Source organism: Alnus glutinosa, chromosome 1, assembly GCF_958979055.1.
Source record: "Alnus glutinosa chromosome 1, dhAlnGlut1.1, whole genome shotgun sequence".
Classification (NCBI taxonomy): domain Eukaryota; kingdom Viridiplantae; phylum Streptophyta; class Magnoliopsida; order Fagales; family Betulaceae; genus Alnus; species Alnus glutinosa.
In genome coordinates this window covers 49,054,272-49,182,653 of record NC_084886.1, presented here as the reverse complement: position 1 = coordinate 49,182,653, position 128,382 = coordinate 49,054,272, and the positions used below count along the sequence as shown (strand labels likewise).

Below are 128,382 nucleotides of genomic sequence, written 5' to 3'. Positions count from 1 at the left end.
TTGATCTTGTTTACACTGATGTGTGGGCCCATCTCCAGTTTGTTCTGCATCTGGTTTCAAATACTACGTGGCTTTTTCCGATTGCTTGTAAAAGTGATGTAGCTACTATTTTCAATCAATTCAAGCGTTATGTTGAACGTTACTTTTCTCGTCCAATTAAATCTGTGCAATCTAATTGAAGCGGCGAATTTCGCTCACTTTTCAAAGTTCTCCAACAACATGGCATCACTCATCGTCTCTCGTGTCACCAATAAAATGGTGCTATTGAGAGTAAACACTGTCACATTGTGGGAATCAGTCTTGCCTTATTATCGTTTGCTAGTGTTCCTCGTCAATGTTGGGATGATGCATTTGTCACTGCATGTTACTTGATAAATCACATGCCCACTCCTTTATTAAAAAATTAATCTCCTTTTGAACTTCTTCTTAAAACCATTCTAGATTATAAATTTCTCCGCATTTTTTGGTTGAGCTTGTTGGCCTCATCTCAGACCTTGCAATTCTAACAAACTGCAACCTCGCTCTCTTCAGTGTGTTATAGCCTACTTCACAAGGGTTATAAATGTCTCCATCTCCTCACCGGACATGTCTACCACTCCCGTGATGTGGGCTTGTTTGATAAGTGATTGGGTTGTGGAATATTTGTGTATTGTGTAATAAAAAATGATTGATATGATATAAAATTTGAAAATGTTTTATAAAAAAGTAAAAAAATTTTGTTTTATAATAAATTTTTTTATTTGAATAATAATAAAAAATGATTGATGTGATATAAAAAATATAAAAAAATTAAAATGTTTTTTATTTTATATTTTTGAAAGGAATAAAAAGAAAAATAAAGGGAGAGATGACAATGAATTGTCAAACTAGTCCGTTCTCTTTCAAGAAAATGTTTTTTCTTTTGCCAGTACTCCCTCGTCCCCACCTCCACGTGAAGAGGTTCCTTTTGTCAGTTCACATCATCCCACTTCCTGTGAAGTCGTTCCTTTCCCACGTGATGTCAGTACTTCCTCCCATGCACCTCTCCCTTTCTCTCACTCCCTCATCCCAACCTTCACGTGACCATGTTCCCTTGGTCAACTCACATCATACCATTTCAAGTGACACTGCACCTACTCCATCTCTCTCAAATGCACTTCCTTTTACTCCACGCGTCCTCCAACCCCCCTCTCCATCTCCTGCCACTCAAACCCCACCAAATCCTGTATCATCCCTTCCATCTCCGTACCTTCCCCTCACTCTCTTCTAGCTTTTACTTCACGGAAATGCTAAACATCCTCCACTCATTCTCTCTTTATCACCCTCTTTTTCTTAAAATTAATTTTTATTAAAAAGTTGTCTCTGATGTCACCACCCTCTTTTTCTTAAAAAATTAATTTTTATTAAAAAGTTGTCTCTGATGTCACATTAGAGACAACTTTTTAATAAAAATCAAATTTTTTATTATAAAAAGATGATGAAGGGAGGATGAGTGGAGGATGTGTAGAAGGGCTCTTCTTTCACGTTATAAATCTTATAATACACTTGATGTCCATCTCGGACCAGCCGTGGAGGATGGTGAGACTTACAGTCCCATAATTAAACCCACAACGGTACACACTGTTTTATCCCTTACCATTTCTGCTGGATGGGCTATCCGCCAAATTGACATCAACAATGCCTTCTTACATGGCAATTTATCATAAGAAGTTTTCATGTCTCAGTCTCCGTAATTTTCTCATCCCCAATTTTCCCACCACATTTGCAAGTTACAAAAAGCTCTCTATGGGCTCAAACAAGCCCTCAGGGCCTGGTTCTCCCGCTTGACCACCAAACTTATTGCTCTTGGCTTTCATGGTGCCAAATCAGATTCCTCATTGTTTATCTTCAAATCTGTTGAGTTCACCATGTTTATCTTAATATATGTAGATGACATTATCATCACCTGCTCAAAGGCTACTGCTATTGATGACTTGTTGTCTCTTCTTCAATCTGATTTCTCCATCAAAGATCTTGGTCGGCTGAATTTTTTTTCTGGGCATTGAAGTTGTCGACACACCCACAGGTTCTCTATTATCCCAAAAATGCTACATTCTAGACATTCTTTGCCGCACTAACATGGTGGCTGCTATGTAAGAATTCAATGTTCCACATGACCTAACACATAAGACAACTTATTAGACTCGATCTTAATGTGGTTAATTAATCCTCTTTTATTAATTGTTGGTTAATGGTTAATTAATACACCTTAATATAGTGTTGGTTAATTAACTACGAGAAGTTAATGTTTCTTATTAATTAATTCTAACTTTGATGGAAAGTAGAATTAATGGTAATAAAAGAACAAAGGAAACCGGTCCTCTCTCTACCCTATAAATATGTACAATATCCATCAGCATTGTATATCTTAAGAGGGTCAAGTGAGAGAAACTATTTCCTAGTGTTTGAGCCTTTAAGAAGATTTTATTGCTATGGATTCTAGTATGTTTCTTTTATTCTATTTATTGTGAAAATCATGATAGTTAAGATCTTGGAAGTTATAAATATTGTGTACATAATATTTATCATGTGGTATCAGAGCATGAGTTGTAACTTTCATGATTTTCCATACAATATTATGTGTATTTAATTTATAACATGATTTTGTCTTTTAATGACAATTCTTATGTACATTTAAGTTTTGCATATGACAAATTCTTATGTATTAATATGCACAGTTTATATAAACATACTTGTTATTTGCAAAAATTTAATGCTACTTTAAATGATCGAGATAATGTTTTGACAATAACTATTTTGTCTTTAAAACATTAATTATTTCATTTTATTTTATATGTTATTTTCTTATTGATTAGATACATTAATATTCTATAATCAATGTTAAAGGCATATAATGACCATTTGCTTTGCGGTGTCATTATTTCGAATTGAGATCTATATTATGAAATAGTTTGGTAATCACCAAAGTGACACAACTAGAAGGATTCATAGATTTCAAGTCGTATGTATGAAACTTAATACTCAAATCCCAAGTATTAAGATAATGACATTGTAAAATTTTTACAGTTTTTTCAAATCACAAGAATATTTTGGATTGGCCCAAAGGTGCACCACCTTTCAAGTGATTGATAAACTGAAATAGGATAATTAATTTATATCCTTAATTGAGAGTTGGAACCGGATACCCAAAGGTAACGGACCTATCGAATTACGAATGTATTATTAATTATTCCTAATAGGTGAATGGGAATCACCATAATGATTGTATTTTTAGTATATTGTAATTTCCACCCAAAGGTGAATTGCAATAGTACTACTTACTATTTATTAAATATTTTATATTTGATAACTCAAAGCATTAATATAATAAGCATTAATTTGATTGCAGTGTCAGTTCCTATTTCGCTACACTCACATGCTTCATCTATTCCAATTCTTAATGGAACAAATTTCTCAGACTGGGCTGAACAAGTACAGTTTCACCTTGGTGTTCTGGATCTTGATTTGGCACTCAGAACTGAGAAACCGCCTGCTATTACTGATTCAAGTAGTGCGGAAGAAGAGGCTTTATACATGTCTTGGGAAAGATCAAATAGACTGAGCATTATGTTTATGCGAATGAGCATAGCGAGTAATATTAAGTCAACGCTTCCTAAAAGTGATAGTACTAAAGAATTCCTAACAACTGTGGAAGAACGTTTTCGTTCAGCTGATAAGTCTCTTGCTGGGACTTTGATGGCTGAACTTACCACCATGAAATTTGATGGCACACGTGGAATGCATGAGCATATCCTTGAAATGACAAATCTAGCTAGTAAGTTAAAGGCTCTTGGGATGAATGTGGATGAGTTCTTTCTCGTGCAATTTATCTTGAATTCCTTGCCTCCTCAGTATGGGCCATTTCAAATTCATTACAACACTATTAAGGATAAGTGGAATGTAAATGAATTGGCCAGCATGCTTGTTCAAGAAGAGGCAAGGCTTAAGCAACAAGGACATCATTCGGTTCATCTTGTAAGTCATGGAGCTAAAAAGAAGTGGAAGAAGCCTAAAAAAGGCAAAATGATAGAGCCATCTAAAGTTAATGGACCTCCTCAAGCAATTGAGGTTCATGAGAAAGGATTAAACAATATCAAGTGTCATTTCTGCAGAAAGTTTGGGCATGTTCAGAAAGATTGTCACAAACGTAAGGCATGGTTCGAAAAGAAAGGTAAGCATTTAGCTTGCGTATGTTTTGAATCAAATCTTACTGTAGTTCCTTCCAATACTTGGTGGATTGACTCAGGTTCTACTGTTCATGTTTCTAATTCAATGCAGGGCTTTCTTACAATCCAGACTTTAAACCCAAATGAAAATTTCATAGTCATGGGGAATGGAGTTAAAGTTCAAGTTGTTGCCATCGGAACCTTTCGTTTGTTTCTAGAAACTAGTTGTTACTTAGATTTGTTTCAAACACTTTATGTTCCTTCAATTTCTCGTAATTTGGTTTCTTTATCTAAACTTGATCTTGATGGCTATTACTTTACATTCCGCAATAAAAAATTCAATTTGTTTAAAAATACCCTTTTTATTGGTTCTGGGAATCTATGTGATGGTTTGTATAAATTGAATCTTAATAGTCATTTTGCTGAAAGCGTCCTAACCCTGCATCATAATGTTGGAACTAAGCGCAGCCTGATTAATAAAAATCCATCCATCTTGTGGCACAGACGATTGGGTCATATATCCAAAGAAAGATTAGAGAGATTAGTAAAAGATGAGATTCTTCCGAATCTAGATTTTACTGATTTTGATGTGTGTGTGGATTGTATTAAGGGAAAACAAACCAAGCACACAAAAAAATGTGCTACAAGAAGTGGTAGACTTCTAGAAATTGTCCATACAGACATTTGTGGACCTTTTGACTCACCGTCTTTTGGTAGAGAAAAATACTTTATCACTTTTATTGATGACTTCTCACGTTATTGTTATATCTATTTGTTGCATGAAAAATCTCAAGCAGTGGATGCCTTAGAGGTATACATTACTGAGGTTGAAAGACAACTAGATAGAAAAGTAAAAGTTGTCAGATCAGATAGAGGTGGTGAGTATTATGGAAGGTATGATGGATTGGGTCAATGCCCTGGCCCATTTGCTAAACTCCTTGAAAAACATGGCATATGTGCACAATACACTATGCCAGGTACGCCTCAGCAAAATGGTGTAGCTGAAAGGCGTAATCGTACTTTAATGGATATGGTTAGAAGTATGTTAAGTAATTCCTCTCTACCCATTTCATTATGGATGAAAGCTCTTAAGACCGCTGTATATTTACTGAATAGAGTTCCTTCTAAAGCAGTTCCAAAGACTCCTTTTGAATTGTGGACTGGAAGGAAACCAAGTTTGAGACACCTACATGTTTGGGGTTGTCCAGCGGAAGCTAGAATCTATAATCCACATGAAAATAAATTGGATTTTAAAACCATTAGTGGTTATTTTATTGGTTATCCAGCAAAATCCAAAGGGTATAGGTTTTACTGTCCTACACATAGTACGAAAATTGTTGAAACTGGTAATGCTAGATTCCTTGAAAATGGCGAAATCAGTGGGAGTGATAAACCACAAAATGTGGTTATTCAAGAAGTTAGGGTACAAGTCCCACTACCCATAACTTCCAAAGAAAATGTTGTTCCTACAGTTGTACAATCATTTGACAACGTTGAACAAGTTATTGATCAATCACTCCATGATGAGATTATCACCAATGAACCAATTATAGAAGAATCACAAGGAATAGCATTAAGGAGGTCTCAAAGAGAACGTAGGTCTGCTATTTCAGATGATTATGTGGTTTATTTACAAGAATCTGATTTTGATATAGGGACAAGTAAGGACCCGGTTTCGTTTTCACAAGCCATTGAAGGTAATAATTCTGTTAAATGGATTGATGCCATGAATGATGAGTTGAAATCAATGGACCAAAATAAAGTCTGGGATATCGTTGAATTGCCTAAAGGATATAAGACAGTCGGGTGTAAATGGGTCTTCAAGACCAAGCGCGACTCAAAAGGCAATATCGAACGATATAAAGCTAGACTTGTGGCCAAAGGATTTACTCAGAAAGGAGGCATTGATTATAAGGAAACATTCTCTCCTGTATCCAAGAAGGACTCACTTAGAATTATTATGGCTTTAGTTGCTCATTATGATTTAGAGCTGCACCAAATGGATGTGAAAACTGCTTTTCTAAATGGGAGTTTAGAAGAGGAAGTATATATGGACCAGCCTGAAGGCTTCTCATTAAAGGGAAAAGAACACATGGTTTGCAAATTAAATAAATCAATATATGGACTTAAGCAAGCTTCCAGACAATGGTATCTTAAGTTCAATGATACTATTACTTCCTTCGGTTTTAAGGAAAACACTGTTGATCGGTGTATATACTTGAAGGTTAGTGGGAGCAAATTTCTATTTTTGATTCTATATGTCGACGACATATTGCTTGCCAGTAGTGATCTTGGTTTGTTGCACGAAACTAAGGAATTTCTCTCTAAAAACTTTGAAATGAAAGATATGGGTGAGGCAACTTATGTGATAGGAATAGAAATATTCCGAGATCGATCACATGGGCTGTTAGGATTGTCTCAAAAACAATATATTGAAAGAATTTTAGAGAGATTTGGCATGGAGAACTGTTCAGCTAGTGTTGCTCCACTTCAAAAAGGGGATAAGTTTAGTCTCATGCAATGCCCTCAAAATGAATGGGAACGTAAACAGATGGAAAGAATTCCTTATGCTTCTGCTGTAGGAAGCTTGATGTATGCACAGACATGCACTAGGCCAGATATTAGTTTTGCAGTTGGTATGCTGGGCAGATATCAAAGCAATCCTGGAATGGATCATTGGAAAGCTGCGAAGAAAGTGATGAGGTATTTGCAAGGAACAAAAGATTATATGCTTACTTTTAAAAGGTCTGATCATTTAGAAGTGATTGGCTACTCCGATTCAGACTTTGCCGGATGTGTTGATAGTAGAAAATCAACTTTTGGTTATCTATTTTTATTAGCTGGATGAGCAATTTCATGGAAAAGTGCAAAGCAGACCATCATTGCTTCATCCACAATGGAAGCTGAATTTGTGGCATGCTTTGAGGCCACAATTCATGGTTTATGGTTGCGAAACTTTATTTCAGGACTTGGAATTGTCGACTCTATAGCCAAGCCGCTGAAAATTTATTGTGATATTCTGCAGCTGTGTTTTTCTCCAAGAACGACAGATATTCTAATGGTGCTAAGCATATGGAGCTTAAATATTTTGCCGTTAAGGAAGAAGTTCAGAAACAACGAGTGTCTATAGAACATATTACTACAACGCTTATGATTGCAGATCCATTAACAAAAGGGTTACCACCAAAGACCTTTAAGGAACATGTTAACAAAATGAGTCTTTCTTGTAACCCATTGTGCCCATAATGTTTATGGATTGCCTAGTGTTTGTTTATGTTATTAGACACTTTTGAGATCTCATTAAATATGTTTCTGATTTTTCCTGTTTATCCATTTTGTATGTACATATAAGATTGGATGAATGACAACAGGAATAGTCTTTGACAAAAGTCATTTTCGTTGGACCATTTTGGACACTTTTCATTTATGAACCTTGATTGAACAAGTTGCTAGTGTTGTGGTACATGGAAGGGACTATGTCGCCTTTTGATATACAACCGCCATGACTCATACTAGTAGGTTGTTTGATTAAGGTATTTATGCTTACCAAATTGAAGGATGGATTAAATTTTTGCGCGCCTAATGTTAACCTTATTGAGTCTAAAATAGTATTAGTCATATGGGCCAAGTGGGAGAATGTAAGAATTCAATGCCCCACATGACCTGACACATAAGACAACTTATTAGACTCGATCTTAATGTGGTTAATTAATCCTCTTTTATTAATTGTTGGTTAATGGTTAATTAATACACCTTAATATAGTGTTGGTTAATTAACTACGAGAAGTTAATGTTTCTTATTAATTAATTCTAACTTTGATGGAAAGTAGAATTAATGGTAATAAAAGAACAAAGGAAACCGGTCCTCTCTCTACCCTATAAATATGTACAATATCCATCAGCATTGTATATCTTAAGAGGGTCAAGTGAGAGAAACTATTTCCTAGTGTTTGAGCCTTTAAGAAGATTTTATTGCTATGGATTCTGGTATGTTTCTTTTATTCTATTTATTGTGAAAATCATGATAGTTAAGATCTTGGAAGTTATAAATATTGTGTACATAATATTTATCATGCTAAACCCGTCTCGTCCCTAATGTCCACTGCTACCAATCTCTCTGCTTTTGAGGGAGCCTCCTTTGATGATCCTACCTTGTACAGGAGCATTGTTGGTGCCTTACAATACCTATGCATCACCCGCCCAGATATCTCCTTCATAGTGAACAAGGTCTCTCAGTTTCTACAAAAACCAATTGTCCTCCATTGGCAATCCGTCAAGCGCCTTCTTCGATATCTCAAACACACCATCCACTTTGGTCTTCAAATTCACCGGTCTTCGTCTACCACTCTTCAGGCTTTCACTGACGCGGACTGGGCAGGCAACCGCGATGACTGCCGTTCCACCAGTGGATATTGCATTTTTCTTGGCAAAAATCTGATTTCTTGGAGCTGTCGCAAACAAGCTATGATTGCTCGTTCAAGCACAAAGGCTGAATACAAAGCCCTAGCCAATGTTGTTGCCGAAATCACCTGGCTTCGGTGTCTTCTCCATGAGCTTGGTATCTCTGCTCCCAAATCGCCAGTCCTTTGGTGTGACAATATCGGAGGTACATATTTATCTTCCAATCCTGTTTTCCACGCTCGTACGAAGCACGTAGAAATCGATTTTCACTTTGTTCGGGATATGGTTGCCTCCAACACTCTTGGCATTCGTTTCCTGTCCAGCCATGATCAAATTGCGGACATCTTCACCAAACCTCTTTCCACCGCTCGTTTTGCATCTCTTCATAGCAAGCTCAACGTCTTGCCTTTACCGTTGACCTTGAGGGGGCGTGTCAACAATCTTCTCTCTCACCACAATCACGTGACTGAATCTCCTGGAAAATCACCTCCTGAAAAGCCTCCAAAAGACCAGCTAATTTCAAGGACAATCACAGCTCCTATCCACAGCAAACATGGCGCCTGACCTCTTCCCAGATTTTCTGAACAATCAACAGAAAACATTGGGCTTGCTCTACCTCCAGATTTTTTGCATTTCCCTTCTTGTTATTAACGTGTATTGCATTGTAACTACGTTAAGCTTTAGTCTCCTTATTTAGCTTTCCTTCCTATACAAACCTTATTATAAATAGTGTACTGAATGAAATGCTAAGCAAAACAATTTGCAATCCTATTACAGAGTGTCTTAGCTTCTTTCTCTTATAAGTAGAAATGCAAGTCAGCGACAGGCCAAAAATGCATGCACTCGTAGACATGCACACAAACACCAAAACTGTACATGTGGGGTTAGCAAGACCATCAATGAAGCTGGGTATACGCCGGAAATAAAAATTGACCATGCAATTGCCACGTGTACTTGATAAGGTTGAATTGCAGCTGAGGAGAAGTTTGACTGTCTCTAATGTTTACACCTCTCAATAAACTCCAAAAATTCAGCTATATGCTCGTGAGAGATTTGTATATAGGGAGTTTTACCGATTTGTCCATATTCAATTGCATTAGCATCGTCAATATTTTGTTCATCTTCAATAATCATGTTATGCATTATTATGCACACTTTTATAATGGAAAATGGGTGGGAGAGAGAGTGGGATATATGAATATCATATTGTTTTAGTTTTAATTTTTTTCAATATTTTATTAGTTATAAAATGAATAGTGAATAGGCTATAGAGCCTATTCATTATTCATTCTATAAGGAAAATAGCCACTTTGCCTTATTTATTGGATTGGAAAAAAAAAATTGATAATTGTCAAATTTAACAATTTTTAAGCATTTGACTAATTTGTTGGAGATGCAATAAAGTGTCTTATCCTTTTAAAGAGTTATGGAGGCAAAAATGATAATTAAGTCTACAGAATATCATTATGTATTATATATATATATATATATATATATATATATATATATAAAAGAAAAAAAAAAGAGAATCTTTGGAGTTTTCACTGAGACAAATATATATATATATTATACCATCTATAGTCAGACATAGAAGGGCATCTAAGATTATTCAAATAATCAGAAATACGAGCAGTAATATTGGACGGAGTCCCAACAAAATGTTTGATGATGGTGTATATCAAAGTATTGACACCATCAGGCAATTGCTTGCCATCATTAAGGACGGGAGTCCCGTCATCATCAATTTTAACAGTAGTTTTTATCTGGGTCTTAGATTCTTGAGTGAGATGCTTGTCATCCCACCAATTGCTAAGAGTACCAGAAAAACCAGTGGTTAACAGATCAACAATATCAAGATCAGTAAGACTATGGCTAGTCATATAAGCATTGACAACCATAGACATATGATTCATCTTATTAAAGATTTCATGTTCAGACAAACCATCAATATTCCACTAATACAATTTATCAGTAGTTGCAGAAAACTGGTTTTGAAAAACCCTTTCTTCAAACTGTAAATCAGGAGGAGTGGGCTTATTATACCAATTCTTGATAAGATTAACAGGTTTGGTTTTAAAAATCCTTTGGAGTTTTGGAGAAACATTGGTTTGTCCAAAATTTTCTTCAAGAATTTTAACATCAATATCAATAGATGAGTTAGATCCATCATAATCATTAGACTCATAAACAAAAACATTTTTGCCTTTGTCACTATTTATGACGCAAGCATTGTTAATAGTGGAAGAACTAGCTTCAAGGATAAAGGAAACCTTTCAAAGATTAGTCTTTAGAAGCATTTCTTCACTTTTTTCCAAATTCTTTTGGCTATTAGTTTTTAAATTAGTTCATTTTCTTTCTTCGGGCAAAGAAATTGAAGGCTTTTCAATATCTTTCTTAATAGCAAGAGGAATAGTTTTTTCAACAATTTTAATATAATCAACCTTTTCTTCTATCCGATGAAGTTGTTGACCAATGATGTGAAGAGATTGATTATCAAAATTGTTTTGTTCAATAATTTTTCGAGTCTCAGAATGAGTAGTGTCATTCTTAGTAGTCTTAAAAGGAGAAGCAGTAACAACAGTGTTATTTTTTCCTTTTGCTCGAAGAGTTTCAAGAGGAGGATGAGAAGGTTTGACACTTGTGTTGTCTTCGGCTAAAACAAAAGGTTTTTTAACAACATTTAAAATACCATGTTTAATGTTTTGGAGACAATATTTTGAGCAATATATATATTAGATGGTATAGGTGTAGGGGCCACGTGATTGAAAGCAAATAAGAGCAGTCGTAGGGAACTCGTCAAAGCCACGAAACCACCAAAATTAGCAGAGTTTGCTCAAAATATTGTCTCCATCAAGCTCACTACTGCTACTGTATTTTTGACAATTGTTAGAAACCCTCGTCTGTTCAGTTGAGTGAAAATCGTTCGTCTCTTCTTATTTTTCATTTTCGCGAGTTGGCGAAGGTCGAGGAGGTCCATAGTCAGCCAGTCGTCGATCTTTCATTTTCGCGGGTCGGCGAAGGTTGAGAAGAAGTCGGTTCCGGTGGATTTAGAAGCAGAGGAGGTCCATAGTTAGCCGATCTTTCATTTTCGCAGGTTAGCGAAGGTCGAGAAGAAGCTGGTCGTCGAAGAAGCCGGTTGTCGAGGGTTGGGTCTGGAGAACAAGTTAGGTCCGGCGAATCTGGACTTGGGTCTGAAAAGTGGTTATTTTAAAACTAATAAAAAATAGTATTTATTTAAAATAAAGAATATTTAGAGTTTGATATTTAGAGTTTTTGAAAAGTAGGTAGCTAAAATAACAAAAGTGAATTTTTTAACTAAACTTTGCTTAAACTTTGACTAGTTTACTATGAATGCTCTAAGGTTAGAAAAAGCGATAATTTTGGAATGAAGTTTTTAAAAGTTGATAATGGCTTAGTTATAAAAATGATAATAAAGTCTGCAAAATGTCATTATGCATTAAAAAAAAAAAAAAATCTTTGGAGTTTTCACTGAGACAATATATATATATATATATATATATATATATATATGATAGAATTACTCACAGTGCACAACAAATGCACTACACCAAGACACAATTGAGTGGGGTTTACAATTACTCCCCTATATATATTTATGGCATAGGTCAATAGGTGTAGGGGCCACGTGATTGAAAGCAAATAAGGTTGGAAAAAGTGTTAATTTTGGAATGAAGTGTTTAAAGGTTGATAATGGCTGAGTTTGCATAGAAATTAGCTGATGAAATCGTCTCAAGTTATTTGTTCGAATTTTTATAATTGTGAAAAATTATTTATGTGATTTATCTGATTGAAAAAATGGTTGGACAACTCAAATTTTATTTGATCACGTGAATTTTATAAATGGTCTCTGACAATCACTTACCCAAATTCTCTCAAATTCAAAAAATAAATAATTTTAAAAAAATTATAATCCATAATAGCCAGGAGAGGACGTGATCGTTCGAATCAAGATTTTTGAATCGAATATAATACCTCTATTAGAGGTCTTAGAATTAAAATCCTCTTAAATTATTTATCTGAATTTAAAAGAATTCAAGCATATAATTGTGAAAGATTACTTATAAAACCCATACGCCTAAACCATAAATAATTTATCAGATATACCCATAATAACAACTTTTACATTTAATAACCAGATATTTTACGGATGAGAAATGATTATTCTTCGCACTTTTTTCATCTTTCGTACCTTTCTACGTTATCCAATCAATTCAATAGTAATTTTGAGAAATATCTATAAAAAAAAAAAAAAATTAAAAAAAAAATAGTAATTTTGAGAAATAAAAAGACGGAGAAGGACCAAGTTTTGTTTATATTTTTGTTTAGGGATAATAGGGTAGACAGTTTTAGTATAAAGTCACAAGTAAACCAATCTGTTTAGGGAATCCTCTTGTTCAAACAGTCGGTCGACATGGAGACCTGGTTCATCATGCTATTGCTAATCACCGTCTGCATCACAGCCCTCCTCAACCTTCTGATCATTCCCAAGAAAACCTCCAAAACCCAGCAGCTCCCTCCGGGACCCTTCACCGTCCCCATCCTCGGCAGCTTCCTATGGCTCCTCAAATCCTCCTCCGAGCGTGAGGTCATGATCCGCAACCTCCACGCCACGTACGGGCCCATATTCACCCTCCGCGTCGGCTCGCGCCCGGTCATAATCGTGGCCAACCGAGGCCTAGCCCACAAAGCCCTCGTCCAGAACGGCGCCGTATTCGCCGACCGCCCCCCCCCCCCCTCCTCACCTCCAAGATCTTTAACAGCAACCAGCACAACATCACCTCCGCTTTCTACGGCCCCACGTGGCGCATCTTCCGCCGCAACCTCACCTCCGAGATCCTCCACCCTTCGCGACTCAAGTCCTACACTCGAGCGCGCAAGTGGGTCTTGGACATCCTTATGAACCGCCTTATATCTCACTCCACGACGGAGTCCGGCAACGTTAACCCTGTCATCGTGATTGACCATTTCCAATACGCTATGTTCTGCTTGCTGGTCCTCATGTGCTTCGGGGACAAGCTTCGCGAGACCCAGATAAAAGAAATTGAAGACGTCCAGCGTCGCATGCTTTTGAGCACTGAACGTTTTAACATACTTAACTTTTGGCCTATGCTTGGAAAGATAATATTCCGTAAGCGTTGGGAGGAGTTCTACAATATTATCGAACACCGGATGGCAGTATTAATGCCTTTGATAGAAGCGAGGAAGAAAGTGAAGCAAGAAAGATTAAGCAAGGCAAGAGAGGACGCCCAGCTGCAACAAGACAAAGATGACGAAGACTTTGTGGTGTCGTACGTGGACACGTTGTTGGATTTGGAGTTGCCGGAGGAGAAGAGGAGGCTTGACGACGGGGAAATGATTAGCTTGTGCTCGGAGTTTCTTAACGCCGGCACGGACACTACGTCCACGGCGTTGCAGTGGATCATGGCGAATTTGGTGAAATACCCACACGTCCAAGAGAGGGTTTTGGCAGAGATCGAAGGGGTTGTTGTGGGGGACGGAGAGAGGAAGGTGAAGGAGGAGGATTTGCATAAGTTACCGTATTTGAAGGCAGTGGTTTTGGAGGGTTTAAGGCGGCACCCACCTGGGCATTTTGTGTTGCCACATGCCGTGACAGAGGATGTGGTTTTGGACGGCTACTTGGTGCCTAAGAATGCCAGTTTGAATTTCATGGTGGCGGATATGGGTTGGGACCCCAAGGTGTGGGAGGATCCGATGGCGTTCAAGCCTGAGAGATTCTTGAGTGGTGGTGATGGTGGAGGGGAAGTGTTTGATATAACGGGAAACAGGGAAATCAAGATGATGCCTTTTGGGGCAGGGAGGAGGATTTGTCCTGCGTCTGGTTTGGCGATGCTTCATTTGGAGTATTTTGTGGCCAATTTGGTATGGAATTTTAATTGGAAAGCTGTGGATGGAGATGAGATTGATTTGTCAGAGAAGCAGGAGTTCACCATGGTGATGAAGTATCCATTGAAGGCCCATCTATCTCCCAGGTTTTAAATCGGATGATCTTCAATTGTTATTGTTATTGTTACGATCGGCTGCGTAAATCTATAGGTAAGATGTCAATGTTAACTGCGAACCAAACTCCACAGCTATATCCATTAATCATTCGATACCTCTGTTTATGTGTTTTTCTGTATATATATATATATATGCCAAGTCGCCTTCTTATGATCTTATCAACCTTGGTGTGATGAACTCTTTCAATTGACACTTTAGCGATCGCCGTTTGTACAGTGTGGCAACGAAGACTTCTTGTTACCCTGTTGTAACCTCCTATCCCTCATGATTTGCAATCCTTTATATTGCAATCCCCAACAATCATTACTTGTTGGGGGAGTTTTTTTTTTTTTTTTTTTTTGAATTGTTGTTGGCAATATTTGATAATGTTCAATAATTTTGAGGTGATTTCTGTTAATTTTCAGTTACAGCGGAAAAATACCCTCCGACCTCTCCTGTGTTTTTATTTTTTCTTACCATCCAAACAATGAATATTTTGAAAACTATTTTCAAAGTCTTAACCAAAACCATAAAACATCAAATTATTTTTTAAAAAAATATTTTGAGCTGAAAACATTTCCCTTCAAAAAATGGACTGTACTAGAGTTCTTTGTCGGTGTGCTTTTGTCGTTATACTGGATATTTGTTAAAAAATTTATTTTTTAATCTTTTGCTTTATGTTTTTATTTTAAAAAAAAATATTAATAAACAACATAATTATAAAACACAAAATTATTTTTCAACTCTACGTCATATCGTAATCCCCATCCCCATCCCCAACCCCGAAGATATTGGAAACTAAAACAATTCCAAAAAATCACCAGAGCCTTTCCTATGCCGTCACCGATGACGGCATGTAGAATAGTGGAAGTAAGACCAGGTAAAAATGTAATTATATTTTTCATGCTAGGATGACCTTTCTTTACTAGGGTATTGAAGTCCTTTTTTAATAATAATAATAATAAATGATTAATTTGATATAAATAGAAAAATTTGTAAGGAGAAGTGAAAAAAATTTGTTTTATAATAGTTTTTTTTATTTGAATAATAATAATAAAATTATTAATGTAGTATAAAAAGTGAAAAAAAATTTGAATGTTTTGAAGTTTATTATTATTATTTTTTTTAAAAGTGAAAATTAGAGGAGAGAATGGTTACTAAACGGAGCCCCTTTTTGAGATTTAGACTTATTTTTGCACACGAATCTAGTGCCACAGCGAGTATATTGGCCTGAGCGGCATTCTTTATAAATTTTCTTTCCAAAATCTATAACTTTGGCGACATTAACAACTTCTGACGATTGAAGACGATGGCTGTGCGAGGCACTAAATATCAAGATGTATGGTATGAGAAAGGAAAGCCCTAAGCTAGTACAATTATGAGTTGTGGACATTAGCTACTATGACCGGAACTTGAACGTCAACAACTCTAGCTGGCATCGATTACTTTGACCAAAATTTTGACATCGGCTATTTTGGCCAGAATTTGAACATCGTCTTCTTTTGGCCAAAACGGGGCAATTATGGGCTTGAAATTGGCTACATAGGCCACACATACCACTTGAGCTTTTTTTGTTTTTTTTAACCTTTTTTTTTTTTTCTTCTCAGGTTATTCTTCTTCTTCTTTTCACTCTCTTGCAAGTTGCGACACGAACCTCTTTTTTCTCTCTTTCTTCTAACGCCTTACATCACCCAACAAAAAACTAACTTCTTTTATCTTTTTTCTTTTTTCATTCATCATCATATACAAGTATGCAAGGTCTATGGTGAGGAGATTTGCAAAAAGTATTGACTACAAAAAATAAGATAATAAAATAGAAGAAAAGAAAAATTCACAGAACCATTGAAATCGAACACTGGCGTTAATATATAGCTCTGGTACCATATTAAAACCTAATAATAGTTTAAAGAGAGAAAGACACATATTAAAGTGGTTTGCCCTTTGGCTTTCATCCACATATTAAAGCCTTATAAGCTACATCTTCCCTTTATATTTGTGGCTCGATTTATAGAGTTTTACATGTGATTGAATAATTTGAAGGTTTAAACACCTTATTGGTACATGTGGTTTGAAAACTTTATTTTTTGCCCCATTTGCTTTCATTCGTATCACAGATGGTACCTGTGGTTTTGAAAAAGACGGAATTGGTATCTCTGTTAATTTTTCCATCAAAAAACTAATGGTTGGACATATATCAATTCCTGAGAGTAGACGTGTGTCATAATGTAAAAAAATTAAAAAAAAGTAAAAAACTTTAAAATTAATAAAATTTGAAAATAATAAAACTTAAAAAAAAAAAAAAAAAATGTACAAAAACTTTTTTTTAAAAATCAAATCAAATCAAATACGGGTATAACTGGCCGATTTGGGGGTGGCCGAACCACACCTATGGCCCTTGGAGGTGGTTCGGCCGTCTCGAAGGGCCTTAGAGAATAAAAGAAAAAAGAAATAAAAAATTGAGGTTTTTGAACCTTAAGGGTGGCAGAACTAGGACAAACCACATTTATTTTATTTTATTTTTTTCTTTGGCCCCATTGGGGTGGTTCGGCTACCACCAAAGTGGTCATGAGGGTGGCTGAGCCACCTCTCTTCTTCTTTTTTTTCATCTTTTTAAAAAAGTTTTTAATACTTTATTTCTTTTTTAAGTTTTATTATTTTCAATTTTTAAATTTTTTTTCTTAATTTGAAAAGTCTTCTATTTTCTGTCTTTTAATTTTTTTTTTTTTTTTTTATATATGACACGAGAGTTGACACGTGTTCAACCGTTAGTTTTTGGACGAAAAAACTAACAGAGGTATCAATTCCGTCTTTTTCCAAACCACAGGTACCATCTGTGATACAAATGAAAGCACAGGGAGCAACAAATAAAATTTCCAAACCACAGGTACCAATAAGGTATTTAACTCTAATTTCAAATCTGCATAAAAAAATAAAAAAATAAATAAAAAAATAAAAACCCTAATTTCGAATACAAACATATCCCTTAAATTAGGGTTAACAAAAACATTAATCTACGGTAATCAAATATGCCTTGATTTAGGGAATTCAAATAAACATCTATTACAATGGATTTCTATTCTTAACATGCATCAGTCGTTGATGCCAAATGAAAATAATCTTTCTCCTAATGCTAATGTGGATCATCTGATTTTTCTTTCTTCTTAAATCTTGAGCAATTGCTTTAGAAATGAGGAATCATCTCATGGATCTGTGGCTAGCACAAAATAATTGGCTAATCCAGAAGTTGTATTTTATTTTCTCTTATATATATAGGGGGGCAAACAATGATACTATCACAACAATGCATGACATTGGACATGTCAGGTGCAAACTATCTTAACAAACAAATAAAGAAAAATGATGAATATAATACCAGAGGCATAAACAAACCTCCCAAGCATCTTTTTTGATAAGTACAAACCTCCCAAGCATCTTCAAGTAAATTTTAGCAATCTTCCATTTCTCTGAGTCTGGTAGAAGTCATCCTCCAGTGCTGTATTAGCTGTCCTGGAAACTGAAAATTAAGAAGACTTTCAAGCTCATGAAATTTCGAGTACCCAATAGGAAGACGATATTTTTGTATGCAAATAAAATCTCAACTAATGACCAATGTTAGCAACAATGGAAGACTCGAGTCAGTTAACCAAAATAGAAGAGAACTCATTCTCATGATTCAACAGTAGTGTAAATGAAGAAGAATATCTTTATAATTACACATACATATACATTGACAACTTAACACATTGAAGGTACTATCTCATATGAAACTTGAAGTTTGCCAACTGCATCAAGGCATATGCAAAATTGAAACTGACTGGTTTTACCTATGCTCTCCACAGTCACTCACAAGCACAAAGAACAAATGTATATATTTTGTTCTCATAGGTAAATATAACTCTCACAATCATATAGGATAACCATTCCTCCATCCACCCTAGTTTATGAGGGAGGAGATTTCATTTGGTTTAAAGACCACAGGCAAAACACACACACCAATGTAAACTTTCCCAAGTACTCAATGCAGGGAACATCCCTAAGACAAATCTATAGAAAACTATTTGCACGGATAATAACACAACAACACTGTAGGCACAGCCCCAGGAAGCAAAGACAAGATGAAGCCACATAATCCTATGGTTTAAGCACATAATCCTATGAAACAACTCTCTTTCCATCTATCTACCGGTAAGTAAATACCTTCTAAGGTATGGAGTATCAACAAGAATCAACAATTCTTGTGACAGAGAAATTGACATTAGTATGTGGAACATATACAGTAAAGTGGACAGGCATCCCACTCTGACTTGAAAGATCCCATAAAACTGACCCAACCCAAGCTTGCTTTCAGACCTCAAATCCCAGTTCAAGACTAAGTTCAGCTGCTGGCAGCCCTTAGGATTGGGGTTGGGTCAATCTTCAACCTTACACAAAACACCCAGGTGGAAGCCCCACTTTGTTTGACACCAAACCTCTTAAGTTGGTTAGTCCTAGCCATAATACCTACTATATTCTTCTTCCTTAGTTTTGGATGTAGTTTGATAGCTGACAAGCGAGAGCAAGCAGCTGCAACCAATGCTTACAGGAAGGACTTGGCAAATATATTCAGTAAAGGGTCCTATCCAGCTGCCTATAAACTACTTGTTCAATATCAGACATGCCTTCCTCACATGAACCACAGGCCAAAAAAAAAAAAGAAAAAAAAAAGTGAAGCTTACATGTACTCAACACCCGAAGAGTAGCCAGTGACGTAACTGAAAGTTCTGAACCTTCCGATCTCTACTGTCTTCCCATTTGCTATATATCGCACCATGGCTATATAGGAAAATATATTCATTCTCTTGTAATCATATTAAGGATTTTATTTCTGCATTTGCTTTTGATAAAGGGATCTGGGTTCTGTCATGATTAACATCAGAATTTCTACCTCCACCAGAAATTTTTCCCCTCTTTCTTGTCCAGGCGAGAGTTCCAAATGACAAATTACTTCAACTTCAACTACTCAGGCAAAGGATACTTCAACCACTTGTTACTTAGATAATAAATCCCATCTACTTAAGCCACAAGGTTCAAAAACCCAAAAATTGGACATTCAGATGCATCAGTTTTGCAGTTTTCCATAAATTTCACGCATCAACAACTTGGAGTTATCAACCGCGTGTTTGCTTTCATAAACTATATAATTACATAATTCATGCCTTGGTGCTGGCCTGAGTGATCGTAATTCAGTGAGGGGATTCGTGATCACAGATTTATGGCACAACTCCTTGGTTGGATGGACATGCTTCCACCAGAAATCAGAGAGTGCTATTTTCAACACATGCCAGTATTCTCTATCTCTGTATAACCGAAATAGACTACTCCCTTTAAGAGTCCAAACATATAAATCCATCCAATCCCTGTCCATTATTTCCATTAAACCCTGAGCTTGTGGAATACAGTAAAGGGGGACTCGTGTCCAAGGGAGAGCCTTGCTCGCATCTCCATTGAAATATGGACACTTTATCTCCAGCACTCCTCGTGAAGGCAACCCATAAACTAGCCTGTCAACTACCCCATCTGGTGAACCTGCTAGCCAATCATCTTCGGGGTTTCTCTCACCATAGACCTGAAATTCCGGAAACAAAACAGTATTTCCTGTTATGAGCTTGTACCGTTCAAGTGCATCCTCTTCTTTGATATTACTCCAACAGGTAGCCAGGTTTCCAGAAAATGGCTCAATTGCGCCGATTTTCTCTAACCACAGCTGGGCTCTTCGGCGAGGCCAAAAACCAATAGCCCCGGCAAAAGTGCTTGCTGTCAATTTATGCTTCCTGAGTTCTTGCCAGTTTTTGAACCAGTGCTGGAGACCATTCGATTGAAGAACAGAATAAGTTTCATTCGATGCAAATTTTAGAGGGCAACCAGATTGATTTGGACTTCTTCCAGAGGGATCTAGAACTCCGCTACTGTAGTTCCTGCTATTGCTAGGATCCATGAAGAGTACACTTGCGTAATGGCTACTCTTGCACTTCTGATTTGACAGCCGGACAACAAGAAGGAAGCAAGAAGCAAGTTCTTCACTGCCCAATAAAAACAATCTTTACTGAGAGCAAAAAGAATGGAGTAGATACAATGAAAAGATATATCATGAGACAGTCAAAATTATAAAACTATTTAAACACGTGAAAAAGTTCAAAATAGTAAAATCATAGCAGCTCCATGAACATAAAGAAATGAACCAGGCATCCTATACACATTTAACATGACGGTCAACATAACTCAGGACCATGTCAAACCATCACAAAACGTCCAAGATCCAGAACCTGACTGAAGTGATCTAAATTTGTTATCAAAGCAATTCTTCTATAGTTGCAGCAACTCCTATAAAGAAGGAGGTCATAAACAAGTGATGTTCTAACTGCAACAAGGAATTGGATAAAGTGGAGGATCAAAATCTTTTTTATTGATAAGTCACACACGCACCCAATAGGTCCTAAAATCACAACGCCTCCCTCTACCTTCTTCTTACAAGGGAAGGAGGTACCCTTTGAACTAGTAAAAAATAATCCATTGATGGAGGAAGGGTAAAAGCACCAGTAGCATTGCAAGTCAGCGAGAGGCCAAGAATGCATGCACTCACATACATGCACACGAAGACCAAAACTGTGTGGTTAGCAAGACCATCAATGAAGCTGGGTATACGCCGGAAATAAAAACACACACATAAATGCAAAACAAAGTATCAGAGTTTGGGGTTAGCAAGACCATCAATTTTTGATAAGTAAAGCTGATTTTTTCCAGAAACATATATAGTATGTTCTTTTGATTTCGTTTCATAGTACCAAGTTCATATTTTTGTCAAGCTACCTAGAAGCCAAGATCGAGTGGCATCATTTTTAAGCATACTGTGAGAAGCCCCAGAAACGCATCCCCACTAGCAATATATGTGAAACTGCTAAATAGCCAGTTGCTATAGTGGGTTCGCTCAACCCCAGGTTCGAGTGCCCCCAGGTAAGTAAAAACTAAAAAGCACTATTCTTTTGTGCATTGGCAGGCAATAATTTTCGGGGCAATTGAGTACAGTTCCCCCTGACCTTAACCAGCTCTGGATTACCAACTTCTCTGGTGTTGGGAGACCCTGCTAGGTGTCTCATGTATGTATGCCCCTTTTTGTAAGAGAAAAAAAAGAAAGCCCTCCCCGCCTTTTTCCTCTTTGCCACCAACAATGTCCAATGATCAATTGTACAATAAACACTCTCCAAATATATTTCTTTGCTCCTCAGAAATGATGAAAAATATTCAGCCAATAACCATGTACCTCCAAGTGTGCCCATAAATATATCCCCAATGGGTAACATTGAAAAGTAAAATTGAATGAAGTACAACTAAGTTTTGCCGCTCTCATCACCAAGCTAGTAATCGTCTATTCAAATAATAAGTTCTGTTTGTTTCCCTGGAAAGTTTCTTTTGCGTAAAAAATATAAAAAGCAGATTTTGTTGCTTAAGAGTGGAAAATTGGGGAAAACGAAGAGAAAGAGGAAGTGACTGACCAAGCAAGCTTGCGAGGACACCGAAGCATAGGGACTTCGATTAATCCCTTAATTTAGCAATCGAAGAATTCTTACGGCTCTGAATGCAAAGATAAAACATCTCTTTCACGCCATGTTCTCTCTCTTTCTCTCTGTGAATCAGAAATCAAACCCCTAGTTTGTACTTTGTAGAGCAACTTCAGACACAGACATCGACGGACGGAGAGGGTTTAAGATGGGATGAGAGGGTTTAACGGCCCCATGGATCAGACAAAATCCAGCCCAGCCCAGCCCAGCCCAACCCTCCTTTTGACTTCTCATTTTCATTGACCTTTTTTTTTTTTTTTTTTCTTCATTCAGAAGCATTAAACCAGTAATCCTACAAGTTACTCATATGTCCTTTCAATAATGAAATTTTTTTCAAATTATCATTTGATTAAATTCAAAACGATCAATCACAAGTCTAATAGTAATTTTAAAAGTCATATCATTATTGAACGAACATAAGTGTAACTTGTAGAATTACTTAATAACTCTTACTAAACCCGATTCTTTGGCAAATAAAAAAATAAAAAATTTGTTTGGTTTTCTTTATTCGTCAATGGGGTAAATTATAACAGAGAAAAATGTAAAATCAATCAATGTGATTTACCTGATTTACAATTAGCTTAATGTGGTATCAAAATGAACTCAAAGATCATTGGGGTATGCAAAAAAAAAAAAAAAAAATACTCTTTCAGTCAAATTCCGTCAAAACACTTTACAGATTCTGTTAGTGTGTCACGCTAGCACTAATAAAATGATGACACGTGTCACTCTTAATAAATATATATACAAAACTAAAAAAATTAAAGAAACTATAAATTTGAAAGACCACAAGAACATCCGAGTTCATTTTGATATCACATGTAGGTAATTGTAAATCAAGTAAACCACAATGACTAATTTTACATTTTTCCCGTCATAAAAACCACCCAAAGTCTACGTGAAGCTCGAGTTAGGAACAACACCAACTTAATTAGTAATCTAAGAAGAGTTTTTCTTCAAATTAGGTTGAAAATATTTCTTTTAACCCAATTTATTTATTAAAATGACGTGTCCAAAATGCATCAAATTCTCACGCATTTTTTATATAGCACGTGATTCTCACATATATTTTTAAAAATCATATGTATTTTGATCACTTCTCAATTTAATAAACTAGGTTGAAAAAATTCATACAACTTAATTTAAAATAAAACTTTTTGTCCATCTAAGAATCCTCAGAAACCATACTTATCAACAAAAAAAAAAAAAAAAAAAAAAAAAAATCCTCAGAAACATTAGTGCCGCATTTCTTTTGCACATGACGTGCTTTTACATTGGACTGGAAAAGGTCGACATCTGAAAAGTGATTTGTCTTTTAATTTTTTTTAAAGTATTTTATATTTTGAATTGCTTATTAACAATTTAAAATATATATATATATATGTTTTTGCCAAACAAGGCAGAAATCTGTTCCCTCGATTTTGCCTTTAGTTGGATTGCTATTTTGGTTGCAACTTGCGAGTAGTTCAAGTACAAAGCTAGAATAGTAAATCGCATAAAAAAAATACTCGATTAAAGTTGCACAAAACCAGGACTACATGTGCTGTAAGGAAGAACAAACATCCACAATACTAAAACCAAAGGAAAGCATTAATGAGCTAAACCACAACCCTCAGAGTTAGATAAAACCCAGTGTTCTTAAAACCAAAACCTCAAAATATTAGCATTAATATTGATAGCAAGCTTCAGAACAATAAATCAATGGCCTTGTTTGGAAGTGGAGTCAACTCAAATCTGGATCCAAAATTTCAGAAACACATGCAGCTATGGATGTTTTGGCATACTATCATGGGAGGCAATGCTAAATATAATTTGACAACCAGCTGCAGTATAAAAATTGAGTGCATAAAACAGTCGGGCACAAATAAGTGTAGCCTTCAGTTTTCCGTTTCCAAGACACCATCAATGAGTCCAAACTCCATAGCCTACAAGAAGGCAGCAATAGAAGGTTGACAGTTTGTAGAGGTAGAGGCAGGTGGAGCTCAAAATATTAAACAAGCATCAATCAGCAGCCAGAAAGAAAAATGGCACCACAAAAGTTGGAAGCAGTTTATGAAAGCTCTATTACAGGATGCCATTTATGCAAAGAGCATCACTGGGGCAAGCTGGTGGAGAGCAAAGGGATAGGGAGTGGGTTTTTACTAAGCACTGGAATTGAGCACCGTGACCTCATAATCCAACAAAAACTAGCATTTACCGACATTACCTCAGAAACAGACAGGAAACGATCCCTTTCAGTGTATTGTTGCACTTTCTCAAGAGGTTGGCCGGTGAAAGCAGCATACATTTTGTCAATTTTCTGAGCAAAGTTACCAAAGAGAGAAGAACAATAAATTAATGGCTCAGTAATGAGCAGAAAATCGTACACTTAAAAAGAGTTTTTTAACGATGAGAAGCACACAGCAGGAGCTGTTACCAAAACTGGAAAATTTGGTAATCAGAGCATAGAAATTGATCCAACTGTCCACCTGTTCCAGAAACTGGAAAACGTAACAACAGTGGACTGTATTCTCTCATGAGAAATGCTACAAGCACTTCCAAAATTTAATGGTGATTTTCACTACCACGTCAGGAAGTGCACTTAAGAGTGCATGTAGCATTTCTCATTCTCTCATAGCCACTCACTCACGAAAGATTTGGGACCAACAAGTGTTCAATGAAAGTACTCTTTTTATTGGTAAGCTACACAGATATTTAGTAGGTCTAAGACCCACGGTCTCACCCTCCACCCCATTCTTATGGTGGGAGTTAATGCCATTTGAGTCAAAACTCATTGGCTGCAGCATAAGAGCATAGGTAGTTAGGTACATTAAGAACCACACCTTCCACTTCTCAGAGTGATGTTTTTGAGCTATCTTTGTTGATATTTTAAATGCCATTTCCAGGAGATAGGTCGCAAATAGCAGCTTACAGCCCACTGGTAGTCTGAGCTTTCTATCGATATAAATTTCAAAGCACCAAAATGATGATAGCACGAAAAATGAAAATTCTTTGAACAGTCCAGCCCGGTATGCCATATAACCTAATTTTAGTTTCCCATACAGCCATTGATGCTTCAAAATAAACTGAGAATTAGCCTTGTTTTTTTCAACTTTGACATAACCAAATTAGCCAAATAAAATAAATAAATAAATCAGTTCCCTTATTAGGTTCAGCTTGAGTATAACTCAAGTACCCTAAAATGAACTTTTCCAGACATCAAGTTTGCAACTGAGAAAGGAAGGAGATAGACTCACATGGCGAGATTGAACTGCTTCATTCACTTGGTGTCTCACATCCTCCACATGACCCTACAAGCAGATAAACTATGGACAAATCTGTTGTTTGCAACAAATGGATCATACAGTATATTTGAGACTCAATATTTCAAATTGCCACATGCTGAATTAATCAAAATTCTACAGGAGCTTTCATTTTTTGATGACTATGCATATATTCAGTAGTTCGTGCTCATGCAGGCATGCGCTTACATCATGCCTGGGAAAACAAGCTAAATATAAAAGAAGAGGCTAGGGTGGACATAGAAAGATAGAACTTCTTCTCTTTCTAGCTTAGCAACTTATTTAGTATCAAAATGGATATAGCTAATAGATTACAGAGTTTTATAATGCCTTAAAAGAATAAATTCTGACCTAATATTAAGGGAACCAAACCCAGATATTGCACATAAGTTAAGACATGGGCGTGCAAAATAAAGCAATTGGGTCCTCCGTGTCATTCCCTGTTTCCTAAATCCAACATAAATCAAATCATTCGTAGGCAAAGTTGTCAGTTTGCAGCTCAACAGGTAAGATAAGTAAGAAAGCCCTATTCCCAACCTCTCAAGTATAAGCCAGGCTCAAGAGAAAATTATAAATACCAATGGCATAAATATAAGGGCAAAGAAATCATGCTTGATAGGTTTTCAGGAGCCCCGATTTGTTTCATTTTTCATTTTTGTGTTTGTTTATGTTTCTTATTTCATTTTAAGGTCCCCGTGTACTTTCAGCCACATACATAAGGGGAAGGGGGAGGGGAGCTACATGCACACTTTATATACATTGTTGGTCGCTTCCAAACAACTCAAGCTGTTGGGACTGAGGGTGTCAACACACCTTTCATGTAATATAGCAAAAGAGGCCATGACAGTTTCAAACCAATTAAAAAAGGTTAGCGATTTTCTTCCATAAACTGCTGTAAACAATGCAAAAAAGTTAGCATTCCCTTTTCTCCACCAGCAAGAAGAAGTGCCCCTTGGCTTGCAGCTTCTCCAAAACATAGCGTACCAACCTTAGGCTTTATCTGTTACAGGAATCATTATATGCTTAAAGTATATAAAATTTCTTTGACATAGAATAAAAGAAAAAGTACTGACGGGTTTAAAGAGAAAAGGCATACACCAACTAATATCTAATGGAATTGCATATGTCAATTATACAAATAAAAGTGTCTTCACCTGCCTGCTTTTCAAAAAGATGCAGAAACCAACGGCATAACAAGTAAACTAAATGACGTATTTTATTTTATTCTGCTATAATTCACAAATGTTCACTTTTGTCTTCAATTCAAATTTGCTTATTACCGACATCAAGTAACCTATTGGATAAACAAGCATAACATTCATATCTATCTGACACCTTAGCTTTTGCTCTTCTTATATAAGCTAATCAATACTCCTATTTTCCACTTTGTCCTCTCATCAAAACCATCTATTCTGGATCAACAGATCACCAAATGGTCATGCCTCCTCTTGGAATGCACCAGCAACATGTACAAGTCTATTCTACATCATAAACTATCTTGGTAAAAGGATCCTGCCCTGCACCTGCAAATTTGATTAGGAGTAGCTGGAATATTTGTCAGTTAGTCAGATGGAAGCTAATGGTTGAACGAGTACTCTTGCTCAAAATAAACTGAATTTGCGTATGACCACTTGATTTAATTAAATAATTATAGGATTTATTTACAAGACTTCATAAGAACCTGTGAGTATTGCGTTCACTGATATTAGGTCAATGATAATGCTTGTTCCACGAGCAAAGTTCATATTTGTCCCAAATAAGATGTGTACAATGAAGCTTTAATCAAATAATTATTGTTCTCATCTCCTGTAAGGTTAAAGCGAGTAATGGTAGATTCCCAACACAGAGTAGTAAAGGTATAAAACAATAAAATTAGAAAAATAAATAAACAACACAAATATATAAAACCTTACCCATGACATGCAATCGTAGATTGCCAACACAGAGTAGGTGCTTCCACTGGGGCAGTTCAGATACATCTTCACAAGGTACGCACAACAGAGTCAGAAATGAAAAAGAACCAGGCTTTCAAATTCTGGGTTTGTAACCCATATTTATAGGTTACAAAGGTGGAAAAAGAAAATAACAAGATAGAAATATAGCCACACCAGTATATCTGCATCCTCATCAATAGTTGCCAAAGTCAGAAGCTGTGAAATAACTCGCCGAGCCACTTGTGAGTTAACAGGCTGACCAATGAAGATTATGCGATTCCTGAATAATACAGATGAGAGGTCCAAAAGTCCTCCTGGCGTCACTACCGCTGGCATTATGGGTGGACTCCCCCTTTTGGCTTCTATTGCACCGTTACTGTATAGGAATGAATTTCGTGAACTTAGATATACACAGAATACTAATAAACAGAAAATTAAGAAAACATGGAATAGATTAGACATCTGTAATTTAAATGCAACGAAGGAATTGATCTGAGTAACAACAGAAGAATAGTTATGTATAATGTATTCTAAATTAATTTTGCAAAGGCTAATGCAAACAACCATGGCATAGCTGCAATGCTTTCCCTTGCATTGTTTCACATGTGCACCACTATACTTATTCATTTCAGAATCCTCATGCAGTTTTTCAGTGGATATTTTATGAAAATATACACATAATTTTTGTAAGATAATTCACCTCTAAAAAGGATAAAAGCAATACAACATGGACAAGAATCATTTCAATCAAAAGGGTAAAAGCAATTCACCTTACATTAGCATCACGAAAATCCTTCTCTCCGATGGTTAAAGGTAACCCACCAGTCTTACTAGATAGTCCTGTCAAAAGATATGATCATCCCCTGTAATTATTCACTTCCTTTGTGCATACACGCCTGTAACTGAACACAGAAACAGACAATTATGCGAAAATCTATTATGAACACTGTCGAATACATATGTATGTACATATATACATCTGGCCTAAACAAAATAATCAGTGTAAAGATGTATTAATTGACAGATTCATATAAACAGCATCAAGGTTATAGGCTTTCAAAAAACTTGGAAACAGATTTGACTTGACACAGTTAAGCACAAACAGATAAGGGCTTTTGATCACATTGCGCGTATTGAACCCACATGAAGCTTTTGTTAACAACATTAAGCTTTAAAAAAAAAATTACAACTCGGGCAAGCCCGAAACGCGTAGTAATACAGGTATTTAAGTTCAAAAACACACAAGATTGTCACCTATGCTTACGTCTGCAAACAATTACAACCAAATTGGAAATTCATTAAATATATATATATATATATATATATATATATACCGATTGTTGAGTAATTCTCTATGGACCTCGTTGAGTTTCTGCACCATAGCAAGAATGATTCTGGCGTCAAAGGAAGTAAGTAAAAATTAAAATTTGTAAACAATAAAAGAAGAACTCGCCATTAGAGCAGCTATTGTGGTACACAAACCCAGATGGCAGAAACCAGAGATGAATACCTGTGAGAGAGTGAAGAAATGGGAAGCGAGGTTTTGTTGCGAGAAGCGATTGAGAACCTCACAGGCGCTGAAATAGTAGCTGAAGCTATCATTTCTCAGAGAGAGGAGGTTTCTCTAGGGATAGAGGTTTCCCTGAAACTGTGATTCAAACTGAATCCACTCTCGTTCTTGTAGGTGTTTTTTTTTTTTTTTTTTTTATAAGGAAAGTTAACCTTTCAGCGATAAAACCAACGTTACAACATCAAACACCATAAAGATGAACATATTCGATCACCATAAAGGTGAACATTCAACATGAGTCTAATAGACTCGTACAAATATAAATAATTACCACTAAAAAAATCTAACCAACAGAATGGTGTCTTTACGTTAACATATACTTTTACTTGAACAGAGAGTCGGTAACACATTCTGGGCAAAAGCTAATAACTAAATTAATACATGCACAAAACAAATTGTTAGAGAAAAACACAAACAAAAACAATACAGGAAAAGCTCAAAAGAGAATCTGCCTTTCAGGAGAGCCGCCGCCGCCAGAAGATGCCCTTCAGCACTCAAGCACCACCAGGCATGACAAAACAACCAGTTTGTAGTCATCACGCATAGCCCAACACAAAAAACCACCGAAGCGCGTGATGACCACACGTCGCCCATTGAGAAACCGCACAGTCGTAAAAAGCGGCCGAAACACCAGAGATTGACGGCGAATAAGACTAAAAGGCGCGTGTCCAACAGAAGACGACAAAAACTCATAGATCTAGCCTCCAAAAATTTGACAGTGAAAAAACTCGATCACGATCTCTGTCGTCAACACGCCATGGACGACCATTCCCCTCTAGCACCTTTACCAATAAACTCACCTGCCACCGCAAACTAAAAACAATAAATATAAAACAACCTCCATCGGATCCACACCGGGAAGACAAAACTTCCACAACCCTAGTGGTGGGGAGACTCTAACTTTTACCAAAAACCATCTTAGCTTAAAAAGCTAAGAGGAACAACAACAAAACTGGGGAGGGGAAGGCTTCGGGCAGATCAAGCGTTCTGGAAGAAGAACCCAGAGAGGTAAAACTAGATGGTTTTTTCTTGCTTAGAAAGAGCCTTGGCTACATGTTTCTCGCTCTTGTAGTTGAATGTTTTCTTTGTTTTTGGTGATGAGGAAAAAAAAAATAACGGATCAAATTTACAAAAAAAAAAAGTTAAGCACCGAATGCTTACTTTTAAAAAGTAAGGGATCAAATACAAATGACGCTTCAACTTATAAATTTATTAGACATTTACCATAAACTTTATTATTATTATTATTTTTCTCTTTTATTTTTAATAATTTTTTAAAGACAATTTAGATATTTTATATCAAAATGTTGCACATACGTACTACATGCACAATACTCCATCCATTTCAATGTTAACATTTAAGGGAATGAGCTAAATTGTAACGTACTGATAGTTTGAAAAAACTAAAATGATAACTTGGAGTGTGTTTGTAAATTAGGTGATATCTTGAAGAGTTACATATATTTCCCCCAAAAAATCATTTTTCTTACTAGCGAACAAATCATAGTTGCTTTGAACAAAACAAAACAAATCATAGTTTTAAACTTATTTTATAAATATAATGGTTAGATCGTGATTTTAAAACATGATTGAGATAACCACGTGTAGTATGTAATTACAATTATAATGGATTTTTTTTTTTTTTTTTTTTTTTGAGAAGAAACATTATTCTTTCATTAAAAGTCAATGAAAAGCTTTTTTCTTAGCAAGTACAAATTTTTTGGATAGAATTTAAAAGTTTGCCATTCACACCTAATCTAGAGATTGATGGAGAGCTGCTTTCACCAAATAGTAGATACTGTAGATTGCTTCGTTTACCTCCCTTCTAATATGACATATACACCATGATTGAAAACTATTTAGTCTAACTTGAGCATCCTCGATCAGTTGTCCATAACGACTCCAACAAGATTCATCATTTCATAAAATTTGCACTATTTTCAGCGCATCTCCCTCATTATTTACCTGTTAGAGCCTCGAGTCCCCCACAGAAAAACTATAATAGAAGTTACATCTTAATTACATGCCATCCTTTTGTTAATGTGGTCTACTAGTATTTTCTTTTTCTGTTTTTTTATTAAATAGAATTTTTAAATTTTTTGAATGAAAATAATAATTTTCTCCAAATGACCTCCATTACCAAACTTTATATGCAAAAGCGAAACACTTACTTTATTTCTGTTCAAATTTTATATTTTGTTTAATAACTAAAAATGTTTAATTAAAACTTTTATTTCAGCAACATAAATTAATAAATTAATAAGCCATGTTAAAAGATCACGTCATTGAAGAATTGCCTCAATTGTTTTTTATATTATTGTTCTCCTCACCACCGTAAGATTTAGAAATAGATATATGATTTTTTGTCACTCACAGACATAACATTTAATCATTATGGCCTCGCAGGAAAGTGGTTCTTGGTTAGCTTTAAGAAATATATATATATATATATATATATATATATATATATATATATATATATATATGTTTTAAAAAAAGTAAATATAAAAGTTATCACATGTCATATCTTCTACAACTTTTGACCACATTTGTCTACGTGACAATTTTTACTTTTATATTTTATTTTTTAAGAAAAAAAACCATAAAACTAGATAGAGGACTACTTTGCCACATGAGCAAAGTCGTCAAGAGTTGTATATTGGAGTGGCAAAAGATCATATCTCTTAGATTTATAGGAGCGCGAATCAACGTGCGTGTTTGATAAAAATTGTTAAGTTGATTTTTTTTTTAGTAATAGTAAAAAGTAATTAATGTAATATAAAATAAGGAAAAGCCTATTGTACAACAAGATTGTGTACAACCACTAACATTGGTGGACCGACGTGGTTGTGCACAAATTGTGAACAACAAGGTTGTGTAGGGATCGGTCCTCTATAAAGTATAAAGAATTTATATGAATAAGTAAAAAAAAATTTGTATTGTAATTATTTGAATAATAATAATAAAATTATTAATATAATATAAAAAGTAAAAAAAAAAAAATTATTTTAAAGTTGAGTATTTTTTAGAAAATAGAAAATAAGGAAAAGTAACGGGTGTATGCTACCAACACACCATACGTACTCACAACATTGCTTATTGGGCCACTTCCACCAACTAAAAAAAAAAGAAAAAAAAGAAACGACTCATCTATTTTTATTTTTATTTTTTTTAAGATGACTCCTCTCATTTTCAATTGCAATGAAGTGGATATTCCTTTTGGCCAAAGGCGAACAATTCCTTTGGAGTTTACAAATACACGTATAGTTGAAAAGATGAGATTTTCATAGGAAATAATTTTTGAATCTAACACAGCTTTTGTCTTAAATCTGAACTGCTCATTAAATCCTGTGGGAAGCCTCACCAGAAAATGCCGATTGCCGAAGCATATTACAAATTTACAAATATACAAAAAGCAACAAGAAAAAACATTATATATATATATATATATATATATATATATATATATATATATATAATATGGGTGGCAGTGGTTAGGTGCGGTCGTGTTCAATCCTACAGTGCCAAAAAGAGAGACGCATACATCATCATCATCATACTCACAGACTCTGAGTGACCCTCTTGGCTCTTGCCCTCTACCCTCACCTCCCAAGCACGCCCACTGCCACACTTGTTCTTGAGAGAGAGAGAGAGAGAGAAAGCCACAGATCTTTGATTCTATAGAGAGAGAAGGCCAGCTTCGAGAGAGAGAGAGAGAGAGTGTATGTTTTAATTCAATATTTGTGGGTCGATATAGAGATGGAAGAGGCAAAGGCATTGGCTCAGCAACACCAACAGCAACACCAACAGCAGCAGCAACACCAACACCAACACCAACACCAACAGATGATGCTACAGCAACAGCAACAGCAACAGCAGCAATTGATGCTCTTTCAACAGCTGCAAAAACAACAGCAGCACCAACAACAATTACAACAGCAACAAGCGGCGGCCATTTCGCGCTTCCCGTCGAACATCGACGCGCACCTGCGACCGCTCCGACCCATCAATCTTGCGCCGAACCCTAACAACCCTAACGTCCCCAACAACCCTAACAACCACATCGCTAATTTGCAGCAAAGCCCTAGCAATCCGAGCCCTCAGCAGCAGCAGCAACAGCAACAGCAGCAGCAGCAGCAACAACAACAGCAGCAGCAGCAGCAGAGTAGGGTGACCCGACCCGGGAACCAGGCGGAGCTCCAGATGGCTTACCAGGATGCGTGGCGGGTCTGCCACCCGGACTTCAAGCGCCCCTTCGCTTCGCTCGAGGACGCCTGCGAAAGGTTCGTTTTTTCGATTAGGGTTTCGTTTTGTTGTGTATGCTTTTCGGTAATTGGTTTTGTGAAATGTGAAATTTGGTGACTTGCTGCTTGGTTGCTTAGAGAATTTTGCTAGAAGGAATTAGCGGTTTTTTGAATGTATTATAGATGGGTTCTACATATGCTTGTGCATTTGCTGTACAATTGTATCGCATTTTGACTGCAAAAATTTATAGTTGAAAGATGGATACATATGCCTATAAAGTGAATTGCTTTGAAAAGTGTGAGTTTTTTGGGTTAAGACTATAATCAAGATTCAAGAACGTGGTGTTATGCACAAACTTCTTGGACTGCTCTCTTGTCTTAGATTCTGGTACCTTTGTCAATATCTTGCCATATCAGCATTCGGGTCTGTGCAATGGTGTATGTGGCATGATTTGAATGGGCTACTGGAGCTTTAATACCAGAGATTTTAATATCTGGCAGTTAAATAATTCGCTTTGCTTTTGGATTTGTATGCCTTGAATACCCCCTGAATTCTGTTGCTTCCTTAATACAGACAGAAACAGGTTAGTTATGTATTGCATAAAGTACCCAAAATATTATTATTTTTTTAGGTTTTCGGTCAGTGAATACAATAATTCATGTACATAAGGACGGAAGAAAATTGGTTTTTGATGACATATGGCACCTTGAATGAATAAATGGTGAGTGTGGGTTGCTTATATTTCATATTCATACATGTGGCAGAGTTGGAAAGTGTTGTGAATCTGGTTTCCCCAAAGAATGGGAAGCAAATTCAGATACAAACTGAATATGGTTTTTGGTGTTTGGAGTCATGTGCCATATGGTATAATACCATTTGGCTATCCTGTTTTATTTTGCACTGCCTAGTCTGCCTTGTCATCTGTGCTTCTCTATATGATTTATATGTTTGTCTTGTGTTATAACTGCGACAAAGTGAAAAAAGCAAATATGCACAAAAAAAATACAAGAATAAAATGCCAGAAGTGAACGCTAATTTGTTGCTTGAAGTGGGAATGCGTGATTAATTTACCCCAAGTTGTTATTGTAGCAGTTGGTGTCACAGTTTAACAGCTACAAACGCTGCTCTGATAAATTTGTCCCGAATAAGATATATTATGATGCCAAGAAAGGCGATGATTTTGTATTTATAAAATGAATGAGTGTTTCGTGTTTTTCTCTTGAGCATTGTATATGAACGTTTGCGTGCACTCTTGGTATTTCAGTCTAACTCACTGTAGTCAGCTTTGAGGATTGAATCATTACAAATTCCATGCTTGCAAAGCATTTCTTATAACCTAGCATTTTCCAGATTTTGGATTCTTTTGTTACAGTACTTGTGCTTCTATTTTTTTGACATAAAATAGTCCTCGCTTTTTTAGTTTTACAGAATTAAGGGACTCTTGTTCTTCGTTTTCTCCTTAATTTGGGGTCTTTTTTGTATACTCCTTATGTACTTGGCTTGCACCTCTCTATGCTTATAATGAGATTGATTTTCTAGTTAGGTGCTTCCTCTTGTTTACTTCCAGTATGTTTAGGGGTTCCTTACGCTTTTAATGAGACCAATTTATGACTTATCAGAAAAAAAAAATGGTTATCTTATGTTGTGCTTCTCCAACCCTATCTGGCCAAGTGAAGCTTGTTACATATACATATGTAAATACATACATAGATATACACATTCAAATATATGTCTCTTTTTTTTCCTTGGCAAATATCTCTATGAAGTGGATTTTGGATCTGTATCCCAAAGAGTAAAGTGCTGGTATGATGTCTTCTATTTGTTTAGATCCCTGCACCTCATGTGTATCTTTGTTGAAGGAGCTTCTTTGTGATAATGCACTACTTCATGCGCAATTTAACTATCTCGCTTGCCAGAATTTTATTCTTTTCTTTTTACTATGGATGTATGGAAAGCGAAGAAATGTCTCATATGGTTTGGAAACAGAAGTTATGTTATCAAAACTGCCTACTCATTTTAAGGAAAAATTGAGTTATGTTAAGAAAAAGGTTGACACCATGTTAGCATTATACCTTTCAGAAGGTGGCGTAAGAGGTTTTTGTTAAAAAAAATATGGGTGTTTGGAAGTCTCTAATATGCTGCCACTTTAGAAATGAAGATTAAAAAGCTTCTTCCAGAAAAGCCCGTAAGACAATCAGGTCACGTGTTGAGAATACACGTGTGAGTGTATAAAGGTTTGAGTCCCGCATTGGAAAAATGTCATAAGTGTAAGTGATTAATATAGTATAGTTGGGACTAAACCCATAGGCTTAAGCTTTGAGGTTAAGTGGTGTCTCAACATACTATATTATGATCTCACTAAAAGACTCCCCAAGGTATCAATCTCCCTAGCATCATGTGTACAACATTCCAGCAAATGCAGACAATAAGGTCCTGTTCTTATGTGTTCTTAGGCTTCAAACTATAATATTTGAATATATCTGGAAATACATTTTGAAAGTTCCATTAACATACACATGTTATATGATATTTAAAATATACTTTGGTGTTCACATCCAGCCTAAGATTTTTCTTTTTAGCATAGATATAAAGGTTTTTAGGATGGATGTGGATGAGATGATGCAGAAACTCATTAGAAGGATCATAAATGCTATTGGAATATCATTTTTCCTTCTGGATTACCATGGCCAGTACCCTACCCCATAGGGTTGGCCCTCCTTCCCATTGCAGGGATGAGGCCTGCCTTCCCCCATTGAGAGTGGGAAAGAAAATTTGCATGTGGAGAATGATATTAGAGCATCTTTTGTTTAAATTTGTTGGGAAAAATTCATGTGACCCTTCATGCATGTATGTTTTTATTTATTCTTTATTTCTCATTTGGATTTCCATACCATTTTTTGCAATTGTAATTGCATCTAGTGGGAAAAGCCCATGATTGAATTGCACTGTTTTCTGTGGGTCAAAGTATGCTTCATTTTGAAATAGTTATAATGATCGATTTTGAGAATTATTGGACTGGTAATAATTATTTCTCATGTTTCCACATAGTGAAAAATCCTCTTAGAAAGAGTATTCTAGGACATACTCATGTGAATTCGATTATTTCTCCTTCTAGCTAGATGTTTCTCTTGTATACTCCATCTGTACCTGAGTAACGCTTTTTGCTTTTATGATATTTCGATTATTTATCAAAAAAAATATGGGACAAAATCATTTTAGTTGACTTTAAGTTGAGGCTTGTTCTCTTATTAGTTGAACACTGAGGTTGGCAACTAGAAGTGTATATCAGAAACTAAAAAGACCTCTATCTCATTCTTAGAGCATCTGTAAATTATGAGCTCTTTGTGCTTAATCTATAGACGCTTTGTGGATGAATTAAATCAAGATGTCTGTCTTCCTCTTCCATGACTACTCTTGGTGTTATTGCTTAATTTTAATTGGCAATGGTCATTATGTGGCCTAAGTATTGGCTATGACGAGTAAGTTATCTATTGAGGTTTTAAACTTGAGGAGAAACCAATGGATGTCAAATATGGTCTTGTTGCAACAAACATTGAAGATTATGTGGCAAGCTAGCATGCTACTATCATTATGTAGCATGCATTTTATAGATGTGGTGATTAAATTACTCACAACATCGCTTGGAGTTGGGGAGTAATTGGCCAGCCTTTGTCGGTGCTATTTTATTCATATATCTTTCACACACTGGGAAAAAAATATCTTCTGATATGTATTTATATAGTACTTGCACAGCATAAATATTGCATCAAACATCGTCTTCCTACTTCTTTGAGTGTGATGAAAAAATACTGTATAGGTGAATGTGTTTAGGTGTTTTTTGAAGATGGAGTTAAAACTGCATATTATATAATTAATTAACTCAAACGGCCACATATTTCATGTTTAATTATTATTTGCTTCCCTAAAGAACAAAATCACCTCTTCTACAATATTATTGCATGTATTCCATCACATTTTCCCTTTCTTTTTTTTTTGGCTTTTCATATCTCAGGCAGACTCTTTCTGTTACTATTTTTCTACGGGCATATTTATGAACCTTAAGGGGAAATTTGATTATGCAGTGACTTGGTCTTTCTTCTTCTTCTTCTTCTTCCCCTTTTTTTTTTTTTTTTTTTTTTTTTTTTTTTTTTTTTTTTTTTTTTGTTTTTTGTAAAGCTGAAGAGATGTAGCATTAAGATAACCAAATAGATCCACCAAATGTTTTATGTTCGGTGGAGAATTAACGACGGTAACGGGGTGTTTATCTAAGCTCTTGTTTTTGTCCTTGCTACATGTTCCATACTCATCTGACTATCCAAACCCTCCCCTTGCTATGAAAAAATGAGCGTACTTGTACTGCTCAACAATGTCAATCGGATGATTGAATAGTTATGTTTGTGCAAAATGTCAATACCCAAATGGAGGGTTAAATGTGTGCGCGCGCGTATGTGAAGGGTAAGGGGAGGGGGAGGGGGAGTATCTAATATTTCATCAGAACAAATTACAAATGTCCAGAATCTGCAGTTAATACCTACAACAAAGTTGACTTCAACTGGGGTTTGAGGGAAGGATCCAAGAACTACTTGTCATTGATATATATTAGATATGGATATAGCTGCTTCTTCTTGAAGCATCCTTGCTCCTTAGCTGATTCCAAAGATTCTCATGGGAATGGAAGTCTAGTTTGTTAAAAAGTGATGTAAAACATGTAGACTACGTTTTGATGTCTTTTGAGATTTTTCCATTTTATGTCAACAGTCCCATCTTTAACATGAAGGTAAAAGTTCATCTTTTTATGATCCCTAGGCCTTGGCTTGGGTAGTAAAGGAGTGGACAGGATAGGGGTGGCATTAGGCCTTTCGTTTAACTCTTGACCATAGAAAGAGGTAAAAGTCATCTTTTCTCTCATCAAGACTAATAGTTTGTCTCACTGATCTGGCTTGATTAGTAACTAGACATCTGACCAACAAAAGGGGGGTAAAAACAAAAACTAAATGCCTGGCATCTCCACTTAATATTTTAAGTTGGTTGTTATATGATGCGTTGCATGTTGATTACACGAGCAAAAGAGAGAACATTAGTTTTGAAGTTAGAATTCATAGATCACGCCTCAATTTTAAAGCTCTAATTCAATGATACAGTGGAACTTATGTAGTATGTACAAGTAGCCATTCAATTTTTTATTTTTTATTTTTTCTTTCTTTCTTTTCTGAGCAGCCATTCAATTTGTTTATTTGCTGATTGCTTGATCCTAATGTGTCATGAGTAGTTTGTAATCCTTGATTGAGTGTGTTGGGAGTGATAGCACACTCAGCCATTACTTGTTTAAGCTTTGATAGTGTGGTAAAAAAATATTAAAAAAAAAAAAAAAATAGAGGGTAAAAGATGGGACGTGCTGCCCTGTGCATTACTTGCATGTAAAGCCGGTGATACCTGCTTCTCATATGAATCATTCTAACAGATGGGCAAGAGATATGAACTAGATATCCACTGTTTTGAAATTATTTGCACAATGACATTTTGGAATCTTTTGTACTTGGTAGGATATCTCATTCCTGTTTTTTTCCCCCCCAAAATTTATGCAGATTGCTGCCTTACCATGTGGTGGCAGACTATGAAGCAGAAGAAGATGATAGGATACTCGATTCTGACACCACAGGCCAGATGCCTTCTCGATCCCAACAATGGGATCATAACATAGCTGCCAAAGTTGCGGAGTTTACAGCGACATTTGAGAAGCAGGCCCTTGCCTTCAACATAATATCCCGCAAACGAGCTATGGGGGAATTTCGATCTGAGGAGAGATTGATGATTGAGCAGGCTCTTCTCCAAGAGGAGAAGCGAGCCATGCTGGAAATAAGAGCAGAGATAGAGTCCAGAGAGAAAGCTGGTCGTGAGGCTCATGAGGCTAAATTGAGAATGGCGGCCATGGTTCAGGCAGAGCAAGCTCGGGCAGAGTCAATGGGTCGAGGCCCGATAAGAGCAAGTGCACTTGGGTCCCAGGGCAACGATGTTGCAATTGGTCATGACATGGGAGAGCAGGAGCAAGGAGGTAACACAGATGAAATGATAAATGGATGGGGAAACAATGCTCAGAGAGATGAGAAGGAGCCGTCTGAAGATTTCTTGAATGATGAAGAGACCGAAAATGGAGAAGCAGGGATGCAGGATGGGTGGCGAGAAGTTGGGGAATTTGATTTGAACTCTAGATGATTCTTGAAAGGTCACTAGTGCAAAACCCGTGATCAAGCAGCATGTATTTGAATTTTTGAAGGAAAAGTGTATCTACGACATTGGAAATCAGTTGGCCTGAGCTGAGTTCAAATGTGGTTGTTGATTCTTTGTGATGTGTGGGCAAATCAGGGGAATGCTACACATTTAAATCCGCTCACAGGGAAGGAGGGTTGGGGTCATTGAAGCTATGTAAAATGATGTTATTCCTGTAGGTTGGATGATAACTGTATTTGTGGCTTGGCCAAGCACCAAGTCATGGTGCAATAGATTTCATGCAAAGTCTTTTGTAGTGAGAAAATTTTAATTAGGTTTTTTTTTGGGTCTAATTACTATCTTCTCTCGACAAAAGAAAGATAAGCTCATGGGATTGAGATTGTTGTTATTAGGCTGTTCAAATTTTTGTGAAATTCGAATAGTCTAAGTGGGGAGATTGTAAGGTTCATTTGCCTTTGGCAGATGGGTCATGCATTTTAAGTTGGCCGGAACAAGTGGACCTACAGGAATTTCGGGTAGCTTAGTAACAGGGAATCTTTGCTTGTGGGCTAGTGTTGTTGCATATTAATAGGCAGAACTGAGTGGGCGAGAGGGAGCAAATGATCCCTTTGGCCTGCCTAAAATATTTTCCCGAGTTGGCTTCCAGGTAAATATGACCTGAAGTATTCACCAGGTAAATGATCCCTTTTGTTGTTGCTTGATGACCAAAATCTTCTAAAGGGAAGCGGCATGGACGGCAAAATTAGACATGATAGGTTCCTTTCAAAAGCATCCCAAAAGTTTGAGATCATAATCTGTTATGTTACACGTCTTTTCTTTACCTTGGTCCTTGCGTTCTTGTTTCCCATATCTTGAAATTCATGCTGACCAGTGACCACTCAGCTGATACATTCGCTCAATATATAATGAACACCTGAACGGTAAGTTAAACCTTAAAATTTCCTACTTTTAGATTTCTAGTCATTCATGCCCTTCTTGTTAGGGGCACAACACAAAGGTGTTTGCAAGTCTCTAAGTTGAAGTAAATATAGGGTGTTGTTGAATCATTCATAATAATAATAGTTATTATTTACATAATATAAATATATTCGTGGGACATGAAAATTGAAAAGGCCATTGGATGTACAAGAAAAGAAAAATTAATGCTAAGAGTGTGGAAAAATAAATTACAAGTTATATTTATATGTTTTAAACAAAAATTAATTTTTATTAATTTTTTTTTTTCATTTATTTCGGTATTTATACTCTTTAATTAAATTCTTTCAACTCTATCTATTAATCTTGTCTCATGCAGAACAAAATTCTTTAATAACACTGAACCCTTGGAGGAAACTCATTACCCGTTATCTACATTACATAGAAAGCAAACGTTTCTCAAGAAACAAGCATCGAGATAACGACCCTACTGCTATGCCTGCTTTATACCCCTTTCAAACCACGACACCCTCTCACTCATTCCACACTTACACCCGTGCACCACCAGGACTACAGAACCAAAAAAATTGGCTAAACTAGATGTTGTGAGAAAAAAAAAAAGAAGAAAGAGAAATCGGAGCTGAAGCAAGAAAACACAAAAAACTGACGGTGCCTACAAAATATTAGGAAGCTGAGAATCCAATCTCTGCTGTAACTCCTTGATCTTTAAGGAAAGCTCTGCCTTCTGCTCCTTGTAGCTCTGCACCAGATATTCCTTTCCTTCTATCACCTCCTTCAACTCTCCTACTTCCCTCCTCAGCATCTCAATCCTCTCCCCATCTCCTCTTCCTTTCTCTGGCAGCTCAAAATTGCTCTCCCCATCAAGAAACCCATTTGCATGGCCATTTCTTGCCTCGGATGGCCAAACTGTTGCCGTGGAGGGCTTGACATTGGGGCCCACATGTCCCACACAGTGATCTGCGATTGCCTTCCTCAGCCTCTGGATTTCTCTCTCAGAATCAAATAGGTCCCTGTTTGTGGCATCAAACTGCGACTGCAAATGTGTAGAATGTGCGACCTGAGCATTCAGTGAGTTTTGCAACTCCACAATCTGATCTTGCATCTCCATTATCATGTCATCTCTTCTCTTCAACTGCTGCCTCAGTTTGTGTATTACTTCGCGCTTGCTGAAAATATCAGAGCCAGATTCTGAGACACAGGGAGAGTCTGAGCAGTTTGAATGGTGGAAAGGCTTTGGAGGCAATTCAAGCCGATCAGGAGAAGAAGACCAAATAACACCATTATCCTTGTTAAATTCAGGAGTAGGAACTGTAACCAAAGGGAGAGCTCCATCAGATTCAGTCAACATCTGGCCATTGGGAGGGCACTTTATCTCCATCATGCCTTCAGTTCCTGTTTCAAAGCAATTATTACCTATGCATATAAAGAAGATTCTACGCTTTTGATTTTGGGAACACCATTAGCAAGTGTGATTTACTCAAGAAGTCCAAGGAAGTGAAATTAAGCGATGTAGGGCTAGAGGAAAAGTAACAGATTCTAAGAAATTAGAGTGTAATTGTCACTCCACCAAGGCATCAAGGGGCCAAACAACATTGACTGATACTGGAAGGAAACTGAACAATGAAGTTGGCTGGGCCATACAGAGAGGTATTCAGAGGAACATAATTAATTGTAAAGAAGAAGTTCATGAACCCTCTCTTTCTTCATGTTCTTTTAAGCACTAGTTTTCACAGAGATTTTGGCCCTGCTTCTCTTTAACCCCATGCTAATAATTAAAAAAAAAAAAATGCAATACAAGAATGTATGTCACAGCATACTGACTACATTCAATCAAGGAGAAAACACTTTTTTTTTTTTGATAAGCAGTTTTTCACTACCATTCTAATCATCATGCATAAGATACATTTGGTGCAAAAGCAAAAGCTTATTTCATTTATTGGCTCCCTTCAAGAAAAAGAAAACTGCTCTCTTGGATGGGGTTTGGGAACAAACGGAAAGGTCTAACAAGAGTGCAGAGTCATAATTAAGCATTCATATCAAATCATTTTCTCCACCTCTAAATTAAATGGTCCTACCTCCTCAATATCTTTCGCTCACATCCAAGATTGGAACAAGATAACACCAGGTAAGCTACAGTCATTATTCTATACACAGATACTAGCAACATTATAATAAAACCAGTATCCTCTCACAAAGTAATATATGAAACTGCACATAAAAATACAGACAGTTAACAGATTAAAAGATAATCGATATAATTGGTCACTACCAAAAGTTTGATGGGGTATTATAACTTACTTTAACCTTGAGAAAGTTAAAAATTAACTTAATCACAAATCACACCTGAGATGCAATTGAAGCAGCCATCATCTTCTCTTGTAAAAGAATACACATTTGAATGTAAATGGGAACCAGCAGCCTTCCTTCTGTCAGAGGATTTTGCGTCTCCTGAAAAGCAAACAACTTTCACAATTGAGAGCAAGTACATCTCAAATGACAATTTGCTATGCATATTACAAGACCTTTCAAACTATTACTAGAATTGTCTTGCTGCTTTGCGTCAAGTGCCTGCTTCAGCTTGTAACCAAGGCGAATTGATAATGTACTTAACAAGGCACCACCAGCAATGAGAATCCAATTTTGCCCTCCACCCTGAAAATTTTTCGACTTCTGAGCTCTAGGTACCCCATTTGTTCTTGGTTTCATTTTAAAGTTGGAGGGAAAAATTCTGAATCGTCAAAATAGGACCTACATTGACAGTGCACAAAAAATTCCATTGCTATTCATATTACAGGCATATTAGCTGAAACTGCTCAAGAAAGAGACAAAGTTCAAAAGATTTTAACACTTTTCAGTGGAAAAAAAGGTGCAATGGAAAGGCAAACAACACGAATCAGATACGACTTTTTTTTTAAAAAAAAAACTATCTATCTAGAAAGTAACTGATAATACAATGATAAAATTCCACCGTTCAGGACTTCCATCAATGACCAAAAAAAACAAAGAAAAAGAAAAAAGAGCAAGAACTTCTTCAGATTCTTATTTTTATATTTGTAAAGGAAAAGAAAGATAAATTATTTCACTGGTAACCCACCATTAATTTACTAAAATTACTAGCAAAAGTGAAAAAAGCATATAGTTTAATAAAATTTACCTTGCAAGGTTCATTAGTGATATCCAATTGGCAATGTTCTCAACAAAATTTAATCCATTACATAAATGGGCTGGAAAGTTCCAACCTCCCTAACCTGTTGTTGAGTAGCACTTATTAATATAAATGCATTATAAATTGATGCAGATAATATGGTAATAATGTTAGAAATCTTATTTTCAGGTCTTAGTTTTGTGAACATTTTATAGTGCAAATCTTTTGGAACTTTTTGTTTAGCACTACAAGGGAATATACTTTTTCAATCTTGTAGTTAAACTCCTGGTTTTGGTGAATGGTTGAGTCATGGTAGGATAAGGCTTATCCTCGAGATTATGCATGTTACACCTATCACATACCTTCTGAAACAAGAATTAAAGCCAAATATAGTCTCCTTAAATCTACAAAAGAATGAGACGAGACATTGCCAAACTCATTAGACCACTCATATAAAGTTCACAAAAACAAGAATTTCAGTCAGGATTAGATAACTCAACATTGTTAAAATGCGGTCATTTATCTCTTTCCAAACTGTCCACATTAGGAAAAGAGGGGCTGCATTCTAGATCAAATTGTTTCTATACCATCTAACCATTCCTGGCCAATAAGAACATAGATCAACCACCTTATAAGGCACCACCCATTTAATGCCAAATTACAAGGAGAAAAAAAAAAATACCAAAGGTCATTTGCAACCATGCGTGAAGTAGCAAATGATCAATAGACTTGCCACTACATTTACAAATACAACACCAATACACTAATATATCGTTCCATTTAATCAATTGGCCACAGTGCTCACCTTCGAGGGTGGCTTTTGTACAACAGCAGTAGGGAAAATCTTGATCTGGAATAATCTAAGAAAATGGCAAGTCATAGTAATGGATTGGTGTTGCATGCATATGAAAAGCGGAGAATCCATTGATCACCTTTCGCTCCATTGTGAAGTAGTGAGAGACTTTGTGGGCTTTGGTTTTCCATCTTTTCGGGATAGAGTGGTGGGTAATGCCCCCAACTGGTGGAGTTTTTGGTGAGTTGGAGAGGCCGATATGGTAGTTACTGCAACTTAAAAGCCTGGAAGATGACCCCCTTTTGTTATGGTGCATCTGGAGAGAACCCAACTCCCAAAACTTTGAAGATTGTGTGAGAACAGTGGTAGAATTAAAATATTTAATGTTCAAAATCCTTTATGGGTAGATGACTGCTATAAGTAGTTCTCACTTCTCTAATTTTCTAGAATTTTTGGAGTTGTGTTCTTTCTCCTCCCCCTAAGTGAGTGTCTCTCTTGTATACTTCATGTTTACTTGGGTTGCGCCCCTTTGAGATTTCTAATAAGATTGAATTACTTATTAAAAAAAATAAAAATAAAACTTTTTAGGAACTTTACTTCCCCGAATACTCCTCCATGGGACATTGGTTAAAGATGTGGTCTTGTAAATTTAAGAGTCAATAACCATGCGACGGTCAGATTCTTTCCAAGTGGCCAAAACTAATAGTTCTAATAATTTCTACTAAACCTTATTACCTTGATGCAACTTCGTACAGAAATGAAAAGGGCAACCCGAGAAAAGTTCTACTATTGCCAGCCTGTTATTCAAATCATGCACACAATATAAACCATATTCTACAATTTTCACATAGCCTAGTCACACTTCCTAAATAAATCTAGCTCCAGTCCATTCTGAAACTTCTACCACTACATACAGAAAACTTCCCAAATATTAGAGCAATGTGAATCTGGACTTACACGTCTATTTAGTTCATATCCCTCTTCAACTCTCCATTGCTTCATCCAAAAACCAGCCTCCACTCCTTAAATGATTCTACCATCAATTTCTTTGCGCTTCTGTCCACATTATATCCTTATATACACTCATACATACGTATAAACGTACATGAATACATAGATGTGCGTTCATGTTTTTTATTTGTTGAAGAATAAAACCACATTATGTGTGACATTTGTTGAAATTTCATCGAAAAAAAATCAACTAAGCTATTCTACATTTGTGCTAAGCCTCATATTTCTACAAAAAGATTAACAGCGAGAAAATCTCTCCTCGGAGTTGTACTATCCAGTATTAGGCAATCAAATTCACAGAACCAAAAATTTCACAATAAAACAAAATCTGTAAGATTCACAGGCTTCCGCCAAAACCTAAAACCAAGATTACTTTACTTCACAAAAAAATGAAATAAATTCCGAAACCGGAAACCGAATCTGCTATTGTTTCACAAAAGCACGCGGAGATTATAACAAATTTAACAAAAGAGAGAGGAAAAAAAAAATCGAAGTAAGTTTCCGGCTATTGTTTCACAAAAGCACGCGGAGATTATAACAAATTTAGCAAAAGAGAAAGGAAAGAAGAAAAAAAAAAAAAAATCGAAGTCCAGAGGTTTCTAAAATCATCGAAGGAAAGAAAGAACGAACCTCATTCAATGAGAGATTAGGGTTTCCAATTCTCTCTGTGTCTCTGACTCTTTCTCTCCAAAGAAACTCCGTCGTTTTCACCTCTCCCTCCCTCCCTCTCTCTCTCTAAGTGCTCTTTCGCTTTATCTATTCACTCTCTACAATACGAAGTTCTTACCTGAGGTATGATGAGGGTTTTGAAATGGCGGCTTTTGCTTGCCACCATTTTCCGTTACGAAAATAAATACTAAAAAATATTGTTGGGAGAGCTTTTTTTTTTTTTTTTTTGTGTAAATATTATTTTTGGGAGTTATGCATCCACTTGCATGAGTTTTTTCTCAATTCTAATTATTATTTTTAAATTAAATTATTAAAAATACAAATATATTAATTTTTTGTGTACACGTATTTTTTTGAGGCAAGCATTTGCTACATCTTCATGACACGTGGATCTTCTATTCTGTCTTCCTTACCCAAAATAAGGGAAGGAAAAGAAAAGGTCCATCCTCCTGAGTCCTGATCTTCCTTTTTTGTTGCTTCCGTTACACTGTTTGACTGTTTGTTATTACTTTATCACCTCTCATACCTCTATTCATCTTTAATTTAATTTTTTTTTTCTTTTCTTTCTTTCTTTTTTTTTTTTTAAAAAAAATTCTCTTTGAGGTACAAAGGAACAAAAATAAAAATAGGAAATTTGCATGTACTTTTACTTTTAGAGTATGACGTGACTTTTAAAATTATTATTAAATTTAAAATTTAATAGTAATTTAATAATGATTTTAAAAGTTACATTAGAGAGTACGAGAGTGAGAGTAAAAATAAGGAGAAATGCTAGAGTTCATTTTACAGCCCTTCTATACTGACATGATACCATATTTTTTTAAATAAAAACAGGAGAGAGAAATCAAGCTGTATTTTTTTTTATTATTATTATTTATTAAAATTAGGGTGTCATGTCAGTATAGAAGGACCCTATAAGGAAGCTAGAAAGAGGTCTAGTATTTCTAAAAAATAAGAGTGTGGAGCATTTCTCATATAAAAATAGAGTTGAAATTGAAATCTGCCAAAATATTTAAGGTGTTATCTATGAGTTTTTACACCGTTACATTTGAGTTTGCTAAGCATGCAATTTTTCTTTTTTTTTTGGTTGTTTATTTTAAATAAGTGGTCCAGACCATGACAAAAAAATAAAAAAAATAAAAAAATAAATAAAGAAAAAAGAAGAAGAAGTTAAGATGGTTTGGAGTGGCCATCGGATCGTCAAACCGCCCTCTTGAGTCTTGGCCACCCTTGAGTACTATCTAAAGGTAACCGAACCATCTTCGAACCATTTCAACAACTTTTTTATTAAAAAAAAAAAATATTATTGTCATAATGTAGACCGTCCATTTGAAATAAACCTTCCAAATAAAATATATTGCGTCTAATTACAATACCTAAAGAAATTGCACCCGATCTCCATCGTTGAGTTGGAGGAACGTTTTTTTTTTTTGTGCGGGCAAGTAGCTGTAGCACTTGCCAAAGACTGTGTCGGGGATATGTATTCTTTTTATAAAAGGAGAAGGTGGGGTTGATGAGTATTATTCAGCTGTCCCTTTTTTTTCTTTTTCTTTTTTCCTTTTTTTTTTTTTTTTTTTTTTTTTTACGTGAGAAGCATGTTTACAGAGTGTTAATCTTTAATAATTATGATAACAATATTAGTAAACTATTGTGAACAATAATAATCCACCCTACACATTTTGTCTCAATTTATGATTTTCCATTGTTGCTGTTCGGATACACCTTTTTCCTGTCACGTTATGTTGTGTACTTGGCCCTTTGTTTGCCTCAACAGGGCGCATAGTTGTTGGAAAATTCTTGATTACTTTTCTTTTCTTTTTTCTTTCTACTTTTTTAAAGGTAATATTAGGGTAATATAAACGATCCGAATTTTCAGTAATTTATTATTCAGATTTTTTACAATCTGGATATATGGGGGCCTACCTACACGGGTGGGCTCAAATTTTCTTAGACGGGTGAACCTCATATTAATTTTCTTGCATTTTCTTCGTGAAATGTTAGCATTTCAGATAACAAATTTGTTGAAGATCTTTATTCAATATTAACACACAGAATTGGTTACTGACCAATTTTACTATGTTATCATAAAACAATAAAATGTTGTAAAAAAAAACTAAACTAACTAGCTAGCTAGAATTAAGATTCCCTACCATTGGTTGCAATTTGGATGGTAAGAAACATGATTGGAAATTCCAATCCATCTAACTAATAATCTTACACAAAAGATTTGAAATAAAATCTCACCTACATAAAAATTAAAAACTATAGGTCACTCAAAAAAAAAAAAAAAAGGATATTTAAAAGTTGGAAGGAGTTTATGTCACGAAGGCAACAACAAAACCTTGATGAAAAAAAAAAAGGTAGATTGATATCTCCAATTTTGCTTTTGGGTGGAAAGATTTTATTCCGTATCCTTCCCAATACTTTTCCCTTTTCTAAAAAGATTCTACTAATGGTAAACACAATAAAGAAACATTGGCATTCAACGCATAGGTTGTGGATTTGAGAAAAGATTACGAAAATTTTCTATTGTTCAAAGAGAGAGAGAGAGAAGCAGCAAAAAACTTGGTTAGGACTTGACTTACTGCATCAAGCCCGTCAATGGATTGAATATGGATAAATGGACTCATTTATATAATCTGATTTTTCTTGCCTTCGACTACGCACCCAAATGTTGAGTAGGGTAATAAAAGGATAATCAGCTACTTCTAAACAGGAGTCGAGATCTGAACCAATTAGCTATTTAAATTGTTAGTAATTTGAACATTTATTACGAGAGAGTTTATACAAAATCTAATTGTTCAAACAATCTAAAATTTATTTAGACAATTGAATCTCACATTAACTATCTTACCGTAGCGGTTCAAATTGTTAACCAATATAGTAATAAAGTCCATTGAGTATTACTCTTCCACAAAAGGTAACTTAAAGGAATAGATTTATTCAAAGCTTATAAAACCAACCCCAATATACTTTGGCAATGTGAGACTATTAACATCTAGCAGGTAAAACCTAAGTAAGAGGCATGCATAAGCCTATTTTGCTATCATTGCTATAAGAGGCCTATGATGCTACCAAAAAAGTAGGGGTGTACAACCGATTGCGGTTGCAGTTATTTGGTCATAACCGCAATCAGTAGAGATCGGTTGCAGTTTTTACCAACCGCTAGTTATCCGGTTATTAAAAGGGTTAAACACATATTTGCCTCCTGTGCTTTACGACCTTTATTTTTTGCCCCCTTAGTTTCACTTTTTATCAAATTTGGTACCTGTGATATATGAAAAGACGGAAATGGTACTTCCGTTTGATTTCCCGTCCAAAACTAACGTCCACCCACGGCATTTTCTATCATGTTGTTTGGATGTTATTGGAAACGATGTGTAAAAAATTGGGTTCTGGGTTTCAAATTTTTAGGTATCTAATAACGTGGGTGGACGTTAGTTTTGGACGGAAAATCAGACGGAGGTACCATTTCCGTATTTTCATATACCACAGGTACCAAATTTAATAAAAAATGAAACTGAGGGGGCAAAAAATAAAGGTCGTAAAGCACAGGGGGCAAATATGTATTTAACCCTTATTAAAAACTAGTTATTATCCGCATAACCGGTTTTCATATATTATTGAATCTTTTTAGTTTTTTTTTTTTTTAATCCAATATTTAGTCATTCAATATTCAATGCTTAATGCTAAATAGTAATACATCTCATTACAGAATTCAGACATGGTCTTATTTAAAAGATATTATTGAAAGAAAAAAAAAAAAAAGGATTAAAAGATATATAATCATTAACACTATAGCAGATTCTCGACATAAATGCTTAAAACTAAAATAAAGCAGGTGATAAACCAAGGACGCACACCAAAATAGAATAAGGTTTTGATCAACTATGGTAGCAGAATTGCAGAATCAGGAATAAAGACTACTTTCATCTCCCAAATAAAAAACATCCTTGAACTGCTAAAGAGATGAGTAGATCAATGTCCAGGAGAAGACTTGAGGTAGCATATATATATATATATATATAACTGAAGATCGATCATTGTATATATAATGCCTTGAATGTTTGGACCTAAGGCAATATCAGCCTGATCTAAAACAGCCTTACAATTTTGAAAGGCTATGGATTAAGTTTTCTGGAATAATTTAGGTTTACAACATTTCATATCTAGACAAAAGGCAGCAAAGAGGTGGACCAGTACACAATTATATACAACTTTGACAAAAACAAATGTTACTCATTTCCATGCCACCAAACCATTCATTCATATACTTGAACAATATAGAATAGCAGGTCCCACTCTAAAGTTTATTTTCGAAAGTTGTAATATTCTATTGTGACTGTCATGCAATCAACAACCTTTAATATATAGGATCACCGAAACTAAATTAAATTTTTATCAAGCTTGGCTCAGAGTTCAAGTTCTGTGTATCTAGATTGAACCGGTTCTAGCTTCATACTTGCCTTCCCTAAAATCCTAGAGAGGTTATTTGGATTAACCCCCTTTGAATTAGCCAATCTTACAAATATTGATCAGGCGGGCTAGTTGGGAAGGGGTTATTAGTGGAGAAATGATTGTGTTTACAACTTTTGTACAACTGTAAGAACCTCTCTTATTTTTTCTTTAATTATTTTTATTATTATTATTATTATTATTTATGATCAATCATTGGATCTGTTTTTCTACATGTAAACCTTAAATTTCTAATAGTTGATCTTAAAAGAAATTGTTAGAGTTATACAAAAGTTATACGAAAGTTGTGCAAGATATATATATACATTTCTTTTTTATATATTTTAATTGTATAAAATATATAATTGTAGTTACATGAGAATATGGAAAACAGTTATTCTATCCCAATCCAATTGAATTCTAAACAAGTTCGTATCAATGTAAATTTAGCAAATTTGTTAGTAGATCCTTGCTTAAGGAAAAAAATTCATAATTGTCATCCTAATGATAAAAACCAAATTTGAAAAGCAAAATCTATAAAAAGGATATTGTTAACCACTTAACAAAAATAATTTGACAAACTCTGGCGGTCATTTTAATCTAGCAGTAAAGAAATCATTTTCAAAATATGAAAACTCGTCGAGGACAAGTAAATAAATTAACACTAACTAGGCAGGAAAAATTAAATTAAGAATTACATTTATATGTTTTAAACTTTTTTGAACTATTTATTTACTTTGTTGATATATTATTTAATATTTTTAATTAATTTTTACTCAACTCTATTTTTTAGTCTTGCCCCCAACCAAAATTTTGGTTCTGCCACTGTTCACACCGTTTGCATTGAATTGGTGGGGAGTGGGACTGTTATTATCCGCATAACCGGTTTTCATATATTATTGAATCTTTTTGGTTTTTTCTTTTTTCTTTTTAATCCAATATTTAGCCATTCAATATTCAATGCTAAATACTAAATAGTAAATGATGTAAGATACATCTCATTACAGAATTCAGACATAGTCTTATTTAAAAGATATTATTGAAAAAAAAATGGTATTAAAAGATATATAATCATTAACACTATAGCAAATTCTCGACATAAATGCTTAAAACTAAAATAAAGCAGGTGATAAACCAAGGACGCACACCAAAATAGAATAAGGTTTTGATCAACTGTGATCCAAGGCAGCAGAATTGCAGAATCAGGAAAACAGAATACTTTCATCTCCCAAACAAAAAACATCCTTGAACTGCTAAAGAGATGAGTAGATCAATGTCCAAGAGAATACTTGAGGTAGCATATATATATATAATGCCTTGAATGTTTGGACCAAAGGCAATATCAGCCTGATCTAAAACAGCCTTACAATTTTGAAAGGCTATGGATTAAGTTTTCTGGAATAATTTAGGTTTACAACATTTCATATCTAGACAAAAGGAAGCAAAGAGGTGGACCAGTACACAATTATATACAACTTTGACAAAAACAAATGTTACTCATTTCCATGCCACCAAACCATTCATTCATATACTTGAACAATATAGAATAGCAGGTCCCACTCTAAAGTTTATTTTCGTAAGTTGTAATATTCTATTGTGACTGTCACGCAATCAACAACCTTTAATATATAGGATCACCGAAACTAAATTAGATTTTTACCAAGCTTGGCTCAGAGTTCAAGTTCTGCATATCTAGATTTAACTGGTTCCAGCTTCATACTTGCCTTCCCTAAAAATCAAGAGAGGTTATTTGGATTAACCCCTTTGAATTAGCCAATCTTACAAATATTGATCAGGCGGGCTAGTTGGGAAGGGGTTATTAGCAGAGAAATAATTGTTTTACAATTTTTGTACAACTCTAAGAACCTCTCTTCTTTTTTCTTTTCTTATTTTATTATATTTTTTATTTTTTTTTTATGATTAATCATTGGATCTATTTTCTACATGTAGACCATAAATTTCCAATGATTGATCTTAAAAGAAATTGTTAAAGTTATACAAAAGTTATGCAAAAGTTGTGCAAGATATATATATATATATATATATATATATATATTTCTTTTTTACATATTTTAATTGTATAAAATATATAATTGTAGTTATATGAGAATATGGAAAACAGTTATTCTATCCCAATCCAATTGAATTTTAAACAAGCTTGTATCAATGTAAATTTAGCAAATTTGTTAGTAGATCCTTGCTTAAGGAAAAAAATTCCTAATTGTCATCCTAATGATAAAAAACAAATTTGAAAAGCAAAATCTATAAAAAGGATATTGTTAACCACTTAACAAAAATAATTTGACAAACTCTGGCGGTCATTTTAATCTAGCAGTAAAGAAATCATTTTCAAAATATGAAAACTCCTCGAGGACAATTAAATAAATTAACACTAACTAGGCAGGAAAAATTAAATTACGAATTACATTTATATGTTTTAAACTTTTTTGAACTATCTATTTACTTTGTTGATATATTATTTAATATTTTTAATTAATTTTTGCTCAACTCTATTTTTTAGTCTTGCCCCCAACCAAAATTTTGGTTCTGCCACTGTTCACACCATTTGCATTGAATTGGTGGGGAGTGGGACTGTGTATCAGTTTCAAGCCTCTTATTTCATATGTTTATCATTCATAAAATGTTAACGATACCAGGAGTTTTACAGTTTACACTACTGAAAGCAATAAGGCACATGTGAAAACTGTAGCAGCCACAGAAAATATCTTTGGCAAAGAGTAAGACAGCAACCTATTGGCTCTGGATATGGTTCTCCATGAGATAGACACTGCTCTGCATCAATGTCACATACTTTCTGGTCTCATGCGCCTGTTTGAGTCCATTTCTCCTGTTACATCAAATGTGTACATCACAAATCCAAAACAGAAATAAGACACCCTTTAAAACTACAAAAGATAGAGAGAACAAAAAAAGGTAATAGCATCAGTATCAAACCTTATTCATGGCCCGTGCATCTTGCTACCTCAGTAGCTTATTCAGGCTTTTGACACGTGATGATGGCAAACTTAATCAGGTCCTTCTTAAATCCTTCGATCATCAATGGCATTGCCAAAGCTCCCTTTATGGTTTTTAGTCCTGATACACTCGTTAGTTAGACGTAAAGTACAAGATTGGATTTAATGAAAGCTAATGATCTTTCTGTAGCAACTGGGAATCAATTTTGTAAAAAAGGCAGCACATATATAGCAAAATTTCCTTGTGCAAAGATTTAGCATGTAGTTCAAGACTAACCTACTTCAAAGGGACAAAATTTACTAGAGATTTTACCATATGCAGATCAGAATGTAGGCAATGATTCCATTGAAATAAATGAAACCTGAGGGGTGCCAATGAAGTCTATCTCAAGTGGTACTTCTTCCTTATAACAATGGTAAAAAATGGGGTTGAGTATTCAAGACCATGAAACCTGAGGGTGCCAATGAAGTCTATCTCAAGTGGTACTTCTTCATTATAACAATGGTAAAGGATGGGGTTGAGTATTCAAGACCATTAGGATGCAAGTATAACTTACTGATAAAAAGAAAAAGAAAAGAAAAGAAAAAAATAGATACATAATGAGACTTAAATGAAGGGGAAAATATCAAAATAATCTCCTATATGGTTCGGGTTTTTTTCAATCAACTCTTGTAGGTTTTCAATTTTACCAATTAGATTCTTGAGATTTAAGACAGTATCAAATAGATCTTTCTAATTTTTATATCAGAATGCGTTTGAAATCTCCCTCCTAATCCTAAAGAAAAAAAATGCCAAAAATAAAAACCAAATAATCTCTCTATGACCGTGTAGGGCAATAAGGTTGGACCTCAATGGCCAATGGAGGTTACTGTGGACTCCAAAGTCATGGAGGTTGGCTCCATGGCTGTGGAGAGACCTCAGCACCTCCGTGGCCCTCCACAACCATGGAGGGAATTTTTTTTCTTCTTCTTCTTTTTTAATCTTATTTGTAGTTTTTTCTTTGGGGTTGAAAAGAGGAATTTCACAAGCATTCTGTTGAATGAGTTGATGAAATAAGAATTAGATGGACCTATTTCATACCACCTAGAATTTTAAAGATTTGATTGATAAAATTGAAAACCCAAAGAATAAATAGATAAAAGTCCAAAACCACTTGAAAAACATTTTCCCTCATTGAAATGAATTATAAGTGCCACAAGGTTTGTTAAGCTTAGTAGCTTACCACTTCGCAACAGCGATGTCAGGCCCTTCCATGTCAATGCCGACTGTATCACTGCTGGCTCCATGGCTGTGGAGAGACCTCGGCACCTCCGTGGCCCTCCACAACCATGGAGGGAATTTTTTTTTTTCTCCTTTTTTAATTTTTATTTGTAGTTTTTTCTTTGGGGTTGAAAAGAGGAATTTCACTAGCATTCTGTTGAATGAGTTGATGAAATAAGAATTAGAGGGACCTATTTCATACCACCTAGAATTTTAAAGATTTGATTGATAAAATTGAAAACCCAAAGAATAAATAGAAAAAAGTCCAAAACCACTTGAAAAACATTTTCCCTCATTGAAATGAATTATAAGTGCCACAAGGTTTGTTAAGCTTAGTAGCTTACCACTTCCCAACAGCGATGTCAGGCCCTTCCATGTCAATGCCGACCGTATCACTGCTGGCTCCATGGCTGTGGAGAGACCTCAGCACCTCCGTGGCCCTCCACAACCATGAAGGGAAATTTTTTTTTCTCCTTCTTTTTTTATCTTTATTTGTAGTTTTTTCTTTGGGGTTGAAAAGAGGAATTTCACTAGCATTCTGTTGAATGAGTTGATGAAATAAGAATTAGATGGACCTATTTCATACCACCTAGAATTTTAAAGATTTGATTGATAAAATTGAAAACCCAAAGAATAAATAGATAAAAGTCCAAAACCACTTGAAAAACATTTTCCCTCATTGAAATGAATTATAAGAGCCACAAGGTTTGTTAAGCTTAGTAGCTTACCACTTCGCAACAGCGATGTCAGGCCCTTCCATGTCAATGCCGACCGTATCACTGCTGGCCAAAATGGGGCGACATACGGCGACCAATCTGCTGTCTTTATATCCTGTCATGGCAGCGAAGGAATTTACCATGGTCTCATATACAAAATTGAAGTTTTTTCAAAGGACAAGACGCAACTAAAAATGAGCAGTCAAGGGTCAGGTTGACTCGCAACTTTAGTCAATCAATTAGGGGACTCAAACACTAGGTTTTAAGTAGCTTGTTTTCTCATGAATTTTATGTCAGCCGTAACGAGAAAAGCTAAATAAATGTTTGGGCTCAAAGAGTTGAGTTTCAAGCTCTTCTTTCCCATCCAATTGGGTGGGTAAATACCTGGACAGAAAGGGTCTCCAGTAAGTTGACATAATCAGCAGTTGAACACCATGCTGGAAGATAAAAAGATTTACATATCTTGTTCAGAAGCTCTTTCTCCCACGGCTGCAAAGATTCCTCAGAAGGAGCGAGATCCCTATGGCACCATGTTACTATTATAATAGTCGCTCCTGGGGCTGCAACTCGAGTCAACTCATTAACAAACTGCCAGTGAGAGAGAGAGGAAGTTAATACCAGTACACAACAATAAGCCAACATAAAGTGAAAAAGAAAGTCCAAGCATAAACTCTCTTAAGCTTTTCAGGCAATAAAATGGAAATTGAACTTATCGAGATGGAATAGAGAAAGAACCTTTGCTTTGTCAGGCATGTGTTCACCGCTCTCCATGGACCACACCAGATCAAATTTCCCATCAGGAAATGGTTGTTCCAAAGCGTCTGCAACTTGAAAGGAAACCTGCTAATTGTTCATATTGTTAAAATCGAAACACTACATCAAACACCTCCTGTCTGCTGTTATTGAGGCAATCATAAATGGGGTCCAAACTTTTTGGTCATAGCTTTAGCGTACATATCAAAAATCCTGCTCCCGGGTTCTGAAAAATCCCAGACCTCCTAATTCCCGCCATTAGCATCAATTTATATCTCAAGCTATTAAAAAGATTGGAAACAAAAATTTGAAACCTACTAGTACAAGGAAGTAACTAAGGAAAGGGATGTAAAGGAAAAAAAATACCAACAATATCTCAGGCGAGGGAGTGAAACTTCAGAAATTTATCAGGAGGCAAAGAATCAGTATGCCACGCTTTGAAACATATCTTGTAATCAACTCTACCAATATACGAATGATGAGCTGAATATGTCAGAAACCAGAAGGTTCACATTTTACCTTGTCGGCTAGTCCTTGAGCAGCAGCAAGAGCATTAGCTCTTTGGGCCTGGACAGGACTAAGGGTGATACCTTGGCATTTGGCCCCGTATTTTCTTGCTAGGTATCTGGAGCTACCGCCTATCCCACACCCAACATCAACCACGCTTTCAGGCCATTTTGTAGGGTCCTCTGCAAACCAATTCAGAGGGAAAAAAAAAAAAAAAAAACCTTTGAAAGCTCATATTGATTCACAAACACGAGCACAAGCACATACTTTGGTACAAAAAAAGGTATGAGCAGATCAACTCCGGTCCTCCAACAATTCAATGACCTCTCCACGTCAGAGAATAATTAATTGCATAAGATGCCACCTCGACTACATTATCAAACTCAAAATAAATAAATAATAATAACAATAGTAATAAAAGTCCTTCAACACACATGGAGGAACCGAATCTCCAACAATTTGCTACCTGGATTGCAAATGTGAGACATGCTCAAGCAGGGCCGGGCTGCTTGAACCTTATTAGGGCAAGTGGACCCACAGAGGCTCCCTCACATCTGTTGCAACTCTTGCGGCAAAATTGTTTGAAATCTCTACCCCAAGATGGCTAGTTGTATCTTGTCAAAATTAATGCAAAAGGCTGAGAAGCTTTATAAGTTTGACAAATATAAATGAATCTAATAAATGAAAAAAACAAATGGAAATCATGGGCCCTACCAATGCATCAAATTCAAGTACAACAACCTACATATTTAATCAATAGGTCCTTATCATGCAGACCCTATTTCTCCCTGCTGCTGTCAAAGCAAATACATGAAACATTTGATTTGATTTTACCTGAAGTCCATTAGAAGAATATTTAATTGATTAAATTTACAATTTTTTTTCATATCAGCCTTAATATAGGATATTTTCCATATTAGCCTTAACATATTTTTCTTTATAGGTATTTAGCATTTCCATCTAATACAATTGTATAATTAAGTTATAAAGATGTAGTCCTTCTAGTGATGTAGGCCAAGGCCGAACCACCCAATTTTTTGTATTCTCCACTCTTTCTTGCTTCCACTTCTTTCTCCATATTTTATATTTTACCATAAATTTCTATACGATTGCATTTCTTATCATGCAATCATGCAAACTACACTTCTTACTATTACTATCAAAGCAAATACAAGCATATGAAGCATTTGATTTCATTTTACGTGAAGTTTGTTAAGAGTAATAGTTAAGTAATTAAATTTACTCTTTTCTATCTTTATTATATAGTGATCCTGGTCCGAACCTAACTACTCTACCTCATAAGTTTAAAAATTTCATATTTTGGGTTCAAATATAATGATTAAGTGATTAAATTCGTTATTCATCATTTTTAATTTCTAAGACAATTAATAATTTATCAACCACGATTTTTTTTCCTAAACTACCCTCTTATTTCTAATAATAATAAATAAATAAAACACACACCAAAAAACGTGTCCGTTTACACCACACCAAATCATTCCCACAATCCCACTCCATCCTTTTACAAATTTATTGTTGAATTTGTGGGATCACGTGATGAAATGTGTAGATCCGACAAATCTAACGGTAGGTTTGCAAATCCGCCGCATGGAGATATACTCTATTATTTTATTTATTTTTTTTTTGAACAATTATTATTTTTCAATAAGACATACATACTCTATTATTTTTCAATAAGACTTATAAACTATACTTTTATCATATTACTATCGCACTTTGTTGATTCAATGCCGATGGCCATGAGTCGATGAGTGGGATAATGGTGAAAAGAAAAAAGTAGTTTCGAGAATTACTCTTCATAATAATCGCAAGACGCTTGTTTTGATAAGGTGAGGGTGAGAAAGAGGAACCGACCTGAAAGCCCGGCGAATCGGAGCGCCTCATCGATCATGCGGATCTGGGCGGCCCGATGGTCCGAGACCGAAACAGTGGAATCCGGGTCGTAGAACCCGTGGTGCATGTGGTCGCCCCAGATGTTCTCCCACGTCCCCGACGACTCGTCGTAGAACTCCGCTATGCCCTTCTTAAGCGCCCCGTCTTTCTTCCCCTCCGCTTCCATCGAACGTGACGCCGCGGCCGCCGCAAGTGTCAACCGCCTCCTCCTCGTCGAACCACGCGTGCGATGGAGTATGTGAGGCTTCGGGCGGCATGTGCAGAGGAGCTGGCAAGTGGGAAAGACTGACGCGGTCATAGAAGATCTCTGGAGCCTCTTGGCCGGTCACTACTTTCTTGTCGATATCTCTTTTCTGCGCTATTTAATTTACGCTAAAAACAGCGAAGATGGCCAATATGTGCCACTGCTTAATGGAGTTGGTTCTGATGGAGTTGGTTCTAATTGATTGGTCCCATCGGACGGTTTTTGATTGGTAATGCAAAGTTTGATTATGTAGTAGTCAGGGGACTGGTATAGTGGGATGGGATATATGCTGATTTTTTTTTTTATTCTTTTGGATTTATATTATTATTATTATTATATATATTGCAATGAGAATATTATGGCGGTCGCATCATGCGGTGGCTGATTCTGCTAGGCCAACGTGGCATCTGTGTTTCTGATTCTTTATTCGAATAGAAATAGAGATATTATATATTGACACTCTAAAGAATATTAAAGAATATTTAAACTTTAGAGTGAGTTATGTAAAACTTATTTTGATTAAAATAGGTAACAAAGTCTTAAAACTATAGGCAAGAATAAAGTTATCGTCCATTTGTGAACAGTGTAAGGCCACATGAGGTTGTATTGTACACGGATCTAGTTAGTATTTTATTGTTCTTTCTTTCTCTTTCTCTCGTTTTCTTCGCGTCTCTCTCATACTCCTCTTCCTTTTTTTCCTTTTCCTTTCCTTGCTAAAATTGATGGTTTTGGAGTTTGGGGTTGAGGTTTGATTTTATCGGCCTAGTACCAGCGGAGCTACTTGTGGTGGATCTCAGTGCTGTTGGGCAATTCTGGTTCGGTGGTCCTGGGCTATCCCTGTAATAACCCCGACTCCCTTTCGAGAGTAAAATAGTCTTTTATTACCTATGAGAATGAATGACTGGATAAAATAATAAAAATCCCGATATTTTATATATAATACCTTATGTTTTATTAAATACCACTTTTATATTTTGTCAAATACCTTTTTTTACTTTCAAAAATAAAAACTTATTAATATTGAATGCCTCTTTTACATATGACAATTTATGGTAATATTTAATACCTAAATTTTTGTCTCTAATTGCCAAAAATCCTAGTGGTCCCCAAATGAAAAAATCCTAAACTTATAAATACAACTTATGGCCGTCATTCGCTTGTCGCCTCAGAAATATGTCCCTCTCAGCCGTCTCTTTCTCTCGCAAGAAATTTTTACAACCTTTGTCTCCCTCAGAAACATTGCAGGTATGTTCTAGTCTCTTTTCTTTTCTCTTCTATTGTTGGAGTACCACAGCAGGCCTGTCGCTTTGTTTCTTTTATTTTATTCTCTTCTCTGTTAAAAATCGAGTACATGTTGGTCTGTTTGTTTGGATTTCCTTCGTTTACTCCTTCAATGTATGGACGTGACCTCTGGCTGCCGTCCTTTTTTTTTTCTCTCTTTCATCAAATGGGTAGGACCACAAGCTTGACTTTCATTGTCTATTTTACAATTTTTACTCTACTCGTTCTCCTCTCTGATACACTCTCCTCTTTCCTTAAATTTTACTTTTCTCCCTCTTCTCTCAAATACAAGCCATTATGACTTGTCCTTTTCACCCTTTTACTTTTACTTTCATGTTTATTTTATTATCATTTCCTATTTGTTGTATGATTTCCGTAGCTTAGCTTGAGTAGTCTTTCTCATTTATTTTGATTTTTTCCCTTCCTTCTACTTTCGGGAACATAGAATAATTGGGTTTGTTTGTTTAGCTACAAAACATTACGGAATGATGCAAGTCACTATTCACTTTTTCTTTTCATTTTTTTTTTAAATTTTCCAATAATAATCAATATCAAAATATTCTCACTTTTTTCACTTTTTATATCACATCAATAATTTTTTATTATTATTCAAATAAAAAAATTCACTACAATACAAAACTTTTTTACTTTTTTATACAAATTCTTTTTATTTTATATCATATCATCACTTTTTACTAATTTCAAAATTAACAACTCACTACTCTGTTATGTTATTTGTCAAACAAGCCCAATTGTGTTTTTCCTTGTTCCATACCTGAACATGTCCTTTGTCCATTGGTTATTTATACTCATTTCTTTTCTATGGAACGTGGGGACCGTAGTCTTGCATTTACTTATTTTTATTTTCTTTGTGTTGAACAAGTCTGTAGTCACAGGAGAAATTATTTTTAGCCCAGTATTCATTGGTTTTCCCCTCTTTACCTTACTCTTGGACCTTCTGAATCCTCCCATTCTATTCACAATAAGTCTTCTCATGCCATGTTTCTATCTTCCTAATGATTTTAATTAATTCGCATCTATTCCACAAAGTTATAAGAAAAAGAATTTTAATTCAAGGGTTTTGAAAGTTCTTGTAAAATTTGCTTAAAAAATCACGGATTATTTTTATGAATTGTCTCTATTAGAGGCATAATTTGTAATGAAGGAATTTAGTAAATTCTATGACTATAAAAGAAAAGGTTTTTATGACAATTACCTTTCTTGAGTCGTATTTTTAATATCAATAAAAGAAAATGTGTTATTACTTAATTAATGATTCAAATATTATTCGGTTAATGTCGTAAAGATACACTTCGGGAATCCATTCTCAATAGGTTAGCAAGACGAACCGTAGTAGTGTCTGGATATATTCTAGTGGCGAGTATGTAGTATTAATTTGTCGGAACTTGTATCCAGGTGACTAGTTAGCTGTCGAGATAGTCCAGCGACTTATTGCAATCAGAGAGGTAAAAGATCCTCTACCCCTTTTCAAATTGTTTTATGTCATATTACTTTATCCTTTTTTTAAAGATATTTGCAATTAATTGTTCTTGTTCTATATTTCAAATTATATTGATGCATGAAGGACTGTTTTAAAAATAGTTTTGAGATGAAAATTGTCGGTATAAATGTTAATCTTGAAATCACTGTTTTAAAAGAAGTTTTGGTTATAAAGGATTTTCTAATTATTCGTAAATTGTGTAGTTAGTTCCCGAGACGGGAAGTTACAGCTTTTTGAAATTAATGAGAAAATGAGAGTAAAAACCCTCCCACACGTTGCCTCAAGAGTTATCAAAGGAATAAGAATGATTTGTGAGAATGAGATTTTTATAAATGAGGCACGTGTGTGGAGGAGATTATTATTTTGGCCCCAGAGATATTCACAGAGATTTACAGAGTTTAAACTCGGTACCGTTGCTTAGATGGAAGCGCAACCGCTCAAGGACTTATAGAAAGCGGATCCATCCCTATGTCATGCTAAGTGCACTTCAATTAATTAGCTGACAGGGCAGGGCCTGTGGCTACAGTTTACCTGCCTGAGGTCGCAGTAGACCGTACAACCCTAGTACACATGGCGTAATAGTGTACATGAGCCCTACATATGAGAAACTTATTTATCAACCAGTAATTTTATATGTTAAGTAAAATGCAGAATTTTTATTCGTATTCTATAAATTTAGATTTCAAGTGTATTTTAATAATTGTTTTAAAGAAAATGAAGTTAACTCAACCGTTTTATGGTTAAGGGTTACCTTACTGAGCATTTCTCGCTCACCCCATATTTTGTTTTGTTTTCAGGATATGAACAGAGAGACCTAGGCGGCCGGGATGTGATTTAGGCTAGCAGTAGGATATTATTTTTTTGTTACCTTAATAAGTACACTTGCACAATAAATCCAGTTCCTTTGCATTTTAATTATTATATTAAACATTATTACTCTTTTTAAAATAATCGTTTTCGCATTTATTGAAGCTCTGGGTTTTAAAATTATTTTCTAGTAATTTACTTAATTCAACATATTAACTAGGTTACCTAACATACCTTATGAATCTTTGCGGTTTAGTATTTGAAAATAGACGAATCTAACTCTTAGTGGTTTGGAGGCGTTACAATCCCGGTGGTTCTGGTTCGGTGGTTCTGTTGAAAGGTGATGGATGAAGGTGTTGAACTAAATTAAAGGGAAGACTGCAGCAGATCAGACAGAGAGGGCATACCTTGAGCCGGTGAAGCTGTGGGAAAACAACGCCATAGTCATAATCATAGTTGTAGAGCTTTGTTTCGAAAGCTGTCGTGGGTTCTGTTACCTTTTTATAATCTCATCCTCTGCTTCTCGAAGCCATCTTTCTGCGAGTCAGCGAGTGTGTGTCAGTGAGATTGAAAGCTACCGCACAGTAATCATTATGATATTTAATCATTTCTCTGGGTTCTCTTTTCTTGTTCGTTGTAGCTCTATGGAATTGGGTTTCTGGAATCGGGTTTCTTTGCATTGATGGCCTTCTTCTCGGTTCTGATAACCATGGCCGGTTCGGTGGGTGTGGAAGTTTTCGGTGTGTGTAGAAGTTTCTGGTACGCTTGTTCGGTGATTTTGGTGAAGATGTGTTTTTAATTAAAATGAATAAAAATAAAAATTAATTATTTTAATAAAATAGAGAATAAGTTTCAAATTCAGCCGTTGGTCACGTGAAGCTGGACTATACGTCTTCCCCATCAGGGCATCATCTCGCCGGCTACCGCCCGTCAATCACGTGTCTGTTATTCCTAATACACGTCACAACAGACTTCAAAGGCAAAGGATAGTGATTAGGGGGGGAACATTTACCTGCTTCCTTCTCCCTTTTCTTTCGATAAACAAGTCCCATATATTGAAAAAGTGATTTTTTTTTTAATTTTTTTTTTATTGTTTTATGTTTTCTCTTTCAATAAATGGAACTTATTTACTGAAAAGGGAGAGGGAGCCAGTAAAGGGTCCCCCTAATCACTACTCCAAAGGAAATGCTCTTTTCCAAAATGCCATCAGCTCCTGCCACGTGAACCTCCAAAACTGTCCAAGGAGTAATGACAAGCATCCAAGGAGTAATGACAAGCATGGACGCCATCACCTGCCCGTCCTTTTTACGTGGAGAGGGCTTTTTGCCTTTTTAATATCTTTTTTATTTTTAAATTTTTTTTAAAAAAAAATCTGAATTTTGAAAATTGCCCAGTTATAATTTCTCTCATCTAAACCATTCATTTAAAATAACGGCTATTAAGACACCACCTCATCTATCTACATCAAACCTAAAAAAGAAAACATCTTCTCCTTCCCTCAAATCTCATAGCTTGTTTGACATATGGTTGTAATTATGTAATGTTTGTTTGAATAATAGTAAAAAGTAATTGATGTAATATAAAGTATAAAAAAATTTAAAATTATTTTATAGAAAAGTGAAAAAAAAAATTATTTTATAATGAATTTTTTTATTTAGATAGTAATAAAAAATTATTGATGTTATATAAAAAATAAAATAAAAAAAATATTTTTAATTTGACTTTTTTAAAAGAAGTAGAAAAGAAAAGGAATGCTAGAGCATCTTCTGGTGTTCTCCTGAAATGGCATAAATGTAATTTTTTTGATTAAAAAATTGAATCTATGCCATCTAAAAGGACATAGATGTAATTTTTTTAATTACATCTATGCCATTCTAAGAGAACATCAGAAGATGCTCTAGCATCTCAAAAAAAAAAAAATAGAGGGGCAATGAAAATTGTTTGCCAAACAAGCTCTTAGTCTGGGTCTCAGTTTGCGTCTCTCTCTCTCATTCTTCTCCTGATTCTTTTCTTTTTTCCTTACCCATTCTCCTTTCTCCTCTCTCCATTCTCCCTTCTCCTGAAAAAGTTGCTTGACCATGAAAGTAAGGTTTTAGACAGAAAATTTTGGGATGATACTTTTGCCAGAAGAAGTCGCCTGATACTTGTATCTTTGCCGGTCGATTTCCTCAACCTCCTGGGGCCGCGATTTTCTCGAGGCTCTAGAGCCCCCAGTTCCAGATCTAGACTCGCTTGGAGCGGAGGGGGTGAGGGACATGAAGCGGCCACCGTCGGTTGCTCTCTAGACGTATGTGCCCCTCTCTCTCGCTCTCTTAAGTTTTCTCGTTCTAGGAAGGTGCTAATGTCATTTGGGTCAATAGGTTTTAACTTTTGTTTTGTGAGGTAGTACTTTGTGGGTTTTGTGATTTGTGCTAATGGGGTTGTTTTGTTTGGTTGGATTTGAACTGGGTTTGGTTTAAATTTGGGAAATTTTTTGGGTTCTCATTTGGGTTATTTTTCTATTATTCGTCTTGTAGCACTTATGATGATCTGAATGGTTAACGAGGAGTTGTGTAAATGATAGGTTTTCTTTTTGTGCCACTGGGTTTAATTGGTTTAGGTCGATTTCAAATGATTTGTTTAATTCCGGTAAATTGGGCTTTCCTTCTCAAATGTGAATTGGGTTTCTCCTGTTCTTTTATATTTGAGTTGCATGTATTGTAATCAGATCAAGCATTGTCCTGATGTTATTCCAATGTCTATGCTATCCTACAGCTAATTATGATGGTTGTTTGAAATCTGATTGAGGCCAAGTAATCATCATTGTTAAAATGAGGTCATTTATCTCTTTCCAAACCGTCCACATTAGGAAAAGAGGGGCTGCATTCTAGATCAAATTGTTTCTATGCCATCTAACCATTCCTGGCCAATAAGAACATATATCAACCACCTTATAAGGCACCACCCACTTAATGCCAAATTACAAGGAGAAAAAAAAATACCCAAGGTCATTTGCAACCATGCGTCAAGTAGCAAATGAACAATAGACTTGCCACTACATTTACAAATACAACACCAATACACTAATATATCGTTCCATTTAATCAATTGGCCACAGTGCTCAACTTTGAGGGTGGCTTTTGTACAACAGCAGCAGGGAAAATCTTGATCTGGAATAATCTAACAAAATGGCAAGTCATAGTAATGGACTGGTGTTGCATGCATAAGAAAAGCGGAGAATCCATTGATCACCTTTTGCTCCATTGTGAAGTAGCAAGAGACTTTGTGGGCTTTGGTTTTCCATCTTTTCGGGATAGAGTGGTGGGTAATGCCCCCAACTGGTGGAATTTTTGGTGAGTTGGAGAGGCCGATATGGTAGTTACTACAACTTAGAAGCCTGGAAGATGGCCCCCCTTTGTTATGGTGCATTTGGAGAGAACCCAACTCCCAAAACTTTGAAGATTGTGTGAGAATAGTGGTAGAATTAAAATATTTAATGTTCAAAATCCTTTATGGTTAGGTGACTGCTATAAGTAGTTCTCACTTCTCTAATTTTCTAGAATTTTTGGAGTTACGTTCTTTCTCCTCCCCTTAAGACCACTCCCAATGGCTTATCTATTTCTCAATCTATTCTAGCTAACCAAAATTCACTTTATCTAGTTTAACTAACGGGTTTCAAAAGGCATCTTTTATCCGATTATCTAAATTTCTTTATATTTTATTAAAATAAGCATTTTAAAATTTTTTTTTTCTTTTTTTCTTTTTCTTCTGGATGGTTCCATCTCCACGCTGCCACTCATCATCTGCACTCATAAAAAGATTTTTTTTTTTCTTTTGGATGATTCCGCCCATGCCATCTTCTCCCTCATTTCCCCTCCGGCGTCCTCATCCACAACATCTCCACCGTCAATCAACTCTCCCTCGTCAAATACCCAAATCAAGCCCTCCTCTCATCAACTCCAACCCATTATCTTCATTTCCCACAAACCCATCTCACAAACACACAAAGAAAAACTCACACCCAAACGCGTCGCCGTCTTCTGTTTGAGCAAGAGCTCAATTTTGTGCCGGAGTTTAATTCCCTCGATCAATGACGTGTACTAGCCTGGCGATCCAATGGTTGTGACGAGAAAGAGAAAGAAAGTGAGAGAAACAACAATAAAATAGAGTAGATCTGTGAATAGTACAACACCACAAGTGGCGTTACACTGTTCACGAATGCAGCAAAACTCTATTATAGCATTGGTGTGCATAATCTGTTGGATGAGTCGTTTTAATGTTTTTGTTAGCTACTTTAGCCAAAAGTTGGATATACATCATCTGGTGGTCCCAAATATTCGAGCAATGTGAATCTGGACTTACACGTCTATTTAGTTCATATCCCTCTTCAACTCTCCATTGCTTCATCCAAAAACCAGCCTCCACTCCTTAAATAATTCAACCACCAATAATAGTGTTATCTTTTCTAGAGAGAGAAAGTCTCGTTTTTCTTAGTTTAGAGAGAGAGCGCTTCTGAGAGTAAATTTCTCCGGGGGAGGGAGGCCTCACGCCTCCCTCCTCCCGGTGGTGCGTCTCCCTCTAGCTTCTTTGGGAGCTAGAGTGATTTTTTGTGTCCCCTGGCTTGTTCCAGTGGGATTTTTTTGTTCCCCCCGGCTTGTTTCCGATGGTGGTTGTGGTTCTCCTAGCTGTTAGGGCTATGGAGCGTTGTTTATTTGTTCTTTGGTTGTTATCTTTTCTTTGTTTTGACAGATTCATTTCGTTGCAAGTCGTCCGTGGGAGTGACTTCGCTTGAGTTCTCCGGCCTTCTTTTGAGTTTAGATCTACATGGCTACGCGGGAGTTCTTGCGACACGACCCCCCCTGTGTTGTTCACTGTCAGCCTCTGTTCCCGTCGACTCATCTTTCGGCGGTGTCGGTCCTCCACACTCGAAGCGTGGCTTGCACGCGCTTGCGAGTGTGGGCAACGTGCCTCTTTTTCGACCGTCTGGGTGGTGTTTCTCGGGATGGTCGGCTGGTTGGTGGCGGCAGGGGAGGCCCGAGTGCGGCGGGTGGTCTTTCACACGCTGGTTCGGGTGGTTCCTCCTTATGGCTTGGCGATTTTGTTACTGTGTTTTTCTGTATATTCCAGCTTTCTTTCACAGTTTGCTATTATAGTGGACTAATTTTTACTTGGGCATTTAGGTGGCATGTTTGCTAGACCAGACCTTTTCACTTGAGATGGGTTGTTCTTCATTGTTTAGAAAGGGTCAATCGTTTGCTCTTGTAATTTTAGCCTGTTGCTTTAGTTTGCTGCTTCAAGCTAGGTTTGTTCTTGGCTTCGTGTTTAGGGATTCTTCATCTCTACTCACTATCTCCAGCCTTTGGGCTTCCGTTGTAGATTTGGGACAGTGTTCTTGCCTTCGGGCGTTGTATTTGCCTTCAGGCGTTTATACTATGAATGAAATGCTCCCGTTCAAAAAAAAAAAAATTCAACCACCAATTTCTTTGCGCTTCTGTCCACATTATATCCTTATATAGACTCATACATACGTATAAACGTACATGAATACATAGATGTGCATTCATGTTTTTTATTTGTTGAAGAATAAAACCACATTATGTGTGACATTTGTTGAAATTTCATCGAACAAAAATCAACTAAGCTATTCTACATTTGTGCTAAGCCTCATATTTCTACAAAAAGATTAACAGCGAGAAAATCTCTCCTCGGAGTTGTACCATCCAGTATTCGGCAATCACATTCACAGAACCAAAAATTTCACAATAAAACAAAATCTGTAAGATTCACAGGCTTCCGCCAAAACCTTAAACCAAGATTACTTTACTTCACAAAAAAATGAAATAAATTCCGAAGCCGGAAACCGAATCTGCTATTGTTTCACAAAAGCACGCGGAGATTATAACAAATTTAACAAAAGAGAGAGGAAAAAAAAAAAAATCGAAGTAAGTTTCCGGCTATTGTTTCACAAAAGCACGAGAAGACTATAACAAATTTAGCAAAAGAGAAAGGAAAGAAGAAAAAAAAAAAAAAAAATCGAAGTCCAGAGGTTTCTAAAATCATTGAAGGAAAGAAAGAACGAACCTCATTCAATGAGAGATTAGGGTTTCCAGTTCTCTCTGTGTCTCTGACTTTTTCTCTCCCAAGAAACTCCGTCGTTTTCACCTCCCCCTCCCTCTCTCTCAGTGCTCTTTCGCTTTCTCTATTCACTCTCTACAATACAAAGTTCTTACCTGAGGTATGATGAGGGTTTTGAAATGGCGGCTTTTGCTTGCCAACATTTTCCGTTACGAAAATAAATACTAAAAAATATTGTTGGGAGAGCTTCTTTTTTTTTTTTCTTTCTTTTTTTTTTTTTGTAAATATTATTTTTGGGAGTTAGGCATTCACTTGCATGAGTTTTTTTTCTCAATTCTAATTATTATTTTTAAATTAAATTATTAAAAATACAAATATATTAATTTTTTGTGTACACGTATTTTTTTTAGGCAAGCATTTGCTACATCTTCATGACACGTGGATCTTCAATTCTCTCTTCCTTACCCAAAATAAGGAAAGGAAAAGAAAAGGTCTATCCTCCTGAGTCCTGATCTACCCTTTTTTTTTTTTTTTGCTTCCGTTACACTGTTTGACTGTTTGTTATTACTTTATCACCTCTCATAACTTTATTCATCTTTAATTTAAGGGTTAAATACTCCATAGGTACCTGAATTTTACGTGTTTTTAAATTTAGTACCTCAGTTTCATTTCGTATCACAAGTAGTACCTGAATTTGGAAGAAAAAAATCCTAGGTAGTACCTGTCAGATTTCTCGTCCAAATTTCAACTTCTCGCCACGTGTCGACCGCTGAGGTTGACACGTGGCACCAAAAAATTAAAAATTAAAAAATTAAAAAAAGAAAAAGAAAAAGAGGGGTGGCTGAGCCACCCCTTGGCCTGTCTGGGGTGGCCGAACCACCCCCTACAGTTGAAAAAAAAAAAAAAAAAATTGAAAGGTTTTGGCCCTAGGGGGTGGTTTCGGCCACCCCCGTGGGCCAAAACCCTTCAATTTTTTTTTTTTTTTTTTTTTTCAACTGTGGGGTGGCCGAACCACCCCCTAGGGCCATGGGGGTGGTTCGGCCACCCCCAGACCGGCCGGACTGGAGGTGGCCGAACCACCCCCGTGGCCCTAGGGGGTGGTTCGGCCACCCCCTAGGGCCAAAACCCTTCAAAAAAATTTTATTTTTTTTTTTTCAACTGTGGGGTGGCCGAACCACCCCATAGGGGGTGGTTCGGCCACCCCAGACCAGCCAGACCGGCCAAGGGGGTGGCTGGGCCACCTCCTTGGCCAAAATGGGGGTGGCTGGGCCACCTCCTTGGCCAAAATGGGGGTGGCCGGCCACCCCCATGGTGGCCAAGGGGGGTGGCTCAGCCACCCCTCTTTTTTTTTTTTTCTTTTTTAGTTTTTTTTTAAATTTTTTTTTTAATTTTAATGATTTTTTTTTTTTTTTTGGTGCCACGTGTCAACCTCTGAGGTTGACACGTGGCGAGAAGTTGAAATTTGGACGAGAAATCTGACAAGTACTACCTAGGTTTTTTTCTTCCAAATTCAGGTACTACCTGTGATACAAAATGAAACTTAAGTACTAAATTTAAAAACACGTAAAACTCAGGTACCTCTGGGGTATTTAACCCTTAATTTAATTTGATTGTTTTTTGCTTCCTTCTTTTTTTTTTTCTTTTTTTTTTTCTTTTTTTTAAGAACTCTCTTTGAGGTACAAAGGAACAAAAATAAATGGAGAAAATTTGCATTCACTTTTACTTTTAGGTATGACCTGACTTTTAAAATTTAATAATAATTCAATAGTTATTTTAGAAGTTATATCAGAGAGTATGAGAGTAAGAATAAAAATAAGGAAAAATGCTAGAGCTCATTCTAGAGCTCTTTTATGCTGGCATGACACCATTTTTATTTTCTTTTAATAAAAACAGGAGAGAAAAATTAAGCTGTAATTTTTTTTTTATTATTATTAAAAACAATTTGTCATATCAGTATAGAAGGATCCTAGAAGGACACTAAAAAGATATCTAGTATTTCTAAAAAGTAAGAATGTAGCATTTCTCATATAAAAATAGAGTTGGGATTGAGATCTGCCAAAATATTTAGGGTGTTATTTCTGATTTTTTATATTGTTACATTTGAGTTTGCTAAGCACTTTTGCCTAACGGTGGACACATGGATTGCATCGGATGCAATTTTTTTTTTGGTTGTTTATTTTAAATGAGTGGTCCAGATCATGACAAAAAATAATAATAATAATAATAATTAATAAAAAAAAAAAAAGTTGTTAAGATGGTTTGGAGTGGAGCTGTTGTTCTTCTCGGTGTTTGAATCGGTGGAGGTCGTTGTTGTTTTTTTTTTTTTTTTGTTTCTTTGTACAAGCAATGATTTTTAGGTGCTGGGGCACCGGTGAACTTAGTGGTGAGGGCAAATCACAGTGTTTTGTGTGATTTTGGGAAGGGTTGTTTAGGTCGAAATCTTGGGATCTAGATCTACGCTTCTCTCTCCATTATTGTATAACACAGTCCTCACCATTGGATTCATTGGTGTCCTCCGAGTCCTCCGACGTCTGGCGTGTCCCCCCATCGCCCCCTACACATCGGCACGTGACATACACGTGCCAGAGATCTTCCCTGGCGCGTGAAGGCTACGCGCTACTCTCCCGCCTTCCACTACCAAGACTGACGGCTGTTTTCGGACGACCTGGTCTTTTCCTGCGGGGTATTTTTCTGGCTGTGCGTTTTCTCTTCACATGCTCTGTTGATGCCAGTTCTGATGTCGGATGTTGTATTCTTTAGTTAGATCTGCAGGCTGCTTGTTAGATGCTCGGATTTTATTGAATTTTTTTTTCGCTTTATAGCGTAAATCAACCATCTTTTATTTTTAGTAGTGGTGCTTATTTGTTTAGAGTGGCTTCCAATGTATGTTCTTGTAATCTTTGGGTGTTTTTAGGTAGTTTTCTCCCAAATCAAAAATTAGTTTTGATTTTATGTTTAGGGAGTCTTTGTGTTCCTTAACGCTGTAATTAGCCTTTTGGGTTTTTTAATGAAAGCATGTACTCTTTGTTCAAAAAAATGTAGACCTTACATTGGAAATAAACCTTCCAAATAAAATATATTGCGTCTAATTACAATACCTAAAGAAATTGCACCCGATCTCCATCGTTGAGTTGGAGGAACGTTTTTTTTTTTTGTGCAGGCAAGTAGCTGTAGCACTTGCCAAAGACTGTGTCGGGGATATGTATTCTTTTTATAAAAGGAGAAGGTGGGGTTGATGAGTATTATTCAGCTGTCCCTTTTTTTTCTTTTTCTTTTTTTCTTTTTTCTTTTTTTATTTTTTTGACGTGAGAAGCATGTTTACAGAGTGTTAATCTTTAATAATTATAATAACAATATTAGTAAACTATTGTGAACAATAATAATCCACCCTACACATTTTGTCTCAATTTATGATTTTTCATTGTTGCTGTTGGGATATACCTTTTTTCTGTCACGTTATGTTGTGTACTTGGCGCTTTGTTTGCCTCAACGCGACGCATAGTTGTTGGAAAATTCTTGATTACTTTTCTTTTCTTTTTTCTTTTTACTTTTTTAAAGGTTATATTGGGGTAATATAAACGATCCGAATTTTCAGTAATTTATTGTTCAGATTTTTTACAATCTGGATATATGGGGGTCTATCTACACTGGTGGGCTCAAATTTTCGGATCCGACTTCAGTGCTGTAGTTTAAAACTACAGCACAGGTGCTGTAATTTAACAAAGGGCTCAGATTGTAGCACATCTTCTGTATTTAAATAAAGGACCCAGATTGCTCCAAAGTTAACGGCGTCGTTTTTGGTAAACTCAAACTTGATTGAAGCAAACGTTTCTTCACTTTCTTGTGGTCTTGTGTTTGACGCCGTTTAAGAGTCCACATCTGTGCAAATTGGTTCTTGGCGCAAGCCCAGCAACGGAGGCCACGCTCCATGACCGTCTCGCACGTGGTCATGCCCTCTTGGTCTGCCATTGTAATTTTCTTCTTCTTGCCCAGATGAGTCTGAATTTGAGTTAGGTCTTGGGTTGAGTCTTGGTGATACTTGCAGGACCCAGCAAGGTCCACGGGTCAAAATGCTAGAATTTGATGGCCAAAAATGTTCCTTATCTCGGTTCTTTAACTACAGCCTCAGCTTCTTCATCTTCATCTACATCGTTGTCATCCTCTTCTTCTTGTTCTAATTCTTCATTAAGCAGATCTAATGCTACAGCTGGGATAAATAGAAGCGTTGATTCTATCGTTGTTGCTAATGGCCATGTTGCCTGGGAATAAGATCTTAGGATTATAGGATATGCTTTTTGTTTTTTAACCTTTTTTTGTTTTTTAACCCAATCAAAACCCATGATTGTTTAGGCTCTTGCTATCTTTTGTGCCGAGAACCTATGGTTGGAATTCAGAAACAAAAACAGGAAGAAATATATATACTTTTCCTGTGTGAAGGAAAGGAAAGATGAAAATTCAACACCTAATTCGAAAACTCTAAAACAGACCTCAGGTATTCGTACCAAAAATTAAGCTTTACTTTTAACAATGAATCATTTCATAGGTGGAAGAATAAATTACAGAGAAAGAAATGGAAAGGGTCGGTGTTGTCCAAGGCAACAGAGAAATATAATGAATTCATGACATACCGGTCGGGCACCGATGCTGTCCAGGCAAGCTTAAACTTGACGAAAATACATACTGATGAATGACTTGGTGGTGGTATTGTACTGTTTGGGTGTGGTGGTGGGGTGGTAGCAGGGGTAAAGCGGTGGGGGTGGTTTTAAGGGGTCGAAAGAGAGAAGGTTTTTCACGTTCCCAACCCCCAAACAGCGTCAAGTCTAGGCTTGCTTTAGAAGTTTTAAGTTTTGCAAAAAACGATGACGTTAACTTTGGAAGAATTTGGGCCCTTTATTAAATTACAGAAAATATGCTACAATCTGGGCTGTTTATTAAATTACAGTACAGGTGCTGTAGTTTAAAACTACAGCACCGAAGCCGGATCCCAAATTTTCTTAAACGGGTGAACCTCATATTAATTCTCTCGCATTTCCTTCCTGAAGATCTTTATTCAATATTAACACACACAATAAGTTATTGACCAATTTTACTATGTTATCATAAAACAATAAAAGGTTGTAAAAAAAAAAAAAAACTAAACTAAACTAAACTAAACTAACTAGAATTAAGATTCCCTACCATTGGCTGCAATTTGGATAGCAAGAAACATGGTTGGAAATTCCAATCCATCTAACTAATAATCTTACACAAAAGATTTGAAATAAAATCTCACCTACATAAAAATTAAAAAATATAGGTCACTCAAAAAAAAAAAAAAAAAAAAAACACAAAAAGGATATTTAAAAGTTGGAAGGAGTTTATGTCACGAAGGCAACAACAAAACCTTGATGAAAAAAGAAAGAAAAGGTAGAATGATATCTCCAGTTTTGCTTTTGGGTGGAAAGATTTTATTCCGTATCCTTCCCAATACTTTTCCCTTTTCTAAAAAGATTCTACTAATGGTAAACACAATAAAGAAACATTGGCATTCAACGCATAGGTTGTGGATTTGAGAAAAGATTACGAAAATTTTCTATTGTTCAAAGAGAGAGAGAGAGAAGCAGCAAAAAACTTGGTTAGGACTTGACTTACTGCATCAAGCCTGTCAATGGATTGAATATGGATAAATGGACTCATTTATATAATCTGATTTTTCTTGCCTTCGACTACGCACCCAAATGTTGAGTAGGGTAATAAAAGGATAATCAGCTACTTCTAAACAGGAGTCGAGATCTGAACCAATTAGCTATTTAAATTGTTAGTAATTTGAACATTTATTACGAGAGAGTTCATACAAAATCTAATTGTTCAAACAATCTAAAATTTATTTAGACAATTGAATCTCACATTAACTATCTTACCGTAGCGGTTCAAATTGTTAACCAATATAGTAATAAAGTCCATTGAGTATTACTCTTTCACAAAAGGTAACTTAAAGGAATAGGTCTGTTCAAAGCTTATAAAGCCCACAACCCCAGTATACTTTGACAATGTGAGACTCTTAACATCTAGCAGGTGAAACCTAAGTAAGAGGCATGCATAAGCCTATTATGCTATTATTGCTATAAGAGGCCTATGATGCTACCAAAAAAGTAGGGGTGTACAACCAGTTGGTCATAACCGCAACCGCAACCGCAACAGCAATCACAACCGAGGTACCCAGTTATTCCCATTTTAATAACCGCAATCAGTAGAGACCGGGTGCGATTTTTACCAACCACCGATTATCCGGTTATTAAAAATTGGTTATTATCCGCATAACCGGTTTTCATATATTATTGAATATTTTTAGTTTTTTTTTTTTTTAATCCAATATTTAGCCGTTCAATATTCAATGCTAAATACTAAATAGTAAATGATGTAAGATACATCTCATTACAGAATTCAGACATAGTCTTATTTAAAAGAAATTATTGAAAAAAAAAAAAAAAGGATTAAAAGATATATAATCATTAACACTATAGCAGATTCTCGACATAAATGCTTAAAACTAAAATAAACCAAGGACGCACACCAAAATAGAATAAGGTTTTGATCAACTATGGTAGCAGAATTGCAGAATCAGGAAAAAAGACTACTTTCATCTCCCAAATAAAAAACATCCTTGAACTGCTAAAGAGATGAGTAGATCAATGTCCAGGAGAAGACTTGAGGTAGCATATATATATATATATATATATATAACTGAAGATCGATCATTGTATATATAATGCCTTGAATGTTTGGACCTAAGGCAATATCAGCCTGATCTAAAACAGCCTTACAATTTTGAAAGGCTATGGATTAAGTTTTCTGGAATAATTTAGGTTTACAACATTTCATATCTAGACAAAAGGCAGCAAAGAGGTGGACCAGTACACAATTATATACAACTTTGACAAAAACAAATGTTACTCATTTCCATGCCACCAAACCATTCATTCATATACTTGAACAATATAGAATAGCAGGTCCCACTCTAAAGTTTATTTTCGTAAGTTGTAATATTCTAGTGACTATCATGCAATCAACAACCTTTAATATATAGGATCACCGAAACTAAATTAGATTTTTACCAAGCTTGGCTCAGAGTTCAAGTTCTACATATCTAGATTTAACTGGTTCCAGCTTCATACTTGCCTTCCCTAAAAATCTAGAGAGGTTATTTGGATTAACCCCTTTGAATTAACCGATCTTACAAATATTGATCAGGCAGGCTAGTTGGGAAAGGGTCATTAACGGATAAATAATTTTTGTACAACTCTAAGAACCTTTTTTTTTTTTTTTTTTCTTTTATAATTATTATTATTATTATTTTTTATGATCAACCATTGGATCTGTTTTCCTACATGTGAACCATAAATTTTCAATGGTTGATCTTAAAAGAAATTGTTAGAATTATACAAAAGTTGTACGAAAGTTGTGCAAGAAACATTACTCTTATTAGCTAACTCTTTTAAATTAATTGTTTATATATATATATATATATATATATATATATATATATATATATATATATATATATATATATATATATATATATATATTTCTTTTTTATATATTTTAATTGTATAAAATATATAAACGTAGTTATATGAGAATATGAAAAACAGTTACTCTATCCCAATCAAATTGGATTCTAAACAAGCTCGTATCAATGTAAATTTAGCAAATTGTTAGTAGATCCTTGCTTAAGGAAAAAAAATTCCTAATTGTCATCCTAATGATAGAAACCAAATTTGAAAAGCAAAATCTAGAAAATGGATATTGTTAACCACTTAACCAAAATAATTTGACAAAATATGGTGGTCATTTTAATCTAGCAGTAAAGAAATCATTTTCAAAATATTAAAACTCCTCAAGGACAATTAAATAAATTAACACTAACTAGGCATGAAAAATTAAATTAAAAATTACATTTACATGTTTTAAACTTTTTTGAACTATTTATTTACTTTGTTGATATATTATTTAATATTTTTAATTAATTTTTGCTCAACTCTATTTTTTAGTCTTGCCCCCAACCAAAATTTTGGTTCTGCAATTGTTCACACCATTTGCATTGAATTGGTGGGGAGTGGGACTGTGTATCAGTTTCAAGCCTCTTATTTCTAAAGTTTATCATTCATAAAATGTATAACGATACCAGGAGTTTTACACAACTGAAAGCAATAAGGCACTTGTGAAAACTGTAGCAGCCACAGAAAATATCTTTGGCAAAGAGTAAGACAGAAACCTAATAAACACTGCTCTGCATCAATGTCACATACTTTCTGGTCTCATGCTCCTGTTTGAGTCCATTTCTCCTGTTACATCAAATGTGTACATCACAAATCCAAAACAGCTATAAGACACCCTTTAAAACTACAAAAGATAGAGAGAACAAAAAAAAGGTAATAGCATCAGTGGCAAACCTTATTCATGGCCCGTGCATCTTGCTACCTCAGTAGCTTATTCAGGCTTTTGACACGTGATGATGGCAAACTTAATCAGGTCCTTCTTAAATCCTTTGATCATCAATGGCATTGCCAAAGCACCCTTTATGGTTTTTAGTCCTGATACACTCGTTAGTTAGACGTAAAGTACAAGATTGGATTTAATGAAAGCTAATGATCTTTCTGTAGCAACTGGGAATCAATTTTGTAAAAAAGGCAGCACATATATAGCAAAATTTCCTTGTGCAAAGATTTAGCATGTAGTTCAAGACTAACCTACTTCAAAGGGACAAAATTGACTAGAGATTTTACCATATGCAGATCAGAATGTAGGCAATGATTCCATTGAAACAAATGAAACCTGAGGGGTGCCAACGAAGTCTATCTCAAGTGGTACTTCTTCCTTAAAACAATGGTAAAGGATGAGATTGAGGATTCAAGACCATGAAACCTGAGGGGTGCCAATGAAGTCTATCTCAAGTGGTACTTCTTCCTTATAACAATGGTAAAGGATGGGGTTGAGTATTCAAGACCATTAGGATGCGAGTATAACTTCTTCTTTTTTGATAAGTAGGATGCAAGTATAACTTACTGATAAAAAGAAAAAGAACAAAAAAAAAAAAAAGATACATAATGAGACTTAAATGAAGGGGAAAATATCAAAATAATCTCCTATATGGTTCGGGTTTTTTTCAATCAACTCTTTTAGGTTTTCAATTTTACCAATTAGATTCTTGAGATTTAAGACAGTGTCAAATAGATCTTTCTAATTTTTATATCAGAATGCATTTGAAATCTCCCTTCTAATCCTAAAGAAAAAAAATGCCAAAAATAAAAACCAAATAATCTCTCTATGACCGTGTAGGGCAATAAGGTTGGACCTCAATGGCCAATGGAGGTTCCTGTGGACTCCAAAGTCATGGAGGTTGGCTCCATGGCTGTGGAGAGACCTCAGCACCTCCGTGGCCCTCCACAACCATGGAGGGAATTTTTTTTTTTTCTTCTTTTTTAATCTTTATTTGTAGTTTTTTTCTTTGGGGTTAAAAAGAGGAATTTCAGTAGCATTCTGTTGAATGAGTTGATGAAATAAGAATTAGATGGACCTATTTCATACCACCTAGAATTTTAAAGATTTGATTGATAAAATTGAAAACCCAAAGAATAAATAGATAAAAGTCCAAAACCACTTGAAAAACATTTTCCCTCATTGAAATGAATTATAAGTGCCACAAGGTTTGTTAAGCTTAGTAGCTTACCACTTTGCAACAGTGATGTCAGGCCCTTCCATGTCAATGCCGACCGTATCACTGCTGGCCAAAATGGGGCGACATATGGTGACCAATCTGCTGTCTTTATATCCTGTCACGGCAGCGAAGGAATTTACTATTGTCTCATGTAGAAAATTGAAGTTTATTCAAAGGACAAGATGCAACTTAAAAATGAGCAGTCAAGGGTCATGTTGACTCGCAACTTTAGTCGATCAATTAGGGGACTCAAACACTAGGTTTTAAGTAGCTTGTTTTCTCATGAATTTTATGTCAGCCGTAACGAGAAAAGCTAAATAAATGTTTGAGCTCAAAGAGTTGAGTTTCAAGCTCTTCTTTCCCATCCAATTGGGTGGGTAAATACCTGGAGAGAAAGGGACTCCAGTAATTTGACATAATCAGCAGTCGAACACCATGCTGGAAGATAAAAAGATTTACATATCTTGTTCAGAAGCTCTTTCTCCCACGGCTGCAAAGATTCCTCAGATGGAGCGAGATCCCTATGGCACCATGTTACTATTATTATAGTCGCTCCTGGGGCTGCAACTCGAGCCAACTCATTAACAAACTGCCAGTGAGAGAGAGAGAGGAAGTTAATATCAGTACACAACAATAAGCCAACATATAGAGTGAAAGAAAGTCCAAGCACAAACTCTCTTAAGCTTTTCAGGCAATAAAATGAAAATTGAACTTATCGAGATGGAATAGAGAAAGAACCTTTGCTTTGTCAGGCATGTGTTCACCGCTCTCCATGGACCACACCAGATCAAATTTCCCATCAGGAAATGGTTGTTCCAAAGCGTCTGCAACTTGAAAGGAAACCTGCTAATTGTTCATATAGTTAAAATCAAAACACTACATCAAACACCTCCTTTCTGCTGTTATTGAGGCAATCATAAATGGGGTCCAAACTTTTTGGTCATAGCTTTAGCATACATATCAAAAATCCTGCTCCCGGGTTCTGAAAAATCCCAGACCTCCTAATTCTTGCCATTAGCATCAGTTTATATCTCAAGCTATAAAAAAAAAAGATTGGAAACAAAAATTTGAAACCTACTAGTACAAGGAAGTGTAACTAAGGAAGGGGATGTAAAGGAAAAAAAATACCAACAATATCTCCGCTCGAGCTGCTGGACAAGGTCACTGACCGACATCAACATGTGCGTCCGCTGGGTAAGAAGCGGTTCTCACTTTCGTATTCGAAATTCGAAAGTTCGAGATTGCGCACGTGGCGCAAACTGGGCTCCGGTTTCGACTTGGCTTTGGGCCGGGCTGTAAGGAAAGTTTTGGGCCGATTTTCCGGGTCTGGCCTGGGTAGTAAATGTTCAGGTTTTAGATTGGCCCGACTCATGCAGAAACCTAGAGTCTCCCATGCGTCGAGTTCCCCTCCGGAGAAGACGACGGATTTTTCTTCTGGTTCGGCCTCCTACTGGGGGTTTGGAGGCTGTTTCGTCGGGTCCAGCGTCGTTGGCTTTGCTGGAGCGCCCTCTTCAGCCGGAGCCCCCATCGCCGTCAAATTCGTTGCAGTGTTCGGTTTCCCCTCGCCGGCACCGGAGGTTCCTTCTCCGGCAAATCCGCACGCACCACGCTCCTGAGGTGTTAAATGTACTCGGGTTGGGTTTTTACCCATTTTAAAGAAGAAGAGAGGGTCGGAGACTTCTGCCTTGGGTCCTCAAGTTTCCCTTGAGATGGGTTCGCCGGAAGCGAGGATTCTTCCATCCTCATCCTTGGAAGATCCCACGTCCAAGCCTCTGATTCAGTACAAGCGTAAAGGGAGGAAGCCGAAGTCGGCGGTGGGTCAAGGAAAACACGAAGATGTGGGTTGTTCTAAACGAGCTTGCCCTCTCAATTCTGCGGGTGGTTTCCAGACTATCTCTCCTTTGGAGTTGTCTTTGTTTTGCTCTTCGTTTGGGTTCGGGGATGAGGGGCAAGAGGATAAAACCGTGGCTTTCCTCTCTGCCCTTGGCGTTGGGATAAGCTTGAGGATTGTGAGTAGGGCGGGAGCCAACTTTTAAGCTTTGCGGGGGGTTAAATTATAAAATAATAATTTGGGGGTTAAAACTATAAAATTTTTAAAAATAAAAGTAAAATTTATATTTCTTTTTTTTTTAAGCCGTGTGACTCCACCCCTGATTGTGAGCTTTAGAGCATTTACAGTAGGTTATGTAAAACTCACTGTGAATGTATAATAGGTAATCAAAGTAAGAAAAAGCCCCTCCAACAGATTTTTTAAACTCAACGCCAGAATACATTCACGAGCATTTGTAAACAGTATCATGCCACATGTTCACACATTTATCATTATTTTATTCTTCTTTCTCTCACTTTCTTTCACCTTTTTTCTCTTTTTCTCGTCATTCTCCGCGTCTCTCTCTTGTACTCTTCTCCTCCTTTTTTTTTTTTTTTTTTCTCCTTTTCCTTTCCATTGATTTGGCTTTGCTTTCCTGTTCGGTGAATTTTTTGGCAGTCTTGTAGGCTCAACTGGAAGTTGGGTTTTCTCTTTGGATTGTTGCCGCAATAGGTTGGAGGATGGGTATGGGATTTGGTCGGCGTGGACGCAGAACCGGCTTTAGAATACACCACCGGGAGGGGTGATTTTCACCGATGGGTCGGCGTGGACGTAAATGTTGTAGAGGTGACGGTTGCCATGGAAGAATTTCTCGAGAAAGAGAGCAAAAGAGAGGTCAAAGTTTGTGAGGAAGAGGAAGGCAATCTTGGGCTTGGGATTGGTGGCGGTGCCCAAGTGGGAGTGCGTGGAGCACGTGCGCACGGGGAAAGGCGGGTGGCCTTGCGGAAGAGGGCGAGGTCATCGGAGAAGTGTGCCAGCAGGAGGATTTTAGGGCCGAAGACAAAGAGAAGGGGTAAGGAGAGGAACAGAGCGAAGCAGATGGGGTTGATGATCAGGTGATGGATGAAGGTACTGTTGAACAGGTCTTGGTTCGGTGTATAGAAGTTTTTGTACGGTGATGTGTTTTTAATTAAAATTGATTATTTTAATAAAATAGATAGAAGTTTAGATACATGATGGAAAAATGTGTTAAAAAGTGGTTAGTTAAATTAGTAAAAGTGGATTTTGGTTAGCTATTCTAAATAAAATTTTAGGGGCTTAGGATTGGGTTATTTTGTGGATTGTTCCTTGTTGGGTCGGTGGTGAGGTTTATGCTTCTTGTATAGTCTGTGTGTACTAAGATACTTACGCTGTTTTTTCTAATAAAATTGCACTTACTTAAAAAAATAATAATAAATAAAAATAAAAAAATCTCAGGCTAGGGAGTGAAACTTCAGAAATTTATCAGGAGGCAGAGAATCAATATGCCACGCTTTGAAACATATCTTGTAATCAACTCTACCAATATACGAATGAAGCTGAATATGTCAGAAACCAGAAGGTTCACATTTTACCTTGTCGGCTAGTCCTTGAGCAGCAGCAAGAGCATTAGCTCTTTGGGCCTGGACAGGACTAAGGGTGATACCTTGGCATTTGGCCCCGTATTTTCTTGCTAGGTATCTGGAGCTACCGCCTATCCCACACCCAACATCAACCACGCTTTCAGGCCTTTTTGTAGGGTCCTCTGCAAACCAATTCAGAGGGAAAAAAAAAAAAACCTTTGAAAGCTCATATTGATTCACAAACACGAGCACAAGCACATACTTTGGTACAAAAAAAGGTATGAGCAGGTCAACTCCGGTCCTCCAACAATTCAATGACCTCTCCACGTCAGAGAATAATTAATTGCATAAGATGCCACCTCGACTACATTATCAAACTCAAAATAAATAAATAATAATAACAACAATAATAAAAGTCCTTCAACACACATGGAGGGACCGAATCTCCCTGGATGGCAAATGTAAGAAAGCCTCTATAAGGTCTACATGCTCGAGCAAGGCCGGGCTACTTGAAACTTTTTAGGACAAATGGACCTATAGAAGCTCTCTCACATTTATTGTAATTTTTGCAGCAAAACTACTTGAAATCTCTACCCAAAGATGGCTAGTTGTATCTTGTCAAAATTAATGCAAGAGGCTGAGAAGCTTTATAAGTTTGAAAAAAATAAATGAAAAAAAAAAACAAATGGAAATCATGGGCCATACCAATACATCAAATTCAAGTACAACAACCTACATATTTAATCAGTAGGTCCTTATCATGCAGATTGCAGACCCTATTTCTCCCTGCTGCTGTCAAAGCAAATACATGAAACATTTGATTTGATTTTACCTGAAGTCCATTAGAAGAATATTTAATTGATTAAATTTACAGTTTTTTTCATATCAGCCTTAATATAGGGTATTTTCCATATTAGCCTTAATATATTTTTCTTTATAGGTATTTAGCATTTCCACCTAATACAATTGTATAATTAAGTTATAAAGATGTAGTCCTTCTAGTGATGTAGGCTAACGCCGAACCACCCAATTTTTTGTGTTCTCTGCTCTTTCTTGCTTCCACTTCTTTCTCCATATTTTATATTTGGGATAATTGCATCGTTGGACCATGTGGTATGCCATAATTATTTTTTACTCCCTATGGTTTAAAAAGTTTATGGGGAGTCCCTGTGGTAAGCAATAATTACAAATCGATCCCTAGCGTCAAATTCTGTTAAATTTTTTAACAGATTCCGTCAAATGCCACGTCAGCGCCACGTGTCGCCAATAAGATGGCGACACGTGTCCATCTTAATAAAAAAATATAAATTTATTAAAAAATAAATAAATAAACTTATTTTTTTTAAAAAAAAATTCAAAACAAAAAAAAAAAAAAAAAAAAAAAAAAAAAAAAAAGCAGCAAGGGGTGGCGCACAGCCACCCCCAGTTGCTTGGGGGTGGCCCAACCCTTTAAGATCCAGGGGTGGCCCGATGGCCACCCCTGGCCACTGCGGCCACCCATGCCACCCCTGGATCTTAAAGGGGTGGGCCACCCCCGAGCAACTGGGGGTGGCTGCACGCCACCCCCGGCCTTGCTTCCCATTTTTCTTTTTTTAAAAAAATAATAATAATAATAATAATAATAAGTATTTTTATTTATTTTTTAATAAATTTAAATTTTTTTATTAATATGGACATGTGTCGCCGTCTTATTGGCAACACGTGGCGCTGATATGTAGAGCTAACAGATTCCGTCAAAATGGTGGACAGAAAATCGACCTAGGGAGTAAAACGTAATTATTGCATAGCACAGGGACCTTCCATGAACTTTTTTAACCATAGGGAGTGAAAAATAATTATGGCATACCACAGGGACCAACGGTACAATTATTCCTTTATATTTTACCATAAATTTCTACACGATTCACACTACACATAATAATTGATTAAATTCGGCATTTCTTATTATGCAAACTACACTTCTTACTATTACTATCAAAGCAAATACAAGCATATGAAGCATTTGATTTCATTTTACGTTAAGTTTGTTAAGAGTAATAGTTAAGTAATTAAATTTATTATTTTCTATCTTTATTATATAGTGATCCTGGTCCGAACCTAATCTACTCTACTTCCTAAGTTTAAAAATTTCATATTTTGGGTTCAAATATAATGATTAAGTGATTAAATTCGTTATTCATCATTTTTAATTTCTAAGACAATTAATAATTTATCAACCACGACTTTTTTTCCTAAACTACCCTCTTATTTCTAATAATAATAATAAATAAATAAATAAATAAAACAAACACATCAAAAAAACGTGTCCGTTTACAATACCACACCAAATTATTGCTACAATCCCACTCCGTCCTTTTACAAATATATTATTGAATTTGGGATCACGTGATGAAATGTGTAGATCCCACAAATCTAACCGTAGATTTGCAAATCCGCCGCATGGAGATATACTCTATTATTATTATTATTATTATTTTTTTTTTGCAACAACTATAATTTTTCAATAAGACATACATACTCCATTATTTTTCAACAAGACTTATAAACTATACTTTTATCATATTATTATCCCACTTTGTTGATTCAATGCCGACAGCCATGAGTCGATGAGTGGGATAATGGTGAAAAGAAAAAAGTAGTGTCGAGAATTACTCTTCATAACAATCGTAAGACGCTTGTTTTGATATGGTGAGGGTGAGAGAGGAACCGACCTGAAAGCCCGGCGAATCGGAGCGCCTCATCGATCATGCGGATCTGGGCGGCCCGATGGTCCGAGACCGAAACAGTGGAATCCGGGTCGTAGAACCCGTGGTGCATGTGGTCGCCCCAGATGTTCTCCCACGTCCCCGACGACTCGTCGTAAAACTCCGCTATGCCCTTCTTAAGCTCCCCGTCGTTCTTCCCCTCCGCTTCCATCGAATGCAATGCCGCAGCCACCGCAAGCGTCAACCGCCTCCTGCTCGTCGAACCACGCGTGCAATGGAGTATGTGAGGCTTCGGCGGCACGTGTGGAGGAGCTGGAAGTGGGAAAGACTGACGCGGTCATGGACGATATATAGCCTCTCGGTCACTCCTTTCTTGTCATGTCTCTACTATGCTCTATTTAATTTACGCTAAAAACAGCGAAGATCTCAATCAGACGATGATGGCCAATATGTGACCACTGCTTGATGAAGTTGGTTCTAATTGATTGCTCCCATCGGACGGTTGTGGATTGGTAATGCAAAGTTTGATTATGTAGTAGACAGGGACTGGGATATATGCTAACGTTTTTTTTTTATTCTTTTGGATTTATATATATATATATTTATGGTGATGAGACTAGTACGGAGGTCCAATCATGTGGTGGCTGATTCTGCTTGGCCAACGTCGCATCCATGATTTAACGTTCCAGGTAGCCTGCGCAGCGGTGGTAAGCTCCTTGAAGTGAGCTAGTGAGCTATTGGAGCCGTGTTATGGGCAGGTAGAGGATAGCCTCTCTCGTTAAAGGAGGTCTACACTGCATTTTATCTATAAAAGAAAAATGTTATCTTATCAAATTTAAGTTGACTTTCAAATCATGGGTTAGATTGTGACGCATCATTTTAATTTATGAATCACTTTTAAGAAGAAAAAAATTTGAAAAGTATGATTTGTTTGGCAATAAAATTTTAAAAACAGAATATAATTTTAATTATACTTTTTTTTTAAATTAAATTATATTTTATTCAACTTTTTTAAAAATAAATCATATTTTATTCAACTTTTTTAAAACAAATTATATTATATTCAATTTTTAAAAAAAAGTCAAACCTTAAAATTCATAAACAGAATAATTCAATTCTGATTTTAAAAATTCAAAACCCAAACAGACCATTAAAGCATTTTTCTCTTAAAAATGATAGTGATGGACCTATGATCACAAAAAAATTAAATATATCTATAAATTCATCTTATTATTAAATTTGTAAAATTTATATAAATTTTACAAATTTAAAACTTAATTGTACGAAAATAATTAAAAAGATAGTCAATAAACATAAAGGGTGGCGGCTGCCCCAACTTGCAAAAGGGAAATAATAAAAAAAATTTAAGTGCACAACAACTACACTCCCCCACCTAAAGTGTAACAATCACTCCCCCTTACAAAAAAGATTATTAAAGATTTGGGGAAACCATTTATAAGAGCATTCCTAGCAGCTTCCCTTCCCTTCTTCTTCGTTTTCCCTAAATGTATGGAATAAAACTACTTTTTACTTCACTATCAAAAAACACCCCACAGCAGCTTCCCTTCATTTTTCCCTATATCATTAAAATATTATTTTGTTACTTTTACTTTAATTAAAAGTAAGAAAAGAAAGAGATAAAGTAAGAGAGAGATTATATTTTTAGAATAAACAATTGAATGGGATGTGAACAGTGCTTCCTAATGCATTGGGAAGCACTGTTCACTTTCTAAGGAACAGATAATTGTAGGGAAGCTGCTGTGAGATGTTTTTTTGACTTTCTTAAAATTTTTCCTAAAATTTAGGGAACAAATTCCTTGTAAGAGCATTCCTAGCAGCTTCCCTTCCCTTTCCCTTCATTTTTCCTAAATGTAGGGAATAAAATTACTTTTTGCTTCCCTATCAAAAAACACCACACAGCAGCTTCCCTTCATTTTTCCCTATATCATTAAAATATTATTTTGTTACTTTTACTTTAATTAAAAGTAAGAAAAGAAAGAGATAAAGTAAGAGAGAGATTATATTTTTAGAATAAACAATTGAATGGGAGGTGAACAGATAATTGTAGGGAAGGTGGGATGGTTTTTTTAACTTTCTTAAAATTTTTCCTAAAATTTAGGGAACAGATCCCTTGTAGGGAAGCTGCTAGTAATGCTCTAAGGAAATCATGGGTCCCTTGATGGCTGCTTTGGAGCCCCACCCAAACACCTACCTGCCTTACTATTAACTTTTTTTTTTGTTACAATTGTCATGAGTTGAACCGTTGATTTTAAATGAACGGGTCAGGTAAAATGCATCGCGTCCGCTGCTATACCAAATGTTTGGCACCGAATCCAAATCCGAGCATGTAAGATGTTGATGTCCTCTTTGCACGTGGGTTCAATTGGGTCATTTAATAGTTGTGGCTTTAGTTAAAGAGAAATGATCTCTATACTCATTTTTCACAACAGCCCCACAACAAGCTGATGTGGCTGATAGTATTTTATTATTTTTTTACAAAAAGAAAAGAAAATAAAACCAAAAAAGTAATAAAATATTACCAGCCACATCAGCTTGTTGTGGGGCTGTTGTGAGAAATGAGTGTAGGGATCATTTCTCTTAGTTAAAATTGTATGGTTCCTGTTGCGCGGAGGAAAAGAATCCTCTTCATTTAAAGAGAAATCGACAGGAGGAATGATATAAAATAAATTTATCTTATTTTCAAATTTTTCATTAGATTTGTGGGACTTATATTAAGTTCCACAAATTTAATTGTAGATTTGAAATTTTGTTGTATGGGGATTGATATCTAACATGTTCCAACTTGAGCAATGAATAACAAAGCAAGTGCTCTGCTTACTGTCTCCATGATAAAAACAAAAAAAACAAACATGTTAGACATTCGTCCCCTAATTATCTATTTTCCATTTCTATATAATAAAATTTTAAATATATTATTGGGATTGAAAAAGAGATGGGTAGGACCCATTTCATACAGTAAATTTCAAATTTATTATTGAAATCTAAAAAGATATTAATATGGGATGGATTTGTATTTTTTTTAAAATAAAAAATAACGATAGATTATTCTAAGGACCCTCTCTAATTGTAGAGTGTTGTACTAACATTATACTGCCCCGTTTGATAACCCCCATTCCCTCCCCCTCCCCGTATTTTCACTTCTTCTAAAAAACATCAACTTTAAATATTTTTAATTTTTTTTACTTTTTATATCACATCAATATTTTTTTATTATTATTTAAATAAAAAAAAATTCATTACAATATAATTTTGTTTTTCACCTTTCATATAAATTTTTTATACTTTATATCACATTCAATTACTTTTTATTTTTACTCAACAAAAACATTTTCTCCATAAAAACAAAAGAAGGAGAGGAAGATAGTTATTAAACGGGGCTACAGTTTAATCGAGTCACCATGAAGCCTCTTGCTGTCGGTTGCTGATTTTTTTTTTTTTTGAAAAAGTCGGTTGCTGATATTGTACCTTAATCGAGTCACTAAAAAACAAACAGATATTTGTGAGGACGATTTACAAGAAAAATATCATCCCATTCATCGATCCACTAAAATGAAATGCAAAGGTGAGCGTAGTGCTTGGCGTTAGAATGTGTTTAACAAGAGAGGATCCTACGTGTGAGAGCTTTTTTTAGTGAGTTCTTTATTTTAAATTTTTTATTAAAATTTGGTAAAAAAATTTAAAAAGCTCACTCTAATAAGCTTTTTATAATTTCTCTATTTTAACTTTTTGTCAGAATTTAACTCTAAATTTAACTCACAAATTTTATAAATTATTAAATATTTTATCATTTTTTTTTTCTTATTTTACTTCACTTTTCATTTTTTCTCTCTGCTCATTTGTTATGAGTGGTGGCTTAAAACCCATAAAAAAAAAAAATTAGTTGAAATAGAAAAAGATTTAGAAAGTTTAATGTAGGAAGCCTTTTGGGTCCGTTTGGGATTACGATTTCAATAAGTGCGATTTCAAAACGCAGTTTATAAAAAAAGTAATTTTTAAAATCGCACTTAGCGTTTGGTAATATTGATTAAAAAGTGTTTTTTTTGTCATTTAAGTGTTTGGATAACATTAATATAAAAGTGCGATTTCATAAGCAAATTACCAACAAGGACATTTATTTATAATAATAAAATAACTAACATTGTTTAAGTCTTCATTTCAATGCCTCTTGCAAACCAAAGTATAAATTTTCTTGACATAATAATCTATGATCGATGAAAACAAAATGTAATCCGTGTTCACTGTTTAGAAAAAAACTAATACATGATGGATTAAATCAAAATTTAAACTGTGTTCACCGAACAATATTCTATCTTAATAAAATCAAGCATTGACTAATCACTGTAATCTATTAACCTCGGACAATTTAATCAACAACAATTCATGCTCACTGAACAGTTCACGCAATCAAAATCAATATTAAACAATATTTTATCTAAAAAACAATAATCAATAATTCATTAAAAAAAATTGCTGCTCACCGAGCACTGTTCAGTGAACTGTAATCGTGTTAACTGTTCACTAAACAGTGATTTAATAAAAAAATTATGTCAAGAATATCTATATATATATATATATATATATATATATATATATATATATATATATATATATATATATATATATATATATATATATATATATATATATATATATATATATATAATTTAAAAAAAAAAACGGTGATCATTCGCTGTCCTGCGCAGAGTAAACAGTGATTTATCACTGTTCTGCGCAGAAGCCATCAGTCAGAGAAAAGTGATGCTTACCAATTACTGGTTAGTGAACAGTAACCGTGTGAACTGTTCACTGAACAGTGATTTATGTTCCGTTTGTTTCGACGTAAAATAATTTCCGTCGTAAAATAATTTCGACGAAATCATTTTCAAAAAAAATGATTTTCTCGAAAATATTTTTCGGTGTTTGGTTCGCACGAAAAAATTACGAAATGCAAAAATAAGAGTTTGGTAATTGTCGCCGGAATCCGGCAACGTCCGGTCGCCGTTGCTGGAGTCCGGCGAGAAAGTTTGACCGGATCCAGCCAAAATGGCCGGATCCGTCCAGATCCTGGCGGATCTCGGCCGTTTTGGCCAGATCCGACCTGCTTGGCCGGAATCCGGCGATATCCCGGCCGGAATTTGGTCTGCCGGTGCTGGATTCCGGTGACGGTAGAATTCTGGCCACCTGATTCCTGCACCGGCAGAATTCCGGTGGCCTGATTCTGGCGCCGGCAGGTTTCCGACGACTGGATGTTGTCGGACTCCTGCGCCGACTGGATCCTAATGACCGACAATTGCTAAATTTTAACGATCGGATATCAAACATGCGTGTAAGGACGAAGAGCTTAATTTCGGAAAAAACGATTTACGGTTTTAAAAATCGTAAATCGTTTTCCGAAAATTAAAGAAGCTTTTACGGTCAAATCAAAAATGATTTTCGTTGACTGTTATTTTCGCCCCAACCAAACACCGAAAAATGCCGAAATCATTTTACGCCGAAACAAACGGAGCATTAATAAAAAATTTATGTCAAGAATATTTATATATATATAAAAAAATTTAAAAAAAAAAAAAGTGATCATTCACTGTCCTGCGCAGAATGAACAGTAATCTGCATAGAAGCCATCAGTCGGGAAAAAGTGCTGCTGTACCAATTACTGTTCAGTGATTTAATAAAAAATTTAATTATAAAATTTATGTTTCAAATAGTTTTATATATATATATATGTTTCAAATTTATGTTTCAAACAGTGATCAGTCACTGTCTTGCGCAGAATGAACAGTAACTGCACAGAAGCCATCAGTCTAAAAAAGTGTTGTACTAATAACTGTTTCGTGAACAGTAACCGTGTGAACTGTTCACTGAACAGTAATTTATTGAACAAATAAATTTCATTCCTTACACTGTTTCCTGCAGCGCAATTAAACAAAAAAAACAATAAAAAATTAAATCAAACGTTCAAAAAATATTCACGGCGTCGTCAACGTTTAAAAACCCTCTCTTTAAGTCTAACCTTTCCAACATATTTAACAGAACATACATGTATCTCAAACATATTTCTCCAGCCCTTTCATCTTTCTTCTTAACATATCTGGAGATGCAGCGTAGAACGGCGGTCTGGAGCCGACCAACACCTGTGAGAAGGAGAAGAGGGCCAGAGAAGAACAAGAAAGAGAAGAAAAAACAAGGGTTTTAACATTTTTTAGGTGGGTATTTTTGGATTTTTTTTTCTTCCCGCTTGAAAATTTCCGCTAAACATTTGTTATGCGAAATTGCAATTTTGGTTTAAATTCGCACTTTTTCAATTAAGCATCTTCATAGCTGCTGCCAGAAATCGTGGTTTTTTCCACGATTTTAGAAAATGCGATTTTAAATCGCAATCCCCAAACGCCCCACGATTTGCGATTTCCTTTAAAATCGCAGATTATTTTGGCAAATAAGCAACCCCAATAAATTCTTAAACTAAAATTTAATAAAAAATTAAAGAGCTCGCTAGGGATGCTGACCATTGAAACAGTCGAATAGGAACCAAATCTAGTTCAAAAACAAATAAATGGATTATAATATTAAAAAATGTCATATGAAACAGTTGTCGCTCATGGCTCTTTCATTTATTCATGACTTACGAAATTACACATACAAAAGAAGGCGAATCGTTTATTCTGAGAAAAAGAGTACGTGTTATCATTTTAAAGAGCAAAAGAGAAGTTAGATCGGAGGAAGCATAAACATGTTGACTTGTAGAAGATGTGCAGTCGGGAGCCGTCCAACGCCGGTTAGAGAGAGAAGATAGGCGGAAAGAGGAACAAGAACGAAGACAAAACAAGGATTTTAACATTTTTTTGGATTTTTTTTTTGCTTCCCCCCTTCCCCTCCCCCCCCCCTGGGGCACTTGATATCTTGGTAAATATTTGACGGTGCAAAATCATGATTTTGGCTTAAAATCTCACGTTTTCAAATAAGCACCCCTTAGTATGCTATCACTAGGATTGTAAATAAATCAGTATGTTCGACAATCCGTTTAGTACCCACTCGTTTAAAATTGATCTAAACTTGATTCGTAATTACAAAAACCTATTCAATTATTAAGTGACACATATCCGACTCATTTGACGAAGCTCTATTAAGACTCGCACCCTAGCTCATATACGTATGGACATAAACTCTATATGTTTATAAACATAGAGTAACTTAGTATTAACTAACATATTAAGTTATTAACTACTTGGTTAATATATACTAACTTAATATTACTAAGCAATTAATTAACTATGTAAGCACAGTAAGTAGTTAACTATAGTAAGCATATAGCGTATTAGCTAAGTATATAAAGTATTACATATTAATTATAATACTTTGATTATAGTATTTACTATGTTAAACTAGCATATTATGTTATCAATAGTTAATTAGCATATAACTTTATATATAACACATCACCCATGATAAACAATACTTATATACTATACTTATATTATAGTTAATTAGTTATATATAGCATATTAAACTTACTACTTGCTCACATTATATATATATATATATAATCCTTAATTATATATAATAACATATTGTTAATTTGTTACTTATAGACTATAATTATGTATTATATTTTATAATATGTCTTATATAGTTACATATTATATATTTATACTCTAGATAAATCTAGAAAGGTTTGTTGGGAATAATCCTAGTCAGATCGGTTAATTGTTAGAAGTATGGGCATTTGGGTCAATACCGGCCCGAAAAGGAGAGACAACAGAATTCTCAAGAAAGTCTCATCCCAGGAGGCAGGTATTAAGCAGCCAAGAGGTATAATACCGAGAGATAAATACCGAGTAGCTATTCCCAAAAGGCAGATACCGAGCAACTATTCCCAAGAATACAAGGCATGAGGTATAATCAAATTGGGTTCCGGATATACATAGATCCCAGGATCAAGATTCAAGTTAGCCAGCCAAGTCCCGGGACAGGCTAGTCCCGAAAAATCAAGCATCAACCACATCCCAGGAATTCCAGATGTGAATCCTACGAAATAAGATAGACGTTACGGCTCAGAGATCGTGTCCAACCCCTGAAAATTCAGGATTGAAGATAAGTCTTAGATATTTAGGAAAAGATCTTGCTTGGAGGATAAGAAGGAAGGAATCCCGAGAGATTCGGATAGGAGATCGTGGATCCCGAGAGACTCGGGATCCTCAGCATTCTCCAACCGCATAAGAAAGCCTATAAATAGGCCCATGCTCCAGGTATTAAAAAAAAAAAAAAAGAAAAAGAAAGAAGAGAAGACTAAATTTGGCAATTAGGTAGACTCTTTTGAGTAGAAGCTAACTTAAGCATCGGAGATGACCCCCGGAAGGGTCCCTTAGGTTTGCTCATTTTGTAGAATTCTTGGAGAAAGCTCGAAGAATCTAGAAGAAAGGGCTGTGTTCACACCATACCGGAAACTGTATTAACAGGGTTGTTCACAAACTCGATCGGGCTTGAACTCCACTCGTCACACATTAGAAAAATTTAATATCATAACTCGAGCTCTAGTTGTCGAGTACCTAGCTCGGCTCGAATGGCATTCTCAACGAGCCCGAGCCCGAGCTTGAACTCCCCCGAGCTTGAATACTCATTTCTTAGCTCGGGTCGAGCTCGACTATTAAAGCTCAGTTCATAAACGAGCCAATCTTGAAATCTTAAGGTTAGGCTTGATTACAGCCATAACCGATAGAAATCTCGGTATTTTCCATGTTTTTAATTAGAACTTGCAATTTTTAAAACACAAATCCAAGCATTCCACGATTTGCGATTTCTTTTAAAATAGTAGATTATTTTTGCAAAATCACAATCCCAAACGTACCCTTAGAGTCCCTCATCGCCTGCGACCAGCCAAAATGAGAAGGATCTATCATTCGTATAGGAAAATCATGGTCTGGATACATGTTCTGTAGTTTTTTCTATGGTTCATATTCAATTTCAAGTTTTTAAGAGGAAGAGAAAAAAGAGTAACAATAAATCTGGATAGATGGGCCGTAATTTTAATTTTTTTTTTTAATTATTATTATTTTTTACGGTGCTAAAGTCCGTGCCAAATGAGTTTCTGCAGGTGGAGATGGGGCTGCTATTTGCAAATAAAGATATCAGTAACTGCACCATCTTCCTCTAGTTTCAAGATCTTTATTTGCTTGTTGCAATGATAACCAGAAGAATAGCCTGAACAGTGAACCCTACATATTATGTCACGCAAAAAGGAAGAAACTTGTAATCAAGGGAGCTGTAAAACGCAGGTGCATTAAAGCACTTGGGTTAAAGAGCTTGGAACTAGAGGGAGATATTGGTGCGATCATGGAGTCCATTGCAAAACATGTAATGAAATGAACACCATATTGTCACACTTGCCTCCCATAAATCAGCAAGACAGAGATGCCACTCTTCAATGTAACCTTAAAACTCCCCTCGATGTTTCCCTTTCTAGAAAGACTCAGAATAGAAAGCATGACCTCTCATCGAAGCAAGGGATCCGGTGTTCTTTTTCCTTATTTTATTTCTTTATGGTATTACTTTTAGTGACAGCAAAATTACTGGGCCACAACCCTACGATTGTGTTCTCTAATTTTGTGGCCCTACGATTGTGTGCTCTAATTTTCTTTAACCGGTCTAGGGTTGAGTATTGGTTAAGTCGGTGATGGTCTGTGCATTTTCGCCCTCCGAACCGAAAAAGTCAATTAACCAACTTCATACCGACAAGAATAAATTTCGACTATTTCGATTAAGTTGGTTAACTCAGTGAGGTTGGTTAAATGTCAATTGGTTAAATCGATTAATCACTGGCTTGTTATATTGGGTCAAAACCTATTTTTATGGGCCCAAATAGTTGTTTTTTGGGCTAAACAAGTGATGACAATTCAGTTCGGTTCAGTTAACTAACAAAATAAAAATTCTACTGCCTACCGAACCAACATTGAAACAGTTTTTTATTTTTATATCTCAACTATTGTTAGTAGGCGGCAATCAAATATTCTGCCCACCGTAAACTAGTGAGGGATGTCCTCTATCCAGGCTTGGGAAGTCATATGAAGACATCCTTTGGTACTATTCCACAGCAACTCTGCAAGTAACTATGCTGTGTACCAAAGACAAGCTGGAAAGCTACGGAGACAGCAACTGCAAGATATAGGATTCATGCCAAAAGTTCATTAAATACAGCTAGCAGCAAAACTAAATGAAGCGAAAAAACCATCAAGCCATCCCTTACCTGCTAAAGTTTCATTATTCCTTCATTCATCCAATCTATGAATCAAAACCCAAAAAAGCATCAAGTCATCCCTTACCTGCTAAAGTTTCATTATTCCTTCATTCATCCAATCTATGAATCAAAACCAAATCATCATTATTGGTAAAAAGAATGAAACGCAAATCATTCTGGTAAATAAATCAATTCCATTGCATAAGAAGCAAAAAGTTACACCCAAATGTGGTACTAAAACAATCGAACATATGTAATGCAGATACATGGCTGCAATCCCTATATAAAAACTAGTGCAAAGAACTGCTGCTAAGGCATTACATATATGCCTGCAATGTCTATGGTTCTACTGGCTATTAAATCATCATCAGCTCTAGGATTCACATAACAAATTCAACATAAAGAATAACGCATGAAGAAAAGTAATCTACTAACAATATTAGAATATAAATGTATTATGACGCCTGTAGATTCAATCTACTCTTCAATTTTCTTCTTTGTTTCCTTCATGTACTCCTCCATTTCATTCAACCACAGGTCTGCAAACTCACAATTCTTCCAAGCCTCAAACCAGGGTCCTCCACGAGTATAGTGTATCGCCTTAGGGAAGGTCGTGGAATCATTCTCAACAACCTTGTTATGACCCTCAAGAAAATTCCAAACAAATGGGATTGACCCAATTTCATCATCCTCAAGCCACTGAAACCTATGAAGAAAAGCACCCGTTTGGGTATTCGCGGCCTCAGGTGTCAAGACCCGGTTCTTGGGATGTCCACAGTTGTACAGCACCATCGAAGACCAATTCTTCCTTGGATACACTGTTTGCACCGCCCCATCCATTTTTGTAGTCTCTTTTGGGGCATAGTCATGCTGAACACACATAATTGCATACTTATCATTGACCAAGTCCCTCAATTCCTTAATGTCTGCCAAGTACAGAAAATCACAGTCCACAAACATTGCCCAACCCTCATAATTGGCCAAGCAAGGTGTCAAGAACCGAGAAAACGAGAACTCAGTGCTCTCGAATTGGCCTCTTTCGCGCCAATATAGACCACTCTTTCTCAGATCTGACTGTTTTATTGGTATGATCTCGACGGGGATCGACGACCACTTCAAGATCGAATGGCGACAGACCTCGTAGGCAAGATCCTCGCGTGGATCATAACCCACGAAGATCTTGAAGGGTTTGATCGCATCTCCTCCATTACTAGTCACAGAGTGAACCTTCCCATTACTCAAAGTCATCCTAGCAGATACTGCTAAATGTTACTTCACTGTTAAAAAAAAAAAAAAAAGGGTTCAGTAAAACAATGAAGTGAAAAATACTAGGGAAAAATTGAGCAACAAAAAATACAAAGAAACATATCCTTTGTTTGGTTTCTGGGATATCGAAGGAAAAGGAAAGAAAGGAAAAATGTAGGTCTTATGTTTTTGTTGGTTGAATTGTCGTAAAATGGGAAATTAAACAAAACCCAATGGTTGAATTGGGGTCAATTACACGGAAAACTTACTTTTTCGAGTTCCCATTAACGAAATCAGTGATTCAAGCATGTAGTTTCCTTAATTTCCCACCAGTTTCTAGGTAACCAGACAGAACCAATTGCAAGAATCGGTCTATATGCACATAAATGATTCAGCGATTTGCATTGTGAAAAACGAATAAGTACATATCAAATCTGAGAATTATTCAGCAAAGCAAATGACTGAGAAAACCAGACGAGTAACTAAACCAACCTTCGGTTGCAAACAAAATGTAGGAAAATGAAAAGAAATCAAACCTGAACAAAATAATAACCAGAGAGAATCACAATTAGAGAGAGAGAGAGAGAGAGAGAGAGAGAGTGTGTGTACCTAAAGATTGGCAATGCAGATCTTGAAAGAGAACACTATCCCCTGCCTGTTTCTTTCTATATCTTTCTTGGACTTTCTTCGACTTTCCCGGAAAATTTGGTCCACTAAAATTCTACTTCTAATCCGCGGCTGAGAGAGAGAGAGAGAGAGAGAGAGAGAGATCGGTGTAAGAGCCTTGATTGAGCTGTGGATCGTAGAGCGAGCGTTGCTTATATATATATATATGGGGGAAGGAATAGGAGGAGCACCGAAGAGAATGGAAGGTCGGTAAGTTGACTGCAAGAGACACGGTTTTCCTGCTGCACTGCTTTGATTCTTACACGTGGAGGCAACAATCAGCAAATCAAGCCCATTGGAAATTCAGCCTCTTAAAAATTAGATTAGATCTATCAAATTATTTGTCTGAATTTGAGAAAATTTGAGATATGATTATTTATAGAATTTACCTGATCAAATAAAAATTAGGCGATCCAACCCCTTATCTAGTTAGGTGAGTCCTATAAATAATCTCTCATAATCACACGTTTGAATTTTTTTAAATTTAAATAAATAATTTGAGAATACCATAATTCCTTAATCTAACATGTAATCAAAATATAAATAATTATTGAATTTATTTTTAATTCATACATGCATTTTCACCGCACTTCAATTAAATAAAATGAATTTGAAGTACAAAAAGGTTGTCCTTTAAAATATAGAACTTGATATTGGTAATCAATAGCTTGACAATGCAGTCAAACAACTTGTTTCAGAACTATGTTATAGAACAATGTCTAGTCTAAGCCGGCCTTTATTATGGGCACATTAATTTACCTTTAAAAATAAAATAAAATAAAATTCCTCCAATTATCCAAGGTAGATTAACAGAAAAACAATTATGTAAGGTTGATCAACATTACATGTGTGGCAGCAAATTTTTGGGCCCACAGGACTATATATATACATCTTTTTCTTTATTGTTAATATTGTTGTTGTGATTCATGAGGGGCAATTCATCAAATCCTTTGGTGCACCCAATCACCAATGGTCCTGTTGGCCCAACTAATAAATCTAACAAAAATGTTTAGTTTCATTTTTTTTTTTGTCAATTTTTGTTCAAGAAATATACAAATTCACTATTAAATATGCGAGAACATATGTAAGTTTCACAAGTTTAATAATAAACTTATAAAAAAATTGTGTAAAAAATATACACAAAAAGAAAAAAGAAAAAAAATATATACCAAACACATCTCTAAATCCAAGCACCAAGCAAGAGGTACGAGTACCGTGCAATGGAACAATACTATTGCACGGAATCTCCGGTGCATAACGTCAAGTCGTCAATATCGTTAATATCGTCAGTATCTTTTATCATAACTCTTGAGAAGGGATAGATGTTATCACGATTGAGTGATACGCCTAATAACTAAGGGAATAAAAAAAAGGGAATAAAAAAAAAAAATGTCTGATAACTATGCTTGTATTTAAGCTCCTCCATTTTCCTCTCAAAAAAAAAAAAAAAAAAAGCTCCTCCATTTTCACATTGTGGCATACTATATATATTTGTTGGATAATTACGTTGTTGCATAATATTACTTTTACCAGTTTTTGTAAAGAATCTACTTGGGTCCAGTTTTTCCTCCTTTGATTTGGGATCTCTTAAAATTTTTTATTCAAAATTTAAAAAATTCAGACAAAAAATAAGAGAGATGCAAGGTTTATGTGCTCTCGATAGCTTGGGTGAGAGGCCCAGCTGCCCGAAGCGCTGAGTTTTGCACTTAAAAACAAAAATAAAAATCAGAGACAATTTCAAAAAATCTTGATTCAATAGAAGCAGTCAAGGCAATCCTTCAAATGTTGAAATAATAATAATAATAATAAAAAAGTGTTATAACTTTTTGAATGGTCCAAATTAAATTTTATTCTTTATTATTCTCATAAAAAAAAAAAAAAATGTAATCAAATTTGAGCAGTTAAACAAACTACAACACACCGCCTAAGTCAAATCCATCACTCACATCCTAATAAAATATCTTGAACTGTTCATTCATTTCCACATGAACATCATTTATTACAATAACAACTTCCAAATCCAAACCAAATCAGGAAAGAAAACAGAGCCAAATCATGTCCCAAATATGCAAATATATTGATGGCAATTTTTTATTTAATTTTTTCTTTTTTCGAGTGGGACCAAATACAGTTGGCTAACTTGGCTGGATCATAGAAAAAAGAAGAAGCAACAGGTTGGTACGATTTACACATTTCTCAGTACTTTTTCTCACGTCACACCCTGTCATGCTTTATCAAGAAAACACACAGTACTCTGTCCCCCCACTGGTCGCCACTCAATTATTTTCTCTCTCCTCTCTTTTAGATTTTTCTACAGTCATTTTCCCGCGCCCAAGGGATTGCATGGCATAATTTTCACGATAGCCAAACAATGGGCTGTCCTTCCTGTACCCTCTCTACGGGAATATTTCTTTTTATCGGCCTGCCCCACTCGTTTTCTTCGATGAGCATGACATACTCGCCATCTTATTTGACGACTGTAGATAATAGATTTTGTCACCTAAATTCCAATTGATTGGATGATGTAGGATCAATTGGCGAGTATTAGCGAGTTTACATCATCAACTTAAAGTTAGCGCGTGAAGGGCATGAAAAAGTCTATGACGTACAGCAAGTATAGCACACCGACACAAAAGTTTTTTTTTTTTTTTTTTTTTTCACGTGACACAAAAGATTTTTAAGGTGCTTGCCTCATTTTTAACATTTATAAAATGAAATAGGATTAAATTAATGGGTAGTGTGGGCCTATTTATATTCAACCAACCAATTGTAATTTCTGTAACTACTTTACGATTTATACTATAAAAAATAATAATAATAAAATAAAATTTACCTTTCGATTTTAGGTGATTTATTTTTTTTTTATTATTTTTTCATCTTGGCTAGTAATAAGATTCAGCAAGTACAGATAGGGGTGGGCATGGGGCGGGGTGGGGCGGGTTTTGGCATTTTTTGGCCCCGCCCCGCACCTTTGCGGGTTGGAAATTTCCAACCCGCAAACCACACTTTATAGAGAGTAACCGTGCGGTGCGGTTCACTGTGGGGCGGGTTTGTGCGGGGCGGGGATTGCGGGGATTGCGGGGCGGGGCGGGTATTTTGAGTGGCATTTACGTAATTTTAATTTTATTTTGTAAAAAATAAAAAATTCAAAAAAAATACTAGTTTTTTAAATAAAAAATTAAATTTATATTTCCATTCAAGAACATTTTCCATGGATTAGCCTTTTAAACTAAAAGCCCTATTAATTATAAGATAAAATTCTAAGAAACATGATTTCTATTTTCTCCAATCAACAAAGCATAATGAATAAATCACAAGAATAAAAAGCTATAATATTTCACTATTCCATGTCATCAATTTTCTTGTCTTTTCCAGAAGTAATGAAACAATTATTTCAAATAACAATACAATAAAAATGTGTACACTTTAACATCCCATAAAATTAAACCATAAAAATTGTATTTCTCACACAATGAAATGAGTCCCTAGTTAATAAACAACTAAACATGAAAAAATATAACAGTCCATTGGTTAGTAAACATGCAAAAATATAACAGTGAACCAAAACAATTTAAAACAAAAAGAAAAAATGAAGAAGATCAAGACAAAGAGAGAGATTCCCTCTTCTAGCCTTTTAGAAAGCTCCATAACCTGCAACACAAACAAACAAATCTAACAGTACAACACAAACAAATAAATCCTAAAGTTTCAACACAACCAAAATGTCCAAACTAAGCTAGTAGCACACATAAAATTTAAGTTACATAAAAAAACTAAAAGATAGTAGCAAAATGTCAGAATGCAACTCCAGTCTTCTCAATCTCCAGTCTCCACTCTTTAGTCTTCACGTCACTAATCCTCCTCAAGCAAAATATTGATGTTCTTCAAAATCATTTCTACAAAAAAAAGGAAACAAAAAAGAAAAAAATAAAGAATTACATTCTCGATTGAAATCAATAATTAGTATTTATAAATAGCAAAATAAATTAAGAAATGACTAATAAGAAGCTTACCTGAATCAAGCTTATAACTTTCAACATCTTCAACTATCTCTGTGTCACTGCTTAGGGGTTTAGAGCTCAACCAATTTTGTGCACATATCAATGCTTCAACCGTATTTGGGGCCAATGAACTTCGAAAAGGATCCAACACACGCCCTCCAGTGCTAAACGCCGACTCCGAAGCAACTGTTGTAATGGGAATGGCCAACACAATACGTGCTATCTGGGCAAGTACTGGGAATTTGGTTGAGTTCACTTTCCACCAATTTAAAATATCAAAACTTGCATTCGGTTTTTCAACATCCTCCATCAAATATCGATCTATCTCCGATTTGCAATGAACATCACTTTTAGAAGTTAGGTACTTATGAAACCTATTCATGAAGTGAAGCGAAATGTTCTCAGTTTCTTCTACATTGAATGAGGAATTTTGAGGAGATGCACCATGTTCAACTTGAGATGAACTCTCTCCAACATTAAAGTGATCATATAATTGTTGAAGGTTGTGCTTCAATTTTTTCACCATTTTAGTACATTGCTCCTCACTAAGAACATCTTTGAACCAATATTCCAATGACCCCAACTTGGTTCGTGGATCAAGTATAACAGCAATAAACATCAACACATTAACCCTATCAAGATCCCCCCAATACTTATTGTATTTCATCAACATTTTCTCCGCCATAGAACTCAATATATAATCCCCACTTTCACTATAAGCTTGTAAATGCATTTGAATGCCACAAATTTCTTGAAAATACATATTACATGTGACATACAAAGACCCCGAAAGTCGCATTGTAACTTCATAAAAAAGTTTGAGAAACTTGAGAAAAATCCTAATACGAGCCCAATCATCATAATTAGGAGGTCCCAAACCTTTTTTGCCACTCTTTTCATCAAACATTGAAGAAACATAATTTCCATCGTGCTCTTCCATTAATTCAAAAGCACTTTGACATTTTTCAGCACCTTCCAACATTTTAAATGTTGAGTTCCATCGAGTTGGAACATCAAGACATAACAAACCCTTGAAAGTAATTTTTTCTCTTTCTATACAAGTCTTAAAGTTCTCAAATCTTGAAGGAGAAGACTTCACATATTTCACAGCACTTCTAACCTTCACAATTGAGTCATCAATCTCTTTTAAACCCTCAGACACAATTAGATTTAAAATGTGTGCACAACATCTCACATGCATAAACTGATTCTCTAATATGGCACCAACCTTATGAGCAGTTCTCTTCTTCAAGTAATCCAAAGCGGTATCATTCGAAGACGCATTATCAACTGTGACAGTGAAAATGTTACTAATACCCCACTGAATCATACATGTCTCAATCTTTTGCCCAATTGTCTCACCTTTATGATTAGGAATTAAACAAAAATTTAAAATCCTTTTGTGCAAGTTCCATTCACTATCAACCCAATGAGCAGTGACACACATGTAATTAAGGTTCTGCACCGAAGTCCAACAATCAGTGGTAAGACAAACACGGGCACCAGTTGTCAAAAACATTGCCCTCAACTTTTCCTTTTCAGATATAAAAAGCTTAACACAATCCCTCATTATAGTATAACGGGAAGGGATTAAAAACCTAGGTTCAACTGTCTTCATGAACTCCTGAAATCCATCACCTTCCACAAATTTAAATGGCAACTCATCAACAATTATCATCTTAGAAATTGCTAACCTTATTTTTTGAGCACTGTATTTAGCAATAACAAGATTACCACATGATCCTTCCCCCCCTCCCACTCCCACTTGTCCTTCTCTCTTAGCTTCAAAACTTAACTTTGATTGGGACTTATCAAACCTACCAGGAAATTTTTTGCAGCTTTTCCTAATATGTTGTAGCATGGATGAAGTACCATGGCTTCTATGACAACTAAACAATCCCCCACAATAATTACATTTGGATTTAGGATCCTTTGGATCACCCTCTAACTTAGTAAAATGTTCCCAAACCGATGATGTAGTCTCAACTTTTCTAGATTTTGGTGGGAGAGCTGAACTAGGATTTTGAGGGCCAATAGTTGCTGTAGATCCAACCCCAACACATTCAACCTGATCATTATCAATGGGAGGCATAGTACTATCCAAAAGACTAGGTCTAGATGAAGCAGAACTAGAACCAATAGTCTTATGACTCTTATTACCACTACTTGAATTACCCTCCATGACTTCAATCTACATTAAGTGGAAAAAAAAAAAAAAAACATAATCAACAATAACTAGAGCATAAATTGATAAACATATGCCAAATTATTAAGTGGTGTAATATTTAAGAAGTAAGACAATTGTAGAAAGCAAAAAGCAAATCCAATCAAGCTATCAATGAATATCATATTCAATCAGCCAAAAGCAAATCCAAGTAGAATTTGGTATATTGTACTGCTAGCTGCTAGGAAAGACTAAACTAGACAGTAGTCGTCTAGATTATACACAAACATATTAATAAATTCTTATGCAAGACAAATTTATTTCATACCCATATTAAAGGTTGTTTTTCAAGCACGTTTGTTGAAAAGAAAGTTTAAGAAGAAGCCTCCTGCACTCCTGCTTCTAGAAATTATAGTTTATACTACCATAATATATTACTATTTGTCTCAGCACCCAATTCAAATCTAAGTTCAGCCATGCCAAAATCCACAAAAATTAATACACAGGTAGATAATGGCATGCGATTGTTTGTGTAAAAGATGGGCTAGCAAATACTGAAACAGTGATAGGCTGGTTCTAAATAAGGGCATGAAATAAGTACTTCAAATTAAACAAAACCAACAACCCAAAACTACCATCTACAGAAGAAAACCATAAACCCAAAAGCAAATAATAAATACAAGCAAACATAAGTTGCGTACACAAACAAACATGTAAAACAAGAACCAAAGATTGTAAGCACCTTTTGTTTCAATATATAACTATTATTTTATACACATATATTAGATCTTCACCTTTTCGGTCTTTGGTTGAAGATTGAAGAAGATGGAGTCTGGAGAGGTGAACTGTTAGCCGTGCGGTGCAGTGAGGGCTGAGGGGCGAGGGCTGCGACCTGCGACTCTGTGATGGCTGGCGGAGAAAAGGAGAGGGCTGAGGGAAAAGAAGGCCGAACTGCCAACAGTGACTCAGAGAGGGCTGTGAGTGAAGGGTGAAGATCGAAGGCTGAAGGGAAGGCCGGACTGCCGAATAGACGAAGGGCGGTGAGGCGTGTACTGTTAGCCGTGCGGTGCAGTGAGGGCTGAGGGGCGACTGGGCGAGGGCTGCGACAGTGAGACCTGCGACTCTGTGACTGTGAGACTGTGACGGAGTGAGAAAAGGAGAGGGCTGAGGGAAAATGAGAGGGCTGAGGGAAAAGAAGGATTAGGTTTTCTTTCTTTCCCCTTTTTTTTTTTTTTTTTTTTTTTTTTTTTTTTTTTTCTCCTTCTTTGTGCGGGGCGGGGTGGGGCGGGGCGGGGACCCGCGTTTTTTAAAAGTCTAAACCCGCAACCCGCCCCGCCCCGCATAAATTTCTCAAATTAGGATTTTAACCCGCAACAAATTTCGAAAATCCGGCCTTCTGCGGGGCGGGGTGGGGCGGGTGCTGCGGGGTGGGGCGGGTGCTGCGGGTTTTGCACACCCCTAAGTACAGAATAGATATTACGGGTTCAAAAATTGTACTTTACAGAAAAGAGAAATGCTCAAACTACAACAAGTGCATTTATTGTGCATGTATCATCTTCTCTCCTCTACAAAAAAAAAATATTGCAGGAACTTTTTCAAAATACACTTTCTTTTTCTCTTGCTTTTTAAACATGCAAGATGGACAATTTTTCAAATTTAAATAAGACTAATGCCTAATTAAAAAAAAAAAAAAAATACAATATAATTTTATAACATTTCGAGTGAGATTAATATAGATTTTTTCCAAAAAAATTTAACGGTCTTTGTTGTCTAATAGTATTCTTTTTCCTTTCAAAGAATTAGTATCATGAAATTTTGTCCAATCACGCACGCGGGTTCATGAATAAATGTGTATGTGCGTGTGGTTTCGTCGTACACAAGTGTGTGTCACGCGTGTTTGCGTGTGTATTACACGATGAGTAATGTTTTTTTAGCAGTGTTAGTTTTCAATTTTATTTTTTTTTAGACATCACCTTTTAAAATGAGGCTTTGAGTAAAAAAACTATTTGGCTTTGAGTAAAAAAAAATATTTTTAATTTTTTTTGGAGAATAAGCATCTTTGCAAAAGTTGGAAAAAGAAAAAAAAAATTCTTCTAGAAAGAAAATTCTTTCGAATTATTTTGATAATATGTCATATTTTTAATAAATGATATTTTTCAAACATTTCAATGCTAAAAACAACTTAAATTTTATAATTTCTTTAAAATTGTAAGAGATTGTTGTCCTCCATCGTCAACTCACCCACCGCGCCCCGCCTTTTTTTTCTTTTTTTCTTTTTTGAGCATCCTACCGCCTATTAAACATCGCATGGAAAGACACGTGAAATTCCATGCTTGTCACGTGTCTTCTTTGAGTGTAAAACTAAGATCCACGTGTCCTGCCAATCTTAAGAGCAGTATTTATTGTCCTGTGACGTGTAGTCGTACCAGATGTGCAGTTATGAGAAAGTAGATTGTGAAGTAGTGGGGGGGGGGGGGGGGCTAGTTTTTGTTTGTCTTTATTTAACAGCTTACATTAATAAAAATGGGCATCTCATTTGAAACCCAAAATAAATGTGGAGGAGCAGATCCCCTCATAGGGATCTAATAGTTACGATTGCCATTACCTTGACAAAAACAAGTTACAAATTCATATAAGAGCTCCCGCCACATCGAGAATATGATCAAACACAACTTGTCGAGTATAACATTAAATGACTTGCAGCTTTGTGGCTGAGCCTTAAAAAGACACTTATAAACTGTATTAAAATGTTTTGATATTATGTATGGACAGTGTTAAGTTATTGAATGCTAATAGGCGAGTAGATTCGAGAGAAAAACTATCATCAAATGATTCGAATCAATGTCATTAGAGTGGGCCACTGTAAACGTCGACTGCAAAATAGTGTGCTTAAGTACAATCTTAACCATGTGTATAAAAGCTTTGAGGGATGCTAGGTGTACCAAATTCTTTTACCAAAAGATGAGTACTAAATGATGTGGAGCTTATTCATTAGAGATGATCAAAACAATTAATAAAAAGAAATGCTACAAGTACCAATGAATAAACTCCACATCATTTGGTACCCATCTTTTGGTAAAAGAATTTGGTACTCCTATCATTTCTCAAAGCTTTTGAACACCCTGCCGCAAGCAAGTTTTGAAGGGTAAGTGTTATTATCAAATAACCAACTTCCCTCATCATTTTTTTGGAAAAAAAAAAAAACTTTCTTTTGCAGTCTTTCCTAAGAGCTTATGTAAAAGTTTGTAACTGGTTATTATCCCAGTTGCTTGAATTCAACCTAATGCAATCAATTTGGGTGTCAAGATACTGTGGTACAAAACCAGGAATGGCAGATGAAGTGAGATAATGAGTTCCAAGAAGCGGCAATGAGAAATGACCTATACAAAAGCATCCCAAGTGCTACTAGGACAATCTGTTTGATATTTGGTGAAATATATTAGTCAGATTGCTAAATGTAAAATAAAACTACCTTTGACATAACTACACAAATATAAATTAAAAACTACCTTGCCATAAAATAGATCAAAGCAATGCCGGGCCTAAGCTTCTTCAATGGCTCCACTAGTTAGAGTCCAAAGGCCACTCTCTGCACACAATCAGGGCGTCTTCTGCTAGGCATCCGAAGGAGCCCCGTAATCTGAAGCTCTGTAACTGCCCTGCAAAACCTTGCTCTGCGGAAACAAAATTAAGGATCTTCATGGATTACTACGGGAAAGCAATCCCTGATGCAGACAGGACATATGCAAGCCTTATCAAAATGCAACATAGCGTTCCTAGGTGGCTTAGAAATTTAGTGCAGGAATCTCTTGTTTGAATCTAGAACAGCAATCCTTAATTCATGCAGGACATACGAATCTCACATCTAACAAGCTAGGGTTCATTCAAAATATAAAGGTAAGGTGGAAATCCTTGGTAGGCCTCTGTTGGAATTTGAAGAACTTTTCAGGTCTTTTTCCTTCTTGACATAACCAACAAATTAGAAAGAAGAAAGAGAGCTTTGAGGGGTCGTGTAACATGAGTACATAACTGATAATGGCTAGGTATACGAAGTTGTTTAGCCCATACCTGCAGTAACTTGTTCTTGTAGATACAAGTTCTTGACCTCAAATTAAAAGGTGACAGTACGACTTAAGTAGTCTGGGATGCTTTGATCACACAAAACTTACAATTTCTGAAGCAATTAAGATAAAAATTGCACAATTTATGGGCCCTAAATGATTTCTAAGAAAAATGTAGAGGTAGTAGAAAAATATCTAAGTTAGAGCCCTGATTGAAGTGCACTGACAGAGCAATCTAGAACAGCAAATCTAAAATCCGCGAACGTGCTTAATAAGCTCACGTCATTATAAAATGATACTAAGAGTGTTAATAACTATAAGTGCACATTAATAGTAGTTTTGGGATTGCCATGTACTGCAACGAACATTTCAGAACATATATGTCCAACTAGACTGCAAACTATATTATGCACTAAGGAAAAACCAAGAGGATACTGAATTGATGCTTCACTCTTGTTTTCAGATTCATATTTATACTTTCTTTTCTTTGATAGTGGGGACTGTTTCGGCTTGTGTTTGCCTTTTGTACTAGGTTGAAGAACAACTGTTTTGAAAGATTGGAACCAGTCATGCAGATTGATGAGATCACCATGCTCCTGAGCTAGAGTGTACCTAACACAAAAGAGAAACATGAATTACATCCATCAAGTACTACAAACTTTCAGCTTCACAAGGAAGTTAACAAACAAAATGAAAGTAAAATTAATTTACATCCTGTCTTCTGATTAAAGTGAGTCTCTTTATTTTTCAAATTAGGGTTCAAAGATGAAAAACAGAAGTACTAGTGTGTAAATGGAGGTAAGAGTTTACTACTTTTTCTAGGCGTTTAAGCCTCCACCATGTTCCGTACTTGACATAAAAAGAGGGGTAAAGCAATGGTGGTTTTTTTGTTTTGTGGGGGGGGGGGGGGGGGGGGGGGGGGGGGTGGAATACAAAGAACTTTTTAATTGATAAAAAAAATTGAATCTTGCTATAATATACAAGAACAAAAGGATTTCCATGCATATGAATTTTAGCACAGAAAGAAGACATGTATAAACTGCAATGAATCTTTTAACAGCCAATAATTTTTTATATCTGATCTAAGTCATAAAAGAACTTTAATAAGCTTGTAAACTAAAGATGGAGCTTGTTCAGACCCCTAATATGCCATGCAACTTATGCAATAACAAGCAAAATCATAACTAAATGGAGAAATCCAATGACGATGTTATGGATCCAATAGTACTATGTACCATTTTATGGAGATGATCAAGTCTAATTAGTAACTATGAATTTCATTGCTGATAAAACATCCTCCTTTTCAACTTATATGATTGAATGACAATTTTACTAGTTCAAGATCTGTTAATTAGTGAAAAAAATTGTAATTACTAATAGTTTTTATAAGATATATGTACATACACATAATACATACATACATACATACAGACAAACATGTGCTCATTAGTTAATAGTTATTAGAATATTGATTATCCACCATGAAGCACAAAACGTTCCCCAAATAATTAACGAAATGATAAATTTGTAAAATAATAATTATTGGAAGTTCAAATTGACACAATCAAACTTTTTTTACAAAAGATATGCAACTCAAATAGGCATTCTCAAATGATATGCCAAGTTGAGCAGTCCTACTTTCCTTTCTTAACACTCTTCCGATAAGCAGTTCCGAAAAGAAAGGCTGATTAAAACCATTAAATAGCTTGTTTTTGTATCTGAATTTGAAGGCAAAATCCCTCCAAATGTTGCCCCAAAATATTTAGATGTAATCTTGGTGCATACATATACAACATATCAAACAACAGCAAAAACTTTTCTTGTAGTACAACAGTGAATTCAAGCCGTGGATATCACCATCATGGAAAGGACACGTGTCATTGCTCCAGAAGCAAGTGCTATGTGAGTGCTTCATCCAAACTTATACTTACATAACTGAGGTATCATGCATAGATGGCAAAAGGACATTTCCACTCTTGCTGCAGCAACTACACTGCAGAATTTTGTAAAACTCCAGAAGATCAACTTGAATCCTTCTTCTTGGGTCTCCAATTAAAGCCTGAGATAAGTGAGAAATTTAAAAAACTAAAGAGATTATAAGATAATAAACTTAATCCTCCAGAACTTAAAAGCAAAGGCATGTCCTTCACATGATATAAGAATCTAGACATGTCTAGGAAATCTTAATATATGAAAATGCCTTCTCTTGCTGCATAAGATCCTGTTTCTTAAAGATTTGCCATATTATGTCGCTGTGATAATCTAGCTTCGTGGATTTTGGTCAAATTCCATGTAACATCTATAGCAATAATCATATTTGAATGTCTTCCCTTGTCCAAACTAGGAAAGATCATACGAGTTTATTGGTCAAAGTAATCCTTGGAGTGCTTACCAATTGAAGTTTCTCAACATTCTTAAAGCACACAATTTCATGCAAAGGTATGCACTCAATAGGCCTCAAATAATCCCTGTTTCATAGGAAAAAGAAAAGTCAGAACTCCTTTCAGTAGGTGCAAATTATAGTAAATTCATTGTTAGAATAGATGAAAGTATGCAAGGACGCCATTATTCTTCTGGTTTATTAAATATAAAGGAGGATTCCAATTTTATATGTTTGTACTATAAATATTACCAATGAAAATGAACATGTTAATACACCAGTTTGAGGATCTAATAATGCAACAAGGAGCTCTTATATAGTTTCTGGTCATTTAACTTTCATTTACACAAATATCATGTTCACACATAAAAACATTTTGTTCTAGGTAGCTTTTAAGGCCCCACCCCCCCACCCCCCCTTCTTCCACTAGCAGTGGCGGAGAAGCGCCCCTCCTCTTCCACTCCAAGACGTCTCTCTCTCTCTCAAACACATAATAAATTGGTGGGCATGAAGATAAAAAGCTGGTCAGTTAAAAACTAAAAACTAAAACTCATGGGGGTAGACAACGGCTGGGGTGGCTGATTTCGGGAGTGGTTGAATCACCCCCAGTTTTTTTTTTGGGGGGGTATTTTTGTCATTAGTTGGGGAGGGGGGGGGGGCATTGACCTTTTTTGGTAGTTTAGAGGAACATTAAAGGAAAAAAAAATTATAAACTCTATCAAATAACAACTTGTTTGTTACCCAGAAAAAAATAAAAAATTAAATAAATTTAATTAAACTAGGTTTTTTTATAAGGAAAACAATTTTTGCATTATGTCAAAGTAAAGATTCATGGTTATTCAGGAAAGGAAGTTTATAAAAAAGATATCAAAGTGGCCTCTCATTCACTAAAGATTACTGCATCAGTTTCTCTAATAATGGAAAAAATAAATAGTACACAATTTTGCCTACCTAAGTTGGAGCTTAGGTGACACAAAACCATCAGATTTATTCCACAAATAGAAAATCCAATCGCAAGCTGGCTCAGCAAAACCTATATCTTAAGCCTTGGCATCTTGTCAATGATTGGAATTTGAAATACATTATCACCATCTTAAGTTAGGGGCTATGTTCATGTACACAAAGGAAAAGAAAGAAAGATGCCAAAAAAAGGTTGAAAGCGTTTATGGAAGAAAACTGTTTCCCTCAAACTTTCAAGAACATAACAAATTTTTAGAACTCCAGGAGAATACCCCAATTGGTTTTATTTGACAAGTATAACCTGATTGCTTCAAACCAGAAAAAGAAATCCCCTTTGGATGTTTGACAAGACAAAAGATTGGACATGTCAAAACTCTCACAACTCCAGAAGCTCCAGTTGAACTGAAAGTGCAGCAGCAAAGCTCAAAAAGGAAGTAGATTTAAAGACCAAAAAGAATATTCAAAATGGGACATATTCACTAGGGGGCATACTTAGTGTCTCCCAAGGTCTAGTCTACCATCTAGTTGATGTCAAGTCCTAGTTGATGCCTCTCCTAGTTGGTACCCCACCGATTCAATATTTTTCTAGTTTTTATTGAGTCTGAGGTAGCATTGTAATTTATGGACTTCCTGTAATAGCTGTATAGTAGCCCAGCAGTTGTATTATCAGTTTCCCTTTGCTACAGTATTTAGTATTTAGTATTTAGTAATTAGTCAAACTTCTTTCCTTAATAAATCAGGAGTCCCACTCTTATTAGAAAAAGGGTGCCGAAAGCCGATAAAACAACCTTGTTAGTTGTCAATTTCTTATAGTTGAATACACAAAATTTCCAGCAACAGTGTGATTGCCTTCTTTCCTAAATTTGATTGCCTAGTCAATGTAAGTATGATTGTCTTGAATACTATAATCTTCTTCTTCTTTAGCTCTATATCAATTAGCAATGTGGGTTAAACAATTGATTAATGTATCATTATTCCAAATGTCTGATCAGCATATAAGTAATGAAGTTGTAGATTTAACATAACAGATAAAGACTGGATAAAGAGTTCTTTTCAAGATCCTACGACAGATCCGCATCCCTATCTAAGCAAGAATGAAAATATAAAGCATAAATATCCTTACCTGACCAAGCAATCTAGTAATGTAGCAGCTTTCTCATTTATTGCTTTTGAGTCCTTCTCAATATTTAAAGAGTTCCAAGATGAATGTCTCCTGTCACATCAACACAGTCACAACAGAGCCCCAAGAATCCATGCTTAATACATGAATGCATACACCAACATGCATACCTATATGTACACATACATTTACAAACATGCAAAGTAGAAAATTAATATGATGAAAATTAATAGAGTACAAAAATGGTATAAGAACATTAGTTATACAAATTCCAACCAGTGTCTTGGTGCATATCTATTGGTGCGTTTGGGTGTTGAATATTTCGAATATGAATAATATTCTGAATCTGATTGTGGATTTCAAGACAATGAAAATGTGTTTGGATGTTGAATATAATTTAGATTCCTTTCAAATAAGTGTTTGGGTGTTGAATTTTTGAGATTGAAAAAAAGTGTTTTATAATGGTAGAAAGTGATTGGAAATGATTGGATTGTATGAAAAGTTGTGTATAATGATTGGTATTATGAAAATAAGTGATAATTTTTAGAAATTGAAAAATAATAAAACTATAATAAAAAAAATTAAAAATTAAAAACTAAAATTTTATATATATATATATATATAGTGTTTTGGGGTGGCTGTCGGCCACACCGGCCCCTGGGGATGGCCCGAAAGCCACCCCTAAGGCTTAGGGGTGGCTTTCGGGCCACCCGTGGATCCATTTGGGGTGGCCCGAAAGCCACCCCTAGTGCTCAAGGGGTGGCGCGCGGCCAACACCGGCCACTAGGGGTAGCCGCGCGGCCACCCCTGACCTTTGGGGTGGACGCGAGCCACCACCAGAGGTGGCGCCGACCACCTCTGGGGGTGGCTCGCAGGCCACCCCATTTTCCTATTTTTATTGAAAAAAAATATATATATGATGGGTCTTAAAAAATATTAAAATAAGACAAATTGCAGCAGAGGAAAAAAGAAAACTTTGCCAAAAGCTGCATCCTTGTCCAGAAACCAAGTCAGCTCGAAATTCACGCATCATCATCACCTTGAAATCCAAACTACATTCAAACTTTATTCAAGTGGTCCGTGGGTTTTACTCAACTTGGTTTTGGGTTTGGGTTTTTGAATAAAAACCCGGTTCGGATATTGAATATTCATTCGAACCAAACGTACCATATACATGTTATAGCAGCAAAATGGGTATCCTTACGAATTTTACATGTTGAAATAAAAAAGGTCCAGAACTTAAATTTAACCACCAATGTCATAAAGACCAGACCAATCAAGAAATAAGTATCTTCTAATTTTCACAACTTCCATTTTTAATAGTTAGCCTAGCATCACTCGATGTACACGTATATACAAACAATTCATAAACTTTTTCTTTTGCTTCTACTATTAAAGTTCCTAATAAGTTAACTTCCAAAGAAAGATAACTATTAGGCCTGCAAAGGAAAAAACAAAGAAAGCTAAAGAACTCTTGCCTATGTCAAATCAACAATTTCTTCTAAAAATCCAGGAATTTTTTTTTTTTTTTTTTTTTTGGGTTCATGCAAGGGATATCGGGAGCCTATATGGGTGCACCAAATAAAATTATCTTGGTGGCATAAGTTTGGAGTCCAAGCACAGATCAGGTGCTGTCAGAGTGGATAGTCTATTCTTATTGTGAGGTGTTGGTAATTATAGGGCCTTGATGCACTTGCAGAACTATCCTATTGAGCATCACAATTGTGAAGTAGGCTATGGCAACATACCATGCTAGATACCTTAGCTTGATCAAGAAAAAGTCCAACTTCATAAAACTCTGCGCAACATGATATTATTTATAGACAGCCAAAGCGGCATTTCGAACTCTTTGGGGGGCGGTTGATGATGGCTTAAGGCTTCTGAAGTCAGAAACAAAAGCATCTTATTTTAAAAGAAGCATAAGCAAAGGGTTTATTGGCTCTTGAAGCATCTCAATTTTGGCAGCAAAGTTTCTATCCGACCATCATAAACACTTCTCAGTCCAGCACCCAAAATAGCAAAAAAGTGTAACTAGTAGTCTCTTGAGTCACACTTTTCATTTAAGCTTCAAATGTCACTAAGCCCCAAATCTAATGATCTGTCTAGCATATGTAAAGATCTGACAATACTGGAAACTAACATGCTTCACAGTTTTTTAGCAAGCAGTTCAAAATTCAATGTTTCAATGGATGGATTAATAATATGTGGCACAAGTATGAGATAAAATCCTAATATGAAAGATAAAAGATGGAATAGAATATTACTTGGATATGTCATCAACATTTTGTTTCAAGTTGCCATCCTCACATCTCAACACAGACTGCAACTCCTTCAATTTTTCATGGATCTATCACAGGCATATTATTTGATGGTAATTAGTTTGACTAATGATGATAACGAATTAATTCTGACTGTCTCAAAGCTATTAAAAGAAGTAAAAGCAATACAGCACATGGCACACAATGCAAGAAAATATAAGACTGATTATTTATTGTTAAAGGATTATTTGGAACAAGAAAGATTTTCGGAAGTTTATTTTGGATTTTAGATAATTAAGAGATAAAATAAAAAACAAGAAAAAAGGGCAGACTTCAATCGATTGATGTCTGACGTTCGATCGATCAAACCTGTGGCGTTCAGGAAAAAAAAAAAAAGAGAGGGAGTGTGCATGTTGTGATGCAGGTAGGTGAGATTTGAAAGATAAGATGGGCATTTAATGCTCTTGAAAGAAGAGGAGAAAGAGGGGAGGATTAAAAGGCAAAGGAAGGGGGGCTCTGCCTTGCCCTCACTTTCCTGGTCGTGGCTTGGAGAGAAGCTTGAGAGAGTTGAGAGAAAAGTGAGAGAGAAGGAAAAAGAAAGAAGAACAAAGAGAAAGAGAAGGAGGAGAAGGAGCAAGAAGGAAGACTTTAGCAAGGTAAGGCTCTCTAATTTTGATTTTGTTTTCTATAAACATTTAGTTTTCTTTGGGTTGTTATGAGAATGGATTTTGTTGGTTGATTTGACGATGGGTGATGTGTGTGAGTTTGGAGGAAGGTGGCTTGAAAGGTAGAAAAATGGAGAGAGGGGAGAAATCGTGGGAGATGAGGCGAGAAAAGTGATTCAGGGCAGGTTTGACCGAGTGAAGTTGATGTTTGCTCAGTCGGACCAGAAACAGAATAGTTCAATCAACAACTTGCTCGATGTTAGGTCAATTGAACCAGAAACAGAATGGTTCGATCGATCCCTCAATTGATGTTCACTCGATCGAACCTGAAATAGAATGGTTTGTTCAACTCCCTGTTTGAGCAGACCTCTTGTGTTTAGCTAAGAATGGGGGAATTCTCAAGATTGTAATATATGGCCAAAAATAATTCTAAGGCACTAGAGAAAAATATATAGGCACTTGATGATATAGAAAATTCAAGAAGAAATTATAATTTCCCCCTAAACTACCACCATTTTTTCATTACACCAAATTTTTTTTTTAATGGATACGTTAAACTATTATCTCATGTCCAAAAGGTCACTCTGTCAGCGTTAGACGTTAAAATGGAGGAGAAAGTGGTCACGTGCACCGCAAAGTGGTAATAGAGTAACACGAAGCCAAAATAATAAATGCGATAATTCACATATTCCACAAGGTGCTCTTTGGAATTAGGGGCGTAGGGTGTTACAAGTATAATGTTAAACATTGATTAAGGCAAAATGAAGTACCACAAATAATTACCAATGTATTTTGATATATTACACGAATATTCAGGCTCAAAACATCTTCATTTTGATATACGGACAGCACCAACAAAAGTATATTTGATCAAGTAATGCATTCTACCATTTTTTTTCCTTAAAACCGTCGAAATAATTCTCCAAACGTTTTATGAACCTTTCTTATGTTATATACAAGTATATTTTACACTTCAGTAATTTTACAAACCTTACAGTTGTTATATAGAAAGTAGATAGAGAATATAGGAGCGTACAGTTGGGAAAGGAGAAATGCAGGGTTAACACCCGGGTGAGCAATGCAATTATGGAGGTTAAGTTGTATAATTAACTAGACTGGTAATCGAGTTATAGTTGGTGGAGGTTGCACTCAAAAGAGAACGAGGTGGAAATAATAAGTACGTAAAAAATTCCACAGATAAGTATGAAACCTATGACCTTGCTCTGGATAACTTATTAAAAGCATGTAAAAGAAAAGCCCTTCCAAAAGCACAATTATGGAAGCAGCTTTACCACAAGAAAATACATGATATAAATCAAGAAGAATTCAAGTTCTCCCATAGGCTCTAACCAACTAAATGAAAATGGTTTAACTGGGGATAGAAATGATTTTTAACCGTGGGCCAAATTGTTTGCCGCATGCGAAATAGTTTTCAATTAAAAGAAGATTAAAAGAAACAGGTTTAATTGTAGAGTGAAATTGTTATCGTAGATATGGATTGATATTGCAAGCAAACCCTGAGACTATTCAAATTTCTCAAAACTATAAGCATACCTCAAGAATGTCCACAGTAATGCTTTCCCAACTCTTTAGCAACTGATAGAGCATCACTGCGGGAAGATCCCTGATTGAATTCAAAGTGCAAAATAATGACATGAAGCAATAAAACAAAAAAATTATAATAAGAATAAAAAATCAACTGCGCAATGACTTATAAATTAAGGGTAACCTTTATGTTAAGTGGCAAAAGATTAAGCGAAAAAGAAAAGCAGTGCAAAGCAACATCACAGTTAGAAAATAAGGTGTATAAGAAGAATACAATACAAAGTTCAACTCAAATTAAGATCATGACACCTGCTATTCAGGACTTGGTAGTGATTATATGGGTCAAGCCAAAGCCTTGTGGGTCAGATAAAAAACCATGCCCCAAATATATGCTGAATCCTGAGAGCTGAAGGACAAAAAAGAAAAATTGATAGGCCTACTTCCCGATAATTAGTTCACAATGAGGGAGACTAACACAGGTTTCAGCATAATGTTGGAGTTCATTTAGTAAAGTTGCAAAAATGGTGTTCCACCAGGAATACTGAAAAGGCCTTGGTAGTTGTTAGCAATCAATTGATAAAGGCAAAATGGCAATGACATGTGATCAGTAGCACCTAATGAAAACCCGCACCAGGTTTTGGGGAAAGACAAATGATAGGGCAGGGCTGATAATAAATAATAGATGAAAAAAACTTTTTGGTCCACTATAAGTAATTTATTTGTTAGCCATCTATAATCTGCAGTATCTCCCATGTTTCTTACCTCCTTAACCAATTATGCATTTTCCAGTCATTTGGGAATTGAGAGCATGTGGTAAATCAATGAAGAATAGGATCCTCTCCATTTTAAATAAAATGGAGAATATCTTTCATGGTCAAGATTTGAAGTTGGTGTATCTAACGGTGTACATGATGCGAATGTTGGCACGTCTTTTAAAAAATTTAAATAATGTGGCATTATGTATACCGTTAAATGCACAAACTTTAAATCCTGACCATGAAATAGATACCCTATTCTCTATCCAATCAATGAAAAGACTAACCAAATGGCATGGAAGAATCACCGATCTCTTCTAATCAGGTGTCATTAACAAGCTTATACATCCAGTAGCTGTTATACTCTGGACAAATATAAGAGAAATAAAACTAACTGCAAAATTATAGAGGTAAATAATTCAATGTAGAAAAAGTTAAAGAATTGCTATTGCAGCCAAGATAAAGACTGAAAATATCAATTAAAGCTTAAATACTTCGCAGCTGGCTGTTAACATCAATAATTAGTTGAACAGCCGGAATATTTAGAACAAGAAATAGTTGCCAAAAAAATGTGCAATACTTCCCCAACCCTTTCTTTTTTTCTTTTTCTTTTTTTTTTCTTTTTTCTCTTTGCCTTCAAAACCATAAAAGGAAAATTTTCATTTTTCGAAAAATTGGATAGAAGAGATTTGCAAAAAACGCTGCAGTTATGTTCCCCTCTGGAAACCCTCAAACATGAACCTATGACAGGAGAGGCTTATTTGGTCCATCTAAATTGTAAAGATATGTTACCTACCTCACTTTGCGTGTTATCTGACAGATAACACCACTCTTTTGCAAGGTAGAATACTTTCGACGCATACAACGATCACTAGCCATACCTAATCCAAAATCTTTATCTAGTTCCACATGATTATTGGAAGCCCTTGAGATGTACAAATCTGGATCAAGCGCCTCACATAATAAGTCTAGCAGTTGGATTTTATTACACTTCCCTGCTTCATAGAGGCACTGCAAAATGCAGTAATTGTTAACAAACAGAAATACTAGTTCCATGACATGGAACATCAACTTAGCCAAGAGGTTATTACCACCTAATCATGAAAACAATAAAAAGAAACCAACAAGTTCCAAAACCATAGTTTTACCAGATAAATTATGAAGTTTTGCATTACAGGTATAAAAAATGAGACAAATAAAACTCCATGAAACAAAATCGAAGCATACATTTGTAAATTTACAATAAATAAATAAATATGCCAAGGACTGGTGCTTTCATAATTTATATTGGCATGTGAATAGAAACAAAAAATATATATATATTTAAAATTAAAATTTAAAAAAAAAAAAAAAAAAAGCCTCACCAAGACCACAGAACTCCAGCACTTCTGCAATCTCTTCAATTCTGAGAAACCATGAACCAAACTTTTAGAAGTCTGATCAGCTATTTGATTCCTAGTGAAAGGTTTTCAACCAAAATCAGAGTATTATCATCTTCCACTAAGCAATTTTGGGCATTCACAGAAAAACATATAGTGTCGAATTGTTGAATATTTGTGTTACCTTACACAAGATGGAAGCTGAGAAGCTTGCTTCAATATTATCTCTGGCAGTAAACCACTTTTCTCACCCTGAAACCCATACCATTTCCAAACATTGTTTGGGATGAAGAGAAAAATCGATGAGATTCCAATGGATGTAGGTTTTTACAAAAATCTGAATCATGAAAAAAATCAAACAGTTTCCAAGTGGGGTGAGACATATCGCTTGCCCTCAAATGAAAAATGTGCAAGCAATAAAACTTTTATGGAAATAACATTCTTTTTCCTGAGCAGGAAAACAAATTTAACCACCACCCATTTGCTATGTATTTTCAAAGCAGGGGAAACAGGGAAATTGTGTGCCTCAAATATATGCTATTGATGCATTATATTGCATATGCATGACAAGCACACAGGGCAGAGCCAGGATCTAACTTTAGTGGGAGTGAGTTGATTACTAATCATCATTTCATATAAAATCTATGAATTCAAATTTGAATATCATAGTCAACGTTAATACCCAGGTGTAATTTTTCGGACAGGTAATCTTTTTTGAATTTCCTGCTTTGTATTAATTTAATAGAAAAAAGAATCACTTTTTGTTTTATTATTGGATAGAAATTAAAGATAACTTCAGTAAAGGCTTATTTTCCATCGTCTAGAAATATCCAAAATTTGATATCTAATATCCTCATCAATAGTTCAACTCTAAGAAACAATAATCAAATCACAGGTTAAACCAAGGCCTCAATCTATAATCGAAAAGAACTACCATTCGATTACATATGCCGGTGGTCATACATGCATATTCTTTTAAAGGCAATTTAACTGATACTTTTAAAAACCAAATTCCGATGAAAAAAATTGATGTAGGAAAGAAGCTGAGTACTAAAAGAGCCAACTCAGAATAGGAAATATGCGGACTTACTTGTGGGAAGTAAATTACTAAGTCACTAATCTGGTCCTATGTAAATTTTCAATCAGACAATTGATTTCAAAAACACTCAATTTTTGTTAACTTAGAGAAAAAGTCGGAGGAAATTTGAATCTTCAACTAAATAACTCATCCAATGAAATTAAAAAATCAAGCAATTGCAGGGACTTCCAAATTCATCTGCCTGCTTTTTCTTTTAACTAAAGACTTCATTAAATAGATGTATCTTTTGAACCCCAGCCTTTTTAGTTTTCAACATTTAAGGATAACCTTCTTTTTTTTTGTTAAATCTGAAAATGGTCTATGTGGTTTTTGTGTTTATCAAAACACCCATTGGGTTTTAATCCTTGGGCTTTCTGAGTCTATTCAATTAATCCTTCCATCTATCTACCGTTAGGCCCGTCTACCACTTATTAAAAAAAAAAAAAAAGAAGAAGAAGAAGAAGAAGAAAGAAAGAAAGAAAGAAAAAGAAGAGGCCGTGTAAGACCTATCAAACATTGTCACGTGAGCATCTCTGCCATATCGACATATCCCCTAAAACAAAAAACAAAAACAAAGGGGTGACGGTGGGAAAATCCCCTTTGCAGGTTCTAGTGGTCTTCGATGACCCACCCCCACCCCCGCAACCACCTCTTCCCACCCTGCAAAGGGTGGGTCGCACGAAAGGGGTTCCTGGCGACCCACCCTCACCTATGTTGGGGTAGCTCATGGGAGACTCCCACCCTCGCGACCACCCGCAGGGTGGAGGGGTGTGTCGCGGGAGTCCCATGCAACCCACCCCAATACAGGAGGAGATGGTCGTGGGGTCTCCCCCCGATCCACCCAGCACGGGAGAAGGTGGGTCGCACGCCCCACCCCCGCAACCACCTCTGCGGGGTGAGGGGTGGGTCGCTAAAGAACCCTACCACTACCCGCGAAGGGGATTGCCCCTACAGCCACCCCTTGTTATTTTTTTCTTTTTCTTTTTCTTTTTTTTAGGGAAAGCTGATAATAGCAAAGATGCACACATGGCAACAATTGATAGGTCTTAAGTTGATTTTCTGGTACAGGTGGCAAATGGGCTTGAAAGTAGATGGATGGAAGGACTAATCTTATAAACTCAGAAAGCACAAGGACCAATTTTATGATTCTAAAACCCAAAAGTGTGTTGATAAACATAAAAACCACAAGGACCATTTTTGGATTTAACTCTTTCTTTTATAACTTTCCCCAAAAAAAAACTTTCCCCAAAAGTTCAAGGTGACAGTTCTAAAACCACCACCCTAACAACCCCCTCCCCTTATTAACCTGCAATTATTTTTAGTATTTTAAAGGTTCCACATATTTTCTTGAAATTTGGGAGGGGATACCTGCAAGGATAAAGTGCATCATATGAATTTTTGGACACATGTCAATTTAATAGATTGGGTTGGAGGAAATTCCTCATATCCAATTTGGAGGAAAACTTTGTCCCCCTCAATATCAATTGAATGTAGATCCACTCCCATAAGCAGAGCGAGCTAACAATAAATGTCGCTTTCTTTAGATAATTAAGAAAATATAATAAGGTCTACACACCAATGTCAGTCCATTAATAACACGCATATACATAGAAGTAATGTGCAGACATTTATAGTGCAATTAACTTAAAGTTTATCTTAGAGTACATAGGAATTTAACCTTTTGTTTTTCTTCAACAAGCAAGTCACCAAGTATGAAGCTCAGAGGCTCCATGGAGAAGTGTTGGGCACATGCTATCTGAAAAATACTTTTTAAAACATAAAATCAGCACGGGCTAACCATGCTGGCAGGAAAGAGACACAGATAACAATGATAAAAGACATGTAGAACCAACCTTCAAAGCTCTAATAAAAGATGTTAGTGTTCCGTCCTGGTTTAGGAAGTAGTTTCTCAAGAAAACAGCCACCTTGTGACCAACACTAAACCCAGAACACTGCTTCACAAGGACCGCCTCAACAACTGCATCCATTCTCTCAGCTGGGGATCCCAATATGAACTTAGAAGGCCGCAAGCACTGGAGCACATTCGAAGGAAGAATGTTTCTTGGAGCATCCAGTGTTGTGGCAACTCCCATTAAAACAATGATTGGAATCTTTACAACCCATTCGCTGATATAGATAAAGGAGTAAGTTGCAAGCAGTTATTGCACAATACACATGACATTATATATAACAGAAAAACACAATCTTTAAATCTTGAGTTTGACATACACATAAAATTGAGAAAATAACTTGAGGCATGGCTACTAAACCCTGTCACTGATTTACTTTGAAGTAGCCTTTATGTGCCAGTTAACTAGAGACCAATTGTAGTCTAATATGAAGTAATTTTGCAATGTCAACATGCAACCTACACAAACATATGAGTGCAAACAATATACTGTTAGACCAAACTAGGCATTATAATTATCAGTTTTCTGATTGCTACTTAGATTGTTAGCCACCTTATCCAATAATAGCCCCTCATGGTTCATATCTGCATCAAAGTAATTTAGCATACGCATCATTTTACATAATTCAAAGGCCAAGCATGAATTCATAATGCCAGAAAGAAGCAATGACAAGAAAGAAACCTGCAATAGATAGGATTAAAAACCATAGCATAATTTGGAGCACAAAAGAAAGATGAACACATGATCACTTGGTTGCAGCAGACATTCAGCCCACCTTCCATCGAATTATAAAAAATAAAAAATAAAACTTAGAGCTGCCTAACTTGCTGACATCCTGGCGAAGAGAGTGGTTAATTTCACTATTTTTTTTTTTAAAAAAAAAGAAAAAGAAAAAAAAAGGACATTATCAACCGTTTAAATTAAGGTTGCAGAATGACAAGGGTATAGTGCCTATGCTTCGGCATGATAGTCTATATAAAAGGGAAGTGCAGAGCACTTTTCTTCAGAAAACCTGCATAATATGAGATACTAATATTTATAACAATCATATTTTTCTTCCTTCAAAACAGAAAATATGAGGTCTAACTCATGCTAGGTGCAAGCTTGCAAGTTTATGAGTTCTTTTATATTTCTGAATGCAAATGGATTTGAGAATCAATTTTAATGATAACTGTGTTATCACGTGGGCGTACTGAAAGCAAATTCAGGCATTGTTCATAAAGTCAATTTTTTCATATCTGTTATTTGTAACTCTAAATCCAAAGAATCATTTTTCAAATTGAAACCGTAATGGATTTTGTATTAGTGTCATAAGCATCTTGTCTTTGTTTATGTACTCCTTGATTTCTTTTTTAATTTATTTACGCACAAAATGACCCGAATCAAATCTCTATTGTACACATGTAAATAAATTCTTTACTCTGATGTCCTCCGTACTGACTGAAATTATTTTAGAAAATCTTAGTCCCCAAAATAATAATTGTTTCTATTTATGTCTTTCTCTCTTTTGTATTTATATCCTTATAATGATAACACCAGCAATATAATTTCTATATTTGAAACTTGAATTAATTATCAATGCAAAACGTTTAAATTATATCATATATTGAGTTTTACAATTTTGGTCAATATCTGTTGAAGTGCTTTAGGAAAGTTCTATTTTGGGTTTACTTGTGAAAGGAAATTGTCAGATCAATATCCTCTACTTTTTCGAGGGCATTTATCATGTCCAATTTCTTAGAAACCAAACATTTTTTTTTTCAAATTAAACTACTGAAATTTTTTCATATCATCGTGTATTATTTTAAAAATGTGAGAAATTTTAGGTTAGTAAAAGTAGTAAATGATGATTTGGCAAAATCTCAACCTTTTAATTTAAAAACAATGGTTATGATTTAAGGAAGATAAATGCTACATGTACTTCCAAGTGCTTACTCCCTGATATAGCAGTGAAAATCACCATTAAATTTTGGACAGGTTAATCTGTATCTGATATTTCAATGGTGATTTTCACTACCACATCAAGGAGCAAACACTTTGAAGTACATGCAGCATATCTCTTTAAGGAATTAGACATGATAGAATACTTTAAGAATTGCAGAGGATCCCGATTCGGAATTGTTTTTCCTAACAGCTAATTTTGCACCATATTAGTCTCTCATAAAATTAGTTGCATCCTTTAATTTCCTTAGTATTGGTGGTCTTCAATGCTTAAGATACTGTCACGTTACTTTCTTATAAATGTATGTATCCTCTAGTTACTAATACATAGCCTTTTTAACTAGCACGACACCAAATCAATTGCTTAGTGGATGTAATTTGAGATCACTCTCTTGAATTTATCTAAATGAATTTAGAGGATTTGAATATTAAGAACTCTATAAATATCTATATTAACTCTTAAGTCTTTTTAGATTATGAGAGAAACGAGTTTTTAACAATTATGATAAATGGTGAGAATATCATCAAAAATAGAGTTTGTTCATGACACTGAAGGTTAGCCACATGCATACGCGCGTGTGTGTCTATGTGTGGGTACGCATGTTGTGTGTGTGTATCTCCATACGTATGTATATACACAAATATAAACACACACACGGAGACACGTATGCATGTACATAAGTCTACTGATCTACAAACATGTACATAAACATCTACACAGAAATATAGATTTATATATAAGCCTTTGTGGAAGGGGTACCAAGGTGCAGTGGAGTACCTCAACATAAGGATGAAGTCAGATAAGACAGACCCACAACATCGTTCCATATCATCTATAATCACAACCACAGGGGTATCATGGTTGTCTTGTTCTCTGTACCATGATGCTAAGATGGATATGTCAGCTGCCTGCTTTAAAGCAGCATCACAAACACAAATGAAATTGAAAACCACTTCAACTAAAATCTTAACATTTATTTAGGAATGAATATCTACATTTAAGTACTTACGTCCAAAGTAGTTGTTAAGAACTGTCTCAATAAACCTCTGAGGCAACCACCAATCCCATTCTTGGCTGAGAAGTCCATGGATGAAAGGTTAGCCACATGGCATCCGTGAGATCGCAAAGAAAGGCCAAGCTCTTCAAATGTCAGTAGATCATCAACAAACTCCATATTCTCTACCAATCATTAATCAATATTGCCTATTAGACAAAAATCATGGGAAATACCAGCTGAATGACTAACAATAAAAAGATATGGCATAGCAACAGGCCAGAGAAGATCCAAAATTGATGGATCAAGTTGAATTCTTATTGTGGGATGTAAATGCAAGTATGCATCCCCAACAAAAAATTATACATAGATCATTACAGTTTATTGTTCCATTACCAAACATCACAAAGAATGCGAATGAAGGTTTTAACCAGAATACAGGTTTGAGTTCCTGTCAGTCAATCATTTACTTCAAATACATCTAACAGGGGGACACATTGCCAGTATCTACTTGATATGTACAACCATTTTCTCTGGCCAAATTTTTATTTGAAGTATTGACATAGAGAAGAACTTACTGGTCAGAATTATCCCAGTGAACAGCCGTTTACAGGTAGCATCAGCCACAATTGGAAAAGAAGTAGTTGCTTCGGCAAAACCAAGTGTTCCAAATGATTTAATAGCATTGAAGGACTCGCAAACCCAGCAATGTATCTCGTTCAATACATTAGTATTGATACCCCTCAAAACATCCTGCAAAAATAGGTCAAGATTTTATATGATCACTGAGAGAATGAAATGAAAGCAACATCCGATATCTTACATTTATATCGCTCTTTACTACATGATAAATATAAAATTAAAACAAAATAGATAAATTCCAACAAAAACAAATATCTTGCGAAATTAAAAGCATTAAACTTGAATTCTTCAATTCTCAAAAGTCAAAACCAATGTAATCCGCATCTTCTGTAATGCTCTAAAATGAAAATTAAAGATAGAAGATATGGAACGAAGAGAAAAACCTTGATGGTCGAGTCGATTCTAGACCAAACAAGCTCAAAAGCTTCCATTCGCAAGTGCTCGTAGCGAAGCTCATCCCACTCTTCAGCTCTTTCAGCCTCCGATTTAACTCTCTTCCTAGGTGATGATGGAGATAGATCGATTCGCCTTCGGGTTTTCCCAGTTCCAGTTGATCTCTTCTCGGATTTTCGGGACGATGCTTTGTGAAGAACAAAGAATGTCTGTGAAAAATAAAAGGAATTCAACGGATATTAGATTAGTGCTTCATTTTCTTGGAGGAGAAAAAAAAATTATATATTTAACCTCAATACTTCTATTTTTAACATCTTTCTTTTCCTGTCCTTCAAATCATTTTTCTCGGGAAACAAACGGTGACCAAAAAGAAAAGAATGAGATCGGAGAGAGCGTACCTGGAGATTATTTTCATTGGTCTCGGATGTAGTTTGAATTGGTGAATCCGTAGCAGCAGAAGCGAGCGCCATTTCGTGATAGCCAATTCTCTCTCTCTCTCTCTCTCTCTCTCTCTCGCTAGGGTTATGAGGTTATCTCTCTCCCAATAATTTTTTGGCGGGAAATAGAGGCAGGGTAAATACGTAAATTAACATTAACATTCTATAAACGGGGTGGGTTAGGTAATGGGTTGGAGGACCCTATCCAAATTCCAAACCCGTTCGCGATGATTCGACACTGATGGCTGATATAAATTGCTATGCAGAACCCGAGCGGATCCGGTCAAGGGAGGGCGGGTTAAAGGTGCAAGCCTACGCAGCTGGGCTTTGTTTTCGTTGGGCTGTATTTCGGTCATCGAAGACCGTGCTATTTCACAATTGACACCTGGACCTGGTGGAGGAGAGAATTGAGAAAGCCTTTTGAGAGCAATTGGGTCAGTGGGTTGTTTTGTAGAAATTGTGGAGTATTTCTACTCTCTTTTGCGTAACACGAGTTCATGAATTAATTATACCACGATATAATTATCTTTAGAAAAAGAGTAATCATACATATTATTAGGATTGTACATACGGATACGGTTATTGGCAATATTTATATCTGCGTCCGCATCATATGAATATTACTTTTAGGTAATCAAATCTGCATCATACAATTATTAATTCCTATCAGCGTGATTATTGTGATTATTAACCGCTATCTGGATTTTAAGTAATTGGCATTTTAGGCATATTTTGGTCTTTTGATCCATCTTTGAGCCTCTATTATATGTAAGGTTATGCAGATGCCGTTATTGCAATTATTAATCGCATCCACTTATCCTATAACCGGCATCCGCATCCGCATCCGTATATGCAATCTGTGATTTCTGCTAACCATATATGCATACACAAATAACGGATATTAAATAGTTACGGTTAATAACTGCCCGCATATACAGCTCAATGGGATGGAGGTGTGGTATGTATCATTACTCTTATAAAAAATTATTAGGGTATTATAGTTTTTACTACAACTTCTTGACAGATTAATGTGATAATTTACATGACATTAACCACGTCGGCCACTAACTAATTAATGACAACAGTGGAAATAATGACAGCCTGAGTAATTCTATCAATTTGTAACCAATTATGGACTCCCAAGTCAATTTATTAAAAATTTGTAATAAAAATTCTGATACTCCTAACAACCTTTCTTGTCTTGTAACTTTGTATTTCAAGCTCATCATAAAGGTTGAAGCTAAGTAGCTCAAAAGGCTTCTAAGATTGGTGCCACTTTGCTAGGCTCTCAAGGAAGTTGACTTGATCACATGTAATCATTTTTAAAACTCTTACCACTTTTTCTACAACCTTTTGACTTTGTTGATTTCTGTTATAAATCTTTGTTAAATCAGTCATTAACCAATAAAGGCCCAACTAGATTTGTGTCCATGCTTCAAGATTTATTATTTATTATTTTCTCCTTTTCTATGGACTTCTAAATTTGGTCTAATTAACTGGTTCCAAGCTAGTAATGATGGTTGCTTTGAGAGGAGGTTTGTTTTAGTTCAGGAGACATGATTGAGTGGAGTTTTTTTTTGGGGGGGGGGGGGGGGGGGGTAGTAAGGACCAATGGGTGGTAGGAGTGAGAAGTGAGAACCAGCTAAGGCAGCCCCATGAGCCTGCTCTCACTCATTCTTTCTCAATTATTTCATTTTCCTTTCTTGCTTTCTTCACGTGAGTATGCGGGGGATTAGAGAAAAGTGGGGGTGTTTCGTGAAATGATACGCGGGATGTGACTAACTTCAATGCCATTATATTGTTGTATGTTGGCCCATAAACATACCAATTAATTGGTCATCTTTTTTCACCATCTCTTCTGGTGGGCTGTCTTCCAACATCTAAAACAAAAAAAACTTGCATTATTGGAAATAACCTTACAAGATTTTGTCTCCTCTACTGTACTAGGGTCGTTGATGGCTCCTTATATTAAAAGGAAAAAAAAAAAAAAAAATGGAGGTTGTTTGGCTGCCTCATATCATGCAAACCAAGCAGCTTTTCTTCTTTTCTTTTTTCTTTTTTTTTTTTTTTTAAAGGAAAAGAAGAGTAAAAGGGCAACTAAAGGTTATAATTCTAGATCTAATCATAATAACACTTTATCCTAAGGGTGAAAACCTGGAGCCATTTATTGGCTATTAGCTAAAACAGGTAACCGACTATTGAGTAACCGGTTGGTCAAAATCGTCAACCGGCTCCGGTAACCAAGTAGGCGATTAATTAACCGGGTTTGTAATAATCAGCGGTTACTGATTGGTACCCAGTTATTCGGACCGAGTACTGAATTTTATTTTTATTTTTTTAAAAAAAAAAAAAGAAAGAAAGAGTTTTTTGGTATGTTTTGAGTATTTACAAAAGTACTTACCACCAAGAAAACCAAGAATGATGTAATCAAATGCTTATTAAGAAAAAATGGTGTATAAAAGTTTCGAGTCTGAAAAATCATTGTTGTTCGGTGGAATCTGCGACATCGCTTCGGACAGATTATCCCAAATGCCACTCTTGTGAACTCGCTCCATTAGATGTAGATGCCGCGCACGATGGTGACAAATATTCAGACAACCAATATGATTCAGTTATCAAATGCATAAAATCTTGTGAGCTTCAACGACATCGAATGTTAGCTTGGATGGGCTCGTCCACAGGCCACAGCATGTAGTAGTAGCCGCCATTGATAGAGCAAGAGATTGGTTACTCTTTGTGGGGGCATAAAGAGTACAAAGAGGATCGAGGGGACATGCATGAGATATGGGGTATTTGACATAAAGGAAAAGAATGAGAATCGATGTAAAGCGTAAGGGCTAAGGCTAATTTAGTAATTTTCTCAAACAAAATTTAATATATATTTTTATTATTTTATTATATATATACCTGATTACTGATTATAACTGGGTATATATAAATGTTTAAATCGATAACAAACCGGCTGGATTTACACTTATACTTTATCCGTTAGGATATTAGTTAGGAGGGATCTATAAGTACTCTCTCAAAACGGGTTGAACCATAACCTAATCTCAATCAAGGAGATAGTGGCCGGAAGCTCGTGGATAAGGATTAATGAACATGAGTCTCATCTCCTCAGTAAACTAAGCTCATATTTAAGATTGCATTGGGAAATAGAGTTTTTATTTGTAGAAAAAAATGTGAAAGAGCATTTTAGAAAAAATCTTCATTTTCAAATTTTTTTTTTTTTTTTTAAAAAAAA

The 128,382-nt window shown here is 35.7% G+C and overlaps 8 protein-coding genes and 1 pseudogene across 13 annotated transcripts; 2 read left to right on the top strand and 7 right to left on the bottom strand.

Moving 5' to 3' along the window:
* The first annotated feature begins 12,955 nt into the window (after positions 1-12,955).
* Positions 12,956-14,789, top strand: LOC133855724 (cytochrome P450 89A2-like; annotated as a pseudogene).
* A 2,856-nt stretch (positions 14,790-17,645) lies between these two features.
* LOC133855740 (uncharacterized) lies at positions 17,646-22,317 on the bottom strand. The gene is made up of 3 exons (XM_062291443.1): positions 22,136-22,317; positions 19,322-20,665; positions 17,646-18,120 (listed from the first exon to the last, which is right to left on the bottom strand). The coding sequence occupies exons 1-2, from the start codon at positions 22,162-22,164 to the stop codon at positions 19,705-19,707; spliced, it is 990 nt and encodes a 329-aa protein (XP_062147427.1). The 5' UTR covers positions 22,165-22,317; the 3' UTR covers positions 17,646-18,120; positions 19,322-19,704.
* A 1,530-nt stretch (positions 22,318-23,847) lies between these two features.
* Positions 23,848-29,085, bottom strand: LOC133855757 (ATP-dependent Clp protease proteolytic subunit 6, chloroplastic-like). Its single transcript, XM_062291444.1, has 8 exons — positions 28,927-29,085; positions 28,751-28,810; positions 28,192-28,318; positions 27,591-27,792; positions 27,396-27,461; positions 25,438-25,491; positions 24,408-24,500; positions 23,848-24,126 (listed from the first exon to the last, which is right to left on the bottom strand). Exons 3-8 carry the CDS (start codon positions 28,197-28,199, stop codon positions 24,079-24,081), a joined length of 471 nt encoding a protein of 156 aa, XP_062147428.1. The 5' UTR covers positions 28,200-28,318; positions 28,751-28,810; positions 28,927-29,085; the 3' UTR covers positions 23,848-24,078.
* A 3,419-nt stretch (positions 29,086-32,504) lies between these two features.
* Positions 32,505-40,279, top strand: LOC133855708 (uncharacterized). The gene is made up of 2 exons (XM_062291442.1): positions 32,505-33,269; positions 38,817-40,279. Exons 1-2 carry the CDS (start codon positions 32,746-32,748, stop codon positions 39,442-39,444), a joined length of 1,152 nt encoding a protein of 383 aa, XP_062147426.1. The 5' UTR covers positions 32,505-32,745; the 3' UTR covers positions 39,445-40,279.
* A 502-nt stretch (positions 40,280-40,781) lies between these two features.
* Positions 40,782-46,179, bottom strand: LOC133855672 (uncharacterized). 3 transcript variants are annotated; one of them, XM_062291440.1, is made up of 5 exons: positions 45,975-46,179; positions 43,550-43,643; positions 42,918-43,143; positions 42,739-42,843; positions 40,782-41,787 (listed from the first exon to the last, which is right to left on the bottom strand). In XM_062291440.1, exons 3-5 carry the CDS (start codon positions 43,099-43,101, stop codon positions 41,048-41,050), a joined length of 1,029 nt encoding a protein of 342 aa, XP_062147424.1. In that variant the 5' UTR covers positions 43,102-43,143; positions 43,550-43,643; positions 45,975-46,179; the 3' UTR covers positions 40,782-41,047. The 3 variants fall into 3 exon arrangements, with proteins under 3 accessions (XP_062147424.1, XP_062147423.1, XP_062147425.1); XM_062291439.1 differs by lacking the exon at positions 43,550-43,643 and having other exon boundaries at positions 45,975-46,178; XM_062291441.1 differs by lacking the exon at positions 43,550-43,643 and having other exon boundaries at positions 42,933-43,143; positions 45,975-46,178.
* Positions 46,180-53,067: 6,888 nt separating this feature from the next.
* On the bottom strand, positions 53,068-59,074 carry LOC133855646 (gamma-tocopherol methyltransferase, chloroplastic-like). Of its 2 annotated transcripts, XM_062291437.1 has the most exons (7): positions 58,556-59,071; positions 56,693-56,862; positions 56,156-56,260; positions 55,805-56,008; positions 55,433-55,535; positions 53,424-53,564; positions 53,068-53,316 (listed from the first exon to the last, which is right to left on the bottom strand). In XM_062291437.1, exons 1-6 carry the CDS (start codon positions 58,890-58,892, stop codon positions 53,461-53,463), a joined length of 1,023 nt encoding a protein of 340 aa, XP_062147421.1. In that variant the 5' UTR covers positions 58,893-59,071; the 3' UTR covers positions 53,068-53,316; positions 53,424-53,460. The 2 variants fall into 2 exon arrangements, with proteins under 2 accessions (XP_062147421.1, XP_062147422.1); XM_062291438.1 differs by lacking the exons at positions 53,068-53,316; positions 53,424-53,564 and adding an exon at positions 55,072-55,242 and having other exon boundaries at positions 58,556-59,074.
* A 17,503-nt stretch (positions 59,075-76,577) lies between these two features.
* LOC133855630 (gamma-tocopherol methyltransferase, chloroplastic) lies at positions 76,578-84,628 on the bottom strand. Its single transcript, XM_062291435.1, has 7 exons — positions 84,301-84,628; positions 81,602-81,771; positions 78,917-79,021; positions 78,564-78,767; positions 78,191-78,293; positions 76,914-77,054; positions 76,578-76,805 (listed from the first exon to the last, which is right to left on the bottom strand). Exons 1-6 carry the CDS (start codon positions 84,503-84,505, stop codon positions 76,951-76,953), a joined length of 891 nt encoding a protein of 296 aa, XP_062147419.1. The 5' UTR covers positions 84,506-84,628; the 3' UTR covers positions 76,578-76,805; positions 76,914-76,950.
* A 10,089-nt stretch (positions 84,629-94,717) lies between these two features.
* LOC133855614 (protein CDI) lies at positions 94,718-96,587 on the bottom strand. The gene is made up of 2 exons (XM_062291434.1): positions 96,398-96,587; positions 94,718-95,820 (listed from the first exon to the last, which is right to left on the bottom strand). Exon 2 carries the CDS (start codon positions 95,789-95,791, stop codon positions 95,021-95,023), a length of 771 nt encoding a protein of 256 aa, XP_062147418.1. The 5' UTR covers positions 95,792-95,820; positions 96,398-96,587; the 3' UTR covers positions 94,718-95,020.
* A 9,145-nt stretch (positions 96,588-105,732) lies between these two features.
* LOC133855582 (origin of replication complex subunit 3) lies at positions 105,733-125,239 on the bottom strand. Of its 3 annotated transcripts, XR_009897416.1 has the most exons (18): positions 125,100-125,239; positions 124,692-124,910; positions 124,245-124,419; positions 123,682-123,851; positions 123,450-123,580; positions 120,674-120,947; positions 120,499-120,576; positions 117,927-117,994; positions 117,728-117,818; positions 117,160-117,374; positions 115,618-115,687; positions 113,405-113,487; positions 111,144-111,233; positions 109,073-109,148; positions 108,612-108,739; positions 107,116-107,292; positions 106,129-106,293; positions 105,733-106,034 (listed from the first exon to the last, which is right to left on the bottom strand). XR_009897416.1 is itself a non-coding variant. In XM_062291432.1 (17 exons), the coding sequence occupies exons 1-17, from the start codon at positions 125,169-125,171 to the stop codon at positions 106,188-106,190; spliced, it is 2,223 nt and encodes a 740-aa protein (XP_062147416.1). In that variant the 5' UTR covers positions 125,172-125,239; the 3' UTR covers positions 105,733-106,187. The 3 variants fall into 3 exon arrangements, 2 of the variants coding, with proteins under 2 accessions (XP_062147416.1, XP_062147417.1); XM_062291432.1 differs by having other exon boundaries at positions 105,733-106,293; XM_062291433.1 differs by lacking the exons at positions 105,733-106,034; positions 106,129-106,293 and having other exon boundaries at positions 107,122-107,281.
* Between the last annotated feature and the right edge of the window lie 3,143 nt (positions 125,240-128,382).

Coding starts and splice junctions, on each gene's coding strand:
- LOC133855740 (XM_062291443.1), bottom strand. CDS start 22,164: ATGCTTCGGTGTCCTCGCAAGCTTGCTTG. Junction 20,666..22,135: donor TGTCCTCGCAAGCTTGCTTG/GTCAGTCACTTC, acceptor TTTATTGGGCAG/TGAAGAACTTGCTTCTTGCT.
- LOC133855672 (XM_062291440.1), bottom strand. CDS start 43,101: ATGAAACCAAGAACAAATGGGGTACCTAGAGCTCAGAAGTCGAAAAAT. Junction 42,844..42,917: donor TTCTAGTAATAGTTTGAAAG/GTCTTGTAATAT, acceptor TTTGCTTTTCAG/GAGACGCAAAATCCTCTGAC. Junction 41,788..42,738: donor CTGCTTCAATTGCATCTCAG/GTGTGATTTGTG, acceptor GCTTTGAAACAG/GAACTGAAGGCATGATGGAG.
- LOC133855614 (XM_062291434.1), bottom strand. CDS start 95,791: ATGACTTTGAGTAATGGGAAGGTTCACTCTGTGACTAGTAATGGAGGA.
- LOC133855757 (XM_062291444.1), bottom strand. Junction 24,501..25,437: donor AAGCAGTTCAATCTCGCCAT/GTGAGTCTATCT, acceptor AACTTTGCTCAG/AAAATTGACAAAATGTATGC. Junction 24,127..24,407: donor GTTTCCTGTCTGTTTCTGAG/GTAATGTCGGTA, acceptor GCCTTCTTGTAG/GCTATGGAGTTTGGACTCAT.
- LOC133855646 (XM_062291437.1), bottom strand. CDS start 58,892: ATGACCGCGTCAGTCTTTCCCACTTGCCAGCTCCTCTGCACATGCCGC. Junction 56,863..58,555: donor CCGATTCGCCGGGCTTTCAG/GTCGGTTCCTCT, acceptor ATTGGTTTGCAG/AGGACCCTACAAAATGGCCT. Junction 55,536..55,804: donor TGGAGACCCTTTCTGTCCAG/GTATTTACCCAC, acceptor CTGCCATGACAG/GATATAAAGACAGCAGATTG.
- LOC133855708 (XM_062291442.1), top strand. CDS start 32,746: ATGGAAGAGGCAAAGGCATTGGCTCAGCAACACCAACAGCAACACCAA. Junction 33,270..38,816: donor CTCGAGGACGCCTGCGAAAG/GTTCGTTTTTTC, acceptor AAATTTATGCAG/ATTGCTGCCTTACCATGTGG.
- LOC133855582 (XM_062291432.1), bottom strand. CDS start 125,171: ATGGCGCTCGCTTCTGCTGCTACGGATTCACCAATTCAAACTACATCC. Junction 120,948..123,449: donor GACTTCATCCTTATGTTGAG/GTACTCCACTGC, acceptor TATCTATATCAG/CGAATGGGTTGTAAAGATTC. Junction 120,577..120,673: donor CTTTTATTAGAGCTTTGAAG/GTTGGTTCTACA, acceptor AGTATTTTTCAG/ATAGCATGTGCCCAACACTT.
- LOC133855630 (XM_062291435.1), bottom strand. CDS start 84,505: ATGGAAGCGGAGGGGAAGAACGACGGGGAGCTTAAGAAGGGCATAGCG. Junction 81,772..84,300: donor CCGATTCGCCGGGCTTTCAG/GTCGGTTCCTCT, acceptor ATTGGTTTGCAG/AGGACCCTACAAAAAGGCCT. Junction 78,294..78,563: donor TGGAGTCCCTTTCTCTCCAG/GTATTTACCCAC, acceptor CTGCCGTGACAG/GATATAAAGACAGCAGATTG.